The sequence below is a fragment of the Nerophis ophidion genome, linkage group LG07, assembly GCF_033978795.1.
Source record: "Nerophis ophidion isolate RoL-2023_Sa linkage group LG07, RoL_Noph_v1.0, whole genome shotgun sequence".
Classification (NCBI taxonomy): Eukaryota; Metazoa; Chordata; class Actinopteri; order Syngnathiformes; family Syngnathidae; genus Nerophis; species Nerophis ophidion.
The window spans coordinates 32,985,439-33,128,663 of record NC_084617.1 but is presented as its reverse complement, the minus strand read 5'-3'; the positions used below and the strand labels follow the sequence as shown (position 1 = coordinate 33,128,663).

The window sequence follows — 143,225 nt, the reverse complement described above, 5'->3', positions numbered from 1 at the left end:
TGCAGCCACGACACACGCGTTTCTGTGAGGGACTTTCAAAGTAAAGTCAACAGTTCGCACTGGGACGATCTTTGTCGTGACGTTTGTGTTGTCAGTTCGCTCAGTAGCGATCTGAAGGCCCCTCCTCTCTCCATCGCGGGGTTAAAATACAACTTCCCGATTGTGTTCGTCTCAAATAAACATTTGCAATTACACTCTGCACTTTTACTTTGGTGACGGGACGAACGACTTCCTGTTTCATTCAGATTCTCACGAGAGCAAAAAGAGGGATAATACATTCAGCTTTACTACAAAGAAAAGTTTACCTTTTATATATTTGATACTTAATTCATAAAAATGAAAGTTTACTTTTTATATTTGATACTTTATTTGTAAAAATTTGTCTACATTTTGTTTGATTCTTTATGAAAATGAAAGTCTACCTTTTTATATTTGATATTGGTCCGTTCATTCTATTTCCAATTCTAAAATGCAAATCAAAAAACACAATTTTGGCCGTTTTTCGATTTGTATTACACTTGGCAGATTTTAAAACATACAAAAACTGGTTGATAATCATTAAAATATTGTCATAAAATTGTATTGTGTGCTGTTTTCTTTTTACGGATTTGTATTTTTCCAGAAACAATTTATGTTCAAGTTTGCATGTCCACCCCGTGAATGCGTGGGTTCCTTCCGGGTACTCCGGCTTCCTCCCACTTCCAAAGACATGCACCTGGGGATAGGTTGATTGGCAACACTAAATTGGCCCTAGTGTGTGACTGTTATCTGTTTTGGCCCTGCGATGAGGGGCGACTTGTCCAGGGTGTGTACAACGCCTTCCGCCCGATTGTAGCTGAGATAGGCGCCAGCGCCCCCCGCGACCCAAAAAGGGGAATAAGCGGTAGGAATGGATGGATGGAATTTATGTTCATCCAAAATGCAAAAATAAGTGTTTATCTGTGTGATGACAACTTGAACCAGAAAGTTATTCCTTCACATTGAGCGAGCATCACATCTTCGTTCAGTAGCAGTGTAGAAATGACAGTTAGGAGGCTGCATGCATGTGTTGCGTAAAGATAATGTTGAAAACATGGTCTCTTGTATGTAGTGCTGCCACCTGCTGGTCTCTTGTATGTAGTGCTGTCACCTGCTGGTCTCTTGTCCAACATCTGCTCATCCATCCATCCATTCATTTACTACCGCAGTCCGCTTATTCCCTTTGGGGTTGCGGGGGGCTATGGTGCTTATCCATCCTTTTGCCATTGCGTGTCCCTTTCGGGGTCGCAGGGGTGCTGGAGACTATCCGAGCTGCATTCAGGCAGAAGGCGAAGTACACCTTGGACAAGGAAGGCCCTGGACACGAGGGCAGGGTACAACCTGCACAAGGAACGCGGTTTACACTCTGGACAAGGAAGGCGGTACACCCTGGACAAGTCACCACCTCATCACAGGGCCAACACAGATAGACAACATTCATACACTAGGGCCCGTTTAAAGTTGCCAATCAACCTATGCCCAGGTGCAAGTCTTTGGAGGTGGGAGGGGCCTATCCCCAAGTGCATGTCTGTGGAGGTGGTAGGAGCCTATCCCCAGATGCATGTCTTTGGAGGTGGGAGGGGCCTATCCCCAGGTGCATGTATTTGGAGGTGGGAGGGGCCTATCCCCAGGTGCATGTCTTTGGAGGTGCGAGGCGCCTATCCCTAGGTGCATGTCTTTGGAGGTGGGAGGCGCCTATCCCCAGGTGCATGTCTTTGGAGGTGGGAGGCGCCTATCCCTAGGTGCATGTCTTTGGAGGTGGGAGGGGCCTATCCCCAGGTGCATGTCTTTGGAGGTGGGAGGGGCCTATCCCCAGGTGCATGTCTTTGGAGGTGGGAGCAAGCCGAAGTAGAACCCACACAGTCTCGAGGAGAACATGCAAACTCCACACAGCATCTGATCAATAATAATGTTTCGGAAAGGACAACTTGAGCAAAAAAAATATTTTTCATACCAAGAATTGACAATAAATCACATTTACAGAAATCAAAATAGAGAAAGTGATCATTGATTACTAATTGATCACATTTGATTCACCTTTCAAGAACCAATCACATACTTGATTTGTTTGCAGAAAAACTAACCATTTGATGCAAATGAAGACTTTATTTAAATAATTATTTACAAGGTAGAAAAATACATCTTTAAAACAAACTAACCAGTAAATCTCACCTGCGTGATGATGACGTCACCTCACCTGTATGCGGACGTCACCTCACCTGCGTGATGATGTCACCTCACCTGCGTGATGATGACGTCACCTCACCTGTGTGCAGATGTCACCTCACCTGCATGATGATGATGTCACCTCACCTGTGTGCGGACGTCATCTCACCTGCGTGATGATGTCATCTCACCCGCGTGGTGATGAGATCATCTCACCCGCGTGGTGATGAGATCATCTCACCCGCGTGGTGATGAGATCATCTCACCCGCGTGATGATGCCATCATCTCACCTGTCTGATCAGTCATCATTGCTGTGATGACACAATCAGGTGGGCGGGGCTCCTTTCAGTCCCAGAGGAACCAACCTTGGCATCGGCCGCCATGACACCCCATCCCCCCGTGGCTCTGTCCCTGGCCCTGATGACATCACTGTGTTTGGATGGGCCTCCATCTTTGCCCCACCCACCTTCATATGCAGCAGTGGGGGAGGAGTCAACACGGCTCCTTTGAGGCTCTCGTCAGTCGCCATGTGGCCATTTAGCCCCACTTCCCCGTAGGCAACCATCGAGGTTTGGTCCGTGGCGGCGGTGCTCTCAAGCAAGCCCATCTCGTTGACGCTCGCCCCGCCGTCCTCCTGGTACGCCACTTCCTGCCTGCTGTCTGAGGTCGGGTGGGATCCGGCAGAGCTAAGAGACAGCACCATGGAAACAGGAGGCGGGGCCTCCTCTGTGTGCGGCTGTAGCTTGTTTGTGGGAGGAGCCAAGTAGGCGAGGCTGTTTGAGTTGTCAGCTGGAAAAAACAAACGTTATTCAGACTTTTGGATGCTAACACGCTTCAGTTACCTGTTGTTTCTCATTTAACTCATCAATTATTTCTCATCAAGTCACATCCAGTCTTACCATCAATCCTCATTTCTCATCATCAACTCTAATTAAGTCACATTATCAATTTTGATTTCTCATCAAGTCACATCTAGTCTTATCAAGTCTCATCCATTCTTATTTCTCATCAACTCTCATCATCAAGTGTCATTTCTCATCATCAGGTCACATCTAGTCTAATCTTCAATTATAATTTCTCATCATTAAGTCACATCATCAATTCTCATTTCTCATCAAGTCACATAAATTCTCATTTCTCATTATCATTTCTCATCACCAAGTCTCATTTCTCATGAACTCTCATCAAGTCACATCAATTGTCATCCTTGATTATCCTTTCTCATCAAGTCACATCAATTATTTCTCTTTAAGTCACATCAATTCTCACCATCAACTCTCATAATCAGGTCTCATCAATTCTCATTTCTCATCATTAAGTCACATCAATTCTCATCACCAAGTATTACCAAGTCCCATCATCAATTATCATTTCTCATCATCAAATTTCATCATCAAGAATCAAGTCGCAACAACAATTCTCATTAAGTCCCAAGAGTCTCACCATCAATTCTCAATCAACTTTCATCATCAAATGGCATTAACTTTCATCAACTTACATCATCAATGTCTCATAATCGAGTGTCATTATTATCAAGTCTCATCAAGTCACATCAAGCCATATCAAGTTTCACCAAGTCTCATCAAGTCTCATCATTAACTCTCAACAACTGTCAACATCAAGTCTCATTATAAATTCTCATCAAGTCTCAGCATCAATTCTTATCAAGTCACATTAAAAAATTCTCATCAAGAGTCATCATTAATCCTCATCAAGTCTCATTATTAATTCTCATCAAGTCTCTTTATTAGTTCTCACCATCAAGTCTTGTTATTTATTGTCATAATCAAGTCTCATCAATTCTCATCATAAATTGTCATCATCAAATCTCCCAGTCTCATCAATTCTCATTATCAAAATTCATTAAGTCTCATCATTAAATCTCATCAAGTCACATTAACAAGTCTCATCAAGTCATATATTCAATCCTCATCAAGTCTCTACAAGTCTCATCATCAATTCTCACCAAGCCTCATCAAATCACATCAACAAGTCTCATCATCAAGTCATATATTCAATTCTCATCAAGTCTCACCATCAATTCTCACCAAGCCTCATCGTCAAGTCATCAATTCTCATCAAGTCCCATCATCAGTTCTCATCAAATCTCATAATTGTAATGATATTCTGATAATAATATTGATATTTTAAAAATAATAATAATGCTGATAATGTAATGATAAAATAATAATAATGATGATATAATAATAATGATATAAATGGGTTGTACTTGAAAAGAGATTTTCTACCTTCAAGGTACTCAAAGCGCTTTGACACTACTTCCACATTTACCCATTCTCACAATGACGGAGGGAGCTGCCATGCAAGGCGCTAACCAGCACCCATCAGGAGCAAGGGTGAAGTGTCTTGCTCAGGACACAACGGACGTGACGAGGTTGGTACTAGGTGGCGATTGAACCAGGGACCCTCGGGTTGCGCACGGTCACTGTTGCGCTGCGCTACGCCGTCCCTTATATATAATAATATTCTAAAAATAATGCATCCATCCATCCATCCATTTTCTACCACTTATAATAACAATAACGATATTGTAATAATAATAATATTCTAATGATACAACAATAATAATAACGATATTGTAATAATAATAATATTCTAATGATACAACAATAATAATAATGATATTGTAATAATGATGATATTGTAATAATAATGATGATATTCTAATGATATAACAATAACAATATAATTTTAATAAAAATGATATTCTAATAACAATAATAATAATGAAGATTATATTGTAATAATAATAATAATAATGATGGAATTCTAGTAATAATAATGTGCCTGAAAGACAAGACTTAAAAAGAGTGGTACCTGCCGGAGAAGACACCATGTGTCCTGCCAGCTGTGTTAGGACCGGTTTCCCTGGCAACATTGTGGCCCCCACAAACAGAGGGTTGTTTGGTGGGCTGGCTTTGCGGGCTGCGGCGTCACCTGAGGCAGGAAAGCGTGTCAGTATTTCAGAGCACACTACACCTTGGTACACCATGCCATGGTACGGTACACCATGCCACAGTACACCACGGTACACAGATAACGCGGGTCTCACTGGGCGAGGGGAGGCTCTTGCGGCGACACAAGATGTTGGGCTGGTTCCTCACCACTACTTCCTGGTTGGAGGCAGCAGGGACATGATGCTTGGGTGAGGAGGCGCGCCGACAAGTAGTGGAAGGAGCTTGTTCATGGTGAAGCGTATGACTGGCTGATTTGCCCTCATTTGGACCTGGAAACACAAAGGTGTGATTCACTAAACTCTCAGGAAGGTTGGCCATTTTGGTTTTGGTCTTCCATTTTTGGTTGACAAAAAGGGGTGGTACTTTAAGGAAATCCTCCTCTGGACTTCGACCCAAAGAGTGTCGATTAAAATGACAGATCAACACATGCTATAAGTTGTAGGCGTGGTTTTTGGCCAATGTTTGGTGGAAAAAAAGGGGTGTAGATTTAAGGAAGTCCTCCTAACGACGTAGTAGACCAAGTGACACGGCAGGTGGTGGTGAACACGTGTATGCCATAATGGCCACCAAATACTAAACGTTATTACCACATCTTATTTGGTAGAAACAATGATGACACTTTGAAGTACCTCTTCCTATCTACTCCCAGTGGGTGGAGCTTATTTTCTACATGCCAATATGTCATTTCTGCACTTTAACTGATGGGATCTTCTCCTAAACTGACATTAGGGGTCCCATCATGCCCCAACACTACCATCGTCCCCTTGTGATGGAACATTATAACTTCATACCTTCCTCATACATGCACCCATCTTGTGGTGAAACAATTTAACTTCAAACCTTCTTTATACATGCACCCATCTTGTGGTGGAACATTATAACTTCATACCTTCCTTATACATGCACCCATCTTGTGGTGGATCGTTCTCACTTCATACCTTCCTTATACATGCACCCATCTTGTGGTGGAACATTCTAACTTAATAGCTTCCTTATACATGCACCCATCTTGTGGTGGAACATTCTAACTTCATACCTTCCTTACACAGGACTGTCTCAGAAAATTAGAATATTGTGATAAAGTCCTTTATTTTCTGTAATACAACTAAAAACATGAACATGTCATACATTCTGGATTCATTACACATCAACTGAAATATTGCAAGCCTTTTATTATTTTAATATTGCTGATTATGGCATACAGCTTAAGAAAACTCAAAAATCCTATCTCAAAAAATTTGAATATTTCCTCAGACCAAGTAAAAAAAAGATTTACAACAGCAAAACAAAATCAAACATTTGAAAATGTCAATTAATGCACTCAGGACTTGGTTGGGAATCCTTTTGCACGGATTACTGCATCAATATGGCGTGGCATGGAGGCAATCGGCCTGTGGCATTGCTGAGGTGTTATGGATGCCCAGGATGCTTCAATTGCGGCCTTTAGCTCATTTGCATTGTTGGGCCCAGTGTCTTTCAGCTTCTTCTTCACAATAACGCACAAATTCTCTATGGGGTTCATGTCAGGGGAGTTGACAGGCCAATAGAGGACAGTAATGCCATGGTCAGTACACCAGTTACTGGTGGTTTTGGCACTGTGGACAGGTGCCAGATCATGCTGGAAAATGAAATCATCATCTCCTATAGAGCTTTTCAACAGATACAGCTTCAATAGCCGTATTCCCATGGTCAAGCTACTCCTGAACTCTAGACAACGGAAGTTCCCTCAGTCAGCAATGGTTTGGGGAGCCATGTCAGCTGCTGGTTTTGGTCCACTGTGTTTCATCAAGTCCAGAGTCAATGCAGCTGTGTACATGCTTCCATCTGTTGTAAAGCTCTATGGAGATGATGATTTCATTTTCCAGCATGATCTGGCACCTGCTCACAGTGCCAAAACCAGCAGTAACTGGTGTACTGACCATGGCATTACTGTCCTCGATTGGCCTGCCAACTCTCCTGACCTAAACTCCATAGAGAATTTGTGGGGTATTGTAAAGAAAAAAGCTGAAAGACACCAGACCCAATAATGCAAATGAGCTGAAGGCCGCTATTGACGCATCCTGGGCATTTATAACACTTCAGCAATGCCACAGGCCAATTGCCTCCATGCCACGCCGCATTGATGCAGTAATCTGTGCAATAGGGTTCCCAACCAAGTACTGAGTGTATTAATTGACATTTTCAAACATTTGATTTTGTTTTGCTGTTATAAATCTTTTTTTTTACTTGGTCAGAGGAAATTTTCTAATTTTTTGAGATAGGATTTTTAAGTTTTCTCAAGCTGTATGCCATAATCAGCAATATTAAAATGATAAAAGGCTCGCAATATTTCAGTTGATGTGTAATGAATCCAGAATGTATGAAATTTTCATGTTTTTAGTGGCATTACAGAAAAAAAAGGACTTTATCACAATATTCAAATTTTCTGAGACAGTCCTGTACATGCACCCATCTTGTGGTGGAACAGTATACAGTAACTTCAAACCTTCCTTATACAGTACATGCACCCATCTTGTGGTGGAACATTATAACTTCAAACCTTCCTTATACATGCACCCATCTTGTGGTGGAACATTATAACTTCATACCTTCCTTATACAAACCCCGTTTCCATTTGAGTTGGGAAATTGTGTTAGATGTAAATATAAACGGAATACAATGATTTGCAAATCCTTTTCCACCCATATTCATTTGAATGCACTACAAAGACAAGATATTTGATGTTCAAACTCATAAACTTGTTTTTTTTTTGCAAATAATAATTAACTTAGAATTTCATGGCTGCTACATGTGCCAAAGTAGTTGGGAAAGGACATGTTCACCACTGTGTTACACCACCTTTTCTTTTAACAACACTCAAACATTTGGGAACTGAGGAAACTAATTGTTGAAGCTTTGAAAGTGGAATTCTTTCCCATTCTTGTTTTATGTAGAGCTTCAGTTGTTCAACAGTCCGGGGTCTCCGCTATGGTATTTTACGCTTCATATTGCGCCACACATTTTCGATGGGAGACAGGTCTGGACTGCAGGCGGGCCGGGAAAGTACACACACTTTTTTACGGCGAAGCCACGCTGTTGTAACACGTGGCTTGGCATTGTCTTGCTGAAATAAGCAGGGGCGTCCATGATAACGTTGCTTGGATGACAACATATGTTGCTCCAAAACCTGTATGGACCTTTCAGCATTAATGGTGCCTTCACAGATGTGTAAGTCACCCCTGATTTGGGCACTAATACACCCCCATACCATCACAGATGCTGGCTTTTGAACTTTGCGCCTATAACAATCCGAATGGTTATTTTCCTCTTTGTTCTGGAGGACACCACGTACTGTTTCCAAATATAATTTGAAATGTGGACTCGTCAGACCACAGAACACTTTTCCACTTTGCATTTGTCCATCTTAGGTGAGCTCGGGCCCAGCCAAGCCGGCGGATTTTCAGGGTGTTGTTGATAAATGGGTTTGGCTTTGCATAGTACAGTTTTAACTTGCACTTACAGATGTAGCGGACAACTGTAGTCGCTGACCGTGGTTTTATGAAGTGTTCCTGAGCCCATGTAGTGATATCCTTTACACACTGATGTCTGTTTTTGATGCAGTACCGCCTGAGGGATCAAAGGTCAGTAATATCATCGCTTAGGTGCAGTGAGTTCTCCAGATTCTCTAAACTTTATGATGATTTTACGAACCGTTGATGGTAAAATCCCTAAATTCCTTCCAACAGCTCGTTGAGAAATATTGTTCTAAAACTGTTCGACAATTTGCTTACAAGATAAGTGAAGTGAAGTGAATTATATTTATATAGCGCTTTTCTCAAGTGACTCAAAGCGCTTTACTTTGTGAAACCCAATATCTAAGTTACATTTAAACCAGTGTGGGTGGCACTGGGAGCAGGTGGGTAAAGTGTCTTGCCCAAGGACACAACGGCAGTGACTAGTATGGCAGAAGCAGGAATCGAACCTGCAACCCTGAAGTTGCTGGCACGGCCACTCTACCAACCAAACTATACCGGTTGGTAGTGACCCTCACCCCATCCTTGTTTGTGAAATACTAAGCATTTCATGGAAGCTGCTTTTATACCCAATCATGGCACCAAACTGTTCCCAATTAGCCTGCACACCTGTGGGATGTTCCATATAAGTGTTTGATGAGCATTCCTCAACTTTATCAGTATTTATTGTCACCTTTCCCAACTTCTTTGTCACGTGTTGCTGGCATCAAATTCTAAAGTTATGGATTATTTGAAAAAAAAAAAAAAAAATCATTTTTAACATCAAATATGTTGTCTTTGTAGCATATTCAATTGAATATGGCTTGAAAAGGCTTTGCAAATCATTGTATTCCGTTTATATTTACATCTAACACAATTTCCCAACTCATATGGAAACGGGGTTTGTACATGCAGCCATCTTGTGGTGGTACATTATAACTTCAAACCTTCCTTATACATGCACCCATCTTGTGGTGGAACATTCTAGCTTCATATCTTCCTTAAAAATGCACCCATACCTTCCTTATACATGCACCCATCTTGTGGTGGAACATTCTTACTTTAATCCTTCCTCATACATGCACCCATCTTGTGGTGGAACATTAGAACATCATACCTTCCTTATACTTGCACCCATCTAGGGGTGGAACATTCTAACTTCCAACCTTCCTTATACATGCACCCATCTTGTGGTGGAACATTCTAACTTCAAACCTTCCTTATACATGCACCCATCTTGTGGTGGAACATTCTAACTTCAAACCTTCCTTATACATGCACCCATCTTGATAAAATATTGATGGTGGGTGCGATTCCATTTTAAGAGTCATGGCTTCCTTCTACATGCTGTCATTATTTCAATGGTAGGTGGGGTGTTGGGTGCGATGCTAGAAATCATTTCCTTATACATTGTCTGATCTTCTTACATCTTTAAGTGGTGGTCAGGGCATGGAGAAGAACGTCATGTGTGCCTACCAACTCGTGAACCCAGGGGAACAATAAAGACGATGGCCCGTTAAACACTGATCGTAGCTTTAACTACTATTATTAATGTTTTATTACAATTTTTGTTATTATTATTATTAGAATTAGTCTGCCCTCTACTGGACACAAGCTGACTCAGGTTGTGATTAGTGATTGGTAACATCCTGTCACCTGACTGATGGTCTCCTGGCTGCAGGTCCTCACAGACCCCCGCAGTCCTGGCTTTAGAATCCAGATCCTTAGCAGTTTGCAAAAGCAGAAGACAGGTCAGTGGGAGCACACCAGACATATCATGTGACTTCCTTTTGCTTTTTACCGCAGTGTGCAGTTGGCCCAGTCCACACTGGTCTGGTGCTTTTCTGACCACGCCCCCAGACTTTGATGCCCTGTTGTTGGATGTCAGCACAACAATTACATTCCCTCTTACTCTACCAGTTAGTTACATCTCTATACCTGTTAGTTACGTGTTCTATACCTGTTAGTTACATATTCTATACCTGTTAGTTACACGTTCTATACCTGTTAGTTACATGTTCTATACCTGTTATGTGTTCCATACGCGTTAGTTACATGTTTTATACCTGTTACATGTTCTACACTTGTTAGTTGTGTTCTATATGCGCTACTTACATGTTCTATACATGTTTGTTAAGTGTTCTATGTGTTAGTTACATGTTCTACACCCGTTAGATATGAGTTCTATACCTTCTATTTAAGTGTTAGTTACGTGTTCTATGCGTCTTAATTACGTGTTGTATACATATTAGGTACGTATTACATACGCGTTAGTTATGTGTTCTATACATGTTAGTTACATATTCTGTAAATGTTAATAACATTTATGCCCGTTAGGTACGATATGTATACATGGTAGTTACGTATTAGTTACATGTTAGTTTTGTGTTTGCTACGTTGGCAGTTATATATTAGTTACATGTTAGTTTATAGTTTGCTACATGGTAGTTACATGTTAGTTTTGGGTTTGCTACATGGTAGTTACATATTAGTTTTGTGTTTGCTACATGTAGTTACATATTAGTTTTGTGTTTGCTACATGGTAGTTACATGTTAGTTTCGTGTTTGCTACATTGTAGTTACATGTTAATTTTGTGTTTGCTACATTGTAGTTACATATTAGTTTTTCTTTGCTACATGGTAGTTACATATTAGTCACATGTTAGCTTTGTGTTTTTCTACCTGGTATTTATGTACATATTAGTTACATGTTTGCTAAAAGGTAGGTACACATTAGTTACATGTTAGTTTCATGTTTGCTACATGGTAGTTACATATTAGTTTCATGTTTGCTACATGGTAGTTACACGTTAGTTTCGTGTTTGCTACACGGTAGTTATTTATAAGTTACATGTTAGTTTTGTGTTTGCTACACGGTAGTTACATAATAGTTACATGTTAGTTGTGTTTGCTACATGGTAGTCACATGTTAGTTTTGTGTTTGCAACATGGTAGTTATAAACTACTTACATGTTAGTTTGTGTTTGCTCCATGGGAGTTACATATTAGTTACATGTTAGTCCGTGTTTGCTACATGGTAGTTACATATTAGTTACATGTTAAGTTTTGTGTTTGCCACATGGTAGTTACATATTAGTTACATGTTAGCTTTGTGCTTGCTACATGGTAGTTACATATTGATTAAATGTCAGTTTTGTGTTTGCTACATGGTAGTTACATACTATTTACATGTTAGTTTTGTGTTCGCTACAAGGTAATTAAATATTAGTTAGATGTTAGTTTCTTGTTTGCCACATGGTAATAACATATTAGTTAGATGTTAGTTTTGTGTTTGCTAAATGGTAGTTAAATATTAGTTACATGTTAGTTTTGTGTTTTCTACATGGTAGTTACATATTAGTTACATGTTAGTTTTGTGTTTGCTACATGGGAGTTACATATTAGTTATAGGTCATTAGTTACATAGTTGTTACATGGTCTGTTCTTCATTTTGGGTTACCAAAAAAAAAAAAAAGACTCCTTACACGGCATTTCTGAGCACATATTCATTCTTTACAGTGACGTCCGGCGCTACCAATATGGGCGAATCTGATTCCGGGCCGCATGAACTTGTCCCAGGTGAACTGTCATGGCAGCTGTGACCTGTCTCGGCAAAGAACCAACAGTTGAAGCAGATGACATCACTACTCCACACAGGAAGTACAACAGTTGAAGCAGATGACATCACGACACCCCACAGGAAGAGCAGCAGTTGAAGCAGATGACATCATGACACCACACAGGAAGTACAACAGCTGAAGCAGATAACATCACGACACCGCACATGAAGTACAGCAGTTGAAGCACATGACATCACGACACCACACAGGAAGTACAACAGTTGAAGCAGATGACATCACGACACCCCACAGGAAGTGCAGCAGTTGAAGCAGATGACATCACGACACCCCACAGGAAGTGCAGCAGTTAAAGCAGATGACATCACGACACGACACAGGAAGAACAGCAGTTGGAGCAGATGACATCACGATACCCCACAGGAAGTAAAAAATTTGAAGCAGATGACATCACGATACCCCACAGGAAGTAAAAAATTTGAAGCAGATGACATCACTACACATAACAGGAAGTACAACAGCTGAAGCAGATAACATCACGACATCACACAGGAAGTACAGCAGTTGAAGCACATGACATCACGGCACCACACAGGAAGTACAGCAGTTGATGCAGATGACATCACAACATCACACAGGAAGTACAGCAGTTGATGCAGATGACATCACAACGTCACACAGGAAGTACAACAGTTGATGCAGATGACATCGCGACACCACACAAGAAGTACAACAGTTGATGCAGATGACATCACGACACCACACAGGAAGTAAAACATTTGAAGCAGATGACATCACGGCACCACACAGGAAGTACAGCAGTTGATGCAGATGAAATCACAACGCCACACAGGAAGTACAACAGTTGATGCAGATGACATCACAACACCACACAGGAAGTACAACAGTTGATGCAGATGACATCACATCACCACACAGGAAGTACAACAGTTGAAGCAGATGACATCACGGCACCACACAGGAAGTACAGCAGTTGATGCAGATGACATCACAACGCCACACAGGAAGTACAACAGTTGATGCAGATGACATCACGACACCACACAAGAAGTACAACGGTTGATGCAGATGACATCAAGACACCACACAGGAAATACAACAATTGAAGCAGATGACATCAAAGAACGTACAAAGCCTGTTTACATATGAGTTGGGAAATTGTGTTAGATGTAAATATGAACGGAATACAATGATTTGCAAATCATTTTCAACCCATATTCAGTTGAATATGCTACAAAGACAACATATTTGATGTTCAAACTGATGAACATTTTTTCTTGTGCAAATAATCATTAACTTTAGAATTTGACGCCAGCAACATGTGACAAAGAAGTTGGGAAAGGTGGCAATAAATATTATTGAGGAGTGCTCATCAAACACTTATATGGAACATCCCACAGGTGTACAGGCTAATTGGGAACAGTTGGGTGCCATGATTGGGTATAAAAGCAGCTTCCATGAAATGCTAAGTAATTCACAAACAAGGATGGAGTGAGGGTCAAATTGTCGAATAGTTTTAGAACAACATTTCTCAACGAGCTATTGCAAGGAATTTAGGGATTTTACCATCTACGGTCCGTAAAATCATCAAAAAGTTCAGAGAATCTGGAGAAATCACTGCACGTAAGCAATGATATTACGGACTTTTGATCCCTCAGGCGGTACTCAATCAAAAACCGACATCAGTGTGAAAAGGATATCACCACTTGGGCTCAAGAACACTTCATAAAACCACTGTCAGTGACTACAGTTGGTCGCTACATCTGTATCTGTAAGTGCAAGTTAAAACTGTACTATGCAAAGCCAAACCGTTTATCAACAACACCCTCAAAATCCGCCCGCTTAGCTGGGCCCGAGCTCACCTAAGATGGCCATATGCAAAGTGGAAAGGTGTTCTGTGGTCTGACGAGTCAACATTTCAAATTATATTTGGAAACAGTACGTGGTGTCCTCCAGAACAAAGAGGAAAATAACCATTCGGATTGTTATTAGGCGCAAAGTTCAAAAGCCAGCATCTGTGATGTTATGAGGGTGTATTAGTGCCCAAATCAGGGGTAATTTACACAACTGTGAAGGCACCGTTAATGCTGAAAGGTCCATACAGGTTTTGGAACAACATATGTTGTCATCCAAGCAACGTTATCATTGATGACCCTGCTTATTTCAGCAAGACAAGTGTTACAACAGCGTGGCTTAGAAAAAAAAGAGTGCGGGTACTTTCCTGGCCCGCCTGCAGTCCAGACCTGTCTCCCATCGAAAATGTGTGGCGCATTATGAAGCGTAAAATACAACAGCGGAGACCTCGGACTGTTGAACGACTGAAGCTCTACATAAAACAAGAATGGGAAAGAATTCCACTTTCAAAGCTTCAACAATTAGTTTCCTCAGTTCCCAAACGTTTGAGTGTTGTTAAAAGAAAAGGTGATGTAACACAGTGGTGAACATGCCCTTTCCCAACTACTTTGGCATGTGTTGCAGCTATGAAATTCTAAGTTAATTATAATTTGCAAAAACAAATTAAGTTTATGAGTTTGAACATCAAATATCTTGTCTTTGTAGTGCATTCAAATGAATATGGGTTGAAAAAGATTTGCAAATCATTGTATTCTGTTTATATTTACATCTAACACAATTTCCCAACTCATATGGAAACGGAGATGCAGATGACATCACAACACCACACAGGAAGTACAACAACTTCCTACCTGCCGGGGGAGGGATGACGTTCAACAAGTGTTCCCTTTTCCGTGCCAGAACCCTCTTCTCCCTCTTCAGACGCGTCTCGCTGGTCCTGAGCTGCTGGATTACGTGGAGGGCCTGAAACCAAGTGGGCCATGGCTCTCAAGCTGCCAACAGCATCCAACATCAAGTACTCACCTTCTTCAGAGTGGAGCTAGTGGGCGTGTTGGCGTCCACTTGGACTTCCTGCCTCAGTGCGCCCATGTTCAAGTCAAAGGGCGACATCCTGTGCCGCCGCCTCCTCTCCTGGACCAGGAGGTTCTGCAGGAACATGACATGAGCTTCCAGAGGATGTGACAGAAAGTGAGGTAACCTGACCTTCTCATCGGCGTCACTGGAGTCTTCCGTCACGTCAGACGAGTGGTCCGTCTCTCCGCTTGACGAATCAATGAGATTGATTTCCGGGATTTCGCGCTTGGCTCCCAGGTCAGCCTCCATGTCGTCGTCCACGCAGATGACGTCCAGGTCCACCGGACCTCGAGCAGGCTCAGTCGCGGTGCGAATTGGCGGGGCTGAAGGTATAGCCTTGGACCTCAAAGGAGTGGTTTCGTCTTTACAATCCTCAGGGACAGTACCAATCTTCGTTCTCGGCAGGGGCGGCTTGGCAGACGGGACGGGATCCCTTGTGGAGGTGACGGGGAGAATCTTCATGGCGCACGTCCCGTTTTGGCTGGAGGCAGAGCTGGGTGGGGCTAAAGCGCCGGCGTTGCTACTCGCCATGGGCAAAGGAGAAGAATCCATAAGAATCGGGGAGGAACCTGAGAACATAAATACAGTGTTGATGTGATTGGTAGAATTCCAAAAACATCTTTTACTCACACCCAATAATGAGCAAGTATATTTTCTTCAACTAAACAAACATTTGCAAGTAAAAAAAAACTCTGTTCTGCTCGTAAAATAAACGATTACCAAAGAAAAAAAAACATTTTTCTTCAATTAATAAGTTATCAATATAAAAACAATTTTATTCAAGTAAATATTTTCAGGAGTAACATTCCACCCACTCAGAGCACCTGCAGGTGGCACTCACAGGTGGTGCTGCTGTTATTTGCGCATGGTGCCGTCTGCTAAAAATTAAAAAAAGAAGCTCGGTGGGGAATAAACTGGTGGACAGAAGAGAGGGGAAACAAGCTTAACTTGTAAGTTGTGAAGTTAAGCGAATTATATTTATACAGCAATTTTCTCTAGTGACTCAAAGCGCTTTTACAAAGTGAAAGCCAAGCTAAGTTACATTTAAAGCAGTGTGGGTGGCACTGGGAGCAGGTGGGTGAAGCATCTTGCCCAAGGACACAACGGCAGTGACTAGGATGGCGGAAGCAGGGATCAAACCTGGAACACTAAAGTTGCTGGCAGAGCCACTCTACCAACCAAGTTATACCACCCCGCACCGTTACCACATATTTTTGATTATCCCCTGCTTGTTTATTTCTTTATGCCTACTTGTTATGTTGGGAGACAGACAGAGGAAAAGTCCTTGTGGAATATTACTATGTTGTTGTTATGCTTGTCAATCTTGTCTTTAATTGAAGAAAATATCTTTATGCTTGTGAATTGTTTTAACAGCAAATCATATTTTTATCCATCCATCCATTTTATACCGCTTATTCCCTTTTGGGGTCGTGGGGGGCACTGGCGCCTATCTCAGCTACAATCGGGCGGAAGGCGGGGTACACCCTGGACAAGTCACCACCTCATCGCAGGGCCAACACAGATAGAAAGACAACTTTCACACTCACATTCACACACTAGGGCCAATTTTAGTGTTGCCAATCAACCTATCCTCAGGTGCATGTCTTTGGAAGTGGGAGGAAGCCGGAGTACCCGGAGGGAACCCACGCATTCACGGGGAGAACATGCAAACTCCACACAGAAAGATCCCGAGCCTGGATTTGATTCCAGGACTGCAGGAACTTCGTATTGTGAGGCAGACGCACTAACCCCTCTGCCACCGTGAAGCCCCATATTTTTATTTCAAGTATTTTTAATAAACTTGCGAATCATTTTATTAATTGAATAAAAAACGTTTTATTTTATTTAAGAAAATAGTTTATTACAACCGCAGATCGTTTTTTTAAATTGAAGACAATTCTTTAAAAAAAAATGTTTTAATTTGTGGATGGTATTACAGTTCCTAAACTTATATACTGAGACCCTTTTGGGTCCCCGGGACCTTTAACCTTCACCAAAATGGAGGTGAGCCTTGATGGTCACAATAAACAATGTATTGTTTTTTAGCTCAGTGGAAACAGTTTGTACACCCCTCTTGGCCACTTTGAAGCCCCTTCCCCATGTGGTGCCATGTGACTCACCTAACCCTAAACCAGTGGGGGGTCTCAGCTGGCTGACTGGGATCAGCTGCACCAGTTTGCCATCTGCTCGGCGGTAATATTGTTCACCTGTAGTGGATTGAACTGGGCGTAGGACCACCCTGACGGAGGGGGAGGGCAGGTTCTTGGGAGGGGGCAAGACAGGAAGTGTGAAGGGGGGGTACGTAAGCATCACCACCTGAGGACTGGTGGGGGGCGCCAAGCCTGGAAACAAGGTTGACAGTCATGGCGAGCCAAGTGCACAACAATCACAACTGCGTTACCTGTGGGAGGGGCAGAGCTTCCTGCTGACAGCGGTCTGACCTGAATGGATCCCATGGGGGGGTTGACGGCCGTGGTCATGATGGTCATGGTGGGCGCCACTGCAACACACACAATGTGGTCACCAACAGAGCGTGATGTCATCTGCAGTGTCTTCACCTGTAGGTGGCGGCTGGGCGGGGGCACAGGGCTTGGACTGACTCGGGTCAGCTTCCTGCTTCTTTTTGCCCAGCATGCGGCCCGTCACATACGCCGCCAGGCGGTTAGCGGGGTGGAGCGCACCCATCTCCCCTAGCTGGATCTTGGCCAGAGGATACAACTTTCCATTAACCTGGACGCACATGTCTTTGATCAGTTCATCACTCCACTTAGCGCTGACTCTGCATCAAGAGGGCTCACCTGAACACAATTGTTTTGGCCCGGCTTCTTCTTGCTGGCTGACAGGAAGCCGGCGGCAGAGGCTGTTGTGAGGAAAGGCAGAGCCATGCAGATGCTGGACTTCCTCTTCTCCAACACTTGCACCTCCTTCTCTTCCAGGTCGCTTTCGTTCACTTCCCGTTGCAAGTCTTCCACCAGGTCCTCCTCCACCAGCGCCCTCTGCCAGTCCTCCACAGGTTCCTGCCCAGCCTTGACCTCCTCCACCACCAGTGTGCAGTTGTCCTCCTGAGGAGGTAAGAGAGTCATCATGTGGGATCTGAAGAGACCCCATGAGAGCTTCTTGCCAACCTGCGGAGCCTGGCTACTTCTGCTGATGAGGACTTTGTAGTGGATGCAGCGTCCGGCGCCACTCCCCTCCACAGTCTGACTGATGGGACTGATGTGGTACTTCCTGGCCCAGAAGGGTTTGTCCAGGCTATGCCGGGCCATGGCCTCGCACAGCTTCTTCAGCACGTAATCGCGGTCGGCGTCCAACTTCCAGCCACACTCGGTGAGGATGGTCAGGCGTCTGGAGGGCTTTGAGGGGGTCGCAGCAGGCTCAGCTAGGTTGTGAAAAGAGGAGTGAAAGTGGCCATCCCTGAAGAGACTTTGGAAGAGTGAAGGAAAAACACACACCTGCTGCCACTTTGCTTTTTCTCCCCTGCAATGTTCTCCTGTCAGTTTTGGGTGGAGGCTCCTGAAGGAAGATCATGAAAGAACCAGGACGGTTGGAGAGGTGGACAAGTGACTGGCTACTGACCTGCTGCAACTTCTTTCCTAGGAATCTTCTTACTCGGGCGCAACTGCCGGCAGGCTTGGTCGCCTTAAAAGACGCAACAAAAACAAGGTGAAAATTAAGCTCCAATAAAATGGAGGAGACCTGTTAGCACCTTTGAAGACATTCCAGTGCAGGACGAGTTAGCAGCTTCCGGGATGTGGTTGGGCTCCGGGTCAAAGGCTCTGCTGTCCCTCTTCCAGAGAGTCCGCACCCGCTCAGCAGGCTGGGAGACGCTGTCGGCTTCCTTCAGAACTGCGAGTGGAAGCAGACAGTGGAATATGACTGGAGAACATGACTCGAGAAGACCACCTAACACTGAGATAGCCTTACTGTAGGCCATCTTCATTCGCTTCCTTTTTCTCCTCTTGCCGGTGCCGTGCTGGGAGGGGCTGGAATCGGAGCCGTCCAAGTTCTTGAGCAGGACCACCTTCTGCTTAAGGCAGCTGCATCCCAGCATGCACTGCGGCCGGCCGCAGTGGCTGATGCGAGACGTGTAGGCCAGGCTGGAGCAGACGCAGCCCAGACGGCAGAAGTCGTTGAAGCAGGGGGTGGTGGGTCTGGGGGGCAGGCGGATGGGAGCCGTGGGATTATCGCTGACAAAACCCTGCATATTAAAACATATCTTAGATGTGAAGCAGGTACCAGGTCTCACTCTGCATGTATGAAGAAACAAGCACGATGAGAGTTCACATAAGTCCATGGTTTGGGACTTAAACCTGCGTGACAGTCACTCAACGACATGTCACACCCATACACCTTTTTTTCAAACCATCTTATTTCAAGGGATAAAAGGTGCCTGCTCAAATGAAGATTTCCAATCCAGCCGATCAGACCCTTCCAAATCATTTCTCAAGACATTTACCATTGAAAGTCACAGCAAGCAGAGTGGGCGGGGTTAGTTCCCACAGTAGGTGTCATGTGGAACTAACTTCTGCAGGTTCTAGATGTCTTTTTATCTTTTGTCATCATATTTTGCCTTATGTTGCACTTGATTGTAAAAAGATGTCCATGTGAGAAGTAGAAGAGGAGCAACCTTCTTATTAGGGCTGGGAGATATATGGAATATACTGGATATATCGCGGGTTTGTTGATGTAGAAAATTACTATATGGTGAGTATTGGAGTATACATTCTCACACAGTTGTTTTTAGCTGCGGACATTACACTACAGGCTTTTTTCACTCTTTCTTGTCTCTCCTTCTCACAGAGACATAAAACATGCGCACCTTCTTACATATGTCACATACGCGCGTGCAACGTCATACGCTCTCAACGAGCAGAGCGCATGGGTAAAGTTAGCAGGTAGTGCGAGTGGTCATACGAGAGAGAGAGAGAGAGAAGGTGCCAATCAGGTAACAAATGAAGATAAAATAATTAATTAATCATGACTTTGTTTGTGCTTACGCACCAAACAGCAGTTCAGAGTACCCACCCTTTTTGGGTACACTCGAGGGGGTACTGGAGGGTGTTCCTCCGGGTGATTCCCTTGTCCTACTGGGGCACTTCAACGCTCATGTTGGCAACAACAGTGAAACCTGGAGAGGCGTGATTGGGAAGAATGGCCGCCCGGATCTGAACCTGAGTGGTGTTTTGTTATTGGACTTTTGTGCTCGTCACAGTTTGTCCTTAACAAACACCATGTTCAAACATAAGGGTGTCCGTATGTGCACTTGGCACCAGGACACCCTAGGCCGCAGTTCCATGATCGACTTTGTAGTTGTGTCATCGGATTTGCGGCCTCATGTTTTGGACCCTCGGGTGAAGAGAGGGGCGGAGCTTTCTACCGATCACCACCTGGTGGTGAGTTGGCTGCGGGGGAGGATGCCGGACAGACCTGGCAGGCCCAAACGCATTGTGAGGTTCTGCTGGGAACGTTTGGCAGAGTCTCCTGTCAGAGAAAGTTTCAATTCCTACCTCCGGAAGAACTTTGAACATGTCACGAGCGTGGTGCTGGACATTGAGTCCGAGTGGACCATGTTCCGCACCTCTATTGTCGAGGCGGCTGATTGGAGCTGTGGCCGCAAGGTAGTTGGTGCCCGTCAGGGCGGTAATCCTAAAACCCGTTGGTGGACACCAGCGGTGAGGGATGCAGTCAAGCTGAAGAAGTTTATTCAGGTGTACTGGAGAGGAGGCTACGCCGGATAGTCGAACCTCAGATTCAGGATGAACAGTGTGGTTTTTGTCCTGGTCGTGGAACTGTGGACCAGCTCTATACTTTCGGCAGGGATCTTGAGGGTGCATGGGAGTTTGCCCAACCAGTCTACATGTGCTTTGTGAACTTGGAAAAGGCATTCGACCGTGTCCCTCGGGAAGCCCTGTGGGGAGTGCTCAGATAGTATGGGGTATCGGACTGTCTTATTGTGGCGGTCCGCTCCCTGTACAATCAGTGTCAGAGTTTGGCCCACATCGCCGGAAGTAAGTCGGACATGTTTCCAGTGAGGGTTGGACTCCGCCAAGGCTGTCCTTTGTTACCAATTCTGTTCATAACTTTTATGGACAGAATTTCTAGGCGCAGTCAAGGCGTTGAGGGGTTCCGGTTTGGTGGCCGCGGGATTAGGTCTCTGCTTTTTGCAGATGATGTGGTCCTGATGGCTTCATCTGGCCGGGATGTTCAGCTCTCACTGGATCGGTTCGCAGCGGAGTGTGAAACAACCGGAATGAGAATCAGCACCTCCTAATCAGAGTCCATGGTTCTTGCCCGGAAAAGGGTGGAATGCCATCTCCGGGTTGGTGAGGAGACCCTGCCCCAAGTGGAGGAGTTCAAGTACCTAGGAGTCTTCTTCACGTGTGAGGGAAGAGTGGATCGTGAGATCGACAGGCGGATCGGTGCGGCGTATTCAGTAATGCGGGCGTTGTACCGATCCGTTGTGGTGAAGAAGGAGCTGAGCCGGAAGACAAAGCTCTCAATCTACCAGTCGATCTACGTTCCCATCCTCACCTATGGTTGAGAGCTTTGGGTCATGACCGAAAGGATAAGATCACGGGTACAAGCGGCCGAAATGAGTTTCCTCTGCCGTGTGGCGGGGCTCTTCCTTAGAGATAAGGTGAGAAGCTCTGCCATCCGGGAGGGACTCAAAGTAAAGCCGCTGCTCCTCCACATCGAGAGTAGCCAGATCAGGTGGTTCAGGCATCTGGTCAGGATGCCACCCGAACGCCTCCCTAGGGAGGTATTTAGGGCACGTCCAACCGGTAGGAGGCCTCGGGGAAGACCCGGACACGTTGGGAAGACTATGCCTCCCGGCTGGCCTGGGAACGCCTCGGGATCCCCCTGGAAGAGCTGTACAAAATGGCTGGGGAGAGGGAAGTCTGGGCGTCCCTGCTTAGGCTGCTGCCCCCGCGACCCGACATTGGATAAACGGAAGAAGATCGATGGATGGATCATTGTTACTGTCACCGACGTCCCACTGGGGTGAGTTTTCCTTGCCCTTATGTGGGCTCTACCGAGGATGTCGTTGTGGTTTGTGTAGCCCTTTGAGACACTTGTGATTTAGGGCTATATGAATAAACATTGATTGATTGAATTTGTAGCTTTTGAAAAGTTGCCGGTAGAGGATAAGGAGTGCTTGTTAAAATATGGGAAACTGGGTAACACATGGCACACTGACAAAGCTTAACCTATTGTTCCTATAACAAACTACAGTGTTAATATAGGTTGTTTCTCTTTCTTCCCCTCTATTTTTCTGCATTTTTTTGGATCTCTATTTATCACTACATACAGTGAAGAAAATAAGTATTTGAACACCCTGCTATTTTGCAAGTTCTCCCACTTAGAAATCATGGAGGGGTCTGAAGTTTTCACGGTAGGTGCATGTCCACTGTATGACAGATAACCTAAAAAGAAAAATCCAGAAATCACAATCTATGATTTTTTAACAATTTATTTGTGTGATAAAGCTGAAAATAGGTATTTGAACACCAACGTTAATATTTGGTAGAGTAGCCTTTGTTTGCAATTACAGAGGTCAAACGTTTCCTGGAGTTCTTCAGCAGGTTTGCACAGACTGCAGGAGGGATTTTTGCCCACTCCTCCACACAGATTTTCTCGAGATCAGTCAGGTTTCTGGACTGTCACTGAGTAACACAGACTTTCGGCTCCATCCAAAGATTTTCAATTGGATTTAGGTCTGGAGACTGGCTAGGCCACTCCAGAATTTTGATATGGTTCTTACGAAGCCACTTCTTGGTTTTCCTGGCTGTGTGTGTTTTGGGTCATTGTCATGTTGGAAGATCCAGCCATGACTCATCTTCAATTATCTGACCGAGGGAAGGACGTTTTTGGCAAAAATCTCAAAATACATGGCTGCAGTCATCCTCTCCTTAATACAGTACAGTCGTCCTGTCCCATGAGCAGAAAAACACCCCCAAAGCATGGCATACATCATTCTTCTTCCTCCAAACATGCTGAGTGGAATTATGACCAAAAAGGTCAATTTTGGTCTCACCCGTCCACAAAACTTTCTCACATGACTCCTCTGGATCATCCAAATGGTCATTGGCAAACTTAAGACGGGCCTTAAAATGTGCTGGTTTAAGCAGGGGAACCTTCCTTGCCATGCATGATTTCAAACCATGACGTCTTAGTTTATTACAAACAGTGACCATGGAAACAATGGTCCAAGCTCTTTTCAGGTCATTGACCAAGTTCTGCCGTGTAGGCCTGGGCTGATTCCTCACCTTTCTTAGCATCATTGAGACCCCACAAGTTGATATCTTGCATAGGGCTCCACTCCAATTGAGATTGACCGTTATGTTTAGCTTCTTTCATTTTCTAATGATTGTTCCAACAGTGGACCTTTTTTCACCAAGCTGCTTGGCAATTTCTCCGTAGCCCATTCCATCCTTGCGTAGTTGTACAATTTTGTCTCTGGTGTCTTTGGACAGCTCTTTGTTCTTAGCCATGCTGAATGTTTGGGTCTTACTGATTGTATGGGGTGGACAGGTGTCTTTTTGCAGCTAACGACCTCATCTGATTCAGGATAATACAATGGAGTCGGGGAGGACTTTTAAAAGGTGGACTAGCAGGTCTTTGAGGTTCAGAATTATAGCTGATAGACAGGTGTTCAAAAACTTATTTTCAGCTGTATCACACGAATAAATTGTTGAAAAAATCATTGATTGTGATTTCTGGATTTGTCTTTTTAGGTTATCTCTCATACAGTGGACATCCACCTACCGTGAAAATTTCAGACCCCTCTATGATTTCTAAGTGGGCGAACTTGCAAAATAGCAGGGTGTTCAAATACTTGTTTTCTGGACTGTATGTGTATTGTTGCGTCAGAACAATTGTATTGTTGTTAATAGAGGTAAATTGTTATTATTCATTATCAATAGCGCTATTTCAATTGGTATTTGTATTGATCCATTTGTAGTGTAATGCTCATTGTCATTTCTGTATTATTTCACTAACTGCTTCTTTGTTGTCACTTTTACCATCATATCCTATTTGCTGTTGTTCTATTGTTGTTGTTGTTGTTATTGTTGTCTTTCTGTCTTATCCTCTTCTTGTCCCCACAACTTCCCCAATTTCCTTTTTTTGTATGCCCTCACGCTCCGGCCCGGCTGCACCAAATGATAATATAAATACATTTAATAAAGTTAAATACAAATAAGGCAACAAGAGAAGTATCCCACACTTCTCTTTTGTAAAGTAACTCTGAACAGGCGTCTACATCAACTATTATTTGCCTGAGAACCTGGACAGGACAAAAAAAAAAAAAAAATTAAAAATGTAAAAAACAAACTCCGCATGTCAACATCTTCGTTAGGTGCCACACCAACAAAATACCCAGGCAACCATTTCCAGAACAACACTGTATGAAAAAAATAGTCCACAACAAAAGGAGATAACATCCGCAGAAACCTACCACATAGCGAAGGACATACACTATTTGATTTACTATTATGCAGCTCATTTTTATTTGACAGTTATTGAAATATATTGTGTGACATCATGCACAAGAGTGCACTTTGTTTTAAACTATTGTAATAGCGTTCTGTACAAAAAGTGCACGTTATTTTGATATGTCATCTTAGTGACATATCATGCACAAAAGTGCACTTTATTTGTTTTGAACTATTGTAGTGGCGTTCTGTACAAAAAGTGCACTTTAATTTAAGTGTTATTTTGATATGGCATCTTAGCGACATCATGCACAAAAGTGCACTTTGCTTTAAACTATTGTAGTGGCGTTCTCTACAAAAAGTGCACTTCAATTTAGTGTTGTTTTGATATGTCATCTTAGTGACATCATGCACGAAAGTGCACTAATGGCTTGTTTTAAAATGTCTCCGACAATCTTGCACTTTGTTTGGAAATGACATGAATGTTTGTGCCACTGCTTAATAACTGTTTAATAAATACACTTTTGCTAAATTGACTTAGTTGTGATTTCCCTCACTGCATGAACGTTTAAAATGAGCATAAATTAATGCAGTATGAAGAAGAATGTTTTAATGTAGACACAGAATCATCATACTGGTGTGATTACAGTGTATGGATCAAGTGTTGCTTCAAGGCTAAGGCAAAATATCCACATATCAATAAAAGGCCTTATCGCCCAGCCCTACTTCATCTATTCAGTCCTTTATTGTTTTAATATTGTAAATCCCATAGTCTTTACCTACATGTACATTCTGGGTGTCATTTAGTAAAAAAAAAAAAAAAATATTACATCCTTTTTGGAGCTGGTCTGTCATCACATTTTTTGATTTTGAGCATTCAATCAGCCATTATACATGTGTACACACAGATTTACATACAGTATGTATGTATATACACATACATATATATATATGTATGTGCAGTCGTGGTCAAAAGTTTACATAGACTTGTAAAGAACATAATGTAATGGTTGCCTTGAGTTTCCAATCATTTCTACAACTACAATTGTGATAGTGATTGGAGCACATACTTGTTGGTCACAAAAATCATTCATTAAGTTTGCTTCTTTTATGAATTTATTATGGGTCTACTGAAAATGTGACCACATCTGCTGGGTCAAAAGTATAAATACAGCAATGTTAATATTTTCTTACATGTCCCTTGGCAAGTTTCACTGCAATAAGGCGCATTTGGTAGCCATCCACAAGCATCTGGTTGAATTTTTGACCACTCCTCTTGACCAAGATGGTGCAGTTCAGCTAAATGTGTTGGTGTTCTGACATGAACTTGTTTCTTCAGCATTGTCCACAATTTTAAGTAAGGACTTTGGGAAGGCCATTCCAAAACCTTCATTCTAGACTGATTTAGCCATTCCTTTATCACTTTTGACGTGTGTTTGGGGGTCATTGTCCTGTAGGAACACCCAACTGCGCTCAAGACCCAAGTTCCGGGCTGATGATTTTAGGTGGTCCTGAAAAAATTGGAGGTAATCCTTCTTTTTCATTGTCCCATTTAAAGCACCAGTTCCATTGGCAGCAGAGAATAATACTACCACCACCATGCTTGACAGTAGGATTGGTGTTCCTAGGGTTGAATGGCTCACCTTTTTCTTCTCTAAACATATTGCTCGTTATTGTGGCCAAACAGCTCCATTTTTGTTTTATCTGACATCACATGGACAAAGATAAGACCTTCTGGAGGAAAGTGCTGTGGTCTGTTGAGCCCCTCTACCGTCTCAAAGCACTCACAGGCGGACACACGTTGCACTAGTGTCGCGCCAGTCCCAGCAAGCCAGCTAGGTAGGTAGCATCCATCCAGGCATCCATCCAGCCATCCATTGTCTATTGTTTGTCCCTTAAGCTGCATTTGATGGCAGATATATATATTTTTTTTAATTGAACAACAAACATATTTATAATGCACACAGCTGTTCAAAGAATGGTCATTAATGGCAAAGATTGGAGCTACATCTGCAAGTGTAAAGTGGAGCTTCTCCTGTTTATAGTTGCCAAGTCTTATACCCACAACACCATGGGCCAAGGTCGTTTAAGAAGCCTAGCTCTGCTGGCCATTAAGAGGACACTTTTCAAATCCCTGGAAAAGGCGCCTTCTTGGTACGACAGCGTCACAGATCACTTTCTTAAAAAGGAACGGAAGGTAGAATTTACGTATAAATAAACCATATATATATATATATATATATATATATATATATATATATATATATATATATATATATATATATATATATATATATAGTAGGGGTGTGGGAAAAAATCGATTCGAATACAAGTTGCGATTCTCACGTTGTGCGATTCAGAATCGATTGTCATTGTTTAAAAAAAAAAAAATTGATTTATTTTTAATAGATTTTTTTATTTTTATTTTTTTTTATCAATCCAACAAGCCAATACACAGAGATACCATAACAATGCAATCCAATTCCAAAACCAAACCTGACCTAGCAACACTCAGAACTGCAATAAACAGAGCAAGACACAAACACGACACAAAACAAACCAAAAGTAGTGAAAAAAATAAGAATGTTATCAACAAAAGTATCAATATTAGTTATAATTTCAGCATAGCAGTGATTAAAAATCCCTCATTGACATTATCATTAGACATTTATAAATTTTTTTTAAAAAGAACAAAAGTGTCACATCGCATCACATCTCATAAGCTTGACAACACACTGTGTCCAATGTTTTCACAAAGATAAAATAAGTCATATTTTTGGTTTGTTTAATAGTTAAAACAAATTTAAATTGTTGCAATTGTTGATAAAATATTGTCCTTTACAATTATAAAAGCTTTTTACAAAAATCTACTACTCTGCTAACATGTCAGCAGACTGGGGTAGATCCTGCTGAAATCTTATGTATTGAATGAATACAGAATCCTTTTCAATAGGCCAAAAATCGTTTTTGAATGGAGAATCGCGTTGAATCAAAAAAAAAAAAAAAATCGATATATAATCGAATCGCGACCCAAGAGTCGATATTGAAACGAAACGTGGGACACCCAAAAATTTGCAGCCCTAATATATATATATATATATATATATATATATATATATATATATATATATATATATTCACACACACACACACACACACATATATATACAGTATATTACCAAGTAAACGCCCTTGGGCAAATAACCGCCCATGTTCTAATAGCCGCCCCTGGTCTGAGCCCATTTTGTGAATTAAACGCCTCTTCCTAATAATAGCCCATGTTTAGCGGTACACCACAACTGATGGACGGGAATACTTTAAGGGGGAAGAACAGAAAGTTTGACTTAAAGTTCAAGCTAGCCGTTCTGAAGTACGCGGGGCAGAATTCTGGTTTGGCAGCGGCCAGGCAGTTTAACGTTGACCCGAAGCGTGTACGCGAATGGAAACAAAAAAAGGGAGTACTATGTCATTCGGCAATCGATGGAAAACGGGCTCGCTTATCTGGCGGAGGTAAGAAGAAAGTGAGCGACGAGCTTGATGCTAATTTGTGTCAGTGGATACATCACCTTCGTGGACTGAACCACCATGTGTCCCGCAAAATGATCCGCATTAAGGCCAAGGAGTTGTATGCCACCGCGAGTGACACGAGAGACACCGGGGTGGTGTTTGGTGCAACGACTGGCTGGCTTAATCGATTCCTGCGTTGGAACAACTTTACCCTCAGGGGAGAACAACTGTTGCACAGAAGGACGCTTCCGTCGAGAAGATTGTAAACTTCCTCATTTTCACTACTAAACAGATAGAAGCCAAGAAAATCCAGCCCAAGAATATCACCGCCATAGATGAAACAGCCGTCTGGTTTGACATGGTTGGTTTTAGTACAGTCAATGAGAGGGGGCGCCCGCTCCATCTGCCTTAAAACCACCGGCCACGAGAAGACGCGCGTCACGGTGGCTCTTGCAGCCAAAGCAGACGGGACAAAGCTGACGCCTTACATTGTGTTTAAAGGTGCTGTCTGTGATGTAAAGGCTATGCAGAGCATCCCTGGGGTGATCATAGCTTCCTCCAAGAATGGCTGGTTTAATGATGACCTGACAAAGGATTGGCTCCAGAGGGCAGTGGGGAAATTTCACTTCGGACCGAGGCTACTTGCATGGGACTCGTACCGATGCCATATCAGCGAGGCCACAAAGGCAGAGCTCAAAAGGGGCTACAACCTTACAATGGCTGTTATATCTGGAGGTTGCACAAAGTACCTGCAGGCCCCGATGTTGTGTGGAATGGCCCTTTCAAGGCACAGCTCCGTGACTACTATGATAACTGGATGGCTGGTGATAAAGACAAAACCTACACCAAGTCAGGGAACCTGAGAGCCCCTTCCCGCAGCCTCCTGGTCGACTGGGTCCTGGGAGCCTGGGATGCTCTGGATCGGGGGACACTGATCAACTCATTCAAGGTAGGCTGGCAGGCTGGCTGGCTGGCTGTGTGTATGTGGGTGTGTGCGTGTGTTGCAAACAGTAGCCGTAGCTGATTGTTGCTTTCTTGTATCCTACAAGGTGTGTGGGCTGACAGTGGCCGCTGATGGGAGTGAGGACCAGGTCATTTACTGCCTCAAGGAGGGACAGCCATGTCAGGCAGGCAGAGAGATGTTTTTGAGGGCTAGACAGCAGGGTGCTGCTGTGGTTCTGAAAGAGGAGGTGAGTGATGAGGAACAGCAGTTCCTCAAGGAACTTGTAATTGAAGAGGAGGAAGATGATGAGTGGGTTTGAGTTGCATTTGGGGTTGCAATTGCTGCAGTATTATTGTTTTGATGGTTTTATAAAGTACTTGGTACCATTATTTTATCTTTCCTGTATGCTGCTTTATTTAAAACTTGGAATACTTAGCCTTTATTTTATTTTAGTGACACTATTATTGTTCGGTTTTGATGGTGGGTTTTATACTTGAGTACTTGGTACCATAATTTTATATTTCCTGGTAGGCTGCTTTATTTAAAAACTTTATTTATTTTCAGTATTGGTATTCTATTTGACAATTGTTGCACTACTACCATGTTGAGGCCTTGTTGATCTCTTGTCTTTTGATAGTCTTGTTTATTTTTTTTGTATGTTTATAATAGCTTTCACATTTAATGTTTTTTATACGAAAAAAAAAATACTGGACAGTAACCATTGGAACCAAATAATGGCCTAGTGCAGGCTGGTGCAAAAAAAAAAAAAAAAAAAGCCTTGTGCAAATAACCACCTGCTTCTTTTCAACACCCGTCTCCAAAAATGATTTAATGAAATAAACGCCCGGGCTACTATTTGGTAATATACGGTATATACATATGAATATTAGTAATGTGTCAAATACCAAAATTAATTATTTTGTGATGTAAACCTGAAAGATTTGCTAGAAAAATGCTTGCAAGCTAAAGTTAGCATACATGATACGACTCTGTTGTATACCTATAAAATTTGCTAATACAAAAAGCTAGCCTACTAACGTTAGCACGCTAGCCAATAGCATTCATCAAGTAAAAAAATATTTGATGCTAAACTCTGTACCTGCACAATTTTCAAAAATAAATCTGTCAAGCTAATATTAGCAAGCTAAAAATTGGGCCCTTAAAAAACGGCCCCCGGGCCGCACTTTGGACACCCTGTTTTAAAAAGCTGAAAATTAGTTGAAATATACTTTTAAAGAGAGGTCCTACCATCAAGGTGAAGAGGGACGTCAGTGCGATGGCGGCTCGCTCCTCCGTGATGAAAGTGCGAGGTCGACCGGCCCACTGGGCGCTATCCTCCAAGTCTTTCTGCCTCAGCAAGCCTTGAGTCACAGATAGTCTGGGGGTAGCAGCAGCGTCAGCTTCAGAATCAGACTCCAGGGGGGGCATGTCTGCCATTCCCGCCTGGGAGGAGGTCTTAGATTGGAGTCTTTTCCTCCGGAAGACAGAAGGCTGAGAGGTGGCTGGGACCGGGTCACTGGTCTCTGTTAGAGGCTGAGACGGGGTGGCTTGATGATCAGCTTCCATTTTAGAACTCTTCTGCTTTCGCTCTCCTTTCTTGGTGGCTTTGGGCTCCCTGCCCTGGACTCTACTTCTTTTTGAGGGCGGGATGAACCCTGAGATGAGGTCGGAGGTGGGTTTCTTGACAACAGCGCTGAGGTTGTAGTTGCTGCTGCTGCCGGCGGCAGGAAGCTGGTAGACCGGAGGAAGCTCTACGGAGAAGCTGCTGGTAGACTGCTGGATGAGCTTAGCCTCGCTCTCCAGGTACTGATCCAACATGTCGCTGCAGAACGCAGACAAGTTCTTCTTGGTCTGCTCCGGGCCCACGCACACCGCCGGACCTGAAAGAGCCCAAAATGAAAGCCCTGAAACCCAACAGAGCCATTGGAAGTGGTCATGTGACTGGCCAGTTGGAACCTTCGCCGTTGGAGGCTGGAGGAGCTGTGGAAGTCTCGGGGGAAGAGAACTTCTCTCTCCAGCCTTTAATCTGGGTCAGATCTGTAGTTTTCCCCGTTCTGGACACGAATGACGTGGAAGCACCTGCAAGCACAACACATTCAACTGTTCTTCAATGGAGATTATCATCTGTGGACATCAGGCTGCAATATTCTCACCTAACCCACTAAGCAGAACTTGAACAACACGCACGCACACTCACAAACACCAAAAGCCGTGAAGTTGTCAAATTGTGTAAACGGTAAATAAAAAGAGAATACAATTCTTTTCAATTTATATTCAATTGAACAGACTGCAAATTTCATGTTCACAGTGAGAAACTGTTATTTTTTGTGGCAAATATGAGCTCATTTGGAATTTGATGCCTTTAAACATGTTTTTCAAAAAAGCTGGCACTAGTGGCAAAAAGAGTGAGAAAGTTGAGGAATGCTCATTAAAGACTTATTTGGAACATCCCACAGGTGAACATGCTCATTGGGAACAGGTGGGTGCCATTTTTGGGTATAAAAGCAGCTTACATGAAATACTCAGTCATTCACAAACAAGGATGGGGCGAGGGTCACCACTTTGTCAACAAATGCATGAGCAAATTGTTTAAAAACAAAATTTCTCAAACAGCTATTGCAAGGAATTCAGGGATTTCACCATCTACGCTGACTAATATCATCAAAAGGGTTCAGAGAATCTGGAGAATTCACTGCACATAAGCCATGATATTACGCACCCAGGATCCCTCAGGCGGTACTGCATCAAACAGCCACATCAGTGTGTAAAGGATATCACCACATGGGATCAGGAACACTTCAGAAAACCAATGTCAGTAGTAACTAGAGTTGGTCACTACATCTGTAAGTGCAAGTTAAAACTCTACTATGCAAAACCAAATTAATTTATCAACAACATCCAGAAACGCTTCGCTGGGCCCGACCTCATCTAATATGGACTGATACAAAGTATAAAAAGTGTTCTGTGGTCTGAGGAGTCCACATTTCAAATTATGTTTAAAAACTGTGGACATCGTGTCCTCCGAACCAAAGAGGAAAAGAAGCATCCGGACTGTTCTAGGTGCAAAGTGTAAAAGTCAGTATTTGTGATTGTATGGGGGTGTATTAGTGCCCAAGGCATGGGTAACTTAGACATCTGTGAAGGCACCATTAATGCTGAAAGGTACATACAGCTTTAAGAGCAACATATGTTGCCATCCAAGCAACGTCTTTTTCATGGACGCCCCTGCTTATTTCAGCAAGACAATGCCAAGCCACGTGTTACAACAGTGTGGCTCCATAGTAAAAGAGTGCTGGTACTAGACTGGCCTGCCTGTAGTCCAGACATTGAAAATGTATGGTGCAATATGACGGCTAAAATATCAGTAAGGTGATTGTTGAACAACTTAAACCGTACATCAAGCAAGAATGGGAAAGAATTTCACTTCAAAATTGTGTCTCCTCAGTTACCAAACCTTTACAGAGTGTTGTTAAAAGGAAAGGCCATGTAACACAGTGGTAAAAATTACTTTTTTGCCATGTGTTGCTGCCACTAAATTCTAAGTTCATGACTATTTTGAAAAAAAAAAAAGTTTCTCAGTGTGAACATGAAATATCTTGTCTTTGTAGTCTATTCAATTGAATGTACCGTATTTTTCGGACTATAAGTCCGCAGTTTTTTTCATAGAGTGGCCGCGGGTGCGACATATACTCCGGAGTGACTTACAGTATGTGTGAAATTATTAACACATTACCGTAAAATATCAAATAATATTATTTATGTAATTTGCGGAAGAGACGAAGAAAATATCAGCAATCGTCACACACACGTCAGCAATCGTCACATACACGTCAACCAATAAGAATTCAGCGGGGGAGGGTCATGGCAGAAGTGCATTGTGGGTCATGGAATACCAACTGCTATATGCTACTGCCGTAGCTATTAAAATGGATGATTTCATCGTTGGCTGTACCTCATAAAAACTGAGAAGGGCTGAACAAAAAATGGACCGAAAAGGAAATCATGTACTGCAGATTACAAGCTGGACGTAGTAAAATATGCAGAAGAAAACGACAAGAGGAAGCGGCACATACCTTTGGAGTTGGCAGAATTGTTTAGAAGCGACATCAAGGAAGAAGATTTCATCGGATTTATCAATTAGGAGTGACAGATTGTTTGGTAAACGTATAGCATGTTCTATATATGTTATAGTGATTTGAATGACTTTTACCATAATATGTTACGTTAACATACCAGGCACGTTCTCCGTTGGTTATTTATGCATCATAACGTACACTTATTCATCCTGTTGTTCACTATTCTTTATTTATTTCAAATTGTCTTTCAAATGCATATTCTTGGTGTTGGATTTTATCAAATAAATTTCCCCCAAAAATGTGACTTATACTCCAGTTCGACGTATACGTGTTTTTTTCCTTCTTTATTATGCATTTTCGGCCGGTGCGACGTGTGATCCGGAGCGATTTATAATCCGAAAAAATACGGTAAATTGAAAATAATTTGTTGTATTCTCTTTTTATTTACCATGTACACTTGACAACTTAACTATTTTTGTACAAACATATACCGTACATACATACACATATACCTATCATACCGGTACAAACATGCATACATACATACATACAGTGAGGAAAATAAGTATTTAAACACTCTGCTATTTTGCAAGTTCTCCTACTTAGAAATCATGGAGGGGTCTGAAGTTTTCACCGTAGGTGCATGTCCACTGTATGAGAGATAACCTAAAAAGAAAAATCCACTCGCATTGAGATTGACCGTCATGTTTAGATTCTTCCATTTTCTAATGATTGTTCCAACAGTGGACCTTTTTTCACCAAACTGCTTGGAAATTTTTCTCCTGAGCCCTTTCCATCCTTGTGGAGTTGTACAATTTTGTCTCTGGTGTCTTCGGACAGCTCTTTGCTCTTAGCCATGCTGCATTTTTGGGTCTTACTGATTGTATGGGGTGGACTGGTGTCTTTATGCAGCTAATGACCTCACACAGGTGCATCTGATTCAGGATAATACAGTGGAGTGGAGGAGGACTTTTGAAGTCGGACTAACAGGTCTTTGAGGGTCAGAATTCTAGCTGATAGACAGGTGTTCAAATACTTATTTTCAGCTGTACCACACAAAGTGTTAAAAAATAATTGGTTGTGATTTCTGGATTTTTCTTTGTAGGTTATCTCTCATACAGTAGACATGCACCTACCGTGAAAATTTCAGACCCCTCCATGATTTCTAAGTGGGAGAACTTGCAAAATAGCAGGGTGTTCAAATACTTATTTTCCTGACTGTACATACATACTAAAGGTGTAACGGTATGGGTATTTTATCGAACTGTTTCGGTACGGGGTTTCCGGTTCGGTGCGGAGGTGTACCGAAAGAGTTTCCACACGGACATATTAAGTAGCGTACTGCACGTTGTGTAAACAATACTCAAAATGCCGGACATTTGAGGCATTTAAAAAACTCCGCACTGACAGATCCAGCAAAAGAGGACGTATGGTCAGTCTATGACCTAGCCCGGTCTAGGTCCTGACCACACGTCCTCCCCTCACCGGACCCAACCAGAGTAGAGTATATGTAGAATATATTCATATTATTTATATATCATATATATATTATTTATTATTATTATTGTCTATTGTGAGCGAAATGTGCTGAATTTCCCCCAGGGATCAATACTGTAATTTCTATTCTATTCTATTCTATAATATTGAATCAAAATCAATGTTATTATGAATTATTGACCTATCCAAGGATCCCATTATTTCACATCAAATATTCCATAAAGAAAATTATTTTTGGTGGAAGATTTTGCAAATTTGGGAAATAAATAACACAAAAATATGTATTTTGTTGTTTTCTTACTGTACCGAAAATGAACCGAACCGTGACCTCTAAACCGAGGTACGTACCGAAACGAAATTTTTGTGTACCGTTACACCCTTAAAATAATACATATATATATATAGCCATCCATCCATCATCTTCCGCTTATCCGAGGTCGGGTCGCGGGGGCAACAGCCTAAGCAGGGAAACCCAGACTTCCCTCTCCCCAGCCACTTGGTCTAGCTCTTCCCGGTGGATCCCGAGGCGTTCCCAGGCCAGCCGGGAGACATAGTCTTCCCAACGTGTCCTGGGTCTTCCCCGTGGCCTCCTACCGGTTGGACGTGCCCTAAACACCTCCCTAGGGAGGCGTTCGGGTGGCATCCTGACCAGATGCCCGAACCGCCTCATCTGGCTCCTCTCGATGTGAAGGAGCAGCGGCTTTACTTTGAGTTCCTCCCGGATGGCAGAGCTTCTCACCCTATCTCTAAGGGAGAGCCCGGCCACACGGCGGAGGAACCTCATTTCGGCCGCTTGTACCCGTGATCTTATCCTTTCGGTCATGACCCAAATCTCATGACCATAGGTGAGGGACCAGTAAATTGAGAGATTTGCCTTCCGGCTCAGCTCCTTCTTTACCACAACGGATCGGTACAACGTCCGCATTACTGAAGACGCCGCACCGATCCGCCTGTCGATCTCACAATCCACTCTTCCCTCACTCGTGAACAAGACTCCTAGGTACTTGAACTCCTCCACTTGGGGCAGGGTCTCCTCCCCAACCCGGAGATGGCATTCCACCCTTTTCCGGGCGAGAACCATGGACCCGGACTTGGAGGTGCTGATTCTCATTCCGGTCGCTTCACACTCGGCTGCGAACCGATCCAGCGAGAGCTGAAGATCCCGGTCAGATGAAGCCATCAGGACCACATCATCTGCAAAAAGCAGAGACCTAATCCTGCGGTTACCAAACCGGAACCCCTCAACGCCTTGACTGCGCCTAGAAATTCTGTCCATAAAAGTTATGAACAGAATCGGTGACAAAGGACAGCCTTGGCGGAGTCCAACCCTCACTGGAAATGTGTTCGACTTACTGCCGGCAATGCGGACCAAGCTCTGGCACTGATCGTACAGGGACCGGACCGCCACGATAAGACAGTCCGATACCCCATACTCTCTGAGCACTCCCCACAGGACTTCCCGAGGGACACGGTCGAATGCCTTCTCCAAGTCCACAAAGCACATGTAGACTGGTTGGGCAAACTCCCATGCACCCTCAAGCACCCTGCCGAGAGTATAGAGCTGGTCCACAGTTCCACGACCAGGACGAAAACCACACTGTTCCTCCTGAATCCGAGGTTCGACTATCCGGCGTAGCCTCCTCGCCAGTACACCTGAATAAACCTCACCGGGAAGGCTGAGGAGTGTGATCCCACGATAGTTGGAACACACCCTGCGGTCCGCCTTCTTAAAGAGAGGAACCACCACCCTGGTCTGCCAATGCAGAGGCACCGCCCCCGATGTCCACGCGATGCTGCAAAGTCTTGTCAACCAAGACAGCCCCACAGCATCCAGAGCCTTAAGGAACTCCGGGCGGATCTCGTCCACCCCTGGGGCCTTGCCACCGAGGAGCTTTTTAACTACCTCAGCGACCTCAGCCCCAGAAATAGGAGAGTCTACCACAGATTCCCCAGGCACTGCTTCCTCATAGGAAGACGTGTTGGTGGGATTGAGGAGGTCTTCAAAGTATTCCTTCCACCTATCAACACCATCCGCAGTTGAGGTCAGCAGAACACCATCCGCACCATACACGGTGTTGATAGTGCACTGCTTCCCCTTCCTGAGGCGGCGGACGGTGGTCCAGAATCGCTTCAAAGCCGTCCGGAAGTCGTTTTCCATGGCATCCCCGAACTCTTCCCATGTCCGAGTTTTTGCCTCCGCGACCGCTGAAGCTGCACACCGCTTGGCCTGTCGGTACCTGTCCACTGCCTCCGGAGTCCTATGAGCCAAAAGCACCCGATAGGACTCCTTCTTCAGCTTGACGGCATCCCTCACCGCTGGTGTCCACCAAGGGGTTTTAGGATTGCCGCCCCGACAGGCACAAACTACCTTGCGGCCACAGCTCCGATCTGCCGCCTCGACAATAGAGGTGCGGAACATGGTCCACTCGGACTCAATGTCCAGCACCTCCCTCGTGACATGTTCAAAGTTCTTCCGGAGGTGGCAATTGAAACTTTGTCTGACAGGAGACTCTGCCAGACGTTCCCAGCAGACCCTCACAATGCGTTTGGGCCTCCCAGGTCTGTCCGGCATCCTCCCCCACCATCGCACCCAACTCACCGGTAGAAAGCTCCGCCCCTCTCTTCACCCGAGTGTCCAAAACATAAGGTCGCAAATCCGATGACACAACTACAAAGTCGATCATGGAACTGCGGCCTAGGGTGTCCTGGTGCCAAGTGCACATATGGACACCCTTATGTTTGAACATGGTGTTTGTTATGGACAAACTGTGACGAGCACTAAAGTCCAATAACAAAACACCACTAGGGTTCAGATCCAGGCGGCCATTCTTCCCAATCACGCCTCTCCAGGTTTCACTGTCGTTGCCAACGTGAGCGTTGAAGTCTCCCAGTAGGACAAGGGAATCACCCGGGGGAGCACTTTCCAGTACTCCCTCGAGTATATATATATATATATATATATATATATATATATATATATATATATATATATATATACATACATACATACATACATACATACATACATATATACACATACATACATAAGTACATATATACACATACATACACATATATACACATACATACACATATACATACATATTTACAGATACATACATAAACACATATATACGCATACATACATACATGTATGCATACAGACATGCATACATGCATGCATACATACATATATACATCCATATAAACATACAGTGGGGCAAAAAAGTATTTAGTCAAACACCGATTGTGCAAGTTCTCCCACTTAAAATGATGACAGAGGTCTGTAATTTTCATTATATGTACATTTCCACTGTGAGAGACAGAATGTGACAAAAAAAATCCAGGAATTCACATTGTAAGAATTTTAAAGAATTTATTTGTAAATTATGGTGGAAAATAAGTATTTGGTCAACCATTCAAATCACTCACTGATGGAAGGACGTTTTGGCTCAAAATCTCACGATACATGGCCTCATTCATTCTTTCCTTAACACGGATCAATCATCCTGTTCCCTTAACAGAAAAACAGCCCCAAAGCATGATGTTTCCACCCCCATGCTTCACAGTAGGTATGGTGTTATTGGGATGCAACTCAGTATTCTTCTTCCTCCAAACACGACGAGTTGAGTTTGTACCAAAAAGTTAATTTTTTGGTTTCATCTCACCACATGACATTCTCCTATGTGCTCTCTGGCAAACTTCAGACGGGCCTGGACATGTACTGGCTTAAACAGGGGGACATGTCTGGCACTGCAGGATTTTATTCCCTGTCGGCATAGTGTGTTACTGATGGTAACCTTTGTTACTTTGGTCCCAGCTCTCTGCAGGTCATTCACCAGGTCCCCCGTGTGTTTCTGGGATTTTTGCTCACCATTCTCATGATCATTTTGACCCCACGGGATGAGATCTTGCGTGGAGCCCCAGATTGAGGGAGATTATCAGTGGTTTTGTATGTCTTCTATTTTCTGATAATTTCTCCCACAGTTGATTTTTTCACACCAAGCTGCTTGCCTATTGTAGATTCACTCTTCCCAGTCTGATGCAGGTCTACAATTATTTTCCTGGTGTCCTTGAACAGCTCTTTGGTCTTGGCGATAGTGGAGTTTGGAGTCTGACTGTTTGAGGCTGTGGACAGGTGTATTTTATACAGATAACGGGTTCAAACAGGTTCCATTAATACAGGTAACGAGTGGAGGACAGAAGAGCTTCTTAAAGAAGAAGTTACAGGTCTGTGAGAGTCAGAGATCTTCCTTGTTTGAAGTGACCAAATACTTATTTTCCACTATAATTTACCAATAAATTCTTTAAAATTCCTACAATGTAAATTCCTGGATTTTTTTTTCACATTCTGTCTCTCACAATGTAAGTGTACCTATGATTAAAAAATTACAGACCTCTGTCATCATTTTAAGTGGGAGAACTTGAACAATCGGTGGCTGACTAAATACTTTTTTGCCACCCTGTGTGTGTGTATATATATATATATAATATATATATATATATATATATATCAATCAATCAATGTTTACTTACATAGCCCTAAATCACTAGTGTCTCAAAGGGCTGCACAAACAGTAGGCCCACATAAGGGCAAGGAAAACTCACACCCAGTGGGATATATATATACAGTCAAGAAAATAAGTATTTGAACACCCTACTATTTTGCAAGTTCTCCCACTTAAAAATTATGGAGGGGTCTGAAATTTTCACGGTAGGTGCATGTCCGCTGTATGAAAGATTACCTAAAAAGAATAATCCAGAAATCCCAATCTATGATTTTTCAACAATTTATTCGTGTGATACAGTTGAAAATAAGTATTTGAACACCTGTCTATCAGCTATAATTCTGAACCTCAAAGACCTGCTAGTCCACCTTTAAAAGTCCTCCCCCACTCCACTGTAATATCCTGAATCAGATGATGTCGTTAGCTGCATAAAGACACCTGTCCACCCCATACAATCAGTAAGACCCAAACATTCAGCATGGCTAAGAGCAAAGAGCTGTCAAAATACACCAGAGACAAAATTATACAACTCCACAAGGATGGAAAGGGCTCTGGAGAAATTGCCAAGCAGCTTGGTGAAAAAAGGTCCACTGTTGGAGCAATCATTAGAAAATTGAAGAAGCTAAACATGACGGTCAATCTCAATCGGAGTGTAGCCCCATGCAAGATATCACCTCGTGGGGTCTCAATGATGCTAAGAAAGGTGAGGAATCAGCCCAGGACTACACGGCAGGACTTGGTCAATGACCTGAAAAGAGCTGGGACCACTGTTGGTAATACACTAAGACGTCGTGGTTTGAAATCATGCATGGCACAGTAGGTTCCCCTGCTTAAACAAGCACATGTTAAGGCCCGTCTTAGGTTTACCAATGACCATTTGGATGATCCAGAGGAGTCATGGGAGAAAGTTTTATGGACAGATGAGACCAAAATTGACTTTTTTGGTCATAATTCCACTATGCATGTTTGGAGGAACAAGAATGATACGTACCAGCCCAAGAACACCATCCCTACTGTGAAGCATGGGGGTGGTAGGATCATGCTTTGGGGGTGTTTTTATGCTCATGGGACAGGACGACTGTACTGTATTAAGGAGAGGATGACTGCAGCCATGTATTGTGAGAATTTTTGGCCAAAAAACTCCTTCCCTCAGTCAGATCATTGAAGATGAGTCGTGGCTGGCTCTTCCAACATGACAATGACCCAAAGCACACAGCCAAGAAAACCAAGAAGTGGCTTCGTAAGAACCATATCAAGGTTCCGGAGTGGCCTAGCCAGTCTCCAGACCTACAGTTGTGATCAAAATTATTCAACCCCCACACAATTTTGGTGTTTTAGCAAGTTGGACATTTATTCCGTATTTTGTTTATAGTCATATCAAATAAAGATGTGTCGAATACACAAATGCAACTTAAATTGTAACACTGTATTTTACAAAACACCAAAAAAGGACATTTTTCTTAATATCTCATTGACAAAATTATTCAACCCTAGTTACATGCATCTTTAGTACTTAGTAGAACACCCTTTGGCAGTAATTATATCCTTCAAACGTGATACATAACCAGACACAAGCTTCCTGCACTGATCTACATGTATTTCAGCCCATTCCTCTTGGGCAAAGGCCTCCAGTTCATTCATATTCTTGGACTTGTGTGCTGCAACTGCCTTCTTCAAGTCCCACCACAGGTTTTCTATAGGATTTAGGTCTGGCGACTGAGAAGGCCACTCCAGCGTCTTCCAGTCCTTCTTCTGCAACCACTCTGATGTTGATTTGGAGGTATGCTTGGGATCGTTGTCCTGTTGGAAGGTCCAACGTCTCTCAAGCCTCAGCTTCGTCACTGACTTCATGACATTTGAAGCTAATATATCCTGGTAGGAAATAGAATTCATAATGCCTTGAATGCGCTGGAGATTCCCGGTACCTGAGGCAGAGGAACAGCCCCAGAGCATGATTGACCCCCCACCATGCTTAACAGTAGGTCTGGTGTTCTTCTCTTTGTAAGCTTCATGTTTTTCTCCTCCAGACATAACGTTGATTCATAGGCCCAAAGAGTTCCAGTTTTGTCTCATCACTCCATAGAACAGTTTCCCAAAACCTTTGGGGTTTGTCCAGATGATTTTTGGCATACTGGAGTCTATTTTCCTTGTGCCTGGTAGTCAGAAGTGGGGTGCACCTGGGAGTTCTGGCATGGAGGCCTTCATGTCGTTGTGCGCGCCTTATTGTCTGGGACGAAACCTGTGTTCCCCCCTCTGCAATGTCCTGTGTAGTTCCTCAGCTGTTACCCGGGGTTTTTTCACCACTGTACGCTTCAAATACCGGACAGCAGTTGCACACAGCATTCTCTTTCTACCACGCCCAGGTAGTGTTTCCACTGTGCCTTTAGCTTTAAACTTGCGAATTATGCTCTAAACTGTGTCTCTTGGAATGTGTAATGTCTTTGCTATTTTCTTATATCCATATCATTTCTTATGAAGAGAAATTACCTCCTCTCTTGACTTCTTTGACCACTCCCTGGACTTCACCATGTGGCAAATACACCATTGACCATCTACAAGAAGCTGAGCGTCACAGTCTTTTTCAATCAATTTAATTGTTGCTCGTTATGGTTCTAATCACATCTACAGGTGTTTTCAACACCTGATTGAAAACACCTTATTCAAATTCTGTTCGTAAGAGTTATGATCTTCGAGGGGTTGAATAATTTTGTCAATGGGATATTAAAAGAAATGACACTGTTTGGTATGTTACAAAATATAATGTTGTAATTCAAGTTGCATTTGTCTATTTAATGGATCTTTATTTGATATGACTATAAACAAATGCGGAATAAATGTCCAACTTGCTAAAACAACAAAATTGTGTGGGGGTTGAATAATTTTGATCACAACTGTAAATCCCAATTGAAAATCTTTGGAGGGAGCTGAAAGTCTGTGTTAGTCAGCGACAGCCCAGAAACCTGATTGATCTAGAGAAGATCTGTGTGGAGGAGTGGGCCAAAAACCCTCCTGCAGTCTGTGCAAACCTGCTGAAGAACTACAGGAAACGTTTGACCTCTGTAATTGCAAACAAAGGCTACTCTACCAAATATCAATGTTGGTGTTCAAATACTTATTTTCAGCTTTATCACACAAATAATTTGTTAAAAAAATAATTGATTGTGATTTCTAGATTTTTCTTTTTAGGTTATCCCTCATACAGTGGACATGCACCTACCGTTAAAATTTCAGACCCCTCCATGATTTCTAAGTGGGAGAACTTGCAAAATAGCAGGGTGTTCAAATACTTATTTTATTCACTGTATTTTTACAGTCTAATGTGATTGAAAGAGGTCAGTATGAATATTAAATATTATATTTATTTTTACAGTCAATGTGACCTGAATAGGTCAGTATGATTGAGGTGGCCCCACTTTGATGTCTCTGGTGCAGATACTGCATCTGGTCAAAATGGCCAATTATATATCTAATATATAGAAATAATAAGCAGTAATACACACTGGTTCAGTGAAAAGGATCCAATCAGGTCCATTCTGAAAGTTGGATGAAAACGGGGCCATACCGTTTTGAACCCTGCCGGAGGGAGACTGATTTTGTAAGGGCGGCAGATCTTGGCTCGGGGGCTCCTGAGAAGCTCCGGGCGGGGGTAGGGGAAGACGGACCCCCAAGTACTGCAGGTCGATGGCCAGAGTGGGATCCAGCAGGTTCATCTTCAGTCCCACTGAACAAAACAAAGGTGATGAAAGCAGGTATTTGCTTGGGATTTCCCAAGGATTCTGATACCTACCCTCCTGTAGCACCGGGTGGATGATCTGCTGATGCTTCATCAGCTTCATGTCTCTTATAAGGACGTCTTCAAAGGCAGCGATTGTCTCCTCTGAAAAAGCCAAGGCCGGAAATGAACGTGTGCTCCAAAAAGTGAAACCTACGAGGTAGACTAGACCTAGGTCCAGGGGCTCCAGCAGTTTACCGTCCAGGCGTTCTTCGGTCCGCTGTGACGGCTGGACTTGTGGTGACGCCACAGGACAGCTGCTGGTGTCTTTGTCTACACAATCTGCAAGGTGAAGTTGGAGGGCCTCCTGAAACGTAAAGTTATTTTCTTAGTCCGAATGTTGGATATGGACTGCCACCTCCTGCTGTTGCAAATCAGGACTTTTAAAGCACATGCTAAAATCCAGTAGAGTGTATTTGGAGATATGAAGCAAAGAACAAAACATCCACTCTTACTCGCTGGCATTAGCTTATGGCTAGCTTTAGCCTATAGCAAGAGATGGACATAGGTTTGTTTTTAAAAGCACAGGAATGAAGAAGTGGCCGATAGTCATTGCATTAAGAAAAGGAATCATCAAAAGGTGTAGCTAGCTAACTGGGTGAAGTGGTTGAAGTGTAGCACTGCTAGTCTGCACCATACTGAAGCACAACAAGTCTAGCCAAGGACCTTCGAATAAAGTCTAAATATTTATCCATGAAATTATTAAGAAGCAGCTGGATGAAGTCTAAGGCAAATACATTACTTCATAAAACTACTGCACTCGTTTCTACTGCAGTATTCTATACAATATTTACTATCGAAATCAGTTCCACTGAGTGCCACAGACTAACAAATCAAAGAATGCAGGGGGCCATTTTTAGTAGTTTTCACTTTCAAAACCAATATGTACATTATTTTATAAAGAACTTCAAAACGTCATCCAAGTAGCAATTTCGTGTGAATGCTGAAGAGCCAAAGCCGAACTAAACTGTTAACCATTAGCACGCGGGCCGGACTGTGTAAAGAGTCAAAAAATATGGGCTAAATGCTAACATTTAGCATTAGTGAAATACCAAAATATATGACACTGAGGGCTAGCATGTTAATGTTGTGTAACCTTAACATGCGTCAAATACCAAAATATATTAATCTGAAGTGTGTACTGTACCTGAAAAATGCTAGTAGGCTAATGTTAACATGGATCAAGGCACAGAGGTTTAAACATAAAAAATTTGTTTCCAAAAAGATAGCTAACTAGCATACTGACTAATAGATTCCGATTTTGGGGTTAAGGATTTAAATCAGAACAGATTGTGATTTCTACATGATTCAAATCGATATATTGGGTATATAAATGATAACAAAACATTTTCTAAAAATAACTAGAATAGACCCACCCACACAGCAAGTACGTGCAGAGATGGACTAAAAACCGTTTTTAAAAGCCATTCCTCAAAACTTTGAATCATTCATTATCACGCAATATAAGAGTCACAATGCAGATGCGAATGGATATTTTTTGGCACACTTACCAATTAAAAAAACCCTAAGTTGAGGCTGTTCAATCACATGACTGTACTGTATGTGCCTTCTAATTTCATGTGTTTTTGCTTCATGGTTACATTTTCACATGCACAGGTAAGGCAGGCCAAAATAGGGTGGTAAATTAGGTGGGGAGTACAAGACCCCAGGTTGTCAGAGAGTCTAAACCAGGGGTAGGGAACCTATGGCTCTAGAGCCGGATGTGGCTCTTTTGATGACTGCATCTGGCTCTCAGATGAATCTTAGCTGGCATTGCTTAAGATGATAAGTAATGAATAATTCTGCTGATAATCACAGGGTTAAAAATAACGTTCAAAAGATAAGACATTCTCATGCATTTTAATCCAACCATCCATTTTCTATCGCACCTGTTCAAGAAGTCGCATTAATGGTGAGAAGTATTATATTTATTATTGGTTAGCTTTAGAATAAGTGAATTATATTGTGAAGTGAATTATATTTATATAGCACTTTTTCTCTAGTGATTCAAAGCGCTTTAGATTGTGAACCCCAATATCTAAGTTACATTTAAACCAGTGTGGGTGGCACTGGGAGCAGGTGGGTAAAGTGTCTTGCCCAAGGACACAACGGCAGTGACTAGGATGGCGGGAGCAGGGATTGAACATGGAACCCTCAAGTTGCTGGCACGGCCACTCTACCATCCGAGATGTACCGCCCCAATAACGACGTTATTAAAAAGAATAAGAGACTTATTATTCTCTAAAAATGTTGGTCTTACTTAAAAATGCACGCATTTAATTGTATTCAGTGTTAAAAATATTATATGGCTCTCTCGGAAATACATTTTAAAATATTTGGCTTTCATGGCTCTCTCGGCCAAAAAGGTTCCCGACCCCTGGTCTAAACCATCTAACATGGACATGTGAATGCAGTCCATACCTTGGATGTGAAGGAGATAAAGAGTTGTTCCTCCACTTCTTCCAAGTTAGGTTGCATGGTTGTGTAGGCCAAGTCGTCTATCTTCTGATCCAAGTCAGACTTGGCAAGTTTTTGCTGTCTTGACCTCTTCTTGCACTTCAATTCTTTAGGAGAATGATGAGGTTGGCGGCTGTTTGCTTCTCCAGAAGCATCAGGCGGGCAGGGAAGTGTCAGAGAATCTGTGCTCGGAAAGTCCATCCCCATTCCAAGGTGATCATTGGTGGAAAAGAAGTGTACAAGGTCTGCAATTGAAGGTGTGGGTGACAAACCTTCTCCATCCAAAGAGGAGAATGTTGGAGACAGAGCCAACGGAAGGACAAGGGGAGAGAGTTCTCCCGGGAAAGGTAGGGGCTGCTCGTTCTCTTGAAATGAAAGCGTGTGAACAGTTGGGGAATCAGAATGGGTAAGAGGCTGTGAGTCAACAGAAGGCTGGGACTGAAGGTCAGTAGGAGTCGTCGGGGCTTGAGGGTTTGATGGAGGCTGGGATGAAATGTTTGTTGGAGTTTCAGAAGGCAGCAAAGACGCCTCCAGTGAAACAGTCGGTGATGTGGGCCGGAACTCTGTGAAGGGAGAGTTCACATAGGGCTCCGATGGAGGCAACACCGTGTGCCATTTAAAGACGGACGGACAAGAATGCTCTCTGGCTGGCAACCTCTCAGGCGACTCAGAGGGGACAGAGTCCAGGTCTAATGTAAAGGTGTCTGGTAGAGGGGGTAATGTCTCAGGTGAACTTGCTGGAGACAAAGGTTCAAAGCCAAAGGGTGAACAGGGTGAGTCAGGAAGTAGGCCGATGGACCTAGGCTCCAAGGACAGGGCTTGCGGAACATGTGCTACTGACGTGTCAAACAGGGGCGACACCATGGAAGATGAGGTAGTAAGAGATGAACAACTAAAAACCACGTTTTTACTCAGTGGCTGCTCAACATTGGCTAATACTTCTTTTTCCTCCAACACGCTGGGTTCTGGCGCACAGCTTTCCAGAACACCATCAACATATCTAGATTCTTTTGCCCCTGGAGAGACCACTGTGTCTTGAAATGTCAGACTGGGACTGCAGGGCTGTTGAAAGGATTCTATCACTTTTCCTGGGACACTCCCAGTAATTTGGTCTCCGTCGCTTGTGGTCAAATCCTGTCTGTTGGGTTTGGGCTTACTAGCAATGCTTGGTGGATTTGCAGAAGCTGTGTCTGTTCCTGTTATGACTTCAGTCAGAGCTTGACTGGGAGAAGAATCCAGTCTGCTCTTGACTTTCTTGGTCTTGGTTGAATGTTGTTTCAGAAACAGAGCCAACGCTGGCAGAGTAAGCGGTGCCGGACGTTTAACACTTTGATTTAGCCCCACTTGGGACGGACATTTATGCCCCTCTGAAACAACTTCAGTTCTGATTTTGTCAGAGCAAGTGTCACTCTTTGCCTGTGGTGAAATGTCCTCCAACGATTGGATGGTCTTCCTATCAGCTTTGGGAAGATCTTTGCTGCAGCCCTTGCCTTGTGTGGTTCCGGTTTTGGTTTGCTCAAATGTTTGTGAGGCACCAGACAAATCCACAGTGCAACTTTTCAAGGGAACATGAACATCCCGAATGAGATCAGCAATTAACTTCTGCGCTGGCTGTGGGTCGCTGCTGAAGGAAACAACAGAGTGACTTGTGATTCATTCAGACTTTACAAGATAAGAACAAAGAGGCTCACTGTTTTAAGTCCCATTTTAAAATACACAAAGGAGATCAGGAATGCATCACCCTGCCTGATGCTTTGACATCTACCGATCAGAATAGTCAACAATACTTTTCAAAATGTTCAACCAAGCATCAATAATCACTTCATATTGTGGACTTTTTCAGAAAACAAAAAAGTTATACACCAAGATGTTGTTCTGAATGTGTTGTAAGTGGAGAACCTCGGTCAGAGTTTTTACAAACGCTTTGTAAAGACAACTCCATGGCTTCCTGACACGGTTGTCTTACGAAACCTCTTTGGAATAACAATCAAATAAAGCCTTCAAACACTCAGTACATGTCCATGCACTAAAGTAGTACAATTTCTCATATAGTTTGGCTCTGAATAAGCATCCTACAACCCAAAGAAACACCTTAATTCAATTGTGTTCGGTTGTGAAATATAGGGTTGGGTATCGAGTAGCGATTGGAATCGGGACTAACTTTCCGATTCTCCCGGAATCGTTCAAAAGTTTAAATTTCGATTCCTAGTTTCGATACCCAGTCCACCGACCGGAAAAAAATAATAAGTCCGCCGACCCGGAAGAAGAAGCCGCTGAACACCAACGAAGAAGCGCCCACCGCCGGAAGTGTTAGCATAGCCGAGCCTATGAAGCCGGGCGAGTCAGTCAAGATGGATAGCGGTCTTCGTCCTCCTCTGCCTCTTCCTCTGGCTCCGACGCCCAGCCTGGCACCTCGGTGACTGCACTGCAGTCCGAATCCGGTAAGTAACACAATAAATATGCAATAAATAATGTGTTTTGCGCCAACGTTGAGGCAGCTAAGAAATTATCCCGCGTATTTTTTCATAGACAATTTACAACCTGCTAGCCAGGCTCCGCCATGTGCTCAGCGTACTCCGTTCACCATAGGGCAATGGGGAAGATGTCGGTGCCACAGACGGAAGAGTGCCACAGAAAGGTCACTGCACACATAATCAAAAGACTGCATCCCTTTTCAGAGGTGGAATCTCCAACATTTAGGTTAGTTAAGCAATAACGTTAGAGCTGAGCTAATGGATACTGGGCTAAACAGTAACAGCAACATTACATGTTTACTTTTGTTTGCAAGGATATGGTGAAAACTCTCAACCCAAAATACGTACCACCTTCCAGGGACTACCTGTCAAACGCATTGATCCCGGCATGGTACAAGGTGGAGAAGTGTAACATCATTACAGAGCTCAGTGAAATCAGCTCTGTAGCACTGACATGTGATGGCTGGAGTAGCATCACAAAGGACCACTATCTCACCATCACAGCACACTACATAATTGAGGGGAAAATGCAGCAAAAAGTGCTAAAAACAAACGCTGTGTACAAAGCATAGACAGGCTGTATTGTTGCAGAAGAAATAAGTGATGTCCTAACATGGTTTGCTTTATCTGAAATAATCATAGCAGTCACAGTAGATAACACTACAAAAATGGATGTGGCCATAAAGCGCCTGCAGTTTGTGAAACTCTGCTGTTTTGCTCACACACTTAATCTAGCAGCACAGAGTGTATACTCCCTAAATTCAGTGAGCCATTGTTGTGTGGATGAAGAGGTGCTCGATGGCCAAGGTAGTCCTCAAAGAGAAGCAAGAACTTCTACGTAAGACACACAAAGTTAATTTTATTTAACTGTTGTGCACTGACACATAATGACTTTATATGTCTGATCTCTAATTATATTTATGAGCTCTGCAGAGTCATACTTTAACATGAGTGCAATTTTACAAAAGTATTGATTGTGTCCTGGGATGAAAAGCATCTGCTAAATGACTTAAAATTGATGTTCTTGTTTTTATCAGAGCTGCCCCCGACACTCACTAATACTTGATGTGAGAACACGGTGGAACTCTCTGTACCTAATGCTGGAGAGATTCACAGAGAAGTACCCTGCAATTCAAGCAGCCACCTTGGATCAACGGCTAAGAAAAAACATGGAAAGGGACAGGTAGACAAGCTTAGACAAAAAATACCAGTACACAGATAATACAAATCCAAAGAACAGTAAGAGTGAATGTGCTAATGTAGGGAGTGCATATGTTAGCTGTTTTGTTAAGAAAAAAGAGAATATTTCTAACTTGAATCTGTATGTTCTTAATTATTTTTCATACAGACTTGCTCGGCTAACTGAGGAGGACTTTAGGAAAGCTGAGGACTTCATCAGCCTAATGACGGTGCTCTACACGTCAACACTCTGCGTGTCTTCCGAAAAGAGTCCCACATGCGGACAGATTCTGCCTATCCTCAAAAAGCTTGAGGCACACCTGGCTGTAAAAGATGCAGACACAGTCTTTGTGTCAAACCTCAAAAAACAGGTTTGGGCAAACCTATCCAAGCGCTAACAGGTAAGTGACTGAGTCAGGACACTTGGAAAGAAACTGTTGAAAAATAGCAATCTCCTGTGGCTTGTTAAAACATTTAAAGAACATGTGTTTTACAGAATGATGAGATCAGGGCCTTTCTCCAGCTGGCCAGTGCGTTGGATCCACGCTTTAAACAGAAATTGGATGATGACACCATCTGGGACCAGATCAAGAGAAAGCTGATTGAACAGGAAAAATGTCATTCATGCACAACTGTTCTTTTCAGCAATTAAAATCTAAGATCTAAACGCTAATTATGTTCTTTGTAGTCAACAGAGGAAGTCTGTGGAGCTGATGGGGACACAACGCAGTCTGAGAATGAAGCAAATGAGGAGAACGAGGATGAGCAGGAGAGTGTAAGTTTAATAGCTGATATTATATGGGTTTTAAATCCAAATAATGATCATGCCTTTAAAAGAGAGTTTCCCTTTTTTAGTGATAATACTGATGAACCTTTTGTTTTATAGCAACAGCCTCCCTGCAAACTGCCCAAGAAGACTCCCTTGGAGGAGCTGTTTGCTGAGGAAGAGGCACAGAGCAGTGTCACAGCAGAGCTCCATGTCCATCAAGAAACAAGTGGAGAGAGAGCTGCAGATGTACAAGGAAGTTCCACCGATACCTATGTCTGACAACCCTGCTGCATGGTGGTGGAACCAACAAAAGACTTATCCTTTGCTGTCAGATCTCGCTTTCTCCTATTTATGCGTTCAAGCTTCTTCCACAGACAGCGAACGTGTATTTTCCACAGCAGGAGACACTATCTGTCCAGAACGCTCACGCATCCTGCCTGAGAAGGCGGAAATGGTCATTTTCCTAAACAAGAACTGTCTCTGATTTTGTAAATGTGTTTTCATAAGGTTTTCAAAAATAAAGCTCTCTTGAGGAAAAGTGTACCCCTGTGAAAATGTATTCATAATTTATAATATTTATATTCAAGTTCATAGATTTGATATTTATATTCTAGTTGAAAACAGTCCTGTGAGGAATTTATAGTAAAGTTCATAAAAAGTTAATAGAATTAAAATTGATGGAGAATGTCAGACTATTTCATTCAGAAAGACTGTAGGTTAGCTAGCCCATTTAAAATATAATTTTTTTTTATTTTTTTTTTAAAGAAAGAATCTGAATCGAGAATCGTTAGGAATCGGAATTGAAACAAAAAATCGGAATCGGAATCGGTCGAATTCTAACTATACCCAACCCTAGTGAAATATATGACTAACACATCTGGATAATGCGACTGAAAACCAGATCTCTGGAGTGGGCGTGTTTCGCCACAGGGGACCCTTCGTGTCCTCGTATCGCGCATGTACCGGTCTCTACGCGCGAGATACATCCCGGAAACAGATGCCATTCATTCAAAACAACATTTTTTATGGAGAGATTACTTGACAAATTAAAACAACAAAACATTTTCAGTGTTTCCCCCAGAAAATGTGTCACCACAGCCTGGGTTGGGGGGCAATAGACTACAGACTGATTGCAATTAACACAATGTTTATTAAAAAAAATAACCAAATATCATCTTATAATAAATTTAAAAATTACAGAAATAAATAAGCCTACAGTTTTTGGTTGTTTTCCGCTCCAGTTGCTGAATGGCGATATACGATATACATCTCGATATTTTTTCCAAAAAGTATAAACAAAACTATCCTAGTAACCTGAGATACCAAGTATGTCATTGGTAAGTCAATATTTTTACTTAGTAATTTGATGTTAGTTTGTCTAAATTGTCAGACGATCGCTTCTCTGATGTCTCCATCATGTTCAGAAGTCTCTTTAACTGGACATCTTTTTCTAATGCATTCAGCAACTTTGTCTCCATTGGAAGTTTTCATTTTAGTCTGTCGTGCTTGTGGCTGTTGAGTTTTGCCTAGTGGAAAAAAAAACATTTTTATAAGGATTTTAACAAAATTACATACATGAATACATTATTTGGGATAAACCCACTTTAGCACAGGTGTAAGATAGTGACATGTTATTTACAACATGTCAAACGGCCCTCAGTATCGTCGGGAATAATGTGTGTCAAAGCACTTCAAGGTATTTTAATTTTGACAGAAAAAAACATTTAATGCAACTGCAGTTTTACTTAACTCAATATTATTTATTACAACAAACTACTCAAAGTATTTTAATACAACCCTATTTAAATACATCTAAAACAGCTGAACTTTAATATATGCTTGTCATCTTGACTTTGGATCCCAAAGCAAGTATTTTTTTTCACACTGTTGTCAAACAATGATCACATTCAAACAAAAGGGCAAAATGTGATTCCACATTGTTGAAAGTGGTCAACTGAGAGCATTTGTAATTGCAGTGAAGTTCATATAAAAATGTTTGGTTGGCCCATCTATCTGCCTTTGAACAACATTACTTCCTAGCAATGAAGTTAGTGCCCACATACCTGAAGTATCTTTCACGACAGAAGATCGTGGATTGCTCCCATTGGAATCTTGCTGCTCTTGCACATCATTTGGCATATATTTGTCTGTGACCAGGCTGTCAAGGTTGAATGAAGAATCCCAACTCCTGTGAGAGCTTCTGTCAATATCTAATGTTTCTATTCCAAATTGAATGGATGTAGTTAATGGAGAACCGCCCCAGATCTGCTGGCATAGTTGGAAGTACAGCAAAACAACTCCAGCGTAACCACTTCTTCCACCTGCATCGACTGCTTGTCTATACTTTCAAAGAATCAATTTCAGTTTAGTGTTGATAGTTGTTTTTGTGATGCCCTCTTTCCGATGAGGAAATTGCTCAGATGTCCCTCCATGTCCATACCGCTCCAAAATAGGGTAAGAATGTCACCATACTTGGACTGACAAGTTTCCCAGTCAACACTTTGTTGAGTTTTGTTAACTAAAAAATGATTCATGAAAGTAGCTCTACTACTCTGACAGTCCACATGTATAATTCTTTCTTGCCGTGACCCGCTATTTTTGCCGCCTCCGGAAAATTACGTTTTGGATGTTTCTGATTGGCTAAAATGGTCTTAAGTCCTAGGCTACAGCGCCCCCCGTATTTTGGCATGCGTATGACACTCAGTGTATGCGTTTGCTTGGGGACAGAGATAGTTCTTTAAATGCGCAGGAGTGGCTGGAGATCTTGTTAAGACCTTATTTTGGGCAGTGGCACTTTGTTGCTAAGGCAGCTGCCTTAGCAACAAAGCACTGTGGGAAACCATGCATTTTGAAGTCCATCGATGGTAGAAAAAAGAAACAGATTTATTTAAGAAGGTACTTAAGGAAACATAGAATGATGGCTTCATTCTGACTCCTGAACGAAATACGAAGGAGATGAAAGAGAATGAAGCTGGTTATATGTAACAAGGCAAATAATAAAAGTACAAAAACCTCTTCGCACTGTATTTGTGCACTCCGAAGTGATTAGCAACAAGTCTATATCCCACACAACAGGCAAGATAGTCCAAAATAATAACAACCTTCATCTGGAATAGTATCGGCTGGAACAGATAGTCCTGAACAATGACAACCTTCATCTGGAACATTATCATGTCTTTCCCTTCCATCAACTCACAGAGCCTTATGAATGAACTCCGAGACATTCAGAAGTTTTGTTTCCATGATTCTCCGTCCGAAAATTTATTGTTGTTGTCTGGTTGGTCTGTCATTGCTTTGGACCTACATCTGGTCCAAGATCTTCTTAGTAATAGTGCAAGATAAGATCACTTCTTGATGCTGTCTGCTATTTACCATCAGTATAGTCATTACAAACGTATTATCTAATTTGTGTCAATATTACATCAATCAATCAAAGTCTATTTATATAGCCAGTAATCACAAATTCCTCAGAGGGCTGCACAAACCACAACATCAGCATCATCCGGTACAGTAGAGTTAAACTATTGATTTGTAAGGAGCAATTGGCTGGTGTGACGCTTTAGGTTAAGCGGAGAAGCAACACATTTATCTGCGCTAAAAGGAAGTAAGACCAGTAGTCGTATTAGAGAGTGTGCATGGACAACTGGGATTTGACACATCGCTGTGACAATACAAAAAAACTAAACTATTTGCGAAATCAGACCAATTGAGTGCATGGAAACGTAGTAACTGATGCACTGTTGGCACAGTCCACATCCTCTGTTGCTCTGTTACCCAGGACTTATTTGCTTTGAGGACAGAAGCTCTTATGTTGGAATATTGTAATATATGCTTTTTTGTGACAACATTAACTTTCTGCGCTAACAGTTCTATCAGGCATTGACCTATATCAGTGCAACCTAAGCAAAATAAGCTTTCCCATGATTGAACACGCCGAGGTTGGCAAATGTAAAACCCATGAGCCAACACTCAAACAGGAGAAAGAACAAGACCGAAGCAATTCCAAAGCAGACACAAAAATTATGTTGATGGAAGCACACACTACTCTAATTGGTACCTTTAATTAACAGAAACCCCAAAATGTACATGCTAATAAATAAAGAAGCTCTTACCAAGACATGCCCTTCACACCTTTGGGTCCAGATCCAGAAGAAGTTTTTTGGACTAATGTCACCTCTGAATGCTTGGGCTCCAAACAGCTTCTGTTTTTATGATTTGCAAGCAAAGATTTCAAGTTTTTCTTCAAAGGTTGGTGTTCACTGTTTTTTGCAACTCCATCTTGGTGGGATTTCAGCTTCAGGCCCCATGACCCAACAGGATCGTCCTTTAGTCCTTTGGCGAATGGGTTGTAGTCCACTTTCAGCTGAACAAACTGGGAGTTCTGGTATGCGGTAACAGCCATGAACTCCGTTTGTTGGAAAGTGAAGGTAGCAACATTGGAGGTGTTTAGTTTAATGTCTTTAGCAGCTTTCTCCGTTTGGACCACGTGGAGGCGTGGTATGTAGCGATGCATCGGGTATATAATGGCATTGCCGTCTTTGTCGGCCGTGTTGCTCGTAAGCTTCAGTTTGTAAAAAGAAACCGGGTTCTGCATCCACTGTTGACCCATTGAAGGTGACTCGGGGTGAGAAAACGGCAGACTTGTGACATGATTTTCTGCCTTTCCGGCCACTTGCCAGCTGGTGCCAGTCCATGTGTAATGACTACGGTCTAAAGGCTGAACATCCATCATCAAAACATACTTCTTAGACGGCTGCAAGCCTGAGATGCGGAAACGACAATAAGGAAACATCCTGCTGCCTTGTTTGGTGACAATCATCTCCGTTTTACACCTGAAGAACTCGTTCCACATATTGTTGTTGTCCAAAGTCACTCTGATGCCATGGCAGGTGCTGTCGGGTGCCAGGAGGTCACACTTAAGCACGTTCATGGTGGACGATCCACTGGGCGTCCAGCTGGATGCTTTGGGCTGAATGTCGGCTTGGACCATAATTCCGGTCTCCTTGTGGCGTCCGTGTGACCCGTGTTTGCCTTGGCTCGCCTGACCAAAGTGATTGGGCAGATGGTCTGCGGCAAGAGCGGCTGCAGGGCTGGTCACCACGCCGCCATCAAACACCATCACGTTGTTCTGAGTCCTAGAGGCCATGGACGCATTGCACACATCTAAGGGATGGAACCATTTAGCTTTTAATACATCATACCAGGGCCAAGTACATCACCTGTGGGGGGAAACAATATTTACCTCCTTGATGTTTTGCTCTGCGCTTGGACAATGAGCAGGAAGCTAATACAACGCAACACGCTAATATGCTTACATATTAGCAAAGTAGCATGCTAACATCAAACTAAGATTATTACATGTTCTAACCAGACGGAAGACTTACATTTTAAAGCAGATCAACGCATGCTAATCATACTTCCTTACTTTCAGAGTTACACCAACTAGACAAAGTAATCATTTCCTATGAAGATCCTTGAGTTTGACGTTAATTTACGCCGGTGACTGCTTGGCCTTCGATGTAACGCGCCTTGTTTTGATGCCAAAGTTCCTTTACAGAAAACTGTTACTCAGTAAGAAGAGAAGTGTGTTGTGAAAATAATTAGCTTCTAGCATATGCAAGTCAATAATCAGTCATATGCTAACATCTGCAAGTCAATAATCAGTCATATGCTAACATATGCAAGCCAATAATCAGTCATATGATAACATGCTAACATATGCAAGTCAATATGCTGCTTGACAACCGAGACTTTCTTCTTTGAACTCAACAGCTAGTTAGCTAGCTAACTAGCAAGTTAGCACGGCCTGAAGAAAAGCCTTGGACTAAATCTCAGTCCAAGCGACCACGTGTTTGATGACGTCACGCAGATTACCTCCAGCACGGCTAAAGGCTTCTAGAGTCTGGACGATGTCGCGTCAAACTGAACGCTAGCGCTTGTTCGCCGTCATTGGCGCCTCGTCGACATCTTGCTTGTGTCCAAGTGCGGCTAGTAACCCGCGTGTTCGATGACGTCACGCCTCGTGCGCGTCCACTGCCCTTTTTCAATTAGTACTGCGCAGCCGCCGCCATCTTGGCTCCGCCAGCCGCCCGCGAGTCGACAAGCAGAAGTTGACGTCCAGGAGCTCACCTGACCGTCACCTGCCGTCTTCCGCTTCTTCTTCTTCTTCTTCGACGGCCCTGACGACTGAGGTGTGTGCGTGTGTCACGCAAACTGTTGATATTATTGGCTACTCAAGCAACTGTATCCATGTTTACTGTATATAATAAAGTCTCTTCTTCCACAAGTACTAGCATTCACAAAACAACATGGCGTCTAGGACCCGGCTAGAAGCTTCTTGATTACCCATATTGCATCATCATGTGTGACCTGTTTGATTTGTAAATGTGCAATGTTCATTATTTTCTTCATGTTACGTCTATGAAATGAACATACACCCGTGCAGCCATTTATGTACTGTCTAGTGTAGACATATACTAGGTCTACACTACATCTACTTTATTTTTACATGTACTGTGTACATCATATCTACTTTATTAATACCATGTACTAGGTTTACACTACATCTACTTTATTGTTAAATGTACCATGTCTACACAATCAATCAATCAATGTTTATTTATACAGCCCTAAATCACAAGTGTCTTTAAGGGCTGCACAGGTCACAACGACCCCCTCGGTTCAGATCCCCCATCAGGGCAAGGAAAAACTCAACCCAGTGGGGTGACAATGAGAAACCTTGGAGAGGATTCCCCCCCACCCCCCAGGGCAACCGGTGCAATGGACGTCGAGTGGATCTAGCATAATATTGTGAAAGTCCAGTCCGTAGTGGATCTAACATAATAGTCTGAGAGACCAGTCCATAGTGGATCTAACATAATAGTGTGAGAGACCAGTCCATAGTGGATCTAGTTAATATTATGAGAGTCCAGTCCATAGTGGATCTACTTAATATTGTGAGAGTCCAGTCCATAGTGGATCTAGTTAATATTGTGAGAGTCCAGTCCATAGTGGATCTAGCATAATAGTGTGAGAGTCCAGTCTTTAGTGGATCTAATATAATAATGTGAGAGTCCAGTCCATAGTGGATCTAACATAATAGTGTGAGAGACCAGTCCATAGTGTACCTAACATAATAGAGTGAGAGTCCAGTCCATAGTGGATCTAACATGGTGTGAGAGTCCTGTCCATAGTAGATATAATAGTGAGAGTCCAGTCCATAGTGGATCTAACATAATAGTGTGAGTCCAGTCCTTAGTGGATCTAGTATAATAGTGTGACAGTCCAGTCCATAGTGGATCTAACATAGTAGTGTGAGAGTCCAGTCCATAGTGGATCTAACATAGTAGTGTGAGAGTCCAGTCCATAGTGGATCTAACATAGTAGTGTGAGAGTCCAGTCCATAGTGGATCTAACATAATAGTGTGAGAGTCCAGTCCATAGTGGATCTAACATAATGGTGTGAGAGTCCAGTCCATAGTGGATCTAACATAATAATCAATCAATGGTTATTTTTATAGCCCTAAATCACTAGTGTCTCAAAGGGCTGCACAAACCACAACACAAACCACAACGACATCCTCGGTAGAGCCCACATAAGGGCAAGGAAAACTCTCACCCAGTGGGACGTCTGTGACAATGATGACTATGAGAAACCTTGGAGAGTACCGCATATGTGGGCAATAACCCCCCCTCCCCCCTCTAGGGGATCTGAAAGCAATGGATGTTGAGCGGGCGTGAGAGTCCAGTCCATAGTGGATCTAACATAATGGTGTGAGAGTCCAGTCCATAGTGGTTCTAACGTAATAGTGTGAGAGTTCAATCCATAGTGGATCTAACATAATAGTGTGAGAGTCCAGTCCATAGTGGATCTAACATAATAGTGTGAGAGTCCAGTCCATAGTGGATCTAACATAATAGTGTGAGAGTCCAGTCCAAAGTGGATCTAACATAATGGTGTAAGAGTCCAGTCCATAGTGGATCTAACATAATGGTGTAAGAGCCCAGTCCATAGTGGATCTAACATAATAGTGTGAGAGACCAGTCCATAAACGATCTAGTTAATATTGTGAGAGTCCAGTCCATAGTGGATCTAGTTAATATTGTGAGAGTCCAGTCTATAGTGGATCTAGTTAATATTGTGAGAGTCCAGCCCATAGTGGATCTAACAGAATAGTGTGAGAGTCCAGTCCATAGTGGATCTAACATAATAGTGTGAGATTCCAGTCCATAGTGGATCCAACATAATAGTGTGAAAGTCCTGTCCATAGTGGATCTAGTTAATATTGTGAGAGTCCAGTCCATAGTGAATCTAACATAATAATGTGAGAGTCAAGTCCATAGTGGATCTAACATAAAAGTGTGAGAGTCCAGTCCATAGTGTATCTAACATAATGGTGTGGGAGTCCAGTCCATAGTTGATCTAATATAATAGTGAGTCCAGTCCATAGTGGATCTAACATAACAGTGTGAGAGTGCAGTCCATAGTGGATCTAACATAATAGTGAGAGTCCAGTCCATAGTGTACCTAACATAATAGTGTGAGTCCAGTCCATAGTGGATGTAACATAATAGTGTGGGATTCCAGTCCAGAGTGGATCTAACATAATAGTGAGAGTCCAGTCCATAGTGGATCTAGTTAATATTGTGAGAGTCCTGTACATAGTGGATCTAGTTAATGTGAGAGTCCAGTCCATAGTGGATCTAACATAATAGTGTGAGAATCCAGTCCATAGTGTATCTAACATAATTGTGTGAGAGTGCAGTCCATAGTGGATCTGACATAATAGTGAGTCCAGTCCATAGTGGATCTAACATAATAGTGTGAGAGTGCAGTCCATGGTGGATCTGACATAATAGTGAGAGTCCAGTCCATACTGGATCTGACATAATAGTGAGAGTCCAGTCCATAGTGGATCTGACATAATAGTGAGAGTCCAGTCCATAGTGAATCTAACATAATAGTGAGAGTCCAGTCCACAGTAGATCTATATTGTGAGAATCCAGTCCATAGTGTATCTAACAGAGTGAAAGTCCAGTCCATAGTGGATCTAACATAATGGTGTGAGAGTCCAGTCCATAGTTAAGGGTGTGGGAAAAAATCGATTCAAATACGTTGTGCGATTTAAAAAATGATTCTCATTTTGTAAAAATCGATTTAAACCCATATATTTATATATAAATATATATATATATATTTTTTTTTAAAATCAATCCAACAAACCACTACACAGCAATACCATAACAAAGCAATCCAATTCCAAAACCAAACCTGAACCAGCAACGCTAAGAACTGCAATAAACAGATCAATTGAGAAGACACAAACACGACACAGAACAAACCAAAAGTAGTGAAACAAAAATGAATGTTGTCAACAACAGTATCAATATTAGTTATAATTTCAGCATAGCAGTGATTAAAAATCCCTCATTGACATTATAATTAGACACTTATAAAAATAAAAATAAAGAACAATAGTGTCACAGTGGCTTACACTTGCATCGCATCTCATAAGCTTGACTACACACTGTGTCCAATATTTTCACAAAGATAAAATAAATCATATTTTTGAGTCGTTTAATAGTTAAAACAAATTTACATTATTGCAATCAGTTCATAAAACATTGATTTAAAAGCTTTAAAAGCTTTTTTCTTTTAAATCTACTACTCTACTTGCATGTCAGCAGACATGGGTACGTAGATCCAGCTGAAATCCTATGTATTGAATGAAAACAGAATCGTTTTGAATCGGAAAAATATCGTTTTTAAATCGAGAATCGAATCGAATCCAAAAAAATCTATATATAATCGAATCGTGACCCCAAGAATCGATACTAAATTGAATCGTGGGACACCCAAAGATTTGCAGCCCTAATAGTTGATATAATAGTGAGAGTCCAGTCCATAGTGGATCTAGCATAATGGTGTGAGAGTCAAGTCCATTGTGCATCTAACATACAGTGGGGCAAAAAAGTATTTAGTCAGCAACCGATTGTGCAAGTTCTCCCACTTAAAATGATGACAGAGGTCTGTAATTTTCATCATAGGTACACGTCAATTGTGAGAGACAGAATGTGAAATAAACAAATACAGGATTTCACATTTTAGGAATTTTAAAGAATGTATTAGTAAATTATGGTGGAAAATAAGTATTTGGTCAACCATTCAAAGCTCTCACTGATGGAAGGAGGTTTTGGCTCAAAATCTCACTATACATGGCCCCATTCATTCTTTCCTTAACACGGATCAATTGTCCTGTCCCCTTAGCAGAAAAACATCCCCAGAGCATGATGTTTCCACCCCCATGCTTCACAGTAGGTGTGGTGTTCTTGGGATGCAACTCAGTATTCTTCTTCCTCCAAACACGACGAGTTGAGTTTATACCAAAATGGATACATGGATGATACAGCAGAGCATTGGGAGAGTGTCATGTGGTCAGGTGAAACCAAAATAGAACTTTTTGGTATAAACTCAACTCGTCGTGTTTGGAAGAAAAAGAATACCTAGTTGCATCCCAAGAACACAATTCCTACTGTGAAGCATGGGGGTGGAAACATCATGCTTTGGGGCTGTTTTTCTGCTAAGGGGACAGGACAATTGATCCGTGTTAAGGAAAGAATGGGGCCATGTATCGTGAGATTTTGAGCTAAAACCTTCCATCAATGAGAGCTTTGAATGGTTGACCAAATACTTATTTTCCACCATAATTTACAAATAATTTCTTTAAAATTCCCACAATGTGAATTCCTGGATTTTTTTTTCACATTCTGTCTCTGAGTTGAAGTGTACCTATGATGAAAATTACAGACCTCGGTCATCATTTTAAGTGGGAGAACTTGCACAATCGGTGGCTGACTAAATACTTTTTTGCCCCACTGTAATAGTGTGAGAGTCCAGTCCATAGTGCATCTCACATAATAGTGTGAGAGTCCAGTCCCTAGTGGATCTAACATAATGGTGTGAGAGCCAGTCCATAGTGCATCTAACATAATAGTGTGAGAGTCCAGTACATAGTGGATTTAACATAATAATGTGAGAGTCCAGTCCATAGTGGATCTAACATAATGGTGTGAGAGTCCAGTCCATAGTGCATCTAACATAATAGTGTGAGAGTCCAGTCTATAGTGGATCTAACATAATAGTGTGAGAGTTCAGTCTATAGTGGATCTAACATAATAGTGTCAGGGTTCAGTCCATAGTGTATCTAACATAATGGTGTGAGTCCAGTCCATAGTGTATCTAACATAATAGTGAGAGTCCAGTCCATAGTTGATCTAATATAATAGTGTGAGAGTCCATTCCATAGTGTATCCAACAAAATGGTGTGACTCCAGTCCATAGTTGATCTAACATAATATTGTGAGAGTCCAGTCCATAGTGGATTTAACATAATAGTGTGAGAGTCCAGTCCAGAGTGGATCTAACATAATATTGTGAGAGTCCAGTCCATAGAGTATCTAACAAAATAGGGTGAGAGTCCAGTCCATAGGGGATCTAACGTAATGGTGTGAGAGTCCAGTCCATAGTTGATCTAACATAATAGTGTGAGAGTCCAGTCCATAGTGGATCTAACATAATAGTGTGAGAGTCCAGTCCATATTGGGGCCAGCAGGAGACCAACCCGAGCAGAGACAGGTCAGCAGCGCAGAGATGTCCCCAACCGATGCACAGGCGAGCGGTCCACCCCGGGTCCCGACTCTGGACAGCCAGCACTTCATCCATGGCCCCCGAACCTCTGCCACCACCCCCCACCCCACCACCCTCCACGAGGGAGAGGGGGGCACAGCAGAAAAGAAAAGAAACAGCAAATCAACTGGCCTAGAAGTGGGGTCTATATAAAGAATAGAGTATACAAATGAGTTCTGAGATGGGACTTAAATGCCTACTGAAACCCACTACTACCGACCACGCAGTCTGATAGTTTATATATCAATGATGAAATATTAACATTGCAACACATGCCAATACGGCCGGTTTAGTTTGTTAAATTACAATTTTAAATTTCCCGCGGAGTATCTTGTTGAAAACGCCGCGGAATGATGATGCGTATGATGACGCGTGCGTGTGACGTCTCGAGTTGGAGGGGACATATTCGCGCAGCACCACTAGCGGCTAAAAGTCGTCTCTTCTCCTCGCGCAATTACACAGTATTTTGGACATCTGTGTTGCTGAATCTTTTGCAATTTGTTCAATTAATAATGGAGAAGTCAAAGTAGAAAGATGGAGGTGGGAAGCTTTAGCCTTTAGCCACTCAAACACACGGTGTTTCCTTGTTTAAAATTCCCGGAGGTGAAGCTTTACCATGGATCAGAGCGGTCAAGCGAACATGGATCCCGACCACTTGTCAACTGGCAGGTTTCGGTGAGAAAATTGTGGTAAAAAGTAGCCTCTTACCGGAGATCAGCGGAACTTCGGTCGTGCTGCTGCTGCCGTGACTAATTCCTTCAGAGACTGGCGTCAAGACAACCATGGACACACCCCTCCGACTATCAGGTACTTTTTAACTCACTAAAACACTAGCAACACAATAGAAAGATAAGGGATTTCCCAGAATTATCCTAGTAAATGTGTCTAAAACCATCTGAATCGCTCACAATGCAATCGCCTTTTTTTTTTTTAAACTTTTTATTTTTATTTTATTTTTTTATAGTCCTTCGCTATCAATATCCTCAGCCACGAATCTTTCATCCTCGCTCAAAGTAATGGGAAAATTGTTGTTTTCTCGGTCCAAATAGCTCTTTTTGTTGGAGGCTCCCATTATAAACAATGTGAGGATGTGAGGAGCCTTCACACGGGTGACGTCATCGTCTGCGACTTCCGGTAAAGGCAAGGCTTTTTTATTAGCGACCAAAAGTTGCGAACTTTATCGTCGATGTTTTCTACTAAATCCTTTCAGCAAAAATATGGTAATATCGCGAAATGATCAAGTATGACACATAGAATGGACCTACTATCCCCTTTTAAATGAGAAAATCTAATTTCAGTAGGCCTTTAAATGCTTCTACTGAGATGGCATCTCTAACTGTTACTGGGAGGGCATTCCAGAGTACTGTAGCCCGAATAGAAAACGCTCTATAGCCCGCAGACTTTTTTTGGGCTCTGGGAATCACTAATAAGTCAGAGTTCTTTGAACGCAGATTTCTTGCCGGGACATATGGTACAATACAATCAGCAAGATAGGATAGAGCTAGACCGTGTAGTATTTTATACGTAAGTAGTAAAACCTTAAAGTCACATCTTAAGTGCACAGGAAGCCAGTGCAGGTGAGCCAGTACAGGCGTAATGTGATCAAACTTTATTGTTCTTGTCAAAAGTCTAGCAGCCACATTTTGTACCAACTGTAATCTTTTAATGCTAGACATGGGGAGACCCGAAAATAATACGTTATAGTAATCGAGACGAGACGTAACGTACGCATGGATAATGATCTCAAGTGTCGCTAGTGGACAAAATGGAACACATTTTAGCGATATTACGGAGATGAAAGAAGGCTGTTTTAGTAACACTCTTAATGTGTGACTCAAACAAGAGAGTTAGGTCGAAGATAATACCCAGATTCTTTACCGAGTCGCCTTGTGTAATGGTTTGGTTGTCAAATGTTAAGGTGGTATTAATAAATAGGTGTCTGTGTCTCGCAGGACCGATAATCAACATTTCCGTTTTCTTAGCGTTGAGTTGCAAAAAGTTAGCGGACATCCATTGTTTAATTTCATTAAGACACGCCTCCAGCTATCTATAATCCTGCGTGTTGGTCATCTTTAGAGGCATGTAGAGTTGGGTGTCATCAGCATAACAGTGAAAGCTAACACCGTATTTGAGTATGATGTCACCTAGCGGCAGCATGTATATGCTGAGTGCAGGGCCAAGAACTGAACCCTGGGGAACTCCACACGTTACCTTAACATAGTCCGAGGTCACATTGTTATGGGAGACACACTGCATCCTATCAGTAAGATAAGAGTTAAACCAAGACAAGGCTAAGTCTGACATACCAATTTGTGTTTTGATACGCTCTAATAAAATATGGACGGTATCGAAAGCAGCACTGAGATCAAGAAGCAGCAAGATGGACGACGCATCAGAATCCATCGTTAGTAATAGATCATTAGTCATTTTTGCGAGGGCTGTCTCCGTAGAGTGATTTGCCCGAAACCGGATTGGAAGGGTTCACAGAGATTGTTAGACGCTAACTTTTCATTTAGCTGCTGTGCAACTATTTTTTCGACGATTTTCTAAATAAACGTAAGGTGGTACACCGGCCGCTAGTTTACCATGAGGTCAGGATCGAGGTTAGATCTTTTGAGCTGAGGATTAATAACCGCTTTTTTGAATGCTAGGGGAACGGCGCCAGAGGAAAGTGATAAGTTTATAATATTTAGCACTGATGGACCTATTATTACAAAAAGCTCCTTGATAAGTTTCCAACTACATCTACTTTATTATTATATGTACTATGTCCATACTACATCTACTTTATTATTACATGTACTATGTCCATACTACATCTACTTTATTATTACATGTACTATGTCTACTTTATCATTACATGTACTATGTCTACTTTATTATTACATGTACTATGCTTACACTACATCTACTTTATTATTACATGTACTATGTCTACACTACATCTACTTTATTATTACATGTACTATGTCTACACTACATCTACTTTATTATTACGTGTACTATATGTACACTTCATCTACTTTGTTATATGTACTATGTCTACACTAAATGTACTTTATTATTACATGTACTATGTCTACTTTATTATTATGTGTACTATGTCTACACTACACCTTTTTTATTGACGGCGTGGCGAAGTTGGTAGACTGGCTGTGCCAGCAATCTGAGGGTTACTGGTTCAATCCCCGCCTTCTACCATCCTAGTCGCGTCCGTTGTGTCCTTGGTCAAGACACTTCACCCTTGCTCCTGATGGGTCCTGTTGAGCGCCTTGCATGGCAGCTCCCACCGTCAGTTTGTGAATGTGTATGTGAATGGGTGAATGTGGAAATACTGTCAAAGCGCTTTGGGCTCCTTAAAAAGGGGTAGAAAAGCGCTATACAAGTACAACCTATTTACCATTTTGTTACATGTACTAAGTCTACACTACATCTACTTTGTTACATGTACTGTCTACACTACATCTATTTTATAGTTACATGTACTATGTTTAGACTCCATCTACTTTATTGGTACATGTACTACGTCTTCACTACCTCTACTTTATTACTACTACATTACCAGAGTTACATGAGTAACATTTCCCTGGCCTGAACAGTAGTACTACTACCTATGCAGTACTATGTGTGTAGTAGACATATTGTAGAACTGCATGACTATTATCTATGTAGTACTACATGTGTAGTATAGTATTACTACATGTGTAGTAGTCATCTAGTGGCACTACATGTGTAGTAGTCATCTAGTAGCTCTACATGTGTAGTAGTCACATAGTAGCACTACATGTGTAGTAGTCACATAGTAGCACTACATGTGTAGTTGTCACATAGCACTACATGTGTAGTATAGTAGTACTATGTGTAGTAGTCATATAGTAGTACTACGTGTGTAGTATAGTAGTACTACATGTGCAGTATAGTACTATATGTGTCGTAGTCATAGTAGTACTACATGTGTAGTATAGGAGTACTACATGTGTAGTAGTCATATAGAAGTTCTTTGTGTAGTATAGTAGTACTAAATACATAGTATTGTAGTACTACATGTGTAGTAGTCATACAGTAGTACTACATATGTAGTATAGTAGTACTACATGCGTAGTAGTCAAATAGTAGTACTACATGTGTAGTAGTTGGGCTAAAAAGGCTTGACACCGTTATGTCATCAATCTTTAAATGTAGCTTCTTTAGCGTTTGTTAGCATGGACTGCTAGCTTAATATCGCCGTCGGGTTAGCATGAAATGCAGCCAACAAGTGCTAGCATGACTTTAGTTAGCATGAATACACCACCACGTGGAACCTGGTGAAGGTTTGGCACAAGCAATAGCAACTTAAACTAACCTGGCAAGCAAGTTGTCCATATGGTAGCATAGGCTGACCATATTTTGAAATCCCAAAAAGAGGGCACATATATGCGTGCTAAGGCGGGCAGCATAGGTGGAAATTTGCCAATGATGCTCGAACTTGCTTTATAAATAATATATTTATTTAAATAAAGCATGTTTTCTCCTCTGTTGGCGCTGGGGGTTTTTAAAATGGGGTCCCAGGGACCCCCATCAAGTCATAAAAATGGGGTCCCACAGTAAATTTTTGGGGTGCCACTTTTTTGTAAGCGTTTTGAAAACAAATGATAAACGTATTCATTATCCTGTTGTATCTCACATTCTATATCGTGTTTTGGAAAAAGGTTGTCATAAATGTTGCTTAATTCAATATAACAAATAATAAAAAAAGAAAACAAATGTGTATACATATTTAAATGTCTTCTGTCATAAACATTCATTCACTTTTTTCTTTCCTTCATGGATCTAAACTTTACCGCTGCTGGTAGTTTTTTCTATGTTTTCATTTAATAAGTTGTAGGTGTATTTACTTCAGTATAAAAGTGTAAAAAGTGTTTTGCTTGTGTCATGAAATGATGAGAATGGTGTGCCAGGGCATACATACATTTTATATTTAACGCTTAAATCTCTGGAGTCTACATCAACTTCACATCTATCCCTCATTTCAAAGTGTTTTAGTTTTTTTGTTTGTTTTCCGCCCTTTTTTGTCAAACAAAACTATGTTTTAAATGCCAAACACACAAAATATACAAAATCTTCCACCAAAAATATTTTTCTTAGTGGAATATTTGATGTGAAGTAATGGGAACCTTGGATAGGTCAATAATTCATAATATTGATTTTGATTCAATATTATGTTTTGAGCAATGACAGTTTGAAAGAAAAAAACAATTGTTTTATTAGTCAACATTGCAACTTTTTCTAAATTTCATTTCACCTTTAAGCTTTTTTATTTCACTTTTGTTATGTTTTAGTTTATTTTAATAGTATTTTTAGAATGTTCCGTGGGCCTTTAAAACAGCTGTGGGCCGCAAATGGCATCTCTGGCACACTTTTGATACCCCTGTTATAGATAATAAAATATAAAATCTGATAAATCTATCGCGTTTATCATAACACACAGTCACCATCTCTGCTTCAGTAAACAATGACGGTGATGACGTCACTGTCAGCGATGCTAACTTGTCAGCCACTTCTTCAAAAGACTCCTTTTGAACAATCCTCGCACATTAACACTACAAAAGGCAAACAACTGCCCCATTTTTTGACCTGCAAAGTATGTTTTTGAGGTGGAGGAGTCTGCTCCGGTGCTGGTTAGCTTGAAGCTAACAGCTAGCCTGTCTCCATCCTCGAACGATGTGGAACCAGCGGGCGATAAAAGTGAAGTTTCCATGGACTCACAAATACTAAAATAACTCATTTACTGGAGTTAAAAATGTTGACTTTACACTCACCTTAGTGTTTACCAAAAAGTCTATTTCCTTTTCCCGACAAAACTCGAACCAACACTTCCTGTCAATAGCGTCACTTCCCCGGAAGTCCCGCCCCCCAGCCAAAGCCATTGGCTAACAACCCGTAGCCAGCCGCTACAATGTTTACAGCTAGAATTCACACACACACACACACACACACACACACACACACACACACATATATATCTCCTCTCTGAGCTGCTACCTTACCGTGGCAGAGGAGTTTGCGTGTCCCAATGATCCTAGGAGCTATGTTGTCTGGGGGCTTTCATGCCCCCTGGTAGGGTCTCCCAAGACAAACAGGTCCTAGGTGAGTGATCAGACAAAGAGCAGCTCAAAGACTTCTATGGAATTACAACAAAATGAACTCAGATTTCCCTCGCCCGGACGCGGGTCACCGGGGCCCCGCTCTGGAGCCAGGCCCGGAGTTGGGGCACGATGGCGAGCGCCTGGTGGCCGGGCCTTTCCCCAGGGGGCCCGGCCGGGCACAGCCCGAAGAGGCAACGTGGGTCATCCCTCCAATGGGCTCACCACTCATGGGAGGGGCCATAGAGGTCGGGTGCATTGTGAGCTGGGCGGCAGCCGAAGGCAGGGCAAATGGCGGTCCGATCCTCGGCTACAGAAGCTAGCTCTTGGGACGTGGAACGTCACCTCACTGGGGGGAAAGGAGCCTGAGCTAGTCCGCGAGGTAGAGAAGTTCCGGCTGGATATAGTCGGACTCACCTCGACGCACAGCAAGGGCTCTGGAACCAGTTCTCTCGAGAGGGACTGGACCCTCTTCCACTCTGGCGTTGCCGGCAGTGAGAGGCGACGGGCTGGGGTGGCAATTCTCGTTGCTCCCCGGCTCACAGCCTGCACGTTGGAGTTCAACCCAGTGGACGAGAGGATAGCTTCCCTTCGCCTTCGGGTGGGGGGACGGGTCCTGACTGTTGTTTGTGCTTACGCACCAAACAGCAGTTCAGAATACCCACCCTTTTTGGGTACACTCGAGGGAGTACTGGAAAGTGCTCCCCCGGGTGATTCCCTTGTCCTACTGGGGGACTTCAACGCTCATGTTGGCAACGACAGTGAAACCTGGAGAGGCGTGATTGGAAAGAATGGTCGCCCGGATCTAAACCCGAGTGGTGTTTTGTTATTGGACTTTTGTGCTCGTCACGGATTGTCCATAACAAACACCATGTTCAAACATAAGGGTGTCCATATGTGCACTTGGCACCAGGACACCCTACGCCGCGGTTCCATGATCGACTTTGTAGTTGTGTCATTGGATTTGCGGCCTCATGTTCTGGACACTCGGGTGAAGAGAGGGGCGGAGCTTTCTACCGATCACCACCTGGTGGTGAGTTGGCTGCGATGGTGGGGGAGGATGCCGGACAGACCTGGCAGGCCCAAACGCATTGTGAGGGTCTGCTGGGAACGTCTGCCAGAGTCTCCTGTCAGAGAGAGTTTCAATTCACACCTCCGGGAGAACTTTGAACATGTCACGAGGGAGGTGCGGGATATTGAGTCCAAGTGGACCATGTTCCGAACCTCTATTGTCGAGGCGGCTGATTGGAGCTGTGGCCGCAAGGTTGTTTGTGCCTGTCGTGGCGGTAATCCCAGAACCCGTTGGTGGACACCAGCAGTGAGGGATGCCGTCAAGCTGAAGGAGTCCTATCGGGTTCTTTTGGCTCATAGGACTCCGGAGGCAGTGGACGGGTACCGACGGGCCAAGCGGTGTGCAGCTTTAGCGGTCGCGGAGGCAAAAACTCGGACATGGGAAGAGTTCGGGGAAGCCATGGAAAACGACTTCCGGACGGCTTCGAAGCGATTCTGGACCACCATACGCCGCCTCAGGAAGGGGAAGCAGTGCACTATCAACACCGTGTATGGTGCGGATGGTGTTCTGCTGACTTCGACTGCGGATGTTGTGGGTCGGTGGAGGGAATATTTCGAAGACCTCCTCAATCCCACCAACACGTTTTCCTTTGAGGAAGCGGTGCCTGGGGAATTCTGTGGTGGACTCTTCTATTTCTGGGGCTGAGGTCGCTGAGGTAGTTAAAAAGCTCCTCGGCGGCAAGGCCCCGGGGGTGGATGAGATCCGCCCGGAGTTCCTTAAGGCTCTGGAGGCTGTGGGGCTGTCTTGGTTGACAAGACTCTGCAGCATCGCGTGGACATCAGGGGCGGTACCTCTGGATTGGCAGACCGGGGTGGTGGTCCCTCTCTTTAAGAAGGGGGACCGGAGGGTGTGTTCCAACTATCGTGGGATCACACTCCTCAGCCTTCCCGGTAAGGTTTATTCAGGTGTACTGGAGAGGAGGCTTTGCCGGATAGTCGAACCTCGGATTCAGGAGGAACAGTGTGGTTTTTGTCCTGGTCGTGGAACTGTGGACCAGCTCTATACTCTCGGCAGGGTTCTTGAGGGTGCATGGGAGTTTGCCCAACCAGTCTACATGTGCTTTGTGGACTTGGAGAAGGCATTCGACCGTGTCCCTCGGGAAGTCCTGTGGGGAGTGCTCAGAGAGTATGGAGTACCGGACTGTCTTATTGTGGCAGTCCGCTCCCTGTATGATCAGTGTCAGAGCTTGGTCCGCATTGCTGGCAGTAAGTCGGAAACGTTTCCAGTGAGGGTTGGACTCCGCCAAGGCTGTCCTTTGTCACCGATTCTGTTCACAACTTTTATGGACAGAATTTCTAGGCGCAGCCAAGGCGTTGAGGGGTTCCGGTTTGGTGGCCACGGGATTAGGTCCCTGCTTTTTGCAGATGATGTAGTCCTGATGGCTTCATCTGGCCGGGATCTTCAGCTCTCGCTGGATCGGTTCGCAGCAGAGTGTGAAGCGACCAGAATGAGAATCAGCACCTCCAAGTCCGAGTCCATGGTTCTCGCCCAGAAAAGGGTGGAGTGCCATCTCCGGGTTGGGGAGGAGACCCTGCCCCAAGTGGAGGAGTTCAAGTACCTAGGAGTCTTGTTCACGAGTGGGGGAAGAGTGGATCGTGAGATCGACAGGCGGATCGGTGCGGCGTCTTCAGTAATGCGGACGTTGTATCGATCCGTTGTGGTGAAGAAGGAGCTGAGCCGAAAGGCAAAGTTCTCAATTTACCGGTCGATCTACGTTCCCATCCTCACCTATGGTCATGAGCTTTGGGTCATGACCGAAAGGATAAGATCACGGGTACAAGCGGCGGAAATGAGTTTCCTCCGCCGGGTGGCGGGGCTCTCCCTTAGAGATAGGGTGAGAAGCTCTGCCATCCGGGAGGAGCTCAACGTAAAGCCGCTGCTCCTCCACATCGAGAGGAGCCAGATGAGGTGGTTCGGGCATCTGGTTAGGATGCCACCCGAACGCCTCCCTAGGGAGGTGTTTAGGGCACGTCCAGCTGGTAGGAGGCCACGGGGAAGACCAAGGACACGTTGGGAAGACTATGTCTCCCGGCTGGCCTAGGAACGCCTCGGGATCCCCCGGGAAGAGGTAGACGAAGTGGCTGGAGAGAGGGAAGTCTGGGCTTCCCTGCTTAGGCTGCTGCCCCCGCGACCCGACCTCGGATAAGCGGAAGATGATGGATGGATGGATGGAGATATATATATATATATATATATATATATATATATATATATATATATATATGGTAACTTAACCCTGGACCTACATTGAAAATACACGCAACCCTAATTCAAAATGCCTGACATTAGACGCATTTAAAAAAAACAAACGCCCGGACACAGCCGCAAAAGAGGACATGTCCGTGGAAAAGAGGACGTATGGTCAGCCTATGGTAGCAGCAAGCTAACTTCTGGACAGTTAACTTCAAATTGATCAATGTTGTGTTATGATAGAAAGTTTTGTTCTTATGCTACCACTTAGCATTTAGCAGTTAGCAGTGTTAGCAGCAGCCTTCACAGTGAAAGTCCTTCCTGCTTTTTCTTTCGGGGCGCTCACACAGTTGTTCCTGTTAGCGTGAGCGTTTAACATGCTAGCTACAAACTGTCACAACTCAATCCAGGTCAAAGTTCATCCTGTCAGCTGACCTCAGGTCCGATTGGGTGCGTTCACACGTGAATAACCACATCGTCGTCGTCCTCCAGTGCAGCCCCGCCCCCACAGGGGTCCTGCATATACCTATAGTCTCCTCCTGCGATGGCCAGCGCAGCGCCAGACCCCGCCATCATCCAGCCCTCCTCCTCCCGCTCGCCCTCCTTCACGCCACGCCGCCAAGGAACGCTGAACCTGTTTTCCTCCTGCGGGTCCTGGGCCCCACCTCCCTCTCTTTGCTCCGCCTCCACGTTGACATAATGGAAGAAGTCCTCTGGAGGCTCAGTAGGGGACAGGCCCAGTCGCAGTGTCTCCAGCAGGACCACCAGGCGCTGGAAAGTGGGCCGACACTTGGGGACTGGACTCCAGCAGCTGTGCATGATGTCATAGCTGTGTCACATGACAGCTACAGTGAGTACATGATGTCATAACTGACAACTGCAGTAAGTCCATGATGTCATAACTTAGTCACATGACAGCTACAATGAGTACATGATGTCATAGCTGTGTCACATGACATCTACAGTAGTACATGATATCATAACTGTCACATGACAACTACAGTAGTAAATGTCATAACCATGTCACATGACAACTACAGTAGTAAATGTCATAACTGTGTCACATGACAACTACAGTGAGTACATGATGTCATAGCTGTGTCACGTGACAGCTACAGTAAGTAAATGATGTCATAGCTGTGTCACATGACAACTACAGTAGTACCTAATGTCATAACTGTCACATGACAACTACAGGAGTAAATGTCATAACTGTGTCACATGACAACTACAGTGAGTACATGATGTCATAGCTGTGTCACATGACAACTACAGTGAGTACATGTCATAGCTGTGTCACGTGACAGCTACAGTAAGTACATGTCATAGCTGTGTCACATGACAACTACAGTATTACATTATTTCATAACTGTCACATGACAACTACAGTAGTAAATGTCATAACTGTGTCACGTGACAACTACAGTGAGTACATGATGTCATAGCTGTGTCACATGACAACTACAGTAGTACATGATGTCATAACTGTCACATGACAACTACAGGAGTAAATGTCATAACTGTGTCACATGACAACTACAGTGAGTACATGATGTCATAGCTGTGTCACCTGACAACTACAGTGAGTACATGATGTCATACTTGTGTCACGTGACAGCTACAGTAAGTACATGTCATAGCTGTGTCACATGACAACTACAGTAGTACATGATGTCATAACTGTCACATGACAACTACAGTAGTAGTGAAGTGAAGTGAATTATATTTATATAATATATATATATAATATAATATAATATATAATATAATATATATATATATATAATATAATATATAATATAATATATATAAATATATATATATATATATATATATATATAATATAATATATATATAATATAGTACATGTTATAACTGTGTCACATGACAGCTACAGTAAGTACATGATGTCATAGCTGTGTCACATGACAACTACAGTAGTAAATGTCATAACTGTGTCCCATGACAACTACAGTGAGTACATGTCATAGCTGTGTCACATGACAGCTACATTTAGTACATTATGTCATAGCTGTGTCACATGACAGTGGGTACATGTCATAGCTGTTTCACATTACAGCTACAGTGAGTGCATGTCATAGCTTTGTCACATGACAGCTACAGTGACTACATGATGTCATAACTGAGTCACATGCCAACCACAGTAAGTACATGTCATAGCTGTGTCAGATGACAACTACAGTGAGTACATGATGTCATAGCTGTGTCACATGACAACTACAGTGAGTACATGATGTCATAGCTGTGTCACACGACAGCTACAGTGAGTACATGTCATAACTGAGTCACGTAACAGCTACAATGAGTACATTGTCATAGCTGTGTCACATGACAGCTACAGTAAGTACATGTCATAGCTGTGTCACATGACAGCTACAGTAAGTACATGATGTCATAGCTGTGACACATGACAACTACAGTAAGTACATGATGTCATAGCTGTGACACATGACAACTACAGTAGTACATGTCATAACTGTGTCACATGAGAACTACAGTAAGTACATGTCATAACTGTGTCACATGACAATTACAGTAAGTACATGATATAACTGTCACATGACAATTACAGTAAGTACATGATATAACTGTCACATGACAACTACCGTAAATAGATGATTCATAACTGAATCACATGACAACCACAGTAAGTACATGATGTCATAACTGTTACATGACAATTACAGTAAGTACATGATGTCATAACTGAGTCACATGACAACTACAGTGAGTACATGTCATAGCTGTGTCACATGACAACTACAGTAAGTACATGTCATAACTGTCACATGACAACTACAGTAAGTACATGCAATAACTGTCACATGACAATTACAGTAAGTACATGATATAACTGTGTCACATGACAACTACAGTGACAACATGATGTGTTGGAGTGTGACTCACATGTCTTGTCTACATTCAGCGGGTTTCTTCAGACGATCCCCTCGGATCAAATACTCGTAGATCTCAGAGTTGTCTACGCCTGGATATGGAGTCTGACCCCGGGTCATAATTTCCCACATGGTCACACCAAATGCCCACTGACAAACACACACACACGCACATTTGAATGTGGTGGATTGAGAGAGTGAAGAACTGCTGAGCACAGGAAGTGATGTCACAAAAGGTATGTGTGTGTGCGTATACCACATCACTCTGTGTTGTGTAGACGTTGTCAGCCAGACTCTCCAAAGCGATCCATTTGACTGGAAGTTTAGAAAGTGATCCTTGTCTGTAGTAATCTCCTGTGTAGATCTTCTTGGAGAGACCAAAGTCTGCCACACACACCACCATCTTCTCATCCAACCTGACACACACACACACACACGTTAGGAGTGTATTTCCTGTGAGAGGACAGAGCAGGAAGACAAGATGTCTGACATGCAGTTGCGAGCGGCCAGGTCTCTGTGGATGATGTTCCTTCTGCTCAGGTAGTCCATCCCCCGACACACATCCACCATAAACTGGACCAGGACTTGGAGGGACAAGTCCTGTGGGTCACAACACCTTCAGTGACTCAGTGTTGGAGGGAGTGAAGGTTAATGTTGGAGGTCATGAAGGTCAAAACCTTGGAGGAAATGAAGGTCAAAGCGTTAAAGGGAGTGAAGATCAACCTGTTGGAGGTCATGAAGGTCAAAGCCTTCCAGGTCATGAAGGTCAAAGCGTTGGAGTAAATGGAGGTCAAAGCATTAAAGGGAGTGAAGTTAAAAGCCTTGGAGGTCATAAAGGTCAAAGCGTTGGAGGGAGTGAAAGTCAAAGTGTTGGAGGTCATTAAGGTCTAAGCCTTCCAAGTCATGAAGGTCAAAGCCTTCGAGGTCATAAAGGTCAAAGCGTTGGAGGAAATGGAGGTCAAAGCATTAAAGGGAGTGAAGTTCAAAGCCTTGGAGGTCATGAAGGTCAAAGCATTGGAGGGAGTGAAAGTCAAAGTGTTGGAGGTCATTAATGTCAAAGCCGTCCAGGTCATGAAGGTCAAAGTGTTGGAGGGAGTGAAGGTCAATGTTAGTGTTGGAGGTCATGAAAGTCACATTCTTGGAGGTCATGAAAGTCAAAGCATTGGAGTTAGTGAAGGTCAAATGGTTGGAAGTAGTAAAGGTCAAATGGTTGGAGGTCATGAAGGTCAAAACATTGAAGGGAGTGAAGGTCAAAGTGTTGGAAGTCGTGAAAATCAAATGGTTGGAGGTCATGATGGTTAAAACTTGGAGGCGGTGAAGGTTAAAGTGTTGGAGGCGGTGAAGGTCAAAGTGTTGGAGGCAGTGAAAGTCAAAGCGTTGGAGGCGGTGAAGGTCAAAGCGTTGGAGGCGGTGAAGGTCAAAGCGTTGGAGGTGGTGAAGGTCAAAGCGTTGGAGGTGGTAAAGGTCAAAGCTTTGGAGGTGGTAAAGGTCAAAGCGTTGGAGGTGGTGAAGGTCAAAGTGTTGGAGGTGGTGAAGGTCAAAGCGTTGGAGGTGGTAAAGGTCAAAGTATTACAAATGGCTGATCTCCCAGCCTGGACAGGAGCAGGAAGGTGTGCAGGTCTCCATGCTTCATGAAGGGTAGGACCACCATAGGGATGGGCAAACGTTGACCAGGACGTGGCTGCAGGCTGACTCCTGTCAAATCAAAGGAGCGGTCAATCAACTTGTTGACCTTTAACCCAAAGAGCGTGCAGGTCACCGATGAGCTGGATGACGTTGGTGTGGTGGAAGTCCTTCATGTGGGCCGCCTCCTTCAGACACTGCTCGATGTCACCTGACGAGGTGATGTCGGCTGGACACGCCCACAAACACAGTGAGGCACAAACAAGACGAGCTACGCCTTCTTGTCCATACATGGTCTGGGGACATTTGCTCACATTTCAGAACTTTGACCGCCACCTTCTGGGCCGGTGAGTGGTCCGCCTTCAGCAAGGCTTCACGCACGGAGCCGAACTCACCTGCACGTAGGTAAAGGCCTGCGTAAGCTCTTGTCAGGGACCTTTTGAACACAGGAAGTTACCTTTTCCCAGCATGTGACCGAGTACCAGCTGCCTCTCTGGGATCAGAACATCCTTCAGTTTGTTCTTCAGGTCCTGACTGATGCCCAGAGTGTCCACTAGAGGGAGACACGGTGCACACAGGTCAGGATTTCGGCGAATAGTTGGTAGCAGCCTACGGACTCACGTGTGGACTGCATGTCGCCAGCGTTCCTGTTGAAGGACCGAGCGGCCGTGAAGGACACGGAAGCGTCAGTTCTGTCGGGCTGGAAAACCCGCCTGAGGATAGACAAAGTGGTGACGGGCCACTGCCGGGAAGGCTCTATGACGTCTCCTACCCAAAGTGTGTCTCCTTCCCTCGCCGCCGAGCAAACACGGAGAAGAGCAGCGCCAGCACGCTCAGCGCCAACAGTCCGAAGAGCACGCCTACCCAAAGGTGGTTCCGCTGCACGCCGACACCTACAGACGCCGTCTTTAACGTCTTTTCTGGCGCTCAGTTAGCGGCTCACTGCTTACCTGCAGAAGGAAGCACCACCACCAAGGGGCTCCACGGTCCACATCCGATCAGCGTGCAGGCTGACACCTGGACCGAGGCGTTAAAGAAACGCCCGCCCCCGGACAGGTGAGCCCAGGTGTCCTTAAACAGCAGAGGCTCCTGAAACAAAGACATGCTGGTGCTACATGAGACCTCACCAGCCCCCGCAGCAAGGTGCTACACAAGACATCTTGCTACATGGGACCTCGTCCGGCCCCCACAGCCAGGTACTGCATGAGACCTCATCCAGCTCCCGCACCAAGGTGCTGCATAAGACCTCATCCAGCCTCCCTAGCAAGGTCCTCACCTGTCGCTCTCCTCCCACTGTCCATTGCACCTTGTAGGCCAGCAGCTCACCCTGCAGCTCCGCCTCCTCCAGCCCCGCCCACCTCAGAGTCAGCTGCTTCTCAGAGAGGTCAAAGGTCAGGTTCCTGGGTGCTGTGGTGGGCACTGTTGAGACAAAAGATCATGTGACACTGTAGCGACACTGTAGTGACACTGCAGGTACAATGCAGCGATACTGTAGTGACACTGCAGCGATACTGTAACAAAACTGCAGTGATACTATAGTGACACTGCAGAGGTACTGTAGTGACAATGCAGCGATACTGTAGTGACACTGTAGCGACACTGTCGTGACAACGCAACACTGCAGCAATACTGTAGTGATACTGAGGTGATACTGCAGCAATACTGTAGTGACACTGCATTGATACTGTAGAGACACTATAGCGACACTGCAGCGATACTAAGTGACACTGCCACAATGCTGTAGACACTGCAGCGATACTGTAGAGACACTGCAGCGATACTGTAGTGACACTGCAGTGATACTATAGAGACACTGCAGCAATACGGTAGAGACACTGTAGTAATACTGTAGGGGCACAGCAGCGATACCTTAAGGACACTGTAGTGACACTGTAGCGATACTGTAGGGACACTAGTAATACTGGAGTGACACTGTAAAAATACTGGAGCGATACTGTGGAGACACTATTAATACTGGAGCGACACTGTAGCAATGCTGGAGCGATATTGAAGTGATACTGTAGTAATACCGGAGCCATACTGTAGGGACACTGCTGCGATACAGTAAGGACACTGTAGCAATACTGTAGTATTACTGGAGAAATACTGTAGGGACACAGCAATGATACTGTAAGGACACTGTAGCGATACTGTAGGGACACTAGTAATACTGGAGTAATGCTGTAGAGACACTTGTAATACTAGAGCGATACTGTAGGGATACTATTAATGCTGGAACAATACTATAGAGACACTGTAGTGATACTGGAGCAATACTGTAGTGACACTGTCATGATGCTGTAGTGATGCTGGAGCGATACTGTATAATTTAATTACAAACAATCTTATTGCGATGTCACAAATGAATATTTACCTGACTCAGGTGTGAGGAAGTGCATCCAGGAAGAGAAGGGCGACGCCCCCAACTCGTTAACACAGGAAACTCTCACGCTGTAGTTGGAGTGATGATGGAGTCCAGAGAGGACATGCTGGTGAGGAGGAACCACAACCTCCTCACGTCGCTGAGGAGGAGCCACAACCTCCTCGCGTCGCTGAGGAGGAGCCACAACCTCCTCGCGTCGCTGAGGAGGAGCCACAACCTCCTCGCGTCGCTGAGGAGGAGCCACAACCTCCTCGCGTCGCTGAGGAGGAGCCACAACCTCCTCGTGTCGCTGAGGAGGAGCCACAACCTCCTCGTGTCGCTGAGGAGGAACCACAACCTCCTCGTGTCGCTGAGGAGGAACCACAACCTCCTCGTCCAGAAAGTCCCTCCTCCTGGGAGCACGCCATAGCAGCTGTGTAGAAGGAGGAGTCATAAGTCCATGGAACCTTTGTGTGCGTGTGTGTTTGTGTGTGTGTGCGAGTGCATACGTGTGTATGTGCGTGAGTGTGTGTGTGCGAGTGCATACGTGTGTATGTGCGTGAGGGTGTGTGTGCGAGTGCATACGCATGTATGTGCGTTACCTGTATGACGCAGGTGGACAGCTGGGAATGACCAGTGAATCCTGGTTGCCATGACAACATGAGCTCTTTGGCCGGGGTCAGGTCCACTGTGAGTCCAACAGGAGCTGAGGGCAACACTGCCAAGCGGGCTAGTGTTAGCCAGAGAAGGTCAAGTGTGACCAGGACCACCCACCTTTGATGAAGACGGTCCCGGTTCTGGACACGGAGATCCCGCGTGCGTTCCTGGCCTCGCAGTAGAACTTGAGGGTGTTGTTGACACCTGGCGGTCACACAACACCTGAGTCTTCACCACAGCTACTTGGCAGGTGCGCTCTCACCTGGGACCACCAGGATGGAGGGGGACGGTCTGGCCTCGGCCTGGCGAACCCCCCCCAGCCACCACAGAACCTCCACAGGATCGGGCGGGCCCACGGCGCCGCAGCTGAGGTTGAAGGGCGTGTGGGGAAGTGTGGACACGTCCTGTGGTTCCAGGATGAAGTGTGGGACGCCTGAGGACAAAGATGGCGGCACTCAATAAACAGGAAGTGACCACCTTCCCATGCACTAAACAGGAAGTGACCACCTCCCCCCCACTCACTAAGCAAGAAGTGACCACTTCCGCCCACACACTAAACAGGAAGTGACCACCTCCCCCACTTACTAAACAGGAAGTGACCACTTCCCCCACTTACTAAACAGAAAGTGACCACCGCCCCACTCACTAAACAGGAAGTGACCACCTCCCCCACTCATTAAACAGGAAGTGACCACCTCCCCACCACTCACTAAGCATGAAGTGACCACCTCCTCCTCACACTAAACAGGAAGTGGCCACCTCCCCCACACACTAAACAGGAAGTGGCCACCTCCCCCAGGCACTAAACAGGAAGTGGCCACCTCCCCCACTTACCAAACAAGAAGTGACCACCCCACTTACTAAACAGAAAGTGACCACCTCCCCCACTCACTAAACAGGAAGTGACCACCTTCCCCACTTACTAAAATGGAAGTGACCACCTTCCCCCACTTACAAAACAGGAAGTGACCACTTCCCCCACTCACTAAACAGGAAGTGACCACATCCCCCACTCACTAAACAGGAAGTGACCACCTACCCCACTTGCTAAACAGGAAGTGACCACCTCCCTCACTCACTAAACAGGAAGTGACCACCTCCCCCCACTCACTAAGCATTAAGTGACCACCTCCCCCACTTACTAAACAGGAACTGACCACCTCCCCCACACACTAAACAGGAAGTGACCACCTCCCCCAGGCACTAAACAGGAAGTGACCACCTCCCCCACTTACCAAACAAGAAGTGACCACCCCACTTACTAAACAGGAAGTGACCACCTCCCCCACTCACTAAACAGGAAGTGACCACCTTCCCCACTTACTAAACAGGAAGTGACCACCTTCCCCCACTTACAAAACAGGAAGTGACCACTTCCCCCACTCACTAAACAGGAAGTGACCACATCCCCCACTCACTAAACAGGAAGTGACCACCTACCCCACTTGCTAAACAGGAAGTGACCACCTCCCTCACTCACTAAACAGGAAGTGACCACCTCCCCCCACTCACTAAGCATTAAGTGACCACCTCCCCCACTTACTAAACAGGAACTGACCACCTCCCCACTCACTAAACAGGAAGTGACCACCTTCCCATGCACTAAACAGGAAGTGACCACCTTCCCCCACGTACTAAATAAGAAGTGAACACCTCTCCCCATGCACTAAACAGGAAGTGACCACCTCCCCCCTCTCACTAAGCAAGAAGTGACCACCTCCCCCACTTACTAAACAGAAAGTGACCACCTCCCCCACTCACTAAACAGGAAGTGACCACCTCCCCCACTCATTAAACAGGAAGTGACCACCTCCCCCCACTCATTAAACAGGAAGTGACCACCTCCCCACCACTCACTAAGCATGAAGTGACCACCTCCCGCACACACTAAACAGGAAGTGACCACCTCCCCCAGGCACTAAACAGGAAGTGACCACCTCCCCCAGGCACTAAACGGGAAGTGACCACCTCCCCCACTTACCAAACAAGAAGTGACCACCCCACTTACTCAACAGGAAGTGACCACCTCCCCCACTCACTAAACAGGAAGTGACCACCTTCCCCACTTACTAAACAGGAAGTGACCACATTCCCCACTCACTAAACAGGAAGTGACCACCTCCCCCACTTGCTAAACAGGAAGTGACCACCTCCCTCACTCACTAAACAGGAAGTGACCACCTCCCCCCACTCACTAAGCATTAAGTGACCACCTCCCCCACTTACTAAACAGGAACTGACCACCTCCCCACTCACTAAACAGGAAGTGACCACCTTCCCATGCACTAAACAGGAAGTGAACACCTCTCCCCATGCACTAAACAGGAAGTGACCACCTCCCCCCTCTCACTAAGCAAGAAGTGACCACCTCCCCCCACAAACTAAACAGGAAGTGACCACCTCCCCCACTTACTAAACAGGAAGTGACCACCTCCCCCACTTACTAAACAGAAAGTGACCACCTCCCCCACTCACTAAACAGGAAGTGACCACCCCCCCCACTCATTAAACAGGAAGTGACCACCTCCCCCCACTCATTAAACAGGAAGTGACCACCTCCCCCCACTCACTAAGCATGAAGTGACCCCTCCCCCCACGCACTAAACAGGAAGTGACCACCTCCCCCACTCACTAAGCAGGAAGTGACCACCTCCCCCAGGCACTAAACAGGAAGTGACCTCCCCCACTTACTAAACATGAAGTGACCACCTCCCCCACTCACTAAACAGGAAGTGACCACCTTCCCCACTTACTAAACAGGAAGTGACCACCTTCCCCACTTACTAAACAGGAAGTGACCACTTCCCCACTCACTAAACAGGAAGTGACCCCCCCACATGCTAAAGAGGAAGTGACCACCTCCCCCCACTCATTAAACAGAAACTGACCACCTCCCCCTCACTCATTAAACAGGAAGTGACCACCTCCCCCCCACTCACTAAGCATGAAGTGACCACCTTTCCCAGCCACTAAACAGGAGGTGACCACCTCTTCCCACTCAATAAGCAGGGAGTGACCACCTCCCCCCCACTCACTAAGCATGAAGTGACCACCTTTCCCAGCCACTAAACAGGAGGTGACCACCTCTTCCCACTCAATAAGCAGGGAGTGACCACCTCCCCACCACTCACTAAACAGGAAGTGATCCCCCCCCCACTTACTAAACAGGAAGTGACCCCCCCCCACTAACTAAACAGGAAGTGAACACCTCCCCCCACTCCTTAAAAGGGAAGTGACCACCTCCCCCACTCTTCAAAAAGGAAGTGACCACCCCCCCACTCACTAAGCATGAAGTGACCACCTCCCCCAGGCACTAAACAGGAAGTGACCACCTCCCCCCACTCACTAAGCATGAAGTGACCACCTCCCCCAGGCACTAAACAGGAAGTGACCACCTCCCCCACTCAATAAGCAGGGAGTGACCCCCCCACGTACTAAACAGGAAGTGACCACCTCCCCCGCTCACTAAGCAGGAAGTGACCACCTCCCCCAGGCACTAAACAGGAAGTGACCTCCCCCACTTACTAAGCATGAAGTGACCACCTCCCCCACTCACTAAACAGGAAGTGACCACCTCCCCACTTACTAAACAGGAAGTGACCACCTTCCCCACTTACTAAACAGGAAGTGACCACTTCCCCACTCACTAAACAGGAAGTGACCCCCCCCCACATGCTAAACAAGAAGCGACCACCTCCCCCCACTCATTAAACAGGAACTGACCACCTCCCCCTCACTCATTAAACAGGAAGTGACCACCTCCCCCCCACTCACTAAGCATGAAGTGACCACCTTTCCCAGCCACTAAACAGGAGGTGACCACCTCTTCCCACTCAATAAGCAGGGAGTGACCACCTCCCCACCACTCACTAAGCATGAAGTGACCACCTCCCCCAGGCACCATACAGGAAGTGACCACCTCCCCCCATTCACTAAACAGGAAGTGACCTCCCCCCACTTACTAAACAGGAAGTGAACACCTCCCCCCACTCCTTAAAAGGGAAGTGACCACCTCCCCCACTCTTCAAAAAGGAAGTGACCACCCTCCCACTCACTAAGCATGAAGTGACCACCTCCCCCAGGCACTAAACAGGAAGTGACCACCTCCCCCCACTCACTAAGCATGAAGTGACCACCTCCCCCAGGCACTAAACAGGAAGTGACCACCTCCCCCCACTCAATAAGCAGGGAGTGACCCACCCCCCCACGTACTAAACAGGAAGTGACCAACTCCCCACTCACTAAGCATGAAGTGACCACCTGCCCCACACGCTAAACAGGAAGTGACCACCCCCCCAACCACTAAACAGGAAATGACCACCTCCCCCACGCACTAAACAGGAAGTGACCACCTCCACCAACCACTCACCTTCCACTGTGATCCAGGCCCGCTGGGAGGAGAAGGTGGTGCCGTTGAAGTCCACCTCACACCAGTACTGACCCGCGTCCTGCTGTTGGACGGCCTTCAGGCTGGAAGGGACAACAGGCCTGGTCATGTGCGCCTGGATTCCAGTGGGATCAGTGCGGCTTACACAAAGGATTGTGGACCGTGGTCACATGACCTGCCACTACACACCTGTGGAAAGTCTCCCAGTGCTGGTCTCCCAGCGAGATGAACATCTGGTCGCTGCCCAGCAGCTGCTGGCCGTCCTTCATCCATACCACTTCCGGTTCCTCCACACCTTCCACGGCGCAGCCCACACGCACGCCGTGGCCTTGAGACGCCGTCTGGTTGGCGGGATGCTTGGTGAACGTCACACCTGACCGACGCACACTTGACTTACTCCAGTGCGCATGCTCACAGCTGACCATGACGTTACATGAAATCACTTCAAAGAGCATTTGGACTCACCGCCAGCACTCAAGCCGTCCGAGCAGAGCAGAACCAGGACCAGAACTTGAACGCGCGCGAGCATGTTGTGGTTGTTGTTCCGTGCAGGTCGCGCGCGGGGGACAAAGAGCACTTGGAACACGCGCACATGTACGCGCTTGCTGGGCTCCGACTTCCGGCCGTCCAATAAAAGGGAAAAGCAAGAAAAACAAAAGGTCGCTGCTTCGAAGAAACTTCAACCAACTCCGAGAGCAGGCAAGTGTTTGCCGAGATTGATGACGTCACACCACACCGGATGCGCGATCCAGCGCTTTCAAAATAAAATGCTTTGGAGCATAACTGACGTTTATTCAAACTTTGTCACATTTTGAATAAAATACTTTTGCTTCATGCATATAATATTCATATCCAAAATAACTAGACAATACTTGCAATAACCTTTATGTCCGAGATAAACTACTTTATTCCTTCAGATGTATGCTTTTATTTTGAAAGTTAATTTATTACCGTGGCTAGCTTGACAGTGAAGACAAAGCTAGCACGTGGGAGGGGAGGGGCTTACTTCCATTCTCATGTCATTGGCGTCAGATGATGACATCATCTTCCACATGAACTGTCTAATAGCTTCTTGCTTCATTTCCTGTTTTTGCTGGCTGCAACAAGCGCGTCGCTATGGCAACGTGGGCCGCCATGACAGGTCAGCTGATGACACTGTTTCCTTTCTGCTGGGAGAACATTGGCCCCGCCCACTTGTGTCCGCAGGAAGTGGCTTTCAGGCAAACTTCTTCCTGTTGGCGGTGAAACGCTCCATGTACTGAGGAGAGAAGACATCATCATCACCATCATAATAATTATAACATTCAACGTACTGAGGAGAGAAGACATCATCATCATAATGGTAATAGTAATTATAACATTCAATGTACTGAGGAGAGAAGACATCATCATCATAATGATAATAATAATAATACTCCATGTACTGAGGAGAGAAGACATAATAATAATAATAATTATAATAATTAGATTCCTGCGGATATTTTGATGGGCCTGCTATCTGTGCCGTACTTATTAGATGGTGCCAAGTGTCTGAATCCGGGAGTTTTAAGTGTTACTGTACAAAATGAGCCACAGAATCGGCCTAAAACAGTAGCATGTTTACACATCAATGATAACACATAGCATGTGTGCTAATGATAGCATGATAACAGTCGGCGTGTTTCATATGCCAAGTTATACGACTCAAATGTATATGGCTGCGAAATACAAAGAAAAAAAAGTACAATTCCCGTTTCCATATGAGTTGGAAAATTGTGTTAGATGTAAATATAAAGCGCGTCTGCCTCACAATACGAAGGTCCTGAGTAGTCCTGGATTCAATTCCGGGCTCGGGATCTTTCTGTGTGGAGTTTGCATGTTCTCCCCGTGACTGCGTGGGTTCTCACCGGGTACTCCGGCTTCCTCCCACTTCCAAATATATGCACCTAGGGATAGGTTGATTGGCAACACTAAATTGGCCCTAGTGTGTGAATGTTGTCTGTCTATCTGTGTTGGCCCTGCGATGAGGTAGCGACTTGTCCAGGGTGGCCCCGCCTTCCGCCCAATTGTAGCTGAGATAAGCACCAGCGCCCCCCACGGCCCCAAAGGGAATAAGCGGTAGAAAATGGATGGACAATGATTTGCAAATCATTTTCAACCCATATTCAGTTGAATATGCTACAAAGACAACATATTTGAAGTTAAAACTGATTAAAAAAAATTGTTTTGCAAATAATCATTAACTTTAGAATTTGATGCCAGCAACACGTGACAAAGAAGTTGGGAAAGGTGGCAATGAATACTGATAAAGTTGAGGAATGCTAATCAAACACTTATTTGGAACATCCCACAGGTGTGCAGGCTAATTGGGAACAGGTGGGTGCCATGATTGGGTATGAAAGCAGCTTCCATGAAATGCTAAGTAATTCACAAACAAGGATGGGGCGAGGGTCACCATTTGTAAGCAAATTGTCGAACAGATTTAGAACAACATTTCTCAACGAGCTATTGCAAGGTATTTAGGGATTTTACCATCTACAGTCCGTAAAATCATCAAAAGGTTCAGAGAATCTGGAGAAATCACTGCACGTAAGCGATGATATTACGGACCTTGATTCCTCAGGTGGTACTGCATCAAAAACCGACATCAGTGTGTAAAGGATATCACTACATGGGCTCAGGAACACTTCATAAAACCACTGTCAGTAACTACAGTTGGTCGCTACATCTGTAAGTGCAAGTTAAAACTCTACTATGCAAAGCAAAACCCATTTATCAACAACACCAAGGAACGCCGCCGGCTTCGCTGGGCCCGAGCTCATCTCAGATGGACTGATGCAAAGTGGAAAAGTGTTCTGTGGTCTGACGAGTCCACATTTCAAATTATATTTGGAAACTGTGGACGTGGTGTCCTCCAGAACAAAGAGGAAGATAACCATCCGGATTGTTATAGGCGCAAAGTTCAAAAGCCAGCATCTGTGATGGTATGGGGGTGCATTAGTGCCCAAGGCATGGGTAACTTACACATCTGTGACGGCACCATTAACGCTGAAAGGTCCATACAGGTTTTGGAGCAACATATGTTGTCATCCAAGCAACGTTATCATGGACGTCCCTGCTTATTTAAAAAAACAATGCCAAGCCACGTGTTACAACACCATGGCTTTGTAGTAAAAGAGTGCGGGTACTTTCCTGGCCTGCCTGCAGTCCAGACCTGTCTCCCATCGAAAATTTGTGGCGCATTATGAAGCGTAAAATACGACAGCAGAGACCCCGGACTGTTGAACGACTGAAGCTCTACATAAAACAAGAATGGGAAAGAATTCCATTTTCAAAGCTTCAACAATAAGTTTCCTCAGTTCCCAAATGTTTATTGAGTGTTGTTAAAAGAAAATATTATGTAACAGTGGTGAACATGCCCGTTCCCAACTACTTTGGCACATTTTGCAGCCATGAAATTCTAAGTTAATTATTATTTGCCCAAAAAAATCTAAAGTTTATGAGTTTGAACATCAAATATCTTGTCTTTGTAGTGCATTCAATTGAATATGGGTTGAAAAGCATTTGCAATTCATTGTAGTCCGTTTATATTTACATGTAACACAATTTCCCAACTCATATGGAAACGGGTTTTGTACATTCATCCATTCATCAATCTTCTTCCGCTTATCCGAGGTCAGGTCGCGTAGGCAGCAGTCTAAGCAGGGAAGCCCAGACTTTCCTCTCCCCAGCCACTTCGTCCAGCTCTTCCAGGGGAATCCCGAGGCGTTCCCAGGCCAGCCGGGAGACATAGTCTTCCCAACGCGTCTTCCGGACGTGCCCAAAATACCTCCCTGGGGAGGCGTTCGGGTGGCATCCTGACCAGATGCCCGAACCACCTCATCTGGTTCCTCTCAATGTGAAGGAGCAGTGGCTTTACTTTGAGCTCCTCCCGGATGGCAGAGCTTCTCACCCTATCTCTAAGGGAGAGCCCCGCGACCCGGCGGAGGAAACTCATTTAGGCCGCTTGTACCCATGATCTTGTCCTTTCGGCCATAACCCAAATCTAATGACCATAGGTGAGGATGGGAACGTAGATTAACCGGTAAATTGAGAGCGTTGCCTTTCGGCCTAGCTCTTTCTAAAAAAAAAAAAAAAAGTACAATTGGAAATAAAAAATTGGCATGCTTAAGTTAGCTTGGTAGCATGCTATTGTTTGAATGCAGACAGTTTATAAGTGTCACGTACCAAGCTACATGACTCTGGGGTAAACGGTTGCAAAACTAGCGCAAAAAAGTTAGCATGCTAATTTTAGCATATTAGCAAGCTAACTTTAACATGTTATCAGTTAGCATGTGTCACATACCAAGTTATATGACTGCAAGGTGTATGGCGGTCTAAATACAGCATAAAAACATTGGCTAAAAATGTAGCATGTTCATAATAGTATGGTGGCATGCTAACATTATCATGCTAGCAGTTAACAAGTGTCACATTCGAATTAATATGACTCGAGAGTAAACGGTTGCAAAATGAGCGTAAAAAATTACCACTTTAATGTTAGCATGCGAACATAAACATGCATTCAGTTAGCATGTTTCAAATACCAAGTTTTATGACTGTAAGGTGTATGACTACAGAATTACACAAAAAAGCGTAAATTAGCAAAAACGTTATCACTCTGATGTTAGCGTGCTAGCATGCTAACTCTTAACATGTGTCACATTCCAAGTTATATTACTTTAAGGCAGTTATCCCCATCCTTTTTGTAGCTGCGGACCGGTCAACGCTTGATAATTTGTCCCGCGGCCCGGCCGGGGGGAAAATAGGGGAGGGGGGGGGGCAGATTTGTGGTCTTTTTTTCTTTTTCATGAAAGGGATAAATTTTAAATAAAATAAAAAATGTATAAAAAATTCTTCTGCGACCCGGTACCAAACGAGCCCGGTGGTTGGGGACCACTGCTCTAAGGTATATGCCTGCAAAAATAGATAAAAAAGTGTTATATCAGCTGGGAACGATGTAATGCTAATGTTACGAAGCTAGCAAATGACTGGGTAAGAAAAAAATACCTAAATGCAGTATTTGGTGGAATTGACATAGAATGTAGCAGATAAGCTAGCATGCTAATATGAGATACGCTAGCAAAAAAAAGCTAGCATGCTAACGTTCTCACAAGTATGCTAGCATTCTAACAGTTAACAAGTGTCACGTACCAAGTTATATGACTCTGGGGTAAACATTTGGAAAACTAGCTCATTCAAAAATTAGCTCAAAAGCTAACATGTTAATGTTAGCATACTAACATAAACATGCATACAGTTAGCATGTTTCAAATACCAATTTGTAAGAGTGTAAGGTGTATGGCTGCGGAATTAGACCCAAAAAAATTGTAAAATTTGCAAACAAAAAGTTAGCGCTTTGATGTTAGCGTGTTAGCATGCTATCATTAGCACGCTAGCAGTTAACATGTGTCACATTACAAGTTATATTACTGTAAGGTGTATGGTGTGCAGAATTACACACAAAAAGTGTATTATTAGCTGGAAACGTAGCCATGCTAATGTTAGCATACTAGCACTCTAACGTTAGGAAGCTAGCACATGACTGGGTAAGAACAAATACCAAAATGCAGTATTTGTTGATGTATTGATGTTGTGTGCCCATTGAACTGTTAACTCCATGTTTTTGTTTATTTGTAAATAGCGTCGCCATGGTAACAGGAAATGTTCCCAATTTAAGATACGCCTGTCGACACGAACGTGACCTTTCCGACAGATATGATCTGTTAACACTGTAACAGACTAAGATAGCTGCGGGGGGGGGGCTGTCACGTGACATCAGAGGAATTCATGTTATTAGATGAGGCTGCTACTATTACGCAATGACAGGAAGTAATGGAGGATTTGTAGAAAAACTTCATGCCAAACAATATCTAATTGTTGGCAAACGCTTAAAGCTATCAACTTTTCGTGAAAACAGTGAGCGCCTCAAGGCTTTGAGGAACGTTTCGGTGTTCTCAGATTTCCGATAAGTGGAGAAATGGCCGAGTTAGAGTGAGTAGGAAAATAATAATTTGTGTGTTGTTTGGTGCTGCAATCTTAACATTAGGCCTCTGAGAGATTTAGCTGACTTTCTTGGCTTTGAGGCCCAGCAGAAGCCACATGGGACACATGAGCTCCATAAAAGTGACTTTTTCTGAGAGAGGACAAGTGTGTCAATGTCTTCACCAAAACACATAACAGTGGCATAAAAGATGTCGCCGTGACAACAGTTTGTTCACCCCAAAAAAGCAAATATTCTGGGTTTACAGCCTCTAGTAAATTACAGTGTGAGCCATCCGCTTTAATGGGGAAAGGCTGAGCCGATGGCGCTCGCCTCACTCCGATGGCCATCCAGCCAAAACCAAACATTGGACATTAAAACCTTTTAGCCAGGTTTAAAGTACACAAGTGTGTGAACAAAATGAGACGTTAAGCACCGAGCTACATGAAAGAATGGCTGAGCTACCAGAGGAGGTCATCTAGCAGGTGTGCTGGAAAATTACCCATTATAAAAGTTACATTCTTATTCAAATGGCCCACTTTTTTATTTATTCTTGAATAGCATCACCATGGTAACTTGAAATGTGCCCAATTTAAGAGAGGCCCATCGGCGCAAACGAGACCATTCCAACGGTATAACATATGTGGCGGTTCGTTGGCCGGTTCATCCTGTATTCAACAAAAGGTGTTTTTGTATTTTTTGTTAATAGCGTTGCCATGGTAACACAAAATGTTCCCAATTTAAATTCTACCCATCGGCGCAAACGAGACCTTTTCGGCGGTATAACACATGTGGGGGTGCTCTGGCCGGTTCGTCTCGTAGTGGCGGTAAGAGAAACGTGCGGTACAAGCAATTCAATAATCAAGTTTGAAGTATGAGCTATAACAATATGCAATATACATGCAAGCAACCCATTCACGGCTGCTTGCAGCATGTGAATGGGTTGCTTGCATTGCAGCAGTCCCATAATAAAGCTTGAAGTATGACCAATAACAATATGGGCCTGCTTGCATTGCAGCAGTCCCATAATAAAGCTTGAAGTATGACCAAAAACAATATGGGCCTGCTTGCATTGCAGCAGTCCCATAATAAAGTTTGAAGTACAGTGGGGCTAAAAAGTATTTAGTCAGCCACCGATTGTGCAAGTTTTCCCATTTGAAATTATGACAGAGGTCTGTAATTTTCATCATAGGTACACTTCACAGTGAGAGACAGAATATGAAAAAAAATATCCAGGAATTCACAATGTAGGATTTTAAAGAATTTATTTGTAAATTATGGTGGAAAATAAGTATTTGGTCAACCATTCAAAGCTCTCACTGATGGAAGGAGGTTTTGGCTCAAAATTTTACGATACATGGCCCCATTCATTCTTTCCTTAACACGGATCAATCGTCCTGTCCCCTTAGCAGAAAAACAGCTCCAAAGCATGATGTTTCCACCCCCATGCTTCACAGTAGGTATGGTGTTCTTGAGATGCAACTCAGTATTCTTCGTCCTCCAAACACGACGAGTTGAGTTTATACCAAAAAGTTATATTTTGGTTTCATCTGATCACATGACATTCTCCCAATCCTCTGCTGCATCATCCATGTATCCATTTTGGTATAAACTCAACTTGTCGTGTTTGGAGGAAGAAGAATACTGAGTTGCATCTCAAGAACACCACACCTACTGTGAAGCATGGGGATGGAAACATCATGCCTTGGGGCTGTTTTTCTGCTAAGGGGACAGGACGACTAATCCATGTTAAGGAAAGAATGAATGGGGCCATGAATTGTGATATTTGGAGCCAAAACCTCCTTCCATCAGTGAGGGCTTTGAATGGCTGACCAAATACTTATTATCCACCATAATTTACAAATAAATTCTTTAAAATTCCTACAATGTGAATTCCCGGATTTTTTTTTTCACATTCTGTCAGTTACAGTTGAAGTGTACCTATGCTGAAAATAACAGACCTCTGTCATCATTTTAAGTGGGAGAACTTGCACAATCGGTGGCTGACTAAATACTTTTTTGCCCCACTGTATGAGAAATAACAATATGGGCTGTTTGCGTTGCAAGCACCCATTGACTGCGTCTTGCAGCATGTGAATGGGCACTTGCAGGCCAATAATAATAATAATACTCAATGTACTGAGGAGAGAAGACATCCTGTCACACCATGATGTACCACAGTAGTACTTGTACTTGTGTACTACTTGGAATAATACAGTGTGACCATACTGTCCCCACATTGACATTACACCTAAATGTTCGAGTGTGCCAACTTTCCCATGATCGCATGCTAACATTTTATGCTAGGATTTGAACTAATTGTATTTGTTAAAACAAAAAAATATATAGATTTTGATCCTTGGTGCCATCTGTGAAGTGTGCCAACTTTTCCTACGTTAGCATGCCAACCTTTTATGTTTGGATTTGAACCAATTGTATTCCATAAAAACTATGGATTGGGAATTGATTCTTCGCACCATCTTAGACAAATGCTAACTTCTCTAATGTTTACATGCCAACTTGAGAATGCTAACATTTCATGCTAGCATTTAAAAATCATAGCTTTTGATACTTTGAAGTTCATTAACGTATCCGGTTAACATGCTAATGTTTTATGCTAACATTATAACTTGGCGCTGTCAAGCCAAATCCCCCCCCCCATTTACTTCCGGGGTCATGATTAATACAGACGTTTTGTTAACGCTATATTATAAAAATATAACGCTATGTTATAAAAATACAGACGTTTTGTTAACGCTATAGTATAAAAAAAAAAAAGAACAATTTACAAACACAAGCTATGGTATGACGCATTTACTTCCGGGGTCACGTTTCCTCTTATGTCATCCCATAGCTTGTGTTTGTTAATTGTTTTTTAATTTTTTTTATAATATAGCGTTAACAAAACGTCTGTATTTTTATAATATAGCGTTATATGTTTATAATATAGCGTTATATGTTTATAATATAGCGTTAACAAAACGTCTGTATTAATCATGACCCCGGAAGTAAATGGGGCGGGGGAAGGTTTTTGTAGGGAGAAGAAATTTGGCGTGACAGCGCCATCTGAGAAGTATGCTAAGGTATGCCAGCATTATTGCTAAATTTATTTAAACCTAAAAATCATGGCTTTTGATACTTGGCGCCATCTTAGAAACATGGTAACTTATCCTATGTTAACGTGCTAACGTTTTATGCCAGCATTATTGCTATTTTAATTTAAACCTTAAAATCTTAGCTTTTGATACTTGGCACCATCTTAGAAGTATGTTAACGTATCCGATGTTAACATGCTAGCAATTTATGCTAGCATTTTAACTTATGGGTTTGAAACTTGGTGGCATCTTACAAGTATATTAACTGAATTTATGCTAACATATGTTAGCATGCTAACCCTTTACGCTAGCCTTTTAATTTATGGCCATTGAAACTTGGCGCCATCTTAGAAGACGCTAACTCCATCCATCCATCCATCAATCTCCTTACGCTTATCCGAGGTCGAGTCGCGGGGGCAGCAGTCTAAGCAGGGAAACCCAGACTTCCCTCTTCCCAGCCACTTTGTCTAACTGCTCCCGGGGGATCCCGAGGCATTAGCAGGCCAGCAGGGAGACATAGTCTTCCCAACGTGTCCTGGGTCTTCCCCGTGGCCTCCTTCCGATCGGACGTGCCCGAAACACCTCCCGAGAGAGACGTTCAGGTGGCATCCTGTCCAGATGCCCAAACCAACTCATCTGGCTCCTCTTGATGTGGAGGAGCAGCAGCTTTACTTTGAGCTCCTCACGGATGGCAGAGCTTCTCACCTTATCTCTAAGGGAGAGCCCCGCTACACGGCGTTGGAAGCTCATTTCAGCCGCTTGTACCCGTGATCTTGTCCTTTTGGTCATAACCTAAAGCTCATGACCATAGGTGAGGATGGGAACGTAGATCGACCGGTGAATTGAGAGCTTTGCCTTCCGGCTAGGCTCCTTCTTTACCACAACGAATCGATACAGCGTCCGCATTACTGAAGAAACCGCACCGGTCCGCCTGTCGACCTCACTGTTCACTCTTCCCGCACTCGTGAACAATACGCTGAGGTACTTTAACTCCTCCACTTGGGGAAATAATTCCTCACCCTTTTCCAGACGAGAACCATGGACTCGGATTTGGAGGTGCTGATTCTCATCCCAGTCGCTTCACGTTCGGCTGTGAACCGATCCAGTGAGAGCTGAAGATGTTGGTCAGATGAAGCAATCAGGACCACATCATCTGCAAAAAGGAGAGACCTAATCCTGCAGCCACCAAACCGGATCCCCTCAAAGCCCTGACTGCGCCTAGAAATTCTGTCCATAAAAGTTATGAACAGAATCGGTGACAAAGGGCAACCTTGGCGGAGTCCAACCCTCACTGAAAACGGGTCCGACTTGCTGCCGGCGATGCAGACCAAGCTCTGACACTGATCATACAGGGAGTGGACCGCCACAATCAGACAGTCCGACATCCCATACTTCTGAGCACTCCCCACAGGACTTCCCGGGGTTAACAGTCGAATGCCTTCTCCAAGTCCACAAAGCACATTTAGACTGGTTGGGTAAACTCCTATGCACCCTCAAGGACCCTGCCGAGAGTATAGAGCTGGTCCACAGTTCCACGACCAGAACGAAAACCAAACTGTTCCTCCTGAATCTGATGTACGACTATCCGGTGTAGCCTCCTCTCCTGTACACCTGAATATACCTTACCAGGAAGGCTGAGGAGTGTGATCCCATGATAGTTGGAACACACCCTCTGGTTCCCCTTCATAAAGAGAGGAACCACCACCCAGGTCTGCCAAACCAGAGGTACTGCCCCCGATGTCCACGCAATGTTGCAGAGTCTTGTCAACCAAGACAACGCCACAGCATCCAGAACCTTAAAGAACTCCGGGCGGGTCTTATCCACCGCCTTGCCACCGAGGAGCTTTTTAACTACCCCGGCAACTTCAGCCCCAGAAATAGGAGAGCCCATCACAGATTCCCCAGGCACTGCTTCCTCATAGGAAGATGAGTTCGTAGGATTGAGGAGGTCTTCGAAGTATTCCCTACCACCTATCCACAACATCCGCAGTTGAGGTCAGCAGAACACCATCCTCACCATACGCGGTGTTGACACTGCACTGCTCCCTTTCCTGAGGCGGCGGATGGTGGTCCAGAATCGCTAACTAACAAGAGACGCTAACTCATTTTATGTTAACACTTATACCATCTTTTTAGCTTCAATCAATCCTGGGCCAAAGGTTAACGGCACAGATAGCAGGCCCATCAAAATTTCTAGCTACATATAATAATTATTAGCCTAGCTAGAAAATTAGCTAGCCTATAATCTAACCCTAACCCGCATTATTTGCACCTTGTCGTATTTGTAATGTTTGTCAGCCTAGCTAGCGCATTAGCATTTTGTTGTATCTGTAATATTTGTTAGCAAATTAACACCTTGTCGTATTTGTAATATTTGTCAGCCTAGCTATCACATTAGCACCTTATAGTACATGTAATATTTGTTAACCTAGCTATCACATTAGCAACTTGTGGTATCTGCCATATTTGTTAGCCTAGCTAGCACATTAGCACCTTGTCGTATCCGTCCAGGTCCCGCAGACTCTTGACCTCAAAGAGGTTTCCCTCCACAGAGAAGAGAGACACGTGGGACTGGCTGAGGATGGACAAAGGAATGGAGGACAAGTCCAGACAGTTTTCTTCCACTCGCAGGACTTTAAGACGAGGACATCGCGACACTTCTTCTGCCACCACTGAGATCTGAAAGACCAGCAACACCCAAAGAACTGAAACACTTGACTTGTGGTTCTGGACTTCATGGCGTGCTACCTGTTTGTGGTTCTGGACTTCATGGTGTGCTACCGGTTTGTGGGTCTGGACTTCAAGGTGTGCTACCTGCTTGTGGTACTGGACTTCATGGTGTGCTACCTGTTTGTGGGTCTGGACTTCATGGTGTGCTACATGTTTGTGGTTCTGGATATCATGATGTGCTACCTGTTTGTGGTTCTGGACTTCATGGTGTGCTATCTGCTTGTGGTTTTAGACTTCAATTGTGTGCTACCTGCTTGTGGTTCTGGATTTTATGGTGTGCTACCTGCTTGTGGTTCGGGACTTCATGGTGTGCTACCTGCTTGTGGTTCGGGACTTCATGGTGTGCTACCTGTTTGTGGGTCTGGACTTCATGGTGTGCTACATGTTTGTAGTTCTGGATATCATGATGTGCTACCTGTTTGTGGTTCTGGACTTCATGGTGTGCTATCTGCTTGTGGTTTTAGACTTCAATTGTGTGCTACCTGCTTGTGGTTCTGGATTTTATGGTGTGCTACCTGCTTGTGGTTCGGGACTTCATGGTGTGCTACCTGCTTGTGGTTCGGGACTTCATGGTGTGCTACCTGCTTGTGGTTCTTGACTTCATGGTTTGCTACCTGCCTGTGGTTCTGGATATCATGATGTGCTACCTGTTTGTGGTTCTGGACTTTATGGTGTGCTACCGGTTTGTGGTTCTGGACTTTATGGAGTGCTACCTGCTTGTGGTTCTGGTTGTGATGGACTTCATTGTGTGCTACTTGCTTCTGGTTCTGGACTTCATGTTGTGCTACCTGCTTGTGGTTCTGGACTTTATTGTGTGCTACCTGCTTGCGGTTATGGACTTCATGGTGTGCTACATATTTGTGGTTCTGGACTTCATTGTGTGCTACTTGCTTGTGGTTCTGGACTTCATGGTGTGCTACCTGCTTGTGGATCTGGACTTCATGGTGTGCTACCTGCTTGTGGTACTTGACTTCATTGTGTGCTAGCTGCTTCTCCCTTTTGTGACTAGAACCACCTTGTGATGGTGTGACACTGGTACCTGATTCTGGTTGAGGTTGATTTCAATGGCCTGCAGCTCCGACACGTATGATGGGACGCTCTGAATTTGGTTCCGGGACAAATCTAACAGGTCTAGCTGTCTCAGGCCACCCAGTCCCTTGGGGAACTCCGAGATACGGTTCCCTGCCAGAATGAGGGTCCGCAGGGCTTTGAGGTGGTCCAAGGTTGGAGGCAGCTGTTGGATCCGGTTGGTGCTGAGACTCAGAGTCTCCAGTTTCTTCAGATTTCCAATCTCGGTGGGAAGTCCGCCTGAGGACAAACAACACATGGACCATGAGGCGGACCATGGTTCCACACCACAAAGAGGGAGTGACTGACCCAGTCGGTTGGAGTTGAGTGTCAAACTTCTGAGCTGTGCAAAGTTTCCTATGAAAGGGGGAAGTGATTCCAGTTTGTTGTTTGACAGGTCAAGAGTTCTCAGGTTGGAGGTGAGCCGTTGAAGCTCCTCAGGAAACTGAAGCCCAAAAAGACCCAAATCAAGACATGACATTTCCACTACGTTCTCGGAAGTTTTCTCACCTCCTGAAGGCTTCGTCCAGTCAGCTGGAACACTCCCGTCTTCTGGGACATCTCCAGGTGGGACTTTAGCGCGCTGTTCCCCATCTGGACGCCAAAACCCTAGTCCTGATCAATCAATCAATCAATCAATCATGTCAGTCCATGACTATGACATCCTGGGTTCCTGCGGATGAATCAATCAATCAATCAATCAATCAACCAATCAACCAATCGTCAGTCCATGGCTATGACATCCTGGGTCCCTTTGGATCACGCTCCATGTTCATAGATAGATAGATAGATAGATAGATAGATAGATAGATGGTAATTTATTGATTCCTTCAGGAAAATTAAAATTCAATCCTTTCTGATTGGACAAGTGTGAAGAAGATGGCGTGTCTTTGTGTGACCAATGAGATATTGGTCCATGAAGTAATATAATTTAGTCTTAGATTGGTCACATCTCGTCTTAGACTTAGATTGGTCACATCTCTTCTTAGACTTAGATTGGTCACATCTCTTCTTAGACTTAGATTGGTCACATCTTGTCTTAGACTGGTCACATTTAGTCTTAGACTTAGATTGGTCACATCTAGTCTTAGACTTAGATTGGTCACATCTAGTCTTAGACTTAGATTGGTCACATATTGTCTTAGACTGGTCACATTTAGTCTTAGACTTAGATTGGTCACATCTAGTCTTAAACTTATATTGGTCATAGGACTGGGCGATATATCGATATACACAATATATCGCAGGTTTGTCTCTGTGCGATACAGAAAATGACTATATCATGATATTTGAGTATACATTCTCACACAGTTGCTTTTAGATGCGAGCATTACATTACAGGCTCTTCTCGCTCGTTCCTGTCTCTCCTTCTCACAGACAAGCGCACTTTTTTTACATATGTCACATGTCACATACGTATACGCCTTCGTGGAGCAGACAGGTAGCAGCATGGGTAACATTAGCTATGATGCTAACAGAGCCGTGCGAGTGGTAATATGAGAAAAAGATGGTGCGAATGAAGGAAGAAGTAATTCCCAAGAAAAACAGCAGGGGTTCCATCGTCTGGCGGTGGTTTGGCTTCAAGTGGGAATATGTTGAACAGACAACCGTAATTTGTCAAGCATGCGGCACATGCTTTGCTACAAAATGTAGCATTACTGCTAATATGTAGCATCATTTGAAAAGTCACCCGCTAGAGAATGAAGAGTGCTTACTCCGCTTGTCAACATCTCCATTTGGTGCCACACGCCCACACCATCAAAATGCAGCGGCAAACATTTCAAGATCAACACCGTATGAATAAAATAGTCAACAACAAAATTTAATAACGTCCGTAGCAACCTACCACATAGCGAAGGACGAATACTATTTGATTTCCTATTATGAAGCTCATTTTTATTCGACACTTAAAATGTGTCTGACAATCTTGCACTTTCTGTTTTGGAAATGACATGAACGTTTGTGCATACACAAAATGTATCAGCGTCAGGTCTATTATTTGTGGTGTAATGTCATTATATGGGTAACGTTGACGTCATGACATCATGCATGTATGAGCGAATTAGGTGCGTGCCCGGGAACGTACCCGGAAGAGTATGTAAATGAGCTGACTGCTGTTGAGACGCTGTGTTGTATGACTCACTACCAAACTGTTCAGTAAACGTTTTGTAAACGCCACCTCTGGTAGTTTTCCTTGCCTCTAAACAATAACACAACATGGTGTCAGAAGTGGGATTACTTTGAGCGACGGGACGTGTTTTTTTTATTGGACAGAGGACCGCGCACACAACAAGCCGGCATGAGTGATCAGGAAGGGGGGGTCGCACCTCCGCAGCCGCGGGGGAACGCAGGGGCAGCCCAGGCGGGGATAGCGGCACCTACGACGGCAACGTTCACCATCAAACCACCGGAGCCTTTCGACTTCACAAAGCCACACGAGTGGGAGAAGTGGATAAGGAGGTTTGAACGTTTTAGACTGGCGAGCAACCTGAACTCCTCCTCCGAAGCGAACCAGGTAAATACACTGGTGTACTGTATGGGGGATGAGGCTGACGACGTGCTACGAGGGCTTGATTTAACAGCCGAGCAGCGACAACGATATGCTACAGTTAAAAACGGATTTGGCAAGTTTTTTTATCCCGAAGAAAAATGTCATATATGAACGTGCCAAATTCAACAAAAGAGTACAACAGCCTTCAGAGTCAGTGGACGCATTCATCACAGCACTGTATGCTCTAGCAGAGAATTGTGAATATGGGGATCTGCATGACGACCTATTAAGAGACAGACTAGTAGTGGGTCTTAAAGATTCATCCCTGTCAGAGAGAATGCAACTGGATAAAGACCTCACTCTAGTTAAAGCCATCACAATGGCCAGGCAGTCTGAAGAAATAAAGAGGCAACAGCCTGATCTGAGAGAGTTAAGTGCCAGCAAGCCAGCCATGGATGCTATGCATTTTAAGAGGGGGAAACAAAACAAATTCAGAAACAAAGATCAGACTCAAGAACAGAACAAAAACTGGAAACCTGATAAATCTCTGCAGCACAGAGCGGAAAATAAAGCATGTGGAAAATGTAGAAAATCACCCTCTCACCCAGTGTCACAGTGCCCAGCTAAAAGTGCAGATTGCCACAACTGTGGAAAACGTGGCCATTTTGGAAAGGTGTGCAGATCTACCAAAAATGTACATGAAGTTGCTGAAGATGTGGATGGACTGTTTTTAGGTGTAGTAGCCTCTGGAGAGGACCCATGGATGGCTGACATAAGCATAAGGGGCAGCACAGTGTCCTTTAAAATAGACACCGGAGCAGATGTCCCAGCCATTTCTGAGCAGGTATATAAGAGCGTTACACACAGAAAGGGGGAGCTAGAAAAATCCCTTAAACCACTCTATGGGCCGGGTGGTGCTAAATTAACTGTTCTGGGGTCAGCCACAGAAACACTTTCTTACAAAGACAGGGAAATCACAGAGAGGATTTTTGTAGTGAAAGGCCTACAGGTGGCACTATTGAGCTGGCCAGCTTAAGTAAGCCTCAAATTAGTGGCCAGAGTTGATGCTATAAATCAAGAGTCAGTAAAACAGACTTATCCTAAACTCTTTGATGGGCTCGGGCTGGTTCAGAAGCCGTACACAATTAAACTCAAGCCTGACGCTATACCGTTTTCCCTTAAAGTGCCGCGCCGAGTCCCATTGCCACTCATGGACAAAGTAAAAAAAAAGAGCTGGAGAGGATGGAAAATCTGAGGGTCATCAGCCGCATTGAAGAACCAACAGACTGGTGTTGCGGTATGGTGGTGGCTCCAAAGAAGAACAAAGAGGAAGTTCGCATCTGCGTGGACTTGACACCACTAAATGTGTCAGTGTGCCGAGAAAAATATATCCTTCCCTCTGTAGAGCAAACGCTAGGCATGCTCACAGGAGCACATTATTTCACCAAGCTGGACGCAAACATGGGTTTCTGGCAGATTCCCCTGGCCAAAGAATCAGCTCTCTATACTACCTTCATCACGCCATTCGGGCGTTACCATTTCAACCGCCTGCCTTTCGGCATCTCCTCTGCCCCAGAGCACTTTCAGAACATGATGGTGACTGAAGTTACTTCTAGCCTCGAAGGCGTAGTGTGTCACATGGACGATGTTCTAGTCTGGGGGGCTACAAAGCAGCAGCACGACGCCAGGACGCATGCTGTACTGGAGAGAGCAGTGAAAGCAGGGGTCACACTCAACATGTCAAAATGTGAGTTTGGAAAGAGAGAGATCAAGTTCCTAGGTTACGTCATATCAGCAGACGGCATGAAGCCGGACCCGGATAAAACCAGAGCTGTGCGGGACATGAAAGAGCCTACTAACATTAGCGAGCTCAGAAGTTTCCTGGGAATGGTGAACCAGTTAGGGAAATTTTTACCTAACCTGGCTGAGAAGGATAAAGCACTCAGAGATCTGCTGTCCAAAAAGAATCAGTGGTGCTGGGGTCATGAACAGCAGAGGGCTTACTGCAGCCTCAAAGAGGAGCTCTCCACAACACCGGTCCTCCAGCTCTACGACCCTAAAAAGCCACTGAAAATACCAGCCGATGCCTCGTCCTATGGGCTAGGCACAGTGATGCTCCAGAAGGACAGAGAGGTTTGGTCACCTGTAGCGTATGCTTCCAGGTCCCTGACTGACACCGAGCAGCGATATGCGCAGCTGGAAAAGGAGGCATTAGCGCTGACATGGGCCTGTGAGAGATTTAGCGACTTCATCCTGGGCCTACATTTTGAACTGGAAACGGACCACAAACCTCTTGTGAGTCTACTGGGTGGGCAGGCACTGGACACGCTGCCACCTAGAATTCAAAGATTCAGGATGCGCTTAATGAGGTACTCCTATACAATGTCATACACACCGGGGAAGAGCCTCACAACTGCTGACACACTCTCTCGTGCCCCGCTCCAAAGCAATGTGGAAAGAGCAAAGACCTAATGGAAGATACTAACATCTACGTTGACTCTGTGATGGAACATCTTCTCACAAGTGATAAATATCAGACGGAACTCAAGGAGCAGCTGTGTGCTGACAGTGTCTGTGCTCAGGTCATGGAGTACTGTGTCGAAGGCTGGCCGGACAGACATCAGTTACAGGGCCCAGTCAAACACTACTGGTATGAGAGAGCGCACCTGAGCGTGCATAACGGACTACTCCTGCATGGCACAAGGTTAGTGATACCTGCTAATATGCGAAATGATGTTCTTGACAAGATACATGAGGGACATCAGGGGGTGGTTAAGTGCAGAGAACGCGCACGTCAAACAGTGTGGTGGCCTGGACTGAGCAACCAAATGAAAGAGCTAGTGCTCAACTGCAGAGACTGCATCAAGGAAAGGGTTAATCCGAGAGAACCACTGCTGCCAACCAAACTCCCAGATGGGCCCTGGCAAAAGCTAGGAGCAGATCTATTCACCTTGAATGAGAAAACCTATCTGCTAGTGGTGGATTATTTTTCCAGATATGTGGAAATTGCTCTTCTCAGCCCATCTAGGTCAGCAGATGTGATAGTTCACCTGAAATCAATGTTCTCACGTAACGGGATTCCTTTTCAGTTCATTTCTGATAATGGGCCGCAGTTCTCTGGACAGGAGATGAAACAATTTGCAGCAGACTACGGATTTTTGCACGTGACCAGCAGCCCTAAGTACCCACAAGGCAACGCTGAGGCAGAGCGTGCTGTCCAAACGGTTAAAAACCTGATTAAAAAGGCCAAAGATCCATATCTAGCCCTAATGGCCTACAGGGCCACCCCTCTGAGTAATGGCTACAGCCCTGCCCAGTTGCACATGGGGCGCTGCATTCGCACCACCGTACCGATCCTTCCTGAGAAGTTACAGCCAGCTTCACCGGACCTGCTGGCCCTCCAGCAGAAGGAGCGGGAGAAGCGACTGATGGATGCAAAATGTTTCAATGAGAGACACAGAACAAGAGTCCTCACAAAGTTGACACCTGGGGATACCAACGCAGAGGCACAAGGGACAGTGACTTCCGTACACCCCAGTCCACGATCCTATCTGGTGTGTGGGCCACAAGGGACTCGAAGAAGGAACCGTCAACATCTCGTGCCTATGCCGGGGCCTCAGGATGAGACTCAGCCTGTGCAGGGGGACATTCCTCCGAGTGCAGGCCCAGAAACTCTGTCTCCACCAGAGCCATGTCAGAGCACACCTACTGGTGTGAGAACAAGGTCGGGCAGAGAAGTTAGAAAGCCACAGAGACTAGACCTGTGAGAAAAAAAAAAAAATCAAAGGGAATACGATTTTGTTATGTTCTGTTAAAATGTGAGATATGCTGCTGATGCTTATGTTAATTGCAAGTATGCTATGAGTTTTATCTTGCTAAAACAAAAAAAAAGTTTATTATTTCTTTTGACTAAACAAATAAATAAGAGAAAAGAGGTGATATTCCTTTTCTGTGAAAAAAAAAAAAGGTAAATAGAAATTTGTATTTTGTATTTGGGGGAAAAGAAGAAATGTGATTTGTAATATGTGTGATTTGGGATTAAGACTTAACCAAGAAAACAGTTAATGCTATTTGGGGTTTTGTATGTTCAGGCTATTTGAAAAGATGTTACAGTGGAGGGTCTTTTCAAACCTTAGTAAGGGGGGTGTGGTGTAATGTCATTATATGGGTAACGTTGACGTCATGACATCGTGCATGTATGAGCGAATTAGGTGCGTGCCCGGGAACGTACCCGGAAGAGTATGTAAATGAGCTGACTGCTGTTGAGACGCTGTGTTGTATGACTCGCTACCAAACTGTTCAGTAAACGTTTTGTAAACGCCACCTCTGGTAGTTTTCCTTGCCTCTAAACAATAACACGACATTATTCATTTGAGAATTGTATTCATTCTGGAGAGTAGAATAAGTCGTACTATGTGATCACACGGCACGTGAGGGCCGACGTCATAGAGTGACGTCACCGTCCAGCTGGGAGGCGCTATTAGTTCCTAGCCATGTTAGCTAGTTTATTATCGGTCGTCATTACAAAAGCGAAAGAGTTGGAGTCGTGTGACATTTCTACAACAAGGTGCACTCAACTTAATCGTGATTGCATTTCTCTGGCCTAAGCCTAGCTAATAATGTCAGCGAACAATAGCACAACCGTTACCTTGCTAAGCGATCCCACAGTTGTCAACGCGCCGACAAAACGTGTGACGCTCCTGGGGAAAAGCTGAGAAGATTCAGAAGAGCTCAGAGAAGTGAGCCGCTGTGTGCAGACTGGAAATACCCGGAAGTGACGCCACGACGAGAGTTCTTCGTTTGGTTTGCAATGACGTGGGAGAGCACACCACCACCTACTGTTCGTACTCCCCATTCACAATTCAATAGATCACATTTGTCATATTTCTAAACGATGGTAACATATCATTTTTTGTCAACATTATTATGCGACAAGCACATTTTTATACATAAATGTCGATTTCTGAAAGTAAAACCTTCATTTTCTTAGTGGCTTAATGGTTTCAAACCCCGGCCGAGTCATACCAAAGACTATAAAAATGGGACCCACTACCTCCCTGCTTGGCACTCAGCATCAAGGGTTGGAATTGGGGGTTAAATCACCAAAAATGATTCCCGGGCGTGGCCCCCGCTGCTGCCCACTGCTCCCCTCACCTCCCAGGGGGTGATCAAGGGTGATGGGTCAAATACAGAGGACAAATTTCACCACACCTAGTGTGTGTGTGACAATCATTGGTACTTTAACTTTAACTTTAACTTAAATGATCAATTACAGAAAGTGCCTTGACTTTATGTACATTGTGGATATTTTGATAACACATTTCTAAAAACTACTGTTCGTACTCGTTAGCACGTTATGAAAATGTTGTTCTTTAAATATATAATTTGTAGAAAGTTATAAAAGAGTTTATGAGAAAAAAAACAACAGACAAGTGCTGCATGCTACATACCACAGTGCTGGACACTTTTGGGTTGTGTTTTTTATACATACAGTGGGGCAAAAAAGTATTTAGTCAGCCACCGATTGTGCAAGTTCTCCCACTTAAAATGATGACAGAGGTGTGTAATTTTCATCATAGGCACACTTCAACTGTGAGAGACAGAATGTGAAAAAAATCCAGGAATTCACATTGTTGGAATTTTAAATAATTTATTTGTAAATTATGGTGGAAAATAAGTATTTGGTCAACGGCTCAATCGTCCTGCCCCCTTAGCAGAAAAACAGCCCTGAAAAATTATGTTTCCACACCCATGCTTCACAGTAGGTATTGTGTTCTTGAGATGAAACTCAGTATTCTTCCTCCAAACACAACGAGTTGAGTTTATACCAAAGAGTTCTATTTTGGTTTCATCTGACCACATGACATTCTCCCAATCCTCTGCTGTATCATCCATGTGCTCTCTGGCAAACTTCAGACGGGCCTGGACATGCACTGGCTTAAGCAGAGGGACACGTCTGGCACTGCAGGATTTGATTCCCTGTCAGCGTAGTGCGTTACTGATGGTAACCTTTGTTACTTTGGTCCCAGCTCTTTGCAGGTCATTCACCAGGTCCCCCCGTGTGGTTCTGGGATTTTTGCTCACCGTTCTCATGATCATTTTGACCCCACGGGATGAGATCTTGCGTGGAGCCCCAGATCGAGGGAGCTTATCAGTGATCTTGTATGTCTTCTATTTACTGATAATTGCTCCCACAGTTGATTTTTTCACACCAAGCTGCTTGCCTATTGTAGATACACTCTTCCCAGTCTGGTGCAGGTCTACAATTATTTTCCTGGTGTCCCTGAACAGCTCTTTGGTCTTGGCGATAGTGGAGTTTGGAGTCTGACTGTTTGAGGCTGTGGACAGGTGTCTTTTATACAGATAACGAGTTCATACAAGTTCCATTAATACAGGTAACGAGTGGAGGACAGAAGAGCTTCTTAAAGAAGAAGTTACAGGTCTGTGATAGCCAGAGCTCTTTCTTGTTTGAAGTGACCAGATACTTATTTTCCACCATAATTTACAAATAAATTCTTTACAATTCCTACAATGTGAATTCCTGGATTTTTTTTCACATTCTGTCTCTCACAGTTGAAGTGTACCTATGATGAAAATTACAGACCTCTGTCATCATTTTAAGTGGGAGAACTTGCACAATCGATGGCTGACTAAATACTTTTTTGCCCCACTGTAAATGTCAATTTCTGAAGGTAAAACCTTCATTGTCTAATTGGCTTAATGGTTTGAAATGATGGAATTAAATCTTGATAAATGATTTAAAAAGTACACAAGCTCTTAAATTTTATATATTTATTGAACATTGTTTTAAATATATAATTAGCCGTTTTTTGTCTTTCTGAATTTTGTTTTCCAGCATATATTTATTTATTTATTTATTTTCTACCGCTTGTCCCGTTCGGGGTCACAGGGGTGTGAGAGCCTATTTCAGCTGCATTCGGACGGAAGGCGATGTACACCCCGGACAAGTCGCTATCTCATCACAGGTCTTAATAACATTTGTATTTGCTTTTATTTTATTTCCTTGAGATATTGTTACTGTCATAATTTGTTCAAACTAATGGATGTAAAATCGTGGAAAACTTTTATGTACATTGTGGATATATGTTGGTTGTTCCATAACACATTTTTTAAAACTACTGTTCGTACTCGTTAGTTATGAAAATGTTGTTTTTTAAATATGTATTTTGTTAAAAGTTATAATATTTTCTGAGAAAAAAACTACAGATAAGCGCTGCATGCCACATATTGAGGTATCGGGCACTCTCGTGTCTGCCACACGGTAGCAAAATACAACTTCCGGTGGTTGGTTTGTGTGCTTTATAATCTGCCACCCGGAAGCAAAATACGACTTCCGGTGAATGGATTGATGACGGCTAGATTCTATTAGCAACTGCGACTTGGGCTCAACTCGCTGAGATTCGGTGAGTGGACACATTTTATCTGCTTTAAATTGGCGTAAAATAATAAACACGCGTACCACTGTGTCTTTAATCACATTATATTTTACCTTTGTTGCACTCGAACGCAGCAAACGACAGGCTAATCATGCTAATGTTAGCATGGTTAGCTAGTTGTTTTGTTTACAAACTCTGTGAATCGTTAACGTGTCAAACTGTACAGATTTATAGACTTGGGCGATTTGTATCGGTCGTTATTAAGTCCCTGGAGGGCCAAGGTTTGATATTGTGTAGTAAATCTGTTCCACGTCAAATTGAGCTGGCTCAGGGTGGAGGACAGAGTAAATCAACTTGCGCTGAGCATAGTCTATAAAATCCGCTACACCTCCCTGATACCGAAGTACATGTCAAACTACTTCCAGAACATACATTACCGGAGTGATTCCGGTTGACCGAGTGGGTGGTGACCTGGAAGGACAGACGAGGAGAGACGCGGAACTACCAAACATTTGGAGTGAATTTGGCGGCGGCGAGAGTATCTAAATCTGTTTTGGCGGTTGAGCATAAGCTGTTTTGTGACTGGATCGAGATGGAAGGGGATAGTGACGGGATGTATGAGGATAGTATGGAAATGGATAGGACTAGAGGGGAGAGAGGAAAGAAGGGGAGAGGAGGGAGTGAAGGAAAGGCGAGTACTAAAAGAGTGCATGAAGACGATGAAGAGGTTGATAAGAGGAAAAGGGTTATGATGGATGAATATAAGATAATTTATACATTTAAATCAAACCAAGATATGAATGACATTAGTTTGATGACTCTGGTTAAGGGATTAAAGAAGGACATTGGAGAGGTGGAGATAGCCAAGGTGCTCAGGGACGGACGGCTGTTGATTAAATGCAAAAATGGAGAGCAAAAGAACAAAGCAATGCGATTGCAAAAACTGTGCAACAAAATAATAAAGGAAAAAATCGAAGTGGGAGAACGGAAGGGGGCAAGAGGAGTCGTGACAGGAATCCCAAGAGGAGAAAATTTAGATGATCTGAAAAGAGAAATAAAAGGAGGAACTGTCACTACGATGAAAAGATTGATGGCATTTAGGAACGGTGAAAAGACTGAGAGCGAATCCGTGCTAGTGCAATTTGCAGAGGAGGTCCTTCCAGAGAGAATCATGATTGGGTATCTAAGCTTCTATGTTAGAGCTTACGTGCCACCCCCAGTACGTTGTTTCAAGTGCCAACGCTATGGGCACATAGCTAGTGTGTGTCATGCTAAGATGAGATGTGGACGGTGTGGAGGAGAGCATGAATATGGACAATGTGGAGAAAATGAACAGGTCAAGTGTTGTAATTGTGGCGGGAATCACACAGCAGCGTATGGGGGCTGCATCATAAGAAAACAGGCAACAGAAGTACAGCAAATCAGAGTTGAACGAAATATTACTTATGCAGAGGCAGTTAAAATAAGAAATCAAGAAAGTGCAGAACAGGACAGAAGTGAAAATAGTTCAAGAAATAAAAAACAAGAGGCAGCAAATACAGGAATTTCCATGGATAAACTAGTTGTATTCCTGGCTTATGTAATAAATTGTACAGAACAGGCTAGAAACAAGACTGAGAAAATCAAAATAATTGTCAAAGCAGCAGCAAAGTTTCTAAATTTAAAAGAATTATCCTGGGAACAGGTGCAAGGTGAGCTACAGAGAGTAGACGAGACCGAGTCATGTTACCACAATCCAACGCCATGTTAATTGTTCAGTGGAATGCCAGAAGTCTGATAGCAAACGGACAGGAATTAAAGGGATATATTAATAATATGAAAAATAAACCACATATAATATGTATTCAAGAAACATGGCTGAAGCCAAAATTAAACTTTATAATAAAAGGATATATAACGATACGTAAAGATAGGAATGATGGGCAAGGAGGAGGATGTGCCATATTTATTAAGGAAGATATGCATTATTCAATATTAAAAGTAAAACAAGAACTAGAGATAGTAGGAGTAGAAGTATGGAATAATAAAGAAAGATACAAAGTACTAAACTTCTATAATCCATGCAAGAAATTAGAAATTCACCAACTAGAAACAATAATGGAGCACTGGAGTGGCAATATTATTTGGTGTGGTGACTTTAATGCACATAGCACAATGTGGGGTGAAAGGGATGACTGGAATGGGGATACATTGGAAGCACTTTTGGAGGAAAAAGAACTGGTGTGTGTGAATGATGGGTCGGGAACAAGGTTAGATGTCGTCACGGGTAAAGAAACAGCAATAGATTTAACACTAGTGTCACAAGGGTTAGCAGGAAAGGTGGAGTGGGAAGTAAATAAATACAGCACAATGGGAAGTGATCACTATCCAATCGTCATTCACATAAACATAAATCATAGGACAGAAAGCACTAGGATAGAAGGAAGATGGAAGTATAATCATGGTGACTGGGAGAAATTTAGGGAAATTACCGACATAACTTTAAAGGAAGTAGATATAAATCAAGATATTGAACAATTAAATACAGATATTACAAAGTGCATAATAGAAGCAGCCGAACAGAGCATACCAAGGAATAGTATAGGGAGAAGAAGGAAGATAGTGCCGTGGTGGACACAAGAGTGCACAGATGCAATACAAGAACGGAATAGAGCATTTAGAATATTGAGAAGAACACATAATTTCCAAGACATGATCCAGTATAAAAGGCATCAAGCTAGAGTAAGGTATGTTATTAAAAAAACAAGAAAACACCATTGGAGAACTTTTTGTGAAACACTAAATAGAACTACTCCTTTAAGCCAGGTGTGGGGAATGATCAAGAGAATGTCAGGGCTCAGAAAAGAACATAAAAATCATGTGATGAAAGATGGAATGCGGAGTGTGGTAGGAAATAAAGAAAAAGCAGAACTTTTAGCAAAAACCTTTGTTAAAGTGCACAGTAATGATAATTTGAAAAATGTAGAAAAACAAAAGAGAGAAGAAACAATTAGTGTAAATATTGAGGAAATGAAGGAAGACAACGATAATAGTTTTATCAACACTGTGGATATGACATTTTCTTTGGATGAAATGGTTCGAATTTTAAAAAAAGTTAAAAATACGACGGCAGGGAAAGACCTGGTGAGTTATCAAATGATCAAAAATTTAGGTAGCATCGGCAAAGAAGTGGTCTTGAAATTATATAATAGGATATATGAAGAAGGAAAATTACCAGATGAGTGGAAAACAGCTGTAATAATTCCAATATGCAAGCCAGGGAAAGATCCGGAAGAGGCAGGAAATTATAGGCCGATTGCATTGACCTCAAATTTGGGCAAAGTAATGGAAAAAATGATTAATGAAAGATTAATATATTATTTAGAGTCAAAAGAAATTATAAAAAACTACCAAAGTGGTTTTCGCAAAGCAAGAAGCACAAATGACCCAGCAGTGCAGCTGGAAGAGGAAATTAGAAAGGGACAAATAAATAAAGAAAGTATAATTGCGGTATTTTTTGACATAGAGAAAGCGTATGATATGTTGTGGAAACAGGGGTTGCTGATGAAACTAAATAGGATTGGGATTAGAGGAAGAATGTACAGATGGATAAAAGACTTTTTAACAAGTAGAACATTATTAGTAAAGATAGAAAATGAATATAGTAGAGAATACAAAGTGGAAAATGGGACCCCACAAGGGAGTATAATAAGTCCAGTACTATTTTCCATCATGATAAATGAAGTTTTTAGTGAAGTGGAAGGGTTAGTGGAGGTGGCATTGTTTGCTGATGATGGAGTGATGTGGAAGAGAGGTAGAAATACAAATTATATAGAAAAGAAGATTCAAAAAGCGGTAAATAATGTTCAAGACTGGGGGACGGCTTGGGGTTTAAGATTCTCTGTTGGAAAGACAAAAGTCATACATTTTACGAAGAGGAAAATACAAAACAAGCTCCAAATAAAACTCTATGGAGAAAACATAGAAGAGGTACAAGTTTTTAAATATTTAGGAATATGGTTTGATAAAAATATTAACTGGTCAACCCACATCAGCAAGATAATGGAGAAAAGTAAAAAGGTGTTAAATATAATGAGGGCTTTGAGGGGTAAAGATTGGGGGGCTGATAGGTTAACATTGAAAACAATATATATCACTTTAATTCGGTCTGTTATCGACTACGGATGCATTATTTATCGATCTGCTTCAAAAACTCTACTTGAGAAAATAGACCGGATCCAGTCGCAGGCGTTAAGATTATGTTGTGGAGCTACTAAATCTACTCCAGTGGCAGCATTACAAGTAGAAATGAATGAAAAACCTTTGGACATGAGGAGAGATCAACTCTCAGCAGTTTATTGGGCAAACTTAAAAGGATCCAAGCAAGGACATCCAACCCGTCAAGTGCTAATAAATTGCCAAGAAAAAGGGAAGAAAAAAATGAATAGTTTTGGGTGGATAATAGGAGATATATGTAAAAAAACACAAATTGACAATATTAAAGTGAGCCCTACAGTACCAATTCCTGCAATACCACCGTGGATGTATGAAAACCCAAAGGTAGACATGCAGTTACTGAAGAATAGACATTTAAATAGTTACCAAATAGAACAACGGATTGAGGAAATGTTTTTTGATAATATTATGATATACACAGATGCATCAAAAACTATAAATAGTAAAGTAGGAGCTGCTGCAGTTATCCCACAGAGAAATATAGTGTTGAATAAAAGAATTAGTGATAAACTATCTGTTTTTACGGGGGAATTGGTAGCAATTTATATGGCAGTTAACTGGATAGAGGAAAACAAAGCTAGGAAAGTAGTCGTGTGCTCGGACTCCAGCAGTGCATTGACGAGCATAAAAAACATAACATCAGAAACAAGACTAGATATAGTTTATGAAATAGTTCAGGCAATCTACAGAATAAATAAAGCGGGAGGTGTGGTAACATTTCTCGGGGTTCCTGCTCATGTAGGAGTTGAGGGAAATGAGTTAGCTGATAGATACGCAAAACAAGCAACCACTAAAACAGAAGTAAACATGGAGATTAAGCACAGTAAAGAAGAAGTGAAGAGCATAATTAAGATAGAACACAATAAAAAGTGGCAGGATAATTGGAATAAGGAAACAAAAGGTAGAGAGTTTTACAAAGTCCAGAGGAAAGTAGGTGTAATGAGAGGAGGGGGTAGAAATAGGAAGGAAGAAGACATTATGACTAGAATGAGATTAGGGCATACATATCTAAATAGTTCACTAAAATTGATAGGCAAACATACTACAGGGCTGTGTGATTTTTGCCACCAGATAGAAAATGTTGACCATGTCTTAATACAATGTAGGAAATATAATAGAGAAAGAGAAATACTGGAAAATAAGTTAGCAAAAGAAAATATTAGGTTAGAAGTGGGAGATATATTAGGATTGCATTCAGAAAACATAGGATATAAAGCAATATACACATATTTAAAAAACACTGGGTTAAGTAAAAGAATATAGAGTAGGGATCCACCTCGGTCCACACTCCATTACAGTAGGTGGCGGTAATGCACACCAGAAGGTTGCTTGCCAACCGCCATAAAAACAAAAGAAGAAGAAGAAGAAGAACATACATTACCGCCATAACCACAACACCAGAGGGAGCTCCACAAACCACGTCAAACCCAGATTCCGATCTAACAAAGGTCTTAACTCATTGTCCTTCTATGCCACATCAATATGGAATGCACTCCCAATAGGTGTAAAAGTAAATGCATCTCCATCCTCCTTCAAAAGCACGCTAAAGGAACCCCTCCAGGCAGCTACAACCCTCCACCCTCCACAACCAAATAATCAAATGTAAATAATCAAATGTATATGCTTGTTGTTATGCTTTCTGAGCTCACTATGTTCACCGCTCGCTGTACATATCCTACCAAGTGAGACTTGCACTGTTACAATGTCCATTTCTCAGATGATATAATTGTTGTCAAATATGCTCGTAGGTTTGGGCGATAAGGCCTTTTTTTAATACCGCAATATTTTTAGGCCATATCGCGATATACGATATATATAACGATATTTTGCCTTAGCCTTGAATGAACATTTGATGCACATAATCACAGCAGTATGATGATTCCATGTGTCTACATTAAACATTCTTGTTCATACTGCACTAATATATGCTACTTTTAAACTTTCATGCAGAGAAGGAAATCTCAACTAAGTCAATTTACCAAAACTGTATTTATTAAAGTTATTAGCAGGTGACTTTTCAAATGATGCTACATATTAGCAGTAATGCTGCTTTTGGTAGCAACGCTTGTGCACCACACATGACAAATTAAAGTTGTCTATTCGACATATTCCCGCTTGAAGCCGAACCACCGCCAGACGATGGGCCCCGTGCTGTTTTTCTTGGGAATTCTTCCTTCATTTGTTACGAGATTCGCACCTTCTTTCTCTCGCAACAACCCGCTAGCATCACAGCTAACGTTAGCAACGCCGCTACCTCTCCACTGGGCGAGGGCGTCTACGTATGACGTGACAGTAAGTGACTTATGAATGTGCGCCTGATTGTCTGTGAGGAGACACAGGAAAGAGGAGGAGAGTGTAATGCCCGCAGCTGCGTGAGAACGTCTACTTGAATATTACAATATAGTCATTTTCTATATCACACAGAGACAAACCCACAATATATATCGTATATCGATATATTGCCCAGCCCCAGCTGATAGCAACCCAACCTAAGCCCCCCGTTCCAACCCTTTCCGCACTCCACCCCCCGGATTGTAAATAATGTAAATAATTCAATGTATATATTCTGATGTTTAATTTCCCCTCGGGGATTAATAAAGTATGTCTGATTCTGATTCTGATTCTGATGATTAACTTGTGTGATGACTTTTTTATGCTGATAGTATATATTGGATTAACGTAGACCCCATTTTAAACTAGTTGAAAAACTTACAATTGTATGGAATATGTACTGTGCAATCTACTCATAAAAGTTTCAATCAATCAAAAAAAAAGTCAAGTGAAAAGAGTAGAGGTGCGTCACTGAAAATGCACACTACATTGATCAGTACCGATAAGGCTATCGAACATTAATCGTCACTGCTGTTGCCATGATGACAAGTGTTGTATTATTCCAACAGGAAGTGACTCCAGGGGGGGTCTGTTCTGCCCACATGTGAGTTATTGACGTCCACAACTTCCAAACCGGACGTGCTGACATTTGTGCTCAACAGTGAAAGTTCTACGACATCATCATGGTCTTAGCGGATCTGGGTCGCAAGATCACCTCGGCGCTGAGGTCGCTCAGCAATGCCACCATCATCAATGAAGAGGTAGCGCCACACGTCGTCCTCAAGGGGACGTAGTCTTACCTAACAGGACCTTTTGTCCATCAGGTCCTCAACGCCATGTTGAAGGAGGTGTGCGCCGCCCTGCTGGAGGCCGACGTCAACATCAAGCTGGTCAAGCAGCTGAGGGAGAACGTCAAGTGAGTGCACACCAAGACCACCAAAAACCTCGGACCGTGGAACACTCTGCTTGTCCCCGCAGGGCAGCCATAGACCTGGAGGAGATGGCGTCGGGTCTGAACAAGAGGAGGATGATCCAGCACTCCGTCTTCAAGGAGCTTGTCAAGGTCTGACCTGGGAGCCAAAGTCCTCCTTGAGTCCCACTTGTTGTTTTTCTCTCATCCTAGCTAGTGGATCCCGGCGTGAAGGCATGGACCCCCGTCAAAGGAAAGAACAACGTCATCATGTTTGTGGGTCTGCAGGGCAGCGGCAAAACCACCACCTGCTCCAAGGTGAGCCCCGTCATCACAACCGTAACAACACCGTCATACTGATTGATGTCTGCAATGCAGCTGGCCTACTACTACCAGAGGAAAGGCTGGAAGACCTGCTTGATCTGCGCTGACACCTTCAGAGCAGGTACACCTCAGCGGGTAACACACACTTGGATGCTTGCTAACTCTGCTGTCTGCAGGTGCCTTTGATCAGCTCAAACAGAACGCCACCAAGGCCAGGATCCCTTTCTATGGCAGGTACTGCCTTCAGGTTCCTGCCCTCTAGTCATGTGTGCTGCGTTCAGGTTCCTGCCGTGTAGTCATAGGTGTTGCGTTCAAGTTCCTGGCATCTAGTCATGTGTGTTGTGTTCAGGTTCCTGCCCTCTAGTCATGTGTGCTGCGTTCAGGTTCCTGCCCTCTAGTAATGTTTGCTGCCTTCATATTCTGCCCTCTAGTCATGTGTGCTGCCTTCAGGTTCCTTCTATGTAGTCATAGGTGTTGCGTTCAAGTTCCTGCCATCCAGTCATGTGTGTTGTGTTCAGCTTCCTGCCCTCTAGTCATGTGTGCTGCGTTCAGGTTCCTGCTATCTAGTCATGTGTGCTGCGATCAGGTTCCTGCCCTCTAGTCATGTGTGTTGCGTTTGGGTTCCTCCCATCTAGTCATGTATGTTGTGTTCAAGTTCCTGCCCTCCAGTCATGTGTGCTGCCTTCAGGTTCCTGTCCTCTAGTCATGTGTTCTGCCTTCAGGTTCCTGCCCTTTGGTCATGTGTTCTGTCTTCAGGTTCCTGCCCTCTAGTCATGCGTGCTACCTTCAGGTTCCTGCCGTGTAGTCATAGGTGTTGCGTTAAGGTTCCTGCCCTCTAGTCATGTGTGCTGCGTTCAGGTTCCTGCTGTCTAGTCATGTGTGTTACATTAAGGTTACTCCCATCTAGTCATGTGTGTTGTGTTCAAGTTCCGGCCTTCCAGTCATGTGTTCTGCCTTCAGGTTCTTGCCCGTTAGTCATGTGTTCTGCCTTCAGGTTCCTGCCCTTTGGTCATGTGTGTTGTGTTCAGGTTCCTGCCCTCTAGTCATGTGTGCTGCGTTCAGGTTCCTGCCCTCTAGTAATGTTTTCTGCCTTCATGTTCTGCCCTCTAGTCATGTGTGCTGCCTTCAGGTTCTTGCCCTCTAGTCATGTGTTCTTCCTTCAGGTTCCTGCCCTTTGGTCATGTGTTCTGTCTTCAGGTTCCTGTCCTCTAGTCATGTGTGCTGCCTTCAGGTTCCTGCCGTGTAGTCATAGGAGTTGCGTTCAGGTTCCTGCCCTCTAGTCATGTGTGCTGCGTTCAGGTTCCTGCCCTCTAGTCAGGTGTGCTGCATTCAGGTTCCTGCCCTCTAGTCATGTGTGCTGCCTTCAGGTTCCTGCCGTGTAGTCATAGGTGTTGCGTTCAAGTTCCTGCCATGTAGTCATGTGTGTCGTGTTCAGGTTCCTGCCCCTCTAGTCATGTGTGCTGCGTTCAGGTTCCTGCATTCTAGTCATGTGTGCTGCGATCAGGTTCCTCCTATCTAGTCATGTGTGTTGTGTTCAAGTTCCTGCCCTCCAGTCATGTGTTCTGCGTTCAGGTACTTGCCCTCTAGTCATGTGTGCTGCGATCAGGTTCCTCCTATCTAGTCATGTGTGTTGTGTTCAAGTTCCTGCCCTCCAGTCATGTGTTCTGCCTTCAGGTACTTGCCCTCTAGTCATGTGTTCTGTCTTCAGTTTACTGCCCTCTAGTCATGTGAGCTGTCTTCAGGTTCCTGCCCTCTAGTCATGTGTGCTGCCTTAAGGTTCCTGCCCTTTAGTCATGTGTGTTGTGTTCAAGTTCCTGCCCTCCAGTCATGTGTTCTGCCTTCAGGTCCTTGCCCTCTAGTCATGTGTTCTGTCTTCAGGTTCCTGCCCTTTAGTCATGTGTGTTGTCTTCAGATTGCTGCCCTCTAGTCATGTGTTCTGTCTTCAGGTTCCTGCCCTCTAGTCATGTGTGCTGCCTTCAGGTTCCTGCCGTGTAGTCATAGGTGTTGCGTTCAAGTTCCTGCCATGTAGTCATGTGTGTCGTGTTCAGGTTCCTGCCCCTCTAGTCATGTGTGCTGCGTTCAGGTTCCTGCAGTCTAGTCATGTGTGCTGCGATCAGGTTCCTCCTATCGAGTCATGTGTGTTGTGTTCAAGTTCCTGCCCTCCAGTCATGTGTTCTGCGTTCAGGTACTTGCCCTCTAGTCATGTGTGCTGCGATCAGGTTCCTCCTATCTAGTCATGTGTGTTGTGTTCAAGTTCCTGCCCTCCAGTCATGTGTTCTGCCTTCAGGTACTTGCCCTCTAGTCATGTGTTCTGTCTTCAGTTTACTGCCCTCTAGTCATGTGAGCTGTCTTCAGGTTCCTGCCCTCTAGTCATGTGTGCTGCCTTAAGGTTCCTGCCCTTTAGTCATGTGTGTTGTGTTCAAGTTCCTGCCCTCCAGTCATGTGTTCTGCCTTCAGGTCCTTGCCCTCTAGTCATGTGTTCTGTCTTCAGGTTCCTGCCCTTTAGTCATGTGTGCTGTCTTCAGATTGCTGCCCTCTAGTCATGTGTTCTGTCTTCAGGTTCCTGCCCTCTAGTCATGTGTGCTGCCTTAAGGTTCCTGCCCTCTGGTCATGTGTGCTGCCTTCAGGTTCCTGCCCTTTGGTCATGTGTTCTGTCTTCAGGTTCCTGCCCTCTAGTCATGTGTGCTGCCTTCAGGTTCCTGCCGTGTAGTCATAGGTGTTGCGTTCAAGTTCCTGCCATGTAGTCATGTGTGTCGTGTTCAGGTTCCTGCCCCTCTAGTCATGTGTGCTGCGTTCAGGTTCCTTCAGTCTAGTCATGTGTGCTGCGATCAGGTTCCTCCTATCGAGTCATGTGTGTTGTGTTCAAGTTCCTGCCCTCCAGTCATGTGTTCTGCGTTCAGGTACTTGCTCTATAGTCATGTGTGCTGCGATCAGGTTCCTCCTATCTAGTCATGTGTGTTGTGTTCAAGTTCCTGCCCTCCAGTCATGTGTTCTGCCTTCAGGTACTTGCCCTCTAGTCATGTGTTCTGTCTTCAGGTTCCTGCCGTCTAGTCAGGTGTGCTGCATTCAGGTTCCTGCCGTCTAGTCAGGTGTGCTGCATTCAGGTTCTTGCCGTGTAGTTATAGGTGTTGCGTTCAGGTTCCTGCCCTCTAGTCAGGTGTGCTGCATTCAGGTTCCTGCCGTCTAGTCAGGTGTGCTGCATTCAGTTTCCTGCCGTGTAGTCATAGGTGTTGCGTTCAGTTTCCTGCCGTGTAGTCATAGGTGTTGCGTTCAGTTTCCTGCCCTCTAGTCATGTGTGCTGCGTTCAGGTTCCCACCGTCTATTCATGTGTATTGCGTTCAGGTTCCTGCTATTTAGTCGTGTGTTGTGTTCAGGTTCCTGCCCTCTAGTCATGTGTGCTGCGTTCAGGTTCCTGTCCTCTAGTCATGTGTGCTGCATTCAGGTTCCTGTCCTCTAGTCATGTGTGCTGCATTTAGGTTCCTGCCTTCTAATCATGTGTGTTGCGTTTAGGTCCCTCCCATCTAGTCATGTGTGTTGTGTTCAAGTTCCGGCCCTCCAGTCATGTGTTCTGCCTTCAGGTTCTTGCCCTTTAGTCATGTGTTCTGTCTTCAGGTTCTTGCCCTCTAGTCATGTGTGCTGCCTTAAGGTTCCTGCCCTCTAGTCATGTGTGCTGCCTTAAGGTTCCTGCCCTTTAGTCATGTGTGCTGCCTTCAGGTTCCTGCCCTCTAGTCATGTGTGCTGCCTTAAGGTTCCTGCCCTTTAGTCATGTGTGCTGCCTTCAGGTTCCTGCCCTCTAGTCATGTGTGCTGCCTTCAGGTTCCTGCCCTTTAATCATGTGTTCTGTTTTCAGCTTCCTGCCCTCTAGTCATGTGTGCTGCCTTAAGGTTCCTGCCCTCTAGTCATGTGTGCTCCCTTCAGGTTCCTGCCGTGTAGTCATAGGTGTTGCGTTCATGTTTCTGCCCTCTAGTCATGTGTGCTGCGTTCATGTTCCTGCCCTCTAGTCATGTGTGCTACGTTCAGGTTCCTGCTCTCTAGTCAGGTGTGCTGCATTCATGTTCCTGCCCTCTAGTCATGTGTGCTGCGTTCAGGTTCCTGCCGTGTAGTCATAGGTGTTGCGTTCAAGTTCCTGGCATCTAGTCATGTGTGTTGTGTTCAGGTTCCTGGCATCTAGTCATGTGTGTTGTGTTCAGGTTCCTGCCCTCTAGTCATGTGTGCTGCGTTCAGGTTCCTGCCCTCTAGTAATGTTTGCTGCCTTCATATTCTGCCCTCTAGTCATGTGTGCTGCCTTCAGGTTCCTTCTATGTAGTCATAGGTGTTGCGTTCAAGTTCCTGCCATCCAGTCATGTGTGTTGTGTTCAGCTTCCTGCCCTCTAGTCATGTGTGCTGCGTTCAGGTTCCTGCTATCTAGTCATGTGTGCTGCGATCAGGTTCCTGCCCTCTAGTCATGTGTGTTGCGTTTGGGTTCCTCCCATCTAGTCATGTATGTTGTGTTCAAGTTCCTGCCCTCCAGTCATGTGTGCTGCCTTCAGGTTCCTGTCCTCTAGTCATGTGTTCTGCCTTCAGGTTCCTGCCCTTTGGTCATGTGTTCTGTCTTCAGGTTCCTGCCCTCTAGTCATGCGTGCTACCTTCAGGTTCCTGCCGTGTAGTCATAGGTGTTGCGTTAAGGTTCCTGCCCTCTAGTCATGTGTGCTGCGTTCAGGTTCCTGCTGTCTAGTCATGTGTGTTACATTAAGGTTACTCCCATCTAGTCATGTGTGTTGTGTTCAAGTTCCGGCCTTCCAGTCATGTGTTCTGCCTTCAGGTTCTTGCCCGTTAGTCATGTGTTCTGCCTTCAGGTTCCTGCCCTTTGGTCATGTGTGTTGTGTTCAGGTTCCTGCCCTCTAGTCATGTGTGCTGCGTTCAGGTTCCTGCCCTCTAGTAATGTTTTCTGCCTTCATGTTCTGCCCTCTAGTCATGTGTGCTGCCTTCAGGTTCTTGCCCTCTAGTCATGTGTTCTTCCTTCAGGTTCCTGCCCTTTGGTCATGTGTTCTGTCTTCAGGTTCCTGTCCTCTAGTCATGTGTGCTGCCTTCAGGTTCCTGCCGTGTAGTCATAGGAGTTGCGTTCAGGTTCCTGCCCTCTAGTCATGTGTGCTGCGTTCAGGTTCCTGCCCTCTAGTCAGGTGTGCTGCATTCAGGTTCCTGCCCTCTAGTCATGTGTGCTGCCTTCAGGTTCCTGCCGTGTAGTCATAGGTGTTGCGTTCAAGTTCCTGCCATGTAGTCATGTGTGTCGTGTTCAGGTTCCTGCCCCTCTAGTCATGTGTGCTGCGTTCAGGTTCCTGCATTCTAGTCATGTGTGCTGCGATCAGGTTCCTCCTATCTAGTCATGTGTGTTGTGTTCAAGTTCCTGCCCTCCAGTCATGTGTTCTGCGTTCAGGTACTTGCCCTCTAGTCATGTGTGCTGCGATCAGGTTCCTCCTATCTAGTCATGTGTGTTGTGTTCAAGTTCCTGCCCTCCAGTCATGTGTTCTGCCTTCAGGTACTTGCCCTCTAGTCATGTGTTCTGTCTTCAGTTTACTGCCCTCTAGTCATGTGAGCTGTCTTCAGGTTCCTGCCCTCTAGTCATGTGTGCTGCCTTAAGGTTCCTGCCCTTTAGTCATGTGTGTTGTGTTCAAGTTCCTGCCCTCCAGTCATGTGTTCTGCCTTCAGGTCCTTGCCCTCTAGTCATGTGTTCTGTCTTCAGGTTCCTGCCCTTTAGTCATGTGTGCTGTCTTCAGATTGCTGCCCTCTAGTCATGTGTTCTGTCTTCAGGTTCCTGCCCTCTAGTCATGTGTGCTGCCTTCAGGTTCCTGCCGTGTAGTCATAGGTGTTGCGTTCAAGTTCCTGCCATGTAGTCATGTGTGTCGTGTTCAGGTTCCTGCCCCTCTAGTCATGTGTGCTGCGTTCAGGTTCCTGCAGTCTAGTCATGTGTGCTGCGATCAGGTTCCTCCTATCGAGTCATGTGTGTTGTGTTCAAGTTCCTGCCCTCCAGTCATGTGTTCTGCGTTCAGGTACTTGCCCTCCAGTCATGTGTGCTGCCTTCAGGTTCCTGTCCTCTAGTCATGTGTTCTGCCTTCAGGTTCCTGCCCTTTGGTCATGTGTTCTGTCTTCAGGTTCCTGCCCTCTAGTCATGCGTGCTACCTTCAGGTTCCTGCCGTGTAGTCATAGGTGTTGCGTTAAGGTTCCTGCCCTCTAGTCATGTGTGCTGCGTTCAGGTTCCTGCTGTCTAGTCATGTGTGTTACATTAAGGTTACTCCCATCTAGTCATGTGTGTTGTGTTCAAGTTCCGGCCTTCCAGTCATGTGTTCTGCCTTCAGGTTCTTGCCCGTTAGTCATGTGTTCTGCCTTCAGGTTCCTGCCCTTTGGTCATGTGTGTTGTGTTCAGGTTCCTGCCCTCTAGTCATGTGTGCTGCGTTCAGGTTCCTGCCCTCTAGTAATGTTTTCTGCCTTCATGTTCTGCCCTCTAGTCATGTGTGCTGCCTTCAGGTTCTTGCCCTCTAGTCATGTGTTCTTCCTTCAGGTTCCTGCCCTTTGGTCATGTGTTCTGTCTTCAGGTTCCTGTCCTCTAGTCATGTGTGCTGCCTTCAGGTTCCTGCCGTGTAGTCATAGGAGTTGCGTTCAGGTTCCTGCCCTCTAGTCATGTGTGCTGCGTTCAGGTTCCTGCCCTCTAGTCAGGTGTGCTGCATTCAGGTTCCTGCCCTCTAGTCATGTGTGCTGCCTTCAGGTTCCTGCCGTGTAGTCATAGGTGTTGCGTTCAAGTTCCTGCCATGTAGTCATGTGTGTCGTGTTCAGGTTCCTGCCCCTCTAGTCATGTGTGCTGCGTTCAGGTTCCTGCATTCTAGTCATGTGTGCTGCGATCAGGTTCCTCCTATCTAGTCATGTGTGTTGTGTTCAAGTTCCTGCCCTCCAGTCATGTGTTCTGCGTTCAGGTACTTGCCCTCTAGTCATGTGTGCTGCGATCAGGTTCCTCCTATCTAGTCATGTGTGTTGTGTTCAAGTTCCTGCCCTCCAGTCATGTGTTCTGCCTTCAGGTACTTGCCCTCTAGTCATGTGTTCTGTCTTCAGTTTACTGCCCTCTAGTCATGTGAGCTGTCTTCAGGTTCCTGCCCTCTAGTCATGTGTGCTGCCTTAAGGTTCCTGCCCTTTAGTCATGTGTGTTGTGTTCAATTTCCTGCCCTCCAGTCATGTGTTCTGCCTTCAGGTCCTTGCCCTCTAGTCATGTGTTCTGTCTTCAGGTTCCTGCCCTTTAGTCATGTGTGCTGTCTTCAGATTGCTGCCCTCTAGTCATGTGTTCTGTCTTCAGGTTCCTGCCCTCTAGTCATGTGTGCTGCCTTCAGGTTCCTGCCGTGTAGTCATAGGTGTTGCGTTCAAGTTCCTGCCATGTAGTCATGTGTGTCGTGTTCAGGTTCCTGCCCCTCTAGTCATGTGTGCTGCGTTCAGGTTCCTGCAGTCTAGTCATGTGTGCTGCGATCAGGTTCCTCCTATCGAGTCATGTGTGTTGTGTTCAAGTTCCTGCCCTCCAGTCATGTGTTCTGCGTTCAGGTACTTGCCCTCTAGTCATGTGTGCTGCGATCAGGTTCCTCCTATCTAGTCATGTGTGTTGTGTTCAAGTTCCTGCCCTCCAGTCATGTGTTCTGCCTTCAGGTACTTGCCCTCTAGTCATGTGTTCTGTCTTCAGTTTACTGCCCTCTAGTCATGTGAGCTGTCTTCAGGTTCCTGCCCTCTAGTCATGTGTGCTGCCTTAAGGTTCCTGCCCTTTAGTCATGTGTGTTGTGTTCAATTTCCTGCCCTCCAGTCATGTGTTCTGCCTTCAGGTCCTTGCCCTCTAGTCATGTGTTCTGTCTTCAGGTTCCTGCCCTTTAGTCATGTGTGCTGTCTTCAGATTGCTGCCCTCTAGTCATGTGTTCTGTCTTCAGGTTCCTGCCCTCTAGTCATGTGTGCTGCCTTAAGGTTCCTGCCCTCTGGTCATGTGTGCTGCCTTAAGGTTCCTGCCCTCTAGTCATGTGTGCTGCCTTCAGGTTCCTGCCCTTTGGTCATGTGTTCTGTCTTCAGGTTCCTGCCCTCTAGTCATGTGTGCTGCCTTCAGGTTCCTGCCGTGTAGTCATAGGTGTTGCGTTCAAGTTCCTGCCATGTAGTCATGTGTGTCGTGTTCAGGTTCCTGCCCCTCTAGTCATGTGTGCTGCGTTCAGGTTCCTGCAGTCTAGTCATGTGTGCTGCGATCAGGTTCCTCCTATCGAGTCATGTGTGTTGTGTTCAAGTTCCTGCCCTCCAGTCATGTGTTCTGCGTTCAGGTACTTGCCCTATAGTCATGTGTGCTGCGATCAGGTTCCTCCTATCTAGTCATGTGTGTTGTGTTCAAGTTCCTGCCCTCCAGTCATGTGTTCTGCCTTCAGGTACTTGCCCTCTAGTCATGTGTTCTGTCTTCAGTTTACTGCCCTCTAGTCATGTGAGCTGTCTTCAGGTTCCTGCCCTCTAGTCATGTGGGCTGCCTTAAGGTTCCTGCCCTTTAGTCATGTGTGTTGTGTTCAAGTTCCTGCCCTCCAGTCATGTGTTCTGCCTTCAGGTCCTTGCCCTCTAGTCATGTGTTCTGTCTTCAGGTTCCTGCCCTTTAGTCATGTGTGCTGTCTTCAGATTGCTGCCCTCTAGTCATGTGTTCTGTCTTCAGGTTCCTGCCCTCTAGTCATGTGTGCTGCCTTAAGGTTCCTGCCCTCTGGTCATGTGTGCTGCCTTAAGGTTCCTGCCCTCTAGTCATGTGTGCTGCCTTCAGGTTCCTGCCCTTTGGTCATGTGTTCTGTCTTCAGGTTCCTGCCCTCTAGTCATGTGTGCTGCCTTAAGGTTCCTGCCCTCTAGTCATGTGTGCTGCATTCAGGTTCCTGCCGTCTAGTCAGGTGTGCTGCATTCAGGTTCCTGCCGTCTAGTCAGGTGTGCTGCATTCAGGTTCTTGCCGTGTAGTTATAGGTGTTGCGTTCAGGTTCCTGCCCTCTAGTCAGGTGTGCTGCATTCAGGTTCCTGCCGTCTAGTCAGGTGTGCTGCATTCAGTTTCCTGCCGTGTAGTCATAGGTGTTGCGTTCAGTTTCCTGCCGTGTAGTCATAGGTGTTGCGTTCAGTTTCCTGCCCTCTAGTCATGTGTGCTGCGTTCAGGTTCCCACCGTCTATTCATGTGTATTGCGTTCAGGTTCCTGCTATTTAGTCGTGTGTTGTGTTCAGGTTCCTGCCCTCTAGTCATGTGTGCTGCGTTCAGGTTCCTGTCCTCTAGTCATGTGTGCTGCATTCAGGTTCCTGTCCTCTAGTCATGTGTGCTGCATTTAGGTTCCTGCCTTCTAATCATGTGTGTTGCGTTTAGGTCCCTCCCATCTAGTCATGTGTGTTGTGTTCAAGTTCCGGCCCTCCAGTCATGTGTTCTGCCTTCAGGTTCTTGCCCTTTAGTCATGTGTTCTGTCTTCAGGTTTTTGCCCTCTAGTCATGTGTGCTGCCTTCAGGTTCCTGCCCTCTAGTCATGTGTGCTGCCTTAAGGTTCCTGCCCTTTAGTCATGTGTGCTGCCTTCAGGTTCCTGCCCTCTAGTCATGTGTGCTGCCTTAAGGTTCCTGCCCTTTAGTCATGTGTGCTGCCTTCAGGTTCCTGCCCTCTAGTCATGTGTGCTGCCTTCAGGTTCCTGCCCTTTAATCATGTGTTCTGTTTTCAGCTTCCTGCCCTCTAGTCATGTGTGCTGCCTTAAGGTTCCTGCCCTCTAGTCATGTGAGCTGCCTTAAGGTTCCTGCCCTCTAGTCATGTGTGCTCCCTTAAGGTTCCTGCCGTGTAGTCATAGGTGTTGCGTTCATGTTTCTGCCCTCTAGTCATGTGTGCTGCGTTCATGTTCCTGCCCTCTAGTCATGTGTGCTGCGTTCATGTTCCTGCCCTCTAGTCATGTGTGCTACGTTCAGGTTCCTGCTCTCTAGTCAGGTGTGCTGCATTCATGTTCCTGCCGTCTAGTCAGGTGTGCTGCATTCATGTTCCTGCCGTCTAGTCAGGTGTGCTGCATTCAGGTTCCTGCCGTCTAGTCAGGTGTGCTGCATTCAGGTTCCTGCCGTCTAGTCAGGTGTGCTGCATTCAGGTTCCAGCGGTCTAGTCAGGTGTGCTGCATTCAGGCTCCTGCCGTGTAGCCATAGGTGTTGCATTTAGGTTCCTGCCCTCTCGTCATGTGTATTGCGTTCAGGTTTCTGCCCTTTAGTCGTGTGTTGTGTTCAGGTGCCTGCCCTCCAGTCATGTGTGCTGTGTTCAGGTTCCTGCCCTCTAGTCATGTGTGCTGCGTTCTGGTTCCTGCCCTCTAGTCAGGTGTGCTGCATTCAGGTTCCTGCCGTCTAGTCAGATTTGCTGCATTCAGGTTCCTACCGTCTAGTCATGTGTGTTGCGTTCAAGTTCCTGCCCTTTAGTCATTTTTGTTGTGTTCAGGTTCCTGCCGTCTAGTCATGTGTGCTGCCTAATGGTTCCTGCCCTCTAGTCAGGTGTGCTGCATTCGGGTTCCTGCCGTGTAGTCATAGGTGTTGCGTTCAGGTTCCTGACGTTAAGTCATTTGTGTATATATAATGATGTTGATGTTGTGTACTAGTTACATGTAGGTGTATGTATGTTGATGTTATGTACTATTTACTTGAATATGTATATATTATAATGTTGTGTATTAGTTACATGTGGATGTATATATTAAATTGTTAAATTGTGTATCAGTTACATGTAGATGTATATATTATATTGATGTGTATTAGTTACATGTAGATGTATATATTGTTGTGTATTAGTTACACGGTGATGTATATATTATGTTGTTGTGTATTAGTTACATGGTGATGTATATATGATGATGTTGTGTATTAGTTACATGGTGATGTATATATGTTGATGTTGTGTACTACTTACACAGACGTGTATATATGCTGTGTACTAGTTACACAGAGATGTATATATGTTGTGTACTAGTTTCATGGTGATGTATATATGTTGTGTACATTGCGATGTACAAACCCCGTTTCCATATGAGTTGGGAAATTGTGTTAGATGTAAATATGAACAGAATACAATGATTTTCTAATCCTTTTCAACCCATATTCAATTGAATGCACTACGAAGACCAGATATTTGATGTTCAAACTCATAAACTTTATTTTTTTTTTTGCAAATAATAATTAACTTAGAATTTCATGGCTGTAACATGTGCCAAAGTAGCTAGGAAAGGGCATGTTCACCACTGTGTTACATCATCTTTTCTTTTAACAACACTCAATAAACGTTTGGGAACTGAGGAAACTAATTGTAGAAGCTTTGAAAGTGCAAATTTTTCCCATTCTTGTTTTATGTAGAGCTTCAGTCCAACAGTCCGGGGTCTCTGCTGTCGTATTTTACGCTTCATAATGCGCCACATATTTTCAATGGGAGACGGCTCTGGACTGCAGGTGGTTCAGGAAAGTACCTGTAATCTTTTTTTTTTTACGAAGCCACGCTGTTATAACACGTGCTGAATGTGGCTTGGCATTGTCTTGCTGAAATAAGCAGGAGCGTCCATGAAAAAGACGGAGCTTAGATGGCAGCATATGTTGTTCCAAAACCTGTATGTACCTTTCAGCATTAATGGTGCCTTCACAGATTCGTAAGTTAACCATGCCTTGGGCACTAACGCACCCCCATACCATCACAGATGTTGGGTTTTGAACTTTGCGTCGATAACAGTCTAGATGGTTCGCTTCCCCTTTGGTCCGGATGACACGATGTTAAATATTTCCAATAACAATTTGAAATGTGGACTCGTCTGTTGACAAATGGCTTTCGCTTTGCATAGTAGAGCTTTAACTTGCACTTACTGATGTAGCGACCAACTGTATTTAGTGACGGTGGTTTTCTAAAGTGTTCCTGATTCCATGTGGTGATATCCTTTAGCGATTGATGTCGGTTTCTGATACAGTGCCTTCAGAGGGATCGAAGGTCACGGTCATTCAATGTTCGTTTCTGGCCATGCTGCTTACGTGGAGTGATTACTCCAGATTCTCTGAACCTTTTGATGATATTATGGACCGTAGATGTTGAAATCCCTAAATTTCTTGCAATTGCACTTTGAGAAACATTGTTCTTAAACTGTTTGACTATTTGCTCACACAGTTGTGGACAAAGGGGTGTACCTCGCCCCATCCTGTCTTATGAAAGACTGAGCATTTTTTGGGAAGCTGTTTTTACACCCAATCATGGCACCCACCTGTTCCCAATTAGCCTGCACACCTGGGGGATGTTCCAAATAAGTGTTTGATAAGCATTCCTCAACTTGATCAGTATTTATTGCCACCTTTCCCAACTTCATTGTCACATTGTGCTGGCGTCAAATTCTAAAGTTAATGATATTTGCAAAAAAAAATGTTTATCAGTTTGAACATCAAATATGTTGTCTTTGTAGCATATTCAACTAAATATGGGTTGAAATTAATTTGCAAATCATTGTATTCCTTTTATATTTACATCTAACACAATTTCCCAACTCATATGGAAACGGGGTTTGTATATACAGTATATATACGGTATGTTGTGCACTAGTTACATGGTGATGTATATTTGTTGTGTACAATGTGATGTATATATGTTGTGTACTAGTTACACGGAGATGTATATATGTTGTGTACTAGTTACATGGTGATTTATATCTGTTGTGTACATTGTGATGTATATATGTTGTGTACTAGTTACATGGTGATGTATATCTGTTGTGTACATTGTGATGTATATATGTTGTGTACTAGTTACATGGTTATGTAAATGTTGTGTACATTGTGATGTTTTTAGGTTGTGTACTAGTTACAGTGATGTATAGATGTTGTGTACTAGTTATATGGTGATGTATATATGTTGTGTACTAGTTACATGGGGATGTATATATATTGTGTACCACTTACATGGTTTTGTTGTGTACTAGTTACACGGAGATGGACCCAGTGGTGATTGCAGCAGAGGGGGTGGAGAAATTCAAAGGAGAGAACTTTGAGATCATCATCGTGGACACAAGTGGGAGACACAAACAGGAAGACTCTCTGTTTGAAGAGATGTTGCAAGTGTCCAATGCTGTGGTGAGTACTTGAACGCATAGTCCTCTGACTGGATTTTGCCTGGGATGACGCTGTAAGTGTTTCCATAGCAACCAGACAACATCGTCTACGTGATGGACGCCTCCATCGGTCAGGCCTGTGAATCACAGGCCAAAGCTTTCAAAGACAAAGTGGACGTGGCGTCGGTCATCATCACCAAGCTAGACGGCCACGCCAAAGGAGGCGGAGCTTTGAGCGCGTAAGAATGCTCTCAGATGGATGATGGGAATCCATCTGACTCGCCTTGTGTTTCAGGGTGGCGGCGACCAGGAGTCCCATCATCTTCATCGGAACAGGCGAGCACATCGATGACTTCGAGCCCTTCAAGACGCAGCCCTTCATCAGTAAACTTCTTGGTACGCCACCTGCTGGTCACCCCTGCAAACACATGACCTCACTTCCTCTTCCTGTAGCACTGACACCTGCTACTCACCCCTGCAAACACATGACTTTACTTCCTCTTCCTGTCGCACTGACACCTGCTATTCACCCCTGCAAACACATGACCTCACTTCCTCTTGCTGTCAGGTATGGGCGACATCGAGGGCTTGATCGATCGAGTCAACGAGCTCAAGTTGGACGACAACGAGGAGCTGATTGACAAGTTGAAACATGGTGAAACCTCCAACCTTATTTGATGATGCTAACTGTAAGTCAGTGCAGGTGATGATGGCTAACTAAACTAGTAAGCGAGTGCAGTTGATGATGCTAACTGTAAGCGAGTGTAGATGAAGATGCTAATTGTAAGCGAGTGCAGGTGATGATGCTAACTGTAAGCGAGTGCAGGTGGTGGTGCTAACTGTGAGCGAATGCAGGTGATGGTGCCAACTGTACGCAAGTGCAGGTGATGGTGCTAACTGTAAGTGAGTTCAGATGATGATGCTAACTGTAAGCTGTGATCCTCAGGACAGTTCACACTGAGAGACATGTATGAACAGTTCCAGAACATCATGAAGATGGGACCTTTTGGACAAATAATGGTAAACACTGTGTAACCTTTGAACTCAGCTGAATCTTTAATTTTGTGTGCGTGTGCGTGTGCGTGTGCGTGTGCGTGTGTGTGTGTGCGTGTGTGTGTGTGTGTGTAGGGGATGATTCCAGGCTTTGGAACAGACTTTATGAGTAAAGGAAATGAGCAAGAATCAATGGCCAGACTAAAAAAACTCATGACTATCATGGACAGCATGAATGACCAAGGTAAAACACACACACACACACACACACACACACACACACACACACACACACACACACACACACACACACACACACACACACCTGACAAGAGTGTGTGTGTGCACAGAGTTGGACAGCAAGGACGGGGCCAAGTTGTTCAGTAAGCAGCCGAACAGAATCCAGCGTGTGTCACGAGGAGCGGGCGTGGCCACTCGAGATGTCCAAGAACTTTTGACCCAGTACACCAAGTTTGCTCAGATGGTGAAGAAGATGGGCGGGATCAAAGGCCTCTTCAAAGGTGAGATCTGCTGTCAATCATTGCACGTCTGCTGTTGACACACTTGTGTGTGTGTGTGTGTGTGTGTGTGTGTGTGTGTGTGTGTGTGTGTGTGTGTGTGTGTGTGTGTGTGCACGTGCACGCGCATGTACGTGTGCGTACGCATGTACATACGTGTGTGTATGTACGTGTGTTTGTGTGTGTGTGGGTGGGTGTGTGTACACGTACGCATGTGTGTATACACGTGTACATGTGCGTGTTGGTGTATGTGCGTGCAGGAGGTGACATGTCCAAGAACGTCAACCCATCTCAGATGGCCAAACTCAACCAGCAGATGGCCAAAATGATGGATCCACGGGTGCTGCACCACATGGGTAAGTAACGACTCTGCCTCCAGGTCACATGACCCACAGGGACTGACCAGGTTGGTGTGCAGGTGGCATGGCGGGACTTCAGTCCATGATGCGGCAGTTCCAGCAGGGGGCAGCAGGGAATATGAAAGGCATGATGGGATTCAACAACATGTGACTTTTTCTTTCTCTCTCCTGATTGGAGCACAGACCAAATAAAACTTTGTAAATCTAACATTGTAACTCTACCATGGCATTGTCTGTCTGACTCACAGCGCCCCTTCTGTTGTTGTGTGGTACTGCAAGAATTGTCTGTTTAGCAATACACACCCTGGTACACTGTGTCCCCTCTGGTGCTGTCTGGTACTGTAGGCATTCTACTTCATCGATCACCAAGTTTCCATCCATCCATCAGGGACAAGCGGTAGATATTCACTAGAATGTTTTATTAATAATGTTACATTCAAAACCAATCATTTTTCATGATTGGTTTCACGTTGGGAAGACTATATCTCCCGGCTGTCCTGGGAACGCCTCGGGATCCCCCGGGAAGAGCTGGACGATGTGGCTGGGGAGAGGGAAGTCTGGGCATCCCCCGTGACCCGACCTCGGATAAGCGGAAGAAGATGGATGGATGAATGGCATTTTTCATGATGACACCAAGTTTATTCATTAATCATTACTGTAATGTTTTATTATTAATGTTACATTTACAACCAATCATTTTTCATGACGACCCCACATTGACCCCGGTGGGCAACTGTGTGGGCCGGTACGCACCACCTCGTCTTGGGGGTGTAGTCTCTACCTAAAAAGAAGGTAACGATCCTTCCGTTAACACACACACACACATACTTTGTTACAGCCTCCATTTAGTCGAGTGTGATGTCTTCAAATGTGACTTTGTTTTCAGGTGGCAAAATCCTATCTACTTTGTGAAATGATTCCATATTCTTTTATAAAAAAATGTCATTTGTTGAAATGATTTTACATTATTTTATGTATTTTATTCACTTGTTGAAATTATTCTATTTTTTTATGTACTTGTTTAAATTATTTTACATTCATTTATTTGTTATTCACTCAGTGATATGATTATATATTATGTTGTATTCTATTTACTTATTGACATGATTCAATGTGATTCAAATGACGGTGTGGCGCAGTGGTAGAGTGGCTGTGTGCAACCCGAGGGTCCCTGGTTCAACCCCCACCGAGTACCAACCTCATCACGTCTGTTGTTTCCTGAGCAAGATACCTCACTCTTGCTCCTGATGGATGCTGGTTAGCGCCTTGCATGGCAGCTCCCTCCATCAGAGTGTGAATGGGTGCTCCCTCCATCAGAGTGTGAATGGGTAAATGTGGAAATAGTGTCAAAAGCGCTTTGAGTACCTTGAAGGTAGAAAATATCTATACAAGTACACCCCATTTATTCTATATTCTTTTATATATTTTATTCCCTTATTGAAAGGATTCTATATTTTATGTTATTCACTTATTGAAATGATTCTATATTTTATATATTTACCTATTGAAATGATTTTATATTCTTGTATATATTTTATTCACTTGTTGAAATGATTCTATATTCTTTTATATATTTTATTCACTTATTGAAATTATTTTATATTTATATATGTTATTCACTTGTTGAAATTATTCTATATTCTTTTATATACAGTATGTTATTACATTTTTGAAATTATTCTATATTCTTTTATATATGTTATTCACTTGTTGAAATGATTCTATATTCTTTTATATATGTTATTCACTTGTTGAAATTATTCTATGGCGTAGTGGGTAGAGCGGCTCTGCCAGAAACCTGAGGGTTGCAGGTTTGCTTCCCACCCATTGACATCCAAATCGCTGCCGTTGTGTCCTTGGGCAGGACACTTCACCCTTGCCCCTGGTGCCGCTCACACTGGTGAATGAATGATGAATGAATGACAGGTGGTGGTTGGAGGGGCCGTAGGCGCAAACTGGCAGCCACGCTTTCGTCAGTCTACCGCAGGGCAGCTGTGGCTACTGATGTAGCTTACCACCACCAGGTGTGAATGGATGATGGGTTCCCACTTCACTGTGAGCGCTTTGAGTAACAATAGAAAAGCGCGATATACATCTAATCCATTATTATTGTCTGTGATGTTAGGGAGACCTAGTAACACTACATTTAATATTTAAATACACTTTGTGGGGACACAACATTTGATTTGATACCTAATATACACATATGTTAATATACATCTAATGTTGGATAGAAAGATGTCTTTCAGCTGTCGGAGATCAACGATCTTTGTACAGAGAAGAACCTGCCAGTCATGATGAAGTCATGTGACTTGGATGAACTGGGAATAATTAGTTTGATAAGATACTAAAGTGGATGGGAATTACAGTTGCGAGTGAGACGTCGTCTTGTTGTGCTATCTGTGCTTTGACGTGGCACCACCGCCATCTTGTTTTGCCTGCTTGGCAGCAGCACATCAGTCACTTCTTCTTCTCGGCACTTTGGCTCCTTTTCAGCCGCATTCGAGCCTTCATTTCGCACGCACACTTTGGAGAGGACACAGCGGCTGGTGAGTACGCTGCTGGTCTACATGGTTAGCCGCTAGCTGCTAGTTAGCTCGCTGGTTTGACTTGGTCAACTTAGTTCGTCAGGTAAGTTTTGCTGAAGTGCTTGTTGAAGGGAACATGAGCAAAAGTGTGATATATATATATGTATATATATATATATATATATATATATATATATATATATATATATATATGTGTGTATATACAACTATGACGTCACTGAGCCCATGTGTCTGGGCGTCCCAGCGTTGCCATGGCAACGTTCGCAGAGTACATGGCGCAAAACGAGGAGCGCGACGGCGTGCGCTTAAGCTGGAACGTGTGGCCATCCAGCCGCCTGGAGGCCACCCGCATGGTGGTTCCGGTGGCGGCTCTCTTCACGCCGCTCAAGGAGCGCCCCGACCTGCCGCCCATCCAGTACGAACCGGTTCTGTGCAGCCGCGCCACCTGCCGCGCCGTGCTCAACCCGCTCTGGTAGGCAAGCGTGCGCGCGCTCAGGGCGAGTGTGGGGTCACGTGATCATTCCCTCACCTGTGTTGCAGCCAGGTGGACTACAGGGCCAAGCTGTGGGCATGTAACTTCTGCTACCAGAGGAACCAGGTAGGTGCTGCCAGCTGGCGCCGGTGACCACCACCCACTTAACCCGCGCTCTCCGCGCCCCTTTCCTTTCAGTTCCCGCCGTCCTACTCCGGAATCTCAGAAGTCAACCAACCGGCTGAGCTGCTGCCTCAGTTCTCCACCATCGAGTATGTGGTCCAGGTAAGTGGGTCGCTCCCACAAGCATGCTGTGGTGCACCCACTGAGTCTGCGTGTGGGTCCTCAGCGCGGCCCACTCATGCCGCTGGTCTTCCTCTACGTGGTGGACACCTGCATGGACGACGAGGACCTGCAGGCCTTGAAGGAGTCCCTGCAGATGTCCTTGTCCCTCCTGCCGCCCACGGCCCTAGTCGGCCTCATCACCTTGGGCCGCATCGTCCACGTGCACGAGCTGGGCTGTGAGGGCGTGTCCAAGAGCTACGTCTTCAAAGGCACCAAAGACCTGAGTGCCAAACAGCTGCAGGTATGACTCCACCTCAGTATAGTGGCCTCTGATTGGCTCAGCCTCAGAGCATTATGTATGAGAGGTTGAAGTGTGATTACAAATAAGTCCTTCATAGCAATTAACAGCTACTAACAAGGGATTCCTCTTCTCTGACCTGCTTCCTGATTGAATGTGTCACATATACATGTATATAGTAGTATACCTATAAATCTTATACTGTATTATAGATCTTGGACTGTATTTTTTTATATATGTGTATATATATATATATAATAGGGCTGCGAATCTTTGGGTGTCCCACGATTCGATTCAATATCGATTCTTGGGGTCACGATTTGATAATATATCGATTTTTTTCGATTCAACGCGATTCTCGATTCAAAAACGATATTTTTCCGATTCAAAACGATTCTGTTTTCATTCAATACATAGGAGTTCAGCAGGATCTACCCCAGTCTGCTGACATGCAAGCAGAGTAGTAGGTTTTTTTTTAAAACAGCTTTTATAATTGTAAAGGACAAGGTTTTATCAACTGATTGCAATAATGTAAATTTGTTTTAACTATTAAACGAACCAAAAATATGACTTATTTTATCTTTTTGAAAATATTGGACACAGTGTGTTGTCAAGCTTATGAGATGCGATGCAAGTGTAAGCCACTGTGACACTATTGTTCTTTTTAAAAAAATGTTTAAATGTCTAATGATAATGTCAATGAGGAATTTTTAATCACTGCTATGCTGAAATTATAACTAATATTGATACTGTTGTTGATAATCATTTTTGTTTCACTACTTTTGGTTTGTTCTTTGTCGTGATTGTGTCTCCTCTCAATTGCTCTGTTTATTGCAATTCTGAGTGTTGCTGGGTCAGGTTTGGTTTTGGAATTGGATTGCATTGTTATGGTATTGCCGTGTAGTGGTATGTTGGAGTGATGATAAAAATAAAAAAAACACTTAAAAAAAAAAAAAAAAAAAAAAAATTCGATTCTGAATCGCACAACGTATTCTAATCGATTTTTTCCCACACCCCTAATATGTGTGTGTGTATATATATAATACAGTACAAGATTTATAGGTATACTAATATATATTTATATATATATATATATATATATTTATACCTATATCTATAGATCTTGTACTGTGTGTGTGTGTGTGTGTATGTATATATATATATATATACACAGTAAAAGATCTATAGGTATTTATATATATTAGTATACCTATAGATCTTGTACTGTATTTTATATATATATTATACGATATATATATATATATATATATATATATATATATATGTGTGTATATATACACACAAACCCCTTTTCCATATGAATTGGGAAATTGTGTTAGACGTAAATATAAACGGAATACAATGATTTGCAAATCATGTTCAACCCATATTCAGTTGAATATGCTACAAAGACAACATATTTGATGTTCAAAATGATAAAACTTTTTTTTTGTGCATATAATCATTAACTTAAGAATTTGATGCCAGCAACACGTGACAAAGAAGTTGGGAAAGGTGGCAATAAATACTGATAAAGTTGAGGAATGCTTTTAAACACTTATTTGGAACATCCCACAGGTGTGCAGGCTAATTGTGGACAGGTGGGTGCCATGATTGGGTATAAAAACAGCTTTCCAAAAAATGCTCAGTCTTTCACAAGAAAGGATGGGGCGAGGTACACCCCTTTGTCCACAACTGTGTGAGCTAATAGTCAAACAGTTTAAGAACAACGTTTATCAAAATGCAATTGCAAGACATTTAGGGATTTCAACATCTCCGGTCCATAATATCATCAAAAGGTTCAGAGAATCTGGAGAAATCACTCAACATAAGCAGCATGGCCAGAAAACCAACATTGAATGACCGTGACCTTCGATCTCTCAGACGGCATTGTATCAAAAACCGACATCAATCTCTAAAGGATATCACCACATGGGCTCAGGAACACTTCAGAAAACCACTGTCACTAAATACATTTTGTCACTACATCTGTAAGTGCAAGTTAAAGCTCTACTATGCAAAGCGAAAGCCATTTATCAACAACGTCCAGAAACGCCGCCGGCTTGTCTGGGCCCGAGATAATTTAAGATGGACTGATGTAAAGTGGAAAAGTGTTCTGTGGTCTGACGAGTCCACATTTAAAATTGTTTTTGGAAATATTCAAAAGCCAGCATCTGTGATGGTATGGGGGTGCATTAGTGCCCAAGGCATGGGTAACTTACACATTCTGTGAAGGCAACAATTAATGATGAAAGGTACCTACAGGTTTTGGAACAACATTATTTTAGCAAGACAATGCCAAGCCACATTCAGCATGTGTTACAACAGTGTGGCTTCGTAAAAAAAGAGTGCGGGTACTTTCCTGGCCCGCCTGCAGTCCAGACCTGTCTCCCATCGAAAATGTGTGGCGCATTATGAAGCGTAAAATACGACAGCGGAGACCCCGGATTGTTGAACGACTGAAACTCTACATTAAACAAGAATGGGAAAGAATTCCACTTTCAAAGCTTCAACAGTTAGTTTCCTCAGTTCCCAAACATTTATTGAGTGTTGTTAAATAAAAGGTGATGTAACACAGTGGTGAACATGCCCTTTCCCAACTACTTTGGCACGTGTTGCAGCCATGAAATTCTAAGTTAATTATTATTTGCAAAAAAATTTAAGTTTATGAGTTTGAACATCAAATATCTTGTCTTTGTGGTGCATTAAATTGAATATGGCCTGAAAATTATTTGCAAATCATTGTATTCCGTTTATATTTACATCTAACACAATTTCCCAACTCATATGGAAACGGGGTTTGTATATATGTATATAATATATAGCAGTATATCATGTCTTGTACTGTATTACATATATATATATATATATATAATATATCGTGGTATACATATATACAGTCTCATGTCTTACACCGTATTATATATAGTAGTATACCTATATATCATGTCTTACACTGTATTATATATGTATATAATATATAGTAGTACACCTATATATCATGTATTGTACTTTATTATGTATGTATATAATATATAGCAATATATCATGTCCTGTGCTCTGTTTATATGTAAATCTCGCTATATAATAGAAGAATATGTCGCGTATGTACATCTTGCTACGAATGCTAATAGTGAATGTTGTGCGTGTGCTATGAATTGTGGGTAACGGTGCAGGAGTTTCTGGGTCTGAGCAAAACCGTGGTGTCTCAGGGACGAGGACCTCAACCTCCCCAACAGCCGCAGTCCAACAGGTGACCTTATATCAATCTTTGTATAGTGGCCTCTATCTTTATATACAACTTTATATACAAATAGTTGACTAAAGGTTTATATATGGAATAGTTGATTTTATGTTTATATATCTGTGTTTGCCCTGCGATGAGGTGGCGACTTGTCCAGGGTGTACGACGCCTTCCGCCCGATTGTAGCTGAGATAGGCACCAGCGCCCCCCGCGACCCCAAAGGGAATAAGCGGTAGAAAATGGATGGATGGATATAAATTAGTTAATATATGTATAAATTAGTTGATATATGGTTATATATAAATGAGTTGATTATTTGTTTGTATATAAATTAGTTGAAATATGTTTATATATAAATAGTTGATATATGTTTATATATAAAATAATTTATCATAAGATTATATATAAAATAATTGATCATATGTTTATTGATAACTTAGTTGATTATGTTTGTATATAAATTAGTTAATCATATGTTTATATATAAATAGTTAATTTTATGTTCCTATATAAATAGTGGAGTATATATTTATGCATAAATTAGTTGATATATGTTTATATATACCTATATGTTAATATATAATTAGTTGGTTGTGTTTGTATATAATTTAGTTGATATATGTTTATATATAAATTAGTAATTATGTGTTTATATGTAAATAGTTTATATTTTAAATAATTGATCATATGTTGGTACATAACTTATTTGAATATATGTTTGTATATAAATTAGTTGATTATATGTTTGTATAAAAATTAGTTTATCATATATTTGTGTATAAATAGTTGATCATATGTTTATATATAAATTAGTTGATAATATGTCTATATATAAATTAGTTGACTAAAGGTTCATATATTTGTTAATTGATCATATTTTTATATATAAATTAGTTGACTAAAGGTTCATATATAAATTAGTTGATTATGTGTTTATGTATAAAATAGTTGATCATATGTTTGAATATAAATTAATTGATCATATATTTATATATAAATAGTTGATTATATGTTTATATTTTAAATAATTGATCATATGTTTATTTATAAATTATTTGAATATATGTTTGTATATAAATGTCAAGGGACATGTAAGCAAATATTAACAATGCTGTATGCATACTTTTTGACTCAACAGATTTTGCTCACATTTTCAGTAGACTCATAATAAATTCATAAAAGACGCAAACTTCATGAATATTTTTTGTGACCAAGAAGTATGTGCTCCAATTACTCTATCACAAAAAAATAGGAGTTGTAGAAATGATTGGAAACTTCGGACAGCCATGACATTATGTTCTTTACAAGTGTATGTACACTATACATAAATATAGTTGATTACATGTTCATATATGAATTACCGGTAGTTGATTATATGTTCATATATACATTAGTTGATCATATGTTTAAATATGAATTAATTGATGATATGTGTGTAAATAAAATAGTTGATCATATGTTTATATATAATATAGATGATCATATGTTTATATATAAATTAATTGATTATAAGTTTGTATATAAGATAGTTGATAAAGGGAGAAGCGGTAGAAAATGGATGATGGATGTTTACATATAAATTAGTTGAGTAAAGGTTCATATATAAATTAGTTGATAATATGTTTGTAAATAAATTAGTTGATCATATGTTTATATATAGAATAGTTGATCATATGTTTATATTTCAAATAGTTGTTTATATGTTTGTACATAAAATAGTTGATTAAATGTTTATATATTAAATAGTTCTTATGTTTGTATAAAAATGTGTTGATTATATGATTATATATAAAACAGTTGATTATATGTTTATATATAAAAATAGTTGATCATATGTTTATATATAGAAATAGTTGATTACATGTTTATATAAGAAACAGTTGATTATATGTTTATATATAAAATCATTGATTATATGTTTATATATAAAATAGTTGATCTTTTTGTTTATATGTAAAATAGGTGATCATATGTTCATATATAAATTAGTTGATTATATTTTTATATATAATAGAAGCTGATCATATGTTTATATATATAACAGTTGACTATATGTTAAAAGAAGTACTATTTTTAGATTCCTGCAGCCGCTCCAAAAAGTGGACATGAACCTGACGGACCTTCTGGGGGATGTTCAGAGAGACTGTTGGCCCGTGGTCCAGGGCAGGCGTCCTCTGCGCTCGCTGGGCGTGGCCATGTCCATCGCTGTTGGCCTGCTGGAGGTAGACTGGTTCAGAGGCGTGCTTATCTTGTCACATGCTACCTTACCTTGACTCCTCCCTTTAGTGCACCTTTCCCAACACGGGTGCTCGCATCATGACCTTCGTCGGGGGTCCGGCCACGCAGGGTCCCGGCATGGTGGTAGGGGATGATCTGAAGACACCCATCAGGTCTTGGCATGACATCGAAAAAGATAATGCCAAGTTCATGAAGAAGGCCTCCAAGGTAACTTCCTCTTTCACTTCCTTTTTTGACTCATTATGAATCATAATTAATGACACATCTATGTTTTGTCTTATTATGAATCATAATTAAGGACACCATCTGTGTTTTGTCTTATTATGAATCATAATTAATGACACTGGGGATATATTGGTTGGCAACACTAAATTGGCCCTAGTGTGTGAATGTGAGTGTGAATGTTGTCTGTTTATCTGTGTTGGCCCTGCGATGAGGTGGTGACTTGACCAAATCATGATTAATGTTATTAGTGTTATTATAATCCTAATTATTGACATGATCTATGTTTTGTGTTATTATATTTGTAATTAATGACATGATGTATGTGTTATGTTATTATGAATCATAATTAATGACATGATGTATGTTTTGTGTTATTGATATCATAATTAATTACATGATATATGTTTTGTGTAATTATAATCATAATTAATGACATGATGTATGCTTTGTGTTATAATCATAATTAATGGCATGATGTATGTTTTGTCTTATTATGAATCATTTAATGACACAATGTATTTTTTGTCTTTATTATGAACCATAATTAATGACACAATGTATGTTTTATGTTATTCTAATCATAATTAATGACACCATGTATGTTTAGTGTTATTATCATAATTAATGTCACAATGTATGTTTTGTGTCAGCATTACGAGGCGTTGGCCAACAGGGCATCTGCTAACGGTCATGTGATTGACATCTATGCGTGTGCACTTGACCAGACTGGACTTCTGGAGATGAAGTGCTGTGCCAACAACACAGGGTACACACACACTCACACACACACGCACACAGTCAGGAACATCAAGATGTGTGTGTGTGTGTGTGTGTAGAGGCTACATGGTGATGGCTGACTCCTTCAACACGTCGTTGTTCAAACAAACCTTCCAAAGAGTTTTCACCAAAGATGTTCAGGGCTGCTTCAAGATGGCCTTTGGCGCCACGCTGGAAGTCAAGGTAGAAGCCACGCCGCCTCTCCGCCCGCCTGCCTTTCACCAGACTGTGATGCCTTTCAGACGTCCAGAGAGATTAAAGTGTCCGGTGCCATTGGACCCTGCGTGTCCCTCCACGCCAAAGGACCCTGCGTCTCTGAAAACGTAGGTGGTCCCTCTCACCTTTGACCAGAGCCCACAGTGGTGTGATGTCATGTCTTCCTAGGAGATCGGCTGTGGTGGAAGCTGTCAATGGAAGATGTGCGCCTTGGACCCCAGCACCACCGTGGCGCTGTACTTCGAGGTGGTCAATCAGGTACTAAGATGGTGGGCTGAGATAAAATAAGATGAGATAAGATGAGGAAGATATGCTCCACTTGCAGCACAATGCACCCATCCCCCAAGGAGGTCGTGGAGCTCTGCAGTTTGTCACCCACTACCAACACTCGTCAGGACTAAGACGCATCCGAGTGTCCACCATCGCCAGGAAGTAAGTGTCTATCTAGTCCCCCCCCCCCACACCTTCTGCTCATGTCATGTGACTTGCAGCTGGGCGGACGCTCAGACTCAGATCCAGACCATCGCCGCCTCCTTTGATCAAGAGGCGGCCGCCATCTTGATGGCCAGGCTGGCGGTGTATCGGGCAGAGACGGAGGAGGGGCCAGATGTTCTCAGGTGGCTGGACCGACAACTCATCAGACTGGTGAGTCCAGGACACTTAGTCATTGTTGGTGATTAGTCACTAAAATAGTCCGGGTGGAGATGTGTAAACGTTAGAGGTGATTAGTGACTAGAATAGTCCTGGTGTGGATCTGTGAACGTTAGAGGTGATTAGTGACTACAATAGTCCTGGTGTGGAAGTGTGAACGTTAGAGATGATTCGTGGCTGGAATAGTCCGGGTGTAGATGTATGAAGGTTAGAGATGATTAGTGACTAGAATAGTCCGAGTGTAGATGTATAAAGGTTAGAGATGATTAGTGACTAGAATAGTCTGGCTGTAGAAATATGAAGGCTAGAGATGATTAGTGACTAGAATAGTCCGGTTGTAGATGTGTGAACGTTAGATATGATTAGTGAGTAGAGTAGTCCGGGGGTAGATGTATGAAGGTTAGAGATTATTAGTGTCTAGAATAGTCCTGGTCTGCTATGTTTCAGTGCCAGAAGTTTGGAGATTACCACAAAGACGACCCCAACTCCTTCAGGTTCTCTGAGACCTTCTCCTTGTACCCCCAGGTGAGCAGCATGCATCCATCAGTTAACTGAGCAACTGTTGACCACCTGTGCTTGTTTCAGTTCATGTTCCACCTGAGGCGCTCACCCTTCCTGCAAGTGTTCAACAATAGTCCAGATGAGAGTTCCTACTACCGACACCAGTTCAACCGGCAGGACCTGACCCAGGCGCTCATCATGATCCAGCCTGTGCTCTACGCCTACTCCTTCAATGGGCCACCAGAGGTCAGCTTCTCCTCTCCCCACCTGCATCATTGATTGATGATTGATGATTGTTTTGCAGCCCGTCTTGTTGGACAGCAGCAGCATCCTTCCAGACCGCATCCTGCTCATGGACACCTTCTTCCAGATCCTCATCTACCACGGAGAGGTGCTGACCTCTTGTGACCCCATGTCACCACATGTCACCTAATGTCACCTCATTTGACCATATGTCACCTCATGTCACCTCATGTGACCCTATGTCATCTCATGTGACCCTATGTCACCTCATGTGACCCTATGTCATCTCATGTGACCCTATGTCACCTCATGTCACTTCATGTGACCGTATGTCACCTCATGTGACCGTATGTCACCTCATGTCACCTCATGTGACCCTATGTCACCTCATGTCACCCTATGGGGCGGCATGGCGTAGTGGGTAGAGCGGCCGTTCCAGAAACCTGAGGGTTGCAGGTTCGCTTCCCACCCATTGACATCCAAAAAAATCGCTGCCGTTGTGTCCTTGGGCAGGACACTTCAACCTTTGCCCCCGGTGCTGCTCACACTGGTGAATGAATGAATGAATGATTGGTGGTGGTCGGAGGGGCCGTAGGCGCAAACTGGCAGCCACGCTTTCCGTTAGTCTACCCCAGGGCTTACCACCACCAGGTGTGAATGAATGATGGGTTCCCACTTCTCTGTGAGCGCTTTGAGTATCTAACAATAGAAAAGCGCGATATAAATCTAATCCATTATTATTATTATGTCACCTCATGTCACCCTATGTCACCTCATGTCAACCTATGTCACCTCATGTCACTCTATGACACCTCATGTGACCCTATGTCACCTCATGTCACCTCATGTGACCCCATGTCACCTCATGTCACCTCATGTCACCCTATGTCACTTCATGTCACCCCATGTCACCCTGTCACCCTATGACACCTCATGTGACCCCATGTCACCCTATGTCACCTCATGTCACCTCATGTGACCCTATGTCACCTCATGTCACCCTATGTCACTTCATGTCACCCCATGTCACCCTGTCACCTCATGTCACCCTATGACACCTCATGTCACCCTATGACACCTCATGTGACCCTATGTCACCTCATGTCACCCTATGACACCTCATGTGACCCTATGTCACCCTATGTCACCTCATGTCACTCTATGACACCTCATGTGACCCTATGTCACCTCATGTCACCTCATGTCACTCTATGACACCTCATGTGACCCTATGTCACTTAATGTCACCCCATGTCACCCTGTCACCCTATGACACCTCATGTGACCCTATGTCACCTCATGTCACCCTATGACACCTCATGTCACCCTATGTCATCTCATGTGACCCTATGTCACCTCATGTCACTCTATGACACCTCATGTGACCCTATGTCACCTCATGTCACCTCATGTGACCCTATGTCACCTCATGTCACCCTATGTCACTTCATGTCACCCCATGTCACCCTGTCACCTCATGTCACCCTATGACACCTCATGTGACCCCATGTCACCTCATGTCACCTCTTGTCACCTCATGTGACCCTTTGTCACCTCATGTGACCCTATGTCACCTCATGTCACCCTATGTCACTTCATGTCACCCTGTCACCTCATGTCACCCTATGTCACCTCATGTCACCCTATGTCACCTCATGTCACCCTATGACACCTCATGTCACCCCATGTCCCCCTATGTCACCCTATGACACCTCATGTGACCCCATGTCACCCTATGTCACCTCATGTGACCCCATGTCACCCTATGACACCTCATGTGACCCATGTCACCCTATATGACCTCATGTCACCTCATGTCCCCCTGTGTCACCTTTCAGACGGTGTCTCAGTGGAGGAAGGCGGGCTACCAGGATATGTCTGAGTACGACAGCTTCCGACACCTTCTTCAGGCCCCAGTGGACGACGCCCAGGAACTGTTGCACGCTCGCTTCCCCATGCCCAGGTACATCGACACGGAACATGGCGGCAGCCAGGTGGGTGCTCTCTATTAAGTTCTATTGTCTTACCTGTTTACGCTTCTTCCTGATGTCACAAAGAATAACCACCTCATATTTATGTGTATATATCTCATCCATTCATTTCCTACCGCTTATCCCTTTCGGGATCGCAGGGGGTGCTGGAGCCTATCTCAGCTGCATTCGGGCGATAGGCAGGGTACACCCTGGACAAATCACCATCTTATCGCAGCATGTGTATATGTATGTGTGTATATATATAAATATATGTATACATATTTTTATTTATGTATATATATATGTTTATTTATGTGTATGTATATATATATATATATATATATATATATATATATGTAGCTGAGATAGGCGCCAGCGCCAGCTGAGATAGGCGCCGGCGACCCCGAAAGGGAATAAGCGGTAGAAATGGATGGATGGATATATCAATCAATCAATCAATGTTTATTTATATAGCCCCAAATCACAAATGTCTCAAAGGACTGCACAAATCATTACGACTACAACATCCTCGGAAGAACCCACAAATATACATATATCCATTTTCTACCGCTTATTCCCTTTTGGGGTTGCGGGGGGCGCTGGCGCCTATCTCAGCTACAATCGGGCGGAAGGCGCGGTACACCCTGGACAAGTCGCCAACTTATCGCAGGGCCAACACAGATAGACAGACAACATTCACACTCACATTCAAACACTAGGGCCAATTTAGTGTTGCCAATCAACCTATCCCCAGGTGCATGTCTTTGGAAGTGGGAGGAAGCCGGAGTACCCGATGGGAACCCACGCATTCACGGGGAGAACATGCAAACTCCACACAGAAAGATCCCGAGCCTGGATTTGAACCCAGGACTGCAGGAACTTCGTATTGTGAGGCAGACGCACTAACCCCTCTTCCACCGTGAAGCCCTATATATATATATATATATATATATATATATATATATATATATATATATATATATATATATATATATATATATATATATATATATATATGTATATATATATATATAGATATGTGTGTATGTATGTATATGTATACATATATATGTATATATATATATATGTATATATATGTATATGTATACATATATATATATGTATATATACATATATATATATATATATATATACACACACATAAATAAATATACATACACATAAATATATATATATACAATCCCCAAAAGAGCCCAATAGCACTCCTTCTTCAGCT

The 143,225-nt window shown here is 43.7% G+C and overlaps 7 protein-coding genes across 18 annotated transcripts in view; 3 read left to right on the top strand and 4 right to left on the bottom strand.

Annotated features, from left to right (window-relative positions):
* Window positions 1-330, bottom strand: part of mapkbp1 (mitogen-activated protein kinase binding protein 1) — a 14,715-nt gene extending 14,385 nt beyond the window's left edge. Inside the window, exon 1 of one of the 2 annotated variants that reach the window (XM_061906021.1) lies at window positions 1-330. This exon is cut by the window's left edge and continues 296 nt beyond it. The gene's annotated coding sequence lies outside the window, so the exon portion shown is untranslated. The other variant, XM_061906020.1, reaches the window with a different exon arrangement.
* A 1,774-nt stretch (window positions 331-2,104) lies between these two features.
* mgaa (MAX dimerization protein MGA a) lies at window positions 2,105-56,094 on the bottom strand. 7 transcript variants are annotated; one of them, XM_061906018.1, is made up of 26 exons: window positions 55,040-56,092; window positions 53,910-54,960; window positions 45,340-46,999; window positions 43,090-43,225; window positions 42,934-43,023; window positions 42,709-42,867; window positions 31,022-31,144; window positions 30,314-30,945; window positions 19,106-19,379; window positions 18,888-19,027; window positions 18,758-18,820; window positions 18,634-18,694; window positions 18,307-18,560; window positions 17,980-18,243; window positions 17,740-17,881; window positions 17,583-17,681; window positions 17,302-17,523; window positions 15,311-15,750; window positions 15,131-15,253; window positions 14,959-15,070; window positions 12,140-12,257; window positions 10,456-10,525; window positions 10,311-10,377; window positions 5,259-5,432; window positions 5,024-5,143; window positions 2,105-2,974 (listed from the first exon to the last, which is right to left on the bottom strand). In XM_061906018.1, exons 2-26 carry the CDS (start codon window positions 54,941-54,943, stop codon window positions 2,511-2,513), a joined length of 7,041 nt encoding a protein of 2,346 aa, XP_061762002.1. In that variant the 5' UTR covers window positions 54,944-54,960; window positions 55,040-56,092; the 3' UTR covers window positions 2,105-2,510. The 7 variants fall into 7 exon arrangements, with proteins under 7 accessions (XP_061762002.1, XP_061762000.1, XP_061761999.1 ...); XM_061906016.1 differs by having other exon boundaries at window positions 17,740-17,911; window positions 45,340-46,996; XM_061906015.1 differs by having other exon boundaries at window positions 17,740-17,911; window positions 55,927-56,092.
* Window positions 49,200-50,318, top strand: LOC133556270 (E3 SUMO-protein ligase ZBED1-like). Of its 2 annotated transcripts, XR_009807484.1 has the most exons (3): window positions 49,200-49,429; window positions 49,525-49,803; window positions 49,915-50,318. XR_009807484.1 is itself a non-coding variant. In XM_061906023.1 (2 exons), the coding sequence occupies exons 1-2, from the start codon at window positions 49,742-49,744 to the stop codon at window positions 50,279-50,281; spliced, it is 429 nt and encodes a 142-aa protein (XP_061762007.1). In that variant the 5' UTR covers window positions 49,441-49,741; the 3' UTR covers window positions 50,282-50,317. The 2 variants fall into 2 exon arrangements, 1 of the variants encoding a protein (XP_061762007.1); XM_061906023.1 differs by lacking the exon at window positions 49,200-49,429 and having other exon boundaries at window positions 49,441-49,803; window positions 49,915-50,317.
* A 10,606-nt stretch (window positions 56,095-66,700) lies between the features above and the next one.
* tyro3 (TYRO3 protein tyrosine kinase) lies at window positions 66,701-83,251 on the bottom strand. Its single transcript, XM_061906009.1, has 18 exons — window positions 83,001-83,251; window positions 82,794-82,894; window positions 78,687-78,857; window positions 78,542-78,628; window positions 78,370-78,485; window positions 77,780-78,200; window positions 76,682-76,824; window positions 76,356-76,494; window positions 76,178-76,298; window positions 76,027-76,118; window positions 75,863-75,958; window positions 75,720-75,800; window positions 75,542-75,634; window positions 75,356-75,477; window positions 74,273-74,382; window positions 74,039-74,198; window positions 73,796-73,932; window positions 66,701-71,696 (listed from the first exon to the last, which is right to left on the bottom strand). The coding sequence occupies exons 1-18, from the start codon at window positions 83,234-83,236 to the stop codon at window positions 71,324-71,326; spliced, it is 2,799 nt and encodes a 932-aa protein (XP_061761993.1). The 5' UTR covers window positions 83,237-83,251; the 3' UTR covers window positions 66,701-71,323.
* Window positions 83,252-83,582: 331 nt separating this feature from the next.
* Window positions 83,583-103,011, bottom strand: lrrc57 (leucine rich repeat containing 57). Of its 2 annotated transcripts, none has more exons than XM_061906011.1 (6): window positions 102,845-103,011; window positions 96,216-96,378; window positions 96,015-96,150; window positions 95,677-95,945; window positions 94,401-94,586; window positions 83,583-84,069 (listed from the first exon to the last, which is right to left on the bottom strand). In XM_061906011.1, exons 2-6 carry the CDS (start codon window positions 96,297-96,299, stop codon window positions 84,028-84,030), a joined length of 717 nt encoding a protein of 238 aa, XP_061761995.1. In that variant the 5' UTR covers window positions 96,300-96,378; window positions 102,845-103,011; the 3' UTR covers window positions 83,583-84,027. The 2 variants fall into 2 exon arrangements, with proteins under 2 accessions (XP_061761995.1, XP_061761996.1); XM_061906012.1 differs by having other exon boundaries at window positions 96,216-96,320; window positions 102,845-102,996.
* Window positions 103,012-105,482: 2,471 nt separating this feature from the next.
* Window positions 105,483-128,524, top strand: srp54 (signal recognition particle 54). 2 transcript variants are annotated; one of them, XM_061906005.1, is made up of 17 exons: window positions 105,483-105,620; window positions 112,709-112,743; window positions 112,802-112,900; window positions 112,964-113,055; window positions 113,118-113,202; window positions 113,263-113,367; window positions 113,428-113,494; window positions 113,550-113,607; window positions 126,318-126,468; window positions 126,537-126,685; window positions 126,742-126,842; window positions 127,015-127,101; window positions 127,393-127,466; window positions 127,575-127,683; window positions 127,790-127,960; window positions 128,218-128,313; window positions 128,376-128,524. In XM_061906005.1, the coding sequence occupies exons 3-17, from the start codon at window positions 112,823-112,825 to the stop codon at window positions 128,465-128,467; spliced, it is 1,515 nt and encodes a 504-aa protein (XP_061761989.1). In that variant the 5' UTR covers window positions 105,483-105,620; window positions 112,709-112,743; window positions 112,802-112,822; the 3' UTR covers window positions 128,468-128,524. The 2 variants fall into 2 exon arrangements, with proteins under 2 accessions (XP_061761989.1, XP_061761990.1); XM_061906006.1 differs by lacking the exon at window positions 112,709-112,743 and having other exon boundaries at window positions 105,565-105,620.
* Window positions 128,525-130,655: 2,131 nt separating this feature from the next.
* The window catches only part of sec23a (Sec23 homolog A, coat complex II component), a 31,641-nt gene continuing 19,071 nt past the window's right edge, over window positions 130,656-143,225 (top strand). Inside the window, exons 1-18 of one of the 2 annotated variants that reach the window (XM_061906002.1) lie at window positions 130,656-130,865; window positions 131,110-131,337; window positions 131,406-131,463; window positions 131,536-131,622; window positions 131,687-131,923; window positions 135,097-135,173; window positions 137,242-137,386; window positions 137,451-137,609; window positions 138,278-138,393; window positions 138,464-138,587; window positions 138,647-138,727; window positions 138,789-138,878; window positions 138,946-139,052; window positions 139,112-139,265; window positions 139,719-139,796; window positions 139,857-140,018; window positions 140,077-140,163; window positions 141,854-142,009. In XM_061906002.1, coding sequence (XP_061761986.1) covers window positions 131,117-131,337; window positions 131,406-131,463; window positions 131,536-131,622; window positions 131,687-131,923; window positions 135,097-135,173; window positions 137,242-137,386; window positions 137,451-137,609; window positions 138,278-138,393; window positions 138,464-138,587; window positions 138,647-138,727; window positions 138,789-138,878; window positions 138,946-139,052; window positions 139,112-139,265; window positions 139,719-139,796; window positions 139,857-140,018; window positions 140,077-140,163; window positions 141,854-142,009 — 2,139 coding nt within the window. In that variant the 5' untranslated portion in view covers window positions 130,656-130,865; window positions 131,110-131,116. Of the gene's footprint in view, window positions 130,948-131,109; window positions 131,338-131,405; window positions 131,464-131,535; window positions 131,623-131,686; window positions 131,924-135,096; window positions 135,174-137,241; window positions 137,387-137,450; window positions 137,610-138,277; window positions 138,394-138,463; window positions 138,588-138,646; window positions 138,728-138,788; window positions 138,879-138,945; window positions 139,053-139,111; window positions 139,266-139,718; window positions 139,797-139,856; window positions 140,019-140,076; window positions 140,164-141,853; window positions 142,010-143,225 lie in introns of both variants that reach the window. The other variant, XM_061906003.1, reaches the window with a different exon arrangement.

Excerpts from the sequence above, each read along its gene's own strand:
- tyro3 (XM_061906009.1), bottom strand. The coding sequence starts at position 83,236 with ATGGTCAGCTGTGAGCATGCGCACTGGAGTAAGTCAAGTGTGCGTCGG. Across the intron at positions 76,495-76,681 it reads CAGTGGGAGGAGAGCGACAG|GAGCCTCTGCTGTTTAAGGA; the intron begins GTGAGGACCTTG and ends TCTTTGTTTCAG. Across the intron at positions 76,119-76,177 it reads GGGAAGGAGACACACTTTGG|GCGGGTTTTCCAGCCCGACA; the intron begins GTAGGAGACGTC and ends GTCTATCCTCAG.
- lrrc57 (XM_061906011.1), bottom strand. The coding sequence starts at position 96,299 with ATGGGGAACAGCGCGCTAAAGTCCCACCTGGAGATGTCCCAGAAGACG. Across the intron at positions 94,587-95,676 it reads TCAACCTCAACCAGAATCAG|ATCTCAGTGGTGGCAGAAGA; the intron begins GTACCAGTGTCA and ends CTGGTCTTTCAG. Across the intron at positions 84,070-94,400 it reads ACCTGGACGGATACGACAAG|TACATGGAGCGTTTCACCGC; the intron begins GTGCTAATGTGC and ends TTCTCTCCTCAG.
- LOC133556270 (XM_061906023.1), top strand. The coding sequence starts at position 49,742 with ATGGGGACACAACGCAGTCTGAGAATGAAGCAAATGAGGAGAACGAGG. Across the intron at positions 49,804-49,914 it reads ACGAGGATGAGCAGGAGAGT|CAACAGCCTCCCTGCAAACT; the intron begins GTAAGTTTAATA and ends TTTGTTTTATAG.
- mgaa (XM_061906015.1), bottom strand. The coding sequence starts at position 54,943 with ATGGCCTCTAGGACTCAGAACAACGTGATGGTGTTTGATGGCGGCGTG. Across the intron at positions 30,946-31,021 it reads TCCAGCCTCCAACGGCGAAG|GTCCGGCGGTGTGCGTGGGC; the intron begins GTTCCAACTGGC and ends GGGCTCTTTCAG. Across the intron at positions 18,821-18,887 it reads GCACTGGAATGTCTTCAAAG|GCGACCAAGCCTGCCGGCAG; the intron begins GTGCTAACAGGT and ends GCGTCTTTTAAG.
- srp54 (XM_061906005.1), top strand. The coding sequence starts at position 112,823 with ATGGTCTTAGCGGATCTGGGTCGCAAGATCACCTCGGCGCTGAGGTCG. Across the intron at positions 113,608-126,317 it reads AGGATCCCTTTCTATGGCAG|TTACACGGAGATGGACCCAG; the intron begins GTACTGCCTTCA and ends GTTGTGTACTAG. Across the intron at positions 126,686-126,741 it reads GGAGGCGGAGCTTTGAGCGC|GGTGGCGGCGACCAGGAGTC; the intron begins GTAAGAATGCTC and ends CTTGTGTTTCAG.